The following is a 143319-nucleotide window of genomic DNA, read 5'->3' on the forward strand; positions in this document are numbered from 1 at the left end:
AATAAGTTATTTACGCAGTACTGACATGAATCTACATTATACATTTTGAGTGTATTCAAATATTTCGTATTTTGCCATAAGGTCTTTTTAATTTTGTTATTCATTTTTAATTATGTCCTTTTTAATGAATGTCCCTCTTTTATTTTTCGTGATTTTATCTTTTATGGCAAAATTGCCTTTTTATGTGGCCAAAATGCTTGCAGCAAAGATGTTTACAGCAAAAATATGGACACACACTCCTCCAAAGCACCCTTCCAGCCCCCAAGGGGATGGGGAAAGGAAAATAATATACAAAGCAATTGCAAGATGGGAGTGTGTGGAGGGGATCTTCCTGCTCTTTTTCTGTGTGACTGAGGCAACAAAGGTAGCGACGTGAACCTTTTGGTGATTGAGCTGAGAAATAAACAGGCTGAGGTGCAAGCGTGGGCTGGGGGTGTGTGTGTGTGGTGGGGTGGCAGTGGGTGGGAAACAGGGGAACCAGTGTCTGAGTGCCCTCTTGGCTCACCCACTTTGTTTTGGTAACTGAGGGGTTTTACATTGACTTTTATAGAACTGATAAGGTGTGTTAGAACAGCATGTTATTTTAGCCTTCCCTGGGCTCTTGCCTCCCCAGCTGTCAAGAAGGTTGATGTGTCCTGGCCTTGATAGCTGTACATTCCACAAGACAGTCTGCACAAGGTACCACATGTTCTCATAAAATAGCTCTTTTTATATCAGATTGTTGTGCATGTTAGAAGCTGTAACAATGACAGCACTCCGATTTCATTTGTTATATATTTCACCTAAAGTGAAAGGATATATGCCATCTAGTCCTGGATACCTAAATCCAGTTTTCCCCACATTTCTTCTGATCCCCAAGTTGAGTTAGTTGCCTTTGCCAGGTTTCCTTGGCAACCTGTGCTTCCCTCACAGGGCAGCTGTTTACTCCCCACAGACTAAACTCCCAGAGATGAAGACCATGCTGTGTTCCCAACAGTCACACAGGGCCCAATAGACAGGAGGCCTTGAATAATACTTGATGAATGATCTAATGCTAAATACCTTGGTGTTAATAAGTTCTGGGTCTCCAGGACTCTGGAATGACCCATGGACAGTTATGTGGCCCCTAAATCATAATTCTTAGTCTTGGATTCCTTCTGACCTGTTCTCCTTCCTGAAATGCTATCCCCCAGAGACTTGTGGCAGCCCTGTATCCCAGCTAACTGGGTAGGGCTCCTGAGCTGCTCCCACAGGCCCCCTTTCCTGGTCAGAGGCTTGGCCTCTTTCCCCTACTCTCAGTCTGGGGGTTCTGCCTGCATATAGGTTGACCACTCCTCATTTTCTCCCCCATATTGGGTCCAGTCTAGATTTCCCATCCGATACCCTGTCACAATCATTATATTTTCTGATGCCAATCATTTCTGGGATGAAGTGGGAATGAAAAGGAGGAAATAGGAGGGTCAGTCTTCTATTTCTAACATCAACGTCTTTTGAAGCATGAAGGTGAAGGATCTTGATCCTATGGCTCCCACTTCTGGATCAGCTGACACTACCATCCCCAAGTTTTGTCTGGCCTCATTTGCTTAGGAAATACTTTGGTTGGTTGTTCTGATTCCTGGAGAACTGTTCTTGTTTTTGACATTGATGTGAAGCTTCATCTTTAAGGAACAGGGACTGAATTGTCCTTCTTTTTTTTTTTTTTTAAGCAGCAGCATTAAGGTAGAGGTAGAAATGGTGATACCTTTCCCTTTTGGAGATTTGCCAGTTACATTTCAAATACGGAAAATGTTATAGATGCCTGGAATAAGATGCGTTAATTTTACATTGCTAATGCCCCAGGCACAGAACATGCCCTGTTGGGTCTGCAATTGACAAAGAATGGTAGGGCTTGAGAGCTCCCCTTAGTGACCCCCCAAGTCTATTCCAAACTAGGTTTCCTTTTATTAATTCTTCATGAGAGCCGTTGCTAAAAATTAAATTATATAAATTTACAATTAAATCATATTAAAAACAAAGACAACAAATATCCAAATATCATCACTTCCTAATTATTTTACTACATTTTACTGCCATATATGCTCTTGAGGTTATTTGTTTATTCTACATGTATTGTGGAAGTACTGGTGTGATATTGTGTGTCTCTACCTAACTCTGTGTTTAGTGACATCAATATCAGAACTTGAAATCTGCCGTGATGGAAGTATATACACCACAGATGCTGTCAACCACTACAAATCAGGGCTTTTTACATTTGATTGTTAAACATTTATTAGTATACCACTGTGTTTTATTGTCCCTTCTTTTAAAGCTCATGAAATGGAGGACTAGAGAAGTTAAGTGATTTGCCTAAGGCCACACAGCTAGGAAGTGGTAAAGCTGGGATTCAAGCCCAGGTTTTTGTTTGTTTGCTTGCTTTTTAAAAGAAAAATAGATTTCTAAAGCCCACATGTGTTCCATTCAGCTCCTCTCCCCTGAGGTAGGAATGTTCAAGCTGGGTAGGCCTCCCTAGGTTAACTTCTAATCTGGCTTCTAAAAGTCATGCAACTTTTTAATATTGGTATATCTGGGGCCATGTTGGGGCAGGTATCCTATACAGTATTATCATCTGCTCCCTTTGGTGGGGGGGTAGTGTCAATATTCTTTGGCCAATTATCTTGACTTACTTCCCATCCCTGTGGAACAATGACAAGAAACTTGAATTCCATTCCCAGCACTACTACTCAACCCTGTGGCCTGGAAAATCCATCTCTCCTCTCTTAAACCTCAGCAATCTAGTCTATAAAATATAGACAAACACAGTCCATTTGCAGGGTTGCTATAGGAATTAAATGACATCTCACTCTCAAAGCACCTAGTACAGTGTGCCTGGTGTATAGTAATATAACCCAACTGTTATTGATTTTATTGTGTGCATGCATGATATGAGGGTTTTATATATGTTTTCTCAATTACAACTACGGCCAAATAGAATTCTTTGATTTTCTCATCTGCTCTCTCTGGCTTCCACAGTTCAGTAGTCAAATGCATCACAATTTACCTAAAGATTTAGATTCCAAATCTAGGTATTTTCCTTCATTCCTGTATTTCCTACATTCTATTCATCTAATTCATCGGCAGGTTTTGCTGACTCTAAAAAGAAAACCTAAGTCACTCAGTTCTCTCAATTTCCACTACCGCTATCCTATTTTAAGCTATTACCATCCCTCAAATATCTTTATGAGAATGTAAGCTACATGTGAGCAAGCTCTTGTGTATTATTAATCATGGCTATATCCCCGGCACCCAGAACAGTGCCGGGCCCTTAGTAGTTTTCTGCTGTTGTGAATGAGTACATGTTGCAACAAAAGTTTTAAGTGGGTACTATTATTATTTCTGTATTATAGATAGGGTAACAGGCTTGCAGTGGTTAAATAACTTACTTAAGGTCACACAACAATGATCAAAACCAGGATTCAAATCCAGGGTCTAACTCTAGAGCTTGCTCCATTTTCCACCATGGTGCCCTACTGAACTACACTGGCTTATGCTGAAATCAATTATTATGGGTACTTTAGCTGATGTTAGGAGAAATTTTAGTTGAAATCCCCCAACCTGAAACCTTTTCCTGAGAATAAAGTTCTTGTGCCCCTTCACACAACCTCATAGGTGCAGCATGAATTACCTTCTCCCGTCTCACCTCCCTTCAGTGGACTCTTCTCCCAACATTTTAGCTACAACGAACTCTTTTTTTCTTCCCAGCAAATGCCCCTGCCTCTATCTGAAACATTTCTCTTCGCCCATCCCTTCTGGAAAACCATCCGTAATTTCTCAATTCTGAGGAATTATAACAAGCTGCACTTTATCCCAGCTGCCGTCACTCTACTAAAATTACTGGTTTACTTCTGTCTTTATCATTCACAGCTGTGTCCCCAGTACCTGGACTAGGTACTTGATAAACCTTTGTTGAATAAAGGTATGAAAGGGCAAGGATTATTTTATCAATTTACAGGTGGTAAGGTTGTGGCTCCTACAGATGAGGTCTTTTGCCCTGGGTTAATCATTAGGTTGTAGCAGTGAAACACTGGTTCCAAAAACACCCCCTCCAGATCACGCTCACGAACCTAGCTGCTCACTTCCGTCCTCTCCTACCTACTAGCTCCGCCTACTTGAGTCTGCGCCGTCTCCGAGACTAGTTTGACCCTCGGGCGGCCGCCGTAGCGCGTCGCCTCCGTTGCTGTGGGAAACGACCCGGGACCCGGGAGAGAGGAAAGACGTTTCCCGCCGGCGGGAGCTGCGGTTGTGGTGGCGGGGCTCATAGCTCCGCAGCACCATGGCGGACCAGCTTTATCTGGAAAATATAGACGAGTTCGTCACGGACCAGAACAAGATCGTGAGGATCTAGGACTGGGGAATGTGGGCCTGCGACTAGAGTCCTGGGCCCGGCGAGGGTGGCGGGGGCCTTGACCCCTCTGCGCTTGGCCTGTTGGGGACTGGCCGAGGGGAGACAAGTCCCCACGTCTCGTGCCCCAGGGCGAGCGAGGACTCGCGGGGGGGATTTCTTTGGCGCGCGCGCAAGTCCGCGTGCCTTGGGTGGGCGTGCTGGGCACTGGCAAGGAGCAGGGGTCAAGAAGGAGAGGCGTGGAGGGAAGGGTACTGGTAGATAAAAATTCTAAGGCGTTTCTACACCTATCTGATAAGGTGGTTGGAGTTTCAAGTCCCACGTTTTCTGTTGAGGAAATTGTACCTTAATTGGGTTAGGTGACCACTTGTTTAACCTTACAACAGTCGGTTTCCTCCTCTAGGAAGTTTGGTATTCATAGCCTTGACCTGCTTCCCAGGGTTGGAATGAAAGATCCAGTGAGACGATGAATGTGAATGGACTTTGCAAACCGTGATAACTGAGTGCCTACTGTGAGCTTGGGATATGCATTATTACCTTTAATGGTTACAGCGACCCACCCAGAGGGCCGTGGAAGTATCCCTAAAAAAGAAAGTTGAAGCAGAGGGGCCAAATAACTTACTTATTTTTGGTTAGTAAGGGATAGGCAGTTTTCCAACCTAGGTTAGTCTCTTTTGCTAATGCTTTGCCTCGCCTGTGTAAGTCTTAATTATTGGAAACTCAGCATTTAGAATTGGAAGACTTCAGGAGATGAGGAGCATACAAAGAAGTGACAAATGACAGGAGAGCCCAAGGAAGGATGGACGGAAGATCAAGGCTTGATGCCAGTGGATTCCAATCTAACTGCAGATACAGTGGTCATCCACTTCTTTCATTCCCTTGCCCCTGCACCACCTGTGCCTGTTAATGTTTGTATGGCTGCAACTTTTCTTAGAAGTTTATGAGTCATACACTTCAAAGTAATCTAGCTTTTGGATGAGTTTTAATAGTTACCAGTGGTGGCCACAAAAAAGGACACAATGTGAAAAGGGCACTAGTAAAACAAAGAATGTGAGGAAAAATGAGAGCTTTTTCTTTGTATAATCAGCCTTACTCTTTCGACTCTCCTGTTAATTAGCCTTTTTAGTATTTGTAAGATAAAGATCTCAGTCGTACCTGCCCAGATGGATGGTTCTTGGCAAAACTAGGGTGGCATCTACTGTAATTTATAAGGCATAATCATCTAAGAGTGGGAATCTTTAGGAGCCCTTAGGACTGACCTACACTCTGGAATCGTCTGATGTTAAAAAAACAATTCCTCTTCTTACAGGTGACATACAAATGGCTGAGCTATACACTAGGAGTTCATGTTAACCAGGCCAAACAGTAAGTCCAATTTACTACTAATTTTACTCACATTGGAGTTGCTTGTTTTGTTTGTTTTTTGTTTTGCTTTGTTTTAAGCTTTACAGATAGCCTGGAAGTTAGAGATTTTTTCTTCCCTTGGAAAATAGGAAAGAACACTATTTTTACTATGGTATACTAGATTTGTCTATTATTTAGGAGATAGGTGGACTTATATACAAATGTGTGGTGATACATTTACTGGATTTATTTGTAGCGTTGGCTTCTGGTTAACATCACTTTGTTATTTCAAATTTATTAAGTGGGCTAGCCAATTCTGTTTACATCTCAGGTTTTATATACCTGTTATCTTATATCTCTGTTACATTTTCATATGTGTTCCTTAGGCCCACATCTGGGTGTTACTGAAGTATCTTCATAATGAGGTCAGCAGGTGTTTGACACAAGCTGTGTGAGAGTATAAAACTGGGGAGAACTATTTAAGTGAAAATAAAAAGGGAGTGTTCAGGATGGCACAGAGCATTGCCCTTCTTGAACTTTGCTGTACAACCTTTGCTTGCTGAAACTTGTAGTGCAACTTGAGGCCAAAAGGGAAAAGGCAAGCTTTTGAATTAACTTCAGAATTTCTTAAAGATGTTGTCTCCGTCCCAAGGGGAGGAATTGGTGAACAGGCTGAGGGCACATATATTAAGTTAAATACCCATTTAGTTCACTTTATTCCTAAAAATGGTCTGATTTTTCCCCATTCTTTGAGTCATGGGAGTTTTCTTTGAGTCAGGGAATGTTCCATGTGTCTTAGAAAATTCCTGATTATCTAGAATCGGTTCATTTGGCTTTATGTGGACTGCTGTTTGACAGACCTAGAATCTGGTTTTGACTGTGATGTTCCTGCGTTCAAGACCTGAAACTCTTGGCCTAGGGATGAATTTGGACTGATTTTGACTATCTGAGATTTCTGTTGCTAATACCAGTGCTGACCCGAACCCAAGAGTTTCAGGTAACTTTCAGAATGGACCTATATAAGCCTAATTGTTATGGTTACAGATGTTTATGAAATAACTATTATTATATAAGCCTGTTGGGGCTTAAAGGTGCATATTGAGGGCTGGGGATGAAATAAAGTTGCCTGTAATTTTATTGTAGTTTACCTTGATTACCTGTAATTTTTATAGAATATAGATTCTGGTGGTTTGCTGGCAGTCTTTGGCATTCTTTGGCTTACAGCTGCATAACCCTAGTGTCTGGTTTCTTGTCACATGGCATTCTTCCTGTGTGCCATATCTTCACCTGGCTATCATAAGGATACCAGTCATATTGGCTTAGGAGCCCACCCTACTCCAGTATGACCTCATCTTAACTAATTACGTCTGCAAAGATCCTCTTTCCAAGGAAGGTCACACTCTGAGGCACTGGTGGTTAGGACTTCAACATACCTTTTTGTGGGGCGGAAGAGGGGGAGAACAGGGACACAATTCAACCCATAACATACTTAAATAGTATATTTTATTTATCATCATCTATTGATGGACCTTTGGGTTGTTTCCACATTTTGGGTATTACGAATAATGCTACTATGAACATTTGTATACAAGTTCTTATGTGGACATATGTATTCAGTTCTCGGATATATACCTATTTCTGGGTCATATATAACATTTTGAGGAACTGCCAAGCTGTTTTTTAAAGTGGCTGCACTAATTTAAAATCCCACCCGTAAGGTATGGGGGTTCCAATTTCTCCACATTCTTGCCAGCTCTTTATCATCTGCCTTTATTTTAGCCATCTCCTAGTGGGTATGAAGTGATATTATGGTTTTGATTTGATTTGCATTTCCATAATGACCAATGATGTTGATCATCTTTTCATGTGCTTATTAGCTGTTTGTTTATCTATACCTGTTCAGATCCTTTGTCTATTTTTTCACTGGGTTGTCTTCTTATTGTTAAGTTGTAAAGACTATGGATACAAGACCCTGATCAAATACGTATGTGCTGCCGAAGTGAGCATGTGATCAGATATATGATTTGCAAGAATTTTATCCTATTCTGTGGGTTGTCTTTGCACTTTCTTGATGGTACTTTTTGAAGCACCAAAGTTTTTATTGTTGATGAAGCCCAATTTATTTCCTTTATCTTTTTTAAGTAAGCTCTATGCCCAATGTGGGGCTTGAGCTCACAACCCCAAGGTCAAGAATCACATGCTCTACCTATTGAGCCAGCCAGGCGCCCCTGTTTCTTTTATCTTTTGTTGCTTGTGCTTTGTATATATTATCTAAGAAGGCTTTGCTCAACCTAAGGTCATGAACATTTACTTCTATGTTTTATTCTAAGAGTTTTGTAGTTTTAGCTCTTACAACAGTAATTATCACTATATTCAAGGTTTCTACTTGGTATCATGTGCTTGTTAACATCTTAAAAATACTTCAGACCTCACAAGAATACACTGTAGTTTTCAAATTAGGTGTTGGCTGAAGCCAACTTTATTTTATTTTTATTTTTCATTTTTTTAGGGAGGGATGGGTAGAGGGGCAAAGGAAGAGGGGGAGAGAGTATCTCAAGCAGGCTCCACGCCTAGTGCAGAGCCCAGCGCGGGGCTCAATCCCACACCCCTGAGATCATGACCTGAGACGAAATCAAGAGCTGGACACTTAACTGAGCCACCTGGCTGCCCCAACTCAAGCTAATTTTAAATTAAGCCCTAAAATATGTAAAGAGGCACTATTTCTTCCAGGAATCATTTTGTATATGGTGTAAGGAAAGGTCCAGTTTCATTTCTTTGCATGTGGATATCCAGTTGATCCAGAATTTTATAATTATTACCATCTGACATTTTCTAGGGCTGCCCGCCTTCACTAGAATATAAACTCCATGAAGATGGGTTACACGCTTATCACGTTGATCACTTTTCCAATTACTATTGCTATGAAACAAATTATCCCAAAATTTAGCAGCTTGAAACAACCATTTTATTATGTTCATAGATTCTTTTGGTTTGGAATTTGGGCGGGGCACAGTGAAAATGGTTTATCTCTGCTCCATAATGTCTGGTGCTTCAGCTGGGAAGCCTCAATGGCAGGGACCTAATCATCTGTGGGCATCTTTTTTTTTTTTAGTTGATATAGAGGGAGAGAGCAAGCACAAGCAGGGGGAGCGGCAGGCAGGGGAGAAGCAGGCTTCCCAATGAACAAGGGGCCCAAGGTGGGGCTCTATCCCAGGACCCTGGGATCATGACCTGAGCCAAGGCAGCCGCTTAACCGACTGAGCCAGCCAGGCGCCCCTGTGGGCATCTTTATACAAATATCTGGCAGTTGATGCTGGCCATCTGCTGGGACTTCAGCTGGGGCTGTAGATCAGACATTGCGTATGTCTTTCTATATGGCCTGGGCTTTGTCAGGACATGGTGTCTCCAGGTGGTTGGACTTCTTACACAGCAGCTCTGGACTCCAAAAGCTAGTGTTCCAGAGCAAGGCAGAAGCTGATTGCCTTTTCCAACTAGTGTCAGAAGTCAAGCAGTGTCATGTCTGCTTCATTCTTTTGGTTAAAATGAATCACTAGCTCTCCCACGTTCAAGGGGCGGGGGATGGACTCCACCTCCCTATGGGAGAATGTAGAAGAGCATGTGGGATGGGAGATGTTGTCGTAGCCATCTTTGGAAAATACAGTATGCCACAATCATTGTATCTTCAGTGCCTGGCTCATAATAGGCGCCAATAAATATTTGTTGAGTGAGTACTAAACACTATGGTAGATATTTTCACAAATACTTATCTCCCATAATCTTTTAACAGTCCAATATGATGGGTGTTACCAACTTCTTTTAACAGTTGAGAAAATTGAGACTTAAGTGTCCTGTCATCTTTTTAAAATTTTATCTATAGTGAAAGCATTTTAAGTATCATTGGTGGCACTGAGGGCAGTGACTGGGCATGGTTGTTATTGATTTGACTGGATTTGTTAAAGAAGTATTTTTTCATTTCTTATTTTTAGCATTATTTTAGACTGTGTCATAAAACAGTAAACCTGACAGACTAGATATTTCTCATCATTGATTTAAACAAGATAAATTCAGGTTGTAAAAATGCTGTGAAGGAATTAAAATAGGTTAGGGAAGACAGTATAGACTATACACTGTATTCATCCTAGGGAAAATTATGGGTGGAACTGATCAGGGAAAATTAACAAATTAAAATGAGAAATATAGTTAATCGTGTGTTGGAAGTGCCTCTTATAAGAAGTCATTTGTTGTCATTTGATATTTAAGAATATTTTGCATATTTTGTCAGTAAAGATAAAATGGTGTAATTCAATTAGATAAACATATTTTAGAGACTCAAAAGATATACAGAAATTATTATTATTATTATTTTTTAAAGATTTTATTTTTAAGTAATCTCTACACCCAGCATGGGGCTCAAACTTACAACCCCGAGATCAACCATTGCATGCTCTACTGACTGAGCCAGCCAAGCACCCCAGGAAATTATTTTTTAAAAAGTTTGTGCAGTTTTGACCTTGTTAATATAAAAGAGAACTTGGGTTGATTTGGGGAGACAAGTGCATAGAGGACAATGGCTGTGATGATAGAGATAAGACTACAAGTTGTAGACAAAAGAGAATGCATTTAGCCAGCAAGCTTGAGAGCATCTTGGTCATGGCCCCTGCCTATCATTTCTTCTCCTAACATGATCCTAACTACCATAGATAAGCTAAAATGTTCATGGATCTGCATTACCTCATCTTTCCTAGCATAATTGCTACATGGAAGGAAACACTAAAGAGGACAAGATAGAAGAATCAATAAGAATACTGAATAGGGCACATTTTTGTCCTCAAGGAGCTAGCTTATAGTCCAATGGGGAGGCAGATATATAACTAAGTAGTTAGAATACAATGTGATAAGGGCTATAACAGGTATGGTATAGTTTTGGTTAGAACTTAGAAGGCAGGGGTGCCCTGCTAGCCTGGTGGTGTTGGGGAAGGCTTCACACATGAGCTGTTGTCTTGAGGAGGAGTTAGGTAGATGAGGTCTGAGAAGAGCATTCTAGGCAGAAGAAAGGGCATACAAAGGAGCAAGGGGAAATGTAGAATGTTTCCTAAGACTGAAAATGGTGTGAATGTGGGAGAATGGTGAGAGCTAATAGGGGCCAGAACAAGAAGAGTTGTACATGTCATTGCTAGGGTGTTGGAGTCAATCCTTAGGAGATAGGGAAAGACTGAAAACTTTGGAACAAGGATATTCAGAGAATAATTCCAACTACCTTTCAACATCACTTACCAATAGGCATCTCAGACTTAACATGCCTCAAAACCTAACTCCTAATTTCTCCTCAAGCACCTGCTTTTCTCCATCTCAGTGAATGACAACTTCATTCTTTGAGTTGCTTAGTCCAATCGTCCTTGACTCCTCTTTCTCTCGTACCTCAAAATCAGTCCACCAGCAAATTCTGTTGTTTCTCCCTTTGAAATATACCCAGAATTCATCCACTAATTGCTACCTCTGTTGTTAACATCCTTGTCTGAGCTACCATCATCTCTAGCCCAGATTACTGCAGTAGGCTCCTAACTAGTCTCCCTCTTTCCTCTCATGCCCCTCAACAGTATATTCTCCACACTGCAGTAGGAATCCTTCTAAAAGGTGAGATCATCTTATTTCTGTTCTAAACCTTCTGATGACTTCCTTGTTTGAAGTCCATAGAGACTTCCTTGCTTGAAGCCATAAAGACCTGCATATCTGGCACTTGGCTCTCTCTCCCCTACCACTCTTCTTCCTCTGCACTTGTCTCTTTTCTGTTCCTTGGACCTTGCTTATTTACATTTTTGCCTCAGAACCTTTACATTCCTGTCCTCTCTGCCTGGAACATTCTTCCCCAGGATATCCGCATTGGTGGCTCCCTCACTTCCTACAGGGCTCTGCTCATGAAGCCTTCCCTAATCACCTTATATAAAATAGCAAAACTTGGGCGCCTGAGTGGCTCAGTCGGTTGAGCGTCTGCCTTCGGCTCAGGTCATGATCCCAGGGTCCTGAGATCGAGTTCCGCAGCGGGCACCCTGCTCTGCAGGAAGCCTGCTTCTCCCTCTCCCACTCCCCCTGCTTGTGTTCCCTCTCTCACTGTGTCTCTCTCTGTCAAATAAATAAATAACATCTTTAAAAAAAAAAAATAGCAAAACTTCTCATGTACTTTCTATTCTCCTTACCTTTTTTTCTTTCCATAGATTTACTACTGTCTGACATATATATACTCATTTGTTTCTTTATTGTTTGTTTCTCTTTTCTATAATGGTAGGAATTTTGACTCCTTTGTTTACTGCTCTATCCTCAAGACATAAAACATAAAGTAAAATTTTGTTGACCAAATGACTTGATTTACATTTTTAAAACTTCATGGTGGTGGCCTTGTGGATAATGAATGGGAAAGGGGCGGGGCAGAAGTGACACTTGAAATTGAAACAGTCCAGTTAAGAGATTTGGGGCATGGAGTCAAGAATTACTTGGGAGGAAGAAGTAATGAGATTTGCCAACTCACTGGATAGGGAGAAATGAAGGATAATGACTCCCAGATTTCATGTGCGTGTGGTTTGAGCCAATGATGTTGTTGACAGGAATAAATGAAACCATGGGGATGAATGAAACCAAAAGGAGAATAGGTAGTAAGGTGACCAACCATCCTGGTATGCCTAGGACTGTTGGGTTTTTTTGTTTGTTTTTTAAAGATTTTATTTATTTATCTGAGAGAGAGAGAACACGAGAGGAGAGAGGTTCAGAGGAAGAAGCAGACTCCCCCCTGAGCGGGGAGCCTGATGCGGGACTCGATCCTGGGACTCCAGGATCATGACCTGAGCCGAAGGCAGTCGCTTAACCAACTGAGCCACCCAGGTGCCCCAGGACTGTTGGTTTTAGCACTAAAAGTCCACGTCTCAGGAAACCCCCCAGATCCAGGCACACCTAGATGACTGGTCACTCTATAAATTTAAAAAGATAGCTGACAACAGAACTCCAGCAGTATGGAAAAGGAGGAGGTAGTCAAGTCTGTGCAGGAAATGGGGCAGAGGCAGTTGGAGACTGCCCCAGTCTCCCCAGGAGACTCAGTGGGGCATGGGATCATGGAAGCTAAGAGAGCAGATACCTCAAGAAGAGTGGTTAACAGTGTAGGTTGAGTTTCCCTTGGAAGTTTTGAGTTTTTAGCTATCCTTGGCAGAAGTATAACATGTCAGAGACTCAGTAAATGTTTCTTGACATAAAAGACACAGATGAAGCATCTCTTTTGTTATTTTTGTTAAACTATTTCCTTAAACTGTAGGTTGTTACAGGAAGCCAACTTCTGATGCTTGCTGGAACATAAGGGTAAAAATGAATGTAGGGATGTTACTAAAAGCAACATTATTTCTACATTGAGTGGCAATTTCAGGTTAACGAATATTCCGAATACTGGGCAATGTGAGTAAGTTGTTACATTCTGCAGTTCTGAAACAGCACTGAGTCTGAGTGAACACAAAATTGGAGTTTCAGAACTAAACACTTAATAATCATCTACATAGTGGTTCTTAATGTTTTAGAGTAATCCCTCTGAGAATCTGTTGAAAACCCTGAACTGTCTCCCCGCAAAAAACACATGTGCATTTTGCTTGCATTTTGGGGAGTGGAGGATTATAAATGGCCATATGAATCCCAGGTTAAGAGAATCACTGATCCAATACAGCCTCCTGGTTTTATACCTCAGGATTAAGAGGCCTAGAAAACGTAATTAACTTATCCAGGATCACATAGTGACTGAACTTTTTCTTGACTCGTTGTATCCATTGTATGTTATTGCCACTGTTTTAAAGCAGGTTCAGTCCCTCTTGGCTTATTATTAGATTTATTTCAGTTTGGTCACTGTGCCAACTCAGTACAAGTTGACCCCAACCTGTATGTCCTGTCTAAAGTCTGTCTTTTTTTTAACTTTCTGCCCATGGGAGCAAAATATCCCGTAAAAAAAACTGATAGACTGTCAGATTTAATATATCTAACTTTTAAGTCATGAATTAAGAGTTGATGAGGTAAAAACTCTTACAAATAATGACTTGTACCTTTTGTTTGGAACAGGATGCTGTACGATTATGTTGAAAGAAAGCGAAAGGAGAATTCGGGAGCCCAACTGCATGTCACCTATTTAGTGTCTGGCAGTCTCATTCAGAATGGACATTCCGTAAGTTGTCAGAATCTTATAATGAGTTGAAATATGTTTGAGCTATAAACCGTGTTATATAACATAACATGGGAAAAAAACAGGATTCAGTATTATGGAAGTTTTAAAAGACAATTCAAGATGATGTTTATTTTGGATTTTTAGACTAAACCTAAAACTCTGCGAAGTTTGGGTAATATCTTAGCTGTGATGCAGAGACAATATCATGATTATGCAGTTTTCTTAGGCAATAAGACATTAGGAGACTGCTCTGTTAGTCCTCTTTCTTCCTCTTGAAAGTATATTGAGAACAGTGATGGTTAATTTCCAGACTGTTCAGATGTCAAACCACAAACTCAGGTGTTCAGGAAGTCCAATTTTATTTATTTTTTAACTGAGCTTGATTTCAGTTTGAGCTTTCATTTTGGTAGGCTTATGTCTGAGTGGCTGAAGGATGAGGATGTTGACAGGGGGCTGAGTTAATGCAGTGCATAGGCAGAGGCCAGGAACATCCTTATTCTCATGTATCTTTTTATAGCCCCATCTGGTCTCTGGTCATCCGTCAACACAGGTCACTGCTGTGTTTTCATCATCCTGACCACGAAGCTTTCTCAGGCCTCCTGACTTTCTCTTAGCTACTTTCATGTCCCTCTTAGGGGCTCCGGGATCAATTACTTCCATGCCTGGATGGGCACCAGAGTCTCTGCTGAGATAACTCATTCCTTTCCCTGTGCCGGACTGATCCTTGGGAACTTTGATAATTTCTCCTCTCTGGCTTCCTCCCAAAAGTAAGGCACACCTCTTCTGTTCTCACTTCCCCAAACCTCTACGCTGAAGGCTCTTTTGCTCCCACCACCACCACAATCAGGCCCATAGAACTTAGCCCAAGGATTAGCTTTCCTTCTCAGTTATTCACTAATACATGTTTTTCTCTTTCCCTTTGACTTTCCCTTAGAGTCCTAAATTCAGAAAAGTCTAATTTATCAAAATACTGATTGGATTTGTCTTGTAGCAAGAGTCCCAAGCATGTGAGATTTTAAATTGGAATGGCAATTTAGTAATCTACAAGGAGAAACAACTGCTATGGGGATCAGATCCTTATATTGTATGACCAGCATTTTCTTTCCTTATTGGTAAGCTGTTTGGCAAGCCAGATGATAATCAAGGTATTTGCAAGTGTAGACAGAATCAGATGTCATTATATATCAGAAACACAAAATTAAGCAGACCCAATTCATTTGCTCTCAGAAATAAACCTGCCACTAGAATCCTTTCCCCATTCATGGCTCTGGAATGGATACTGCCCAAGTTTGCATCTGAACGTCTTCTTTCCTTTTGTTTCCAGGATTAACTAACCCCCTCTGTCTCTTTCTTTAATTAGTCAATGCCTCCAATCCAGTCATGTCCATTCTTTTTTTTTATGTTATGTTAATCACCATACATTACATCATTAGTTTTTGATGTAGTGTTCCATGATTCATTGTTTACATATAACACCTAGTGCTCCATGCAGAACGTGCCCTCTTTAATACCCATCACCAGGCTAACCTATCCTCCCACCCCCCTCCCCTCTAGAACTCTTAGTAGTTTGTTTTTCAGAGTCCATTGTCTCTCATGGTTCATCTCCCCCTCCCAATTTCCCCCCCTTCATTCTTCCCCTCCTGCTATCTTCTTCTTTTTCTTTTTTTTCTTAACATATATTGCATTATTTGTTTCAGAGGTACAGATCTGTGATTCAACAGTCTTGCACAATTCACAGCACTCACCATAGCACATACCCTCCCCAATGTCTATCACTCAGCCACCCCATCCCTCCCACCCCCGACCACTCTAGCAACCCTCAGTTTGTTTCCTGAGATTAAGAATTCCTCTTATCAGTGAGATCATATGATACATGCCTTTCTCTGATTGACTTATTTCGCTTAGCCTAATACCCTCTAATTCCATCCACGTCATTGCAAATGGCAAGATTTTGGGTTTTTTGATGGCTGCATAATATTCCATTGTATATATATACCACATCTTCTTTATCCATGTCCATCTATCGATGGACATCTTGGCTCTTTCCATAGTTTGGCTGTTGTGGACATTGCTGCTATAAACATTGGGGTGCACATACCCCTTCGGATCCCTACATTTGTATCTTTGTGGTAAATACCCAGTAGTGCAATTGCTGGATCGTATGGTAGCTCTATTTTCAACTTTTTGAAGAACCTCCATACTGTTTTCCAGAGTGGCTGCACTAGCTTGCATTCTCACCAACAGTATAGGAGGGTTCCCCTTTCTCTGCATCCCCACCAACATCTGTCATTTCCTGACTTGTTAATTTTAGCCATTCCAGTCATGTCCGTTCTTTATCTGGGAATCATTGTATTCCTTTAAAGCAGTGGTTTTCTTTTTTGATCACTGATTCCTTTGAGAATCTGAAAAAAAATATGTATGTTGACATATTCATAAAATTTTGAGTGTTCACAGATCTTCTGGAACAGCATCCAAGGTTAAGAATTTATGTTTTAAGGTAGAATTGTAGATTTTTATTCTAACCCACAGGACAAAAGTTCTTAATTTCAAATCTTCAGGTGGTCTTCAGGGTTCAAGGAGCTTGGGGATGAATCCCTGAAAGTGCATTTAAATTGTGTTCCTCAATGTATTTTTTTGAAACCAATCTTTCAAAATGATGTGTAACTCATAATCAGTTAAAGAACTTCTATGCTGTGGCTTGCTTAAAGAAGGCATTCTATTTCTCAATTTAAGTGGGCATTTAAATCCTGCCTTTTTAAGCAGCAGAATGGTTTTTCAAATGAAATCTTAAAATCCTAATATATAAAATATATTAAGAGTAGAGTTGCTGTGGTTGAAGTGGTTGTGAGACTTTTGGAGCTTTGTACTCACCCTCCAAACAGCCTTGCAGGGCAGCTTTGCGGAACCCTGTGGAATTACAGATCAAGTGTGGTTGCTTACCTATGCTTTCTTCCTTAAAGAAAGCCCTCCTAAGGAAAGTCAGATGATTAAGCATAATGTCAGATTTTATTCTTGTTCCTTCTAATTTCTTTTTAAAGTTTTAAGTGTTTTTATTTATTTATTTTTTAAGATTTTTATTTATTTGACAGGAGGAGAGAGGGAGAGAGAGAGAGAGAGCATGAGCAGGCAGAGTGGCAGGCAGAAGCAGACTCCGCTGAGCAGGGAGCCCGACGGTGGGGCTTGATCCCAGGACCCTGAGATCATGACCCGAGCCAAAGGCAGACGCTTAACTGACTGAGCCACCCAGGCACCCCAAGTTTTAAGTGTTTTTAGAAAGAAAAAGGACACTGGCTTTGATGGATTTTTAAAAATATAAATATTTTTCCAGTCGTTATTGTACAAAATGTTAAAAACAAAAAACAAAAACCTCCTTCTAATCTCAACCCAGAGAATCTTCCAGAGAATTATTTGAAAATTTCAAGGGAATGTTTTGTTAATTCTCTTTTTGTGGTTTTGAAGGTTGACAACCTAATCCATGCTTAATGAAGTTCCCCATTAGTTGTTCATCTAATGATCTTAGCCGAGATTGATTTTATTGCTGCCTAGATTATTAATTCACTAGGAGTTACAAAATGGTAATGTTCTGTCATTTTTTCTGAATTGACTGGAATTTTTCTATAAAGAACAACTTTCTCTCATTAAATAGCCATATTTTCATTTTTTTTCTTTAACTGCTGTAAAGCTCAGAGGGCTTACCCCAACCAGGCTCTGAGTTTGTGGATGCTGAACTTACTCCTGTGTCCATCTTAAAAGGAACCCACTGAATCAGTGCTCTACCCTGGTCTATGTTGTTCAGCATCAGCAAGTTGGCATTTCGACTGTGTCATTTTTATGCATTTTCAGTATCCCCTGAGGCAACATTTAGCCACACTGAGCTGTCTGGGCGGTCCTGATTTTCTGAAGTTACCAGTTTTTGTTTTTAGGGCCTTCCTTAGAAAGTTGCGTAAGTTTGAGTGGTTAATTTCTACTGCTCCTTTTCTCATTAACTCTGTAATTTTTATTGTATGGTTTTACAGAATATGACATTTTTTTGGAATGACTTTTGTTTTTTTTTAAAGAGAAAATGCATTATGAAACCATACTAATATTCCCAGTTTAAATTTACAGCTATGCTTTTTTTTTTTAATATTTTATTTATTTGACAGAGAGAAACACAGCGAGAGAGGGAACACAAGCAGGGGGAGTGGGAGAGGGAGAACAGGCTTCCCGTGGAGCAGGGAGCCTTATGTGGGGCTTGATCGCAGGACCCTGGGATCATGACCTGAGCCAAAGGCAGCCACTTAATGACTGAACCACCCAGGCGCCGCTGCCTTTTTTTTTTTTTTTTTAACTTGCTTGATTTTATACTGCTTTTTCTCTTATGTTGTAAATTTTGGTAGTTCCTAACATTATTCATAAATATGTATTTGCTTTAGCCAGACATACCAGATTTAGAAAAGCAGAACTACTATTTTTACTAATAATATGTTTACTGGAAACATTAAGATTTCTTTGCAGTTCCTTTTGTCTGTAGGATATATCTTACTAGGGATGCACAATCAGCCTGTGTTTTAGTTACTTGCAATAACTCCTCTCTGTGGTTAAGCCACCAGCTCAGTATGTAGTTAAATTCAAATCTTTTCCTACTTTCAATTTTTAGGTTCCCCACTTTCCCTTACAGGGTAGCTACTTTAATAGATTCTGCTTCTCCTTCCATTTTTGTTGTATACATTTTTCATATATTCAAATATATATTCATATTACCCCTTTTCTTAGATAAAAGTTTTCATACTATATACCCTATTTTACACTTTGTTCTTTTACTTAACTGTAGATCCTGAACATCACTCCATAGCAGTTACAGGAAATATTCCTCATTCCTTATTACAGCCACCTGATCCTACATTGATCTACTTTAGCTTTTTCAGCAGTCCCTTTTTGATAGTTTTTTGAGTCATTTACAGTATTTGGCCATTACAGATAGTGTTATAGTAAATATGTGTTTTGTATATTTTTGCCACTTTTAGAGTTACATTTCCGAGGATTCCTAAGATGTGTATGTACTGCATTGGGTAATTGCCAAATCTCTCTCCATTTTTTATTCCCACCAGTAATGTGTGAGAGTCCCCTTCTCTACACAATGCATGTTGTCATCTGTTTCAGGGTCAGTTGCATTTCTTTTTCTGTGCGCTGTCCATACCTTTTGCCTATTTTTCTAAAGGAGTGTCTTTCTCTATTTTAGAAGCTATATATTAACTCTTGGTGATATGAATTGCAGGTATTTTTTCCATTTTATCATTTGTCTTTGTACTTTGTGCTTTAAGTTTATTTTTGTCATTCAAAAGTTGTATATTTGCTAGTTTTTGTGTATTATTTAAATTAATTCTTACTGTTTATAGTTAGGAAACTTTCCTTATTCTCAGATTATATCAGTTTACATTTATCCATTTATAGAAGAATTCACCCATATTTTCTTATGATATATATATGGTTTCATTCTTTATATTTAAATCTTTGCTTGATTTAGAGTGTATTCCAAATCTGTGAGAGACAGATCCAGTTTTTATTTGGTTCCATATGATTATACATTAATTCTTATTATATCACTTACTAAGAAGTTCTCTTTTACTCACACTATTTGAGATGCTGTGTTTGCTTTTTGTGTTTGTTTTCACAGTTCTAAAATTTAGTTTTATTCTAATACATTAATACTAATGTATGCCAGATAACCTAGTGATAATAAGTTTAGTAGTTCACAACATTTTTAGAAAGCATGTAATAAACATTTATAGAAAATTTTGTAAAGAATGAAATGTTTACTATAATCCTTCTTAAAAGCCTTGGTTCATTTTGAAAGACCAACATCGAATTTTTAAAAATCAAAAGAAAGGAAAATAAGTCCTTCCCGCCCCCCCCCCCAAATACATAAGAACTACTCTCTGGCATTCATATTTTAAGTGCCCAGAATAAAATGGGCTAAATTTTCAAAGGCAGTTAATAACAGCGTGTACAAGGACTTGTTTCATTTGATTTAGCACCAAGTAAAGTAAGAGTAAATATGCCACGGAAGAGTCGTGTTTCTCCTCCAGCTCTCATATTGCCCCATTCTTCCTACCAGGCCACAGGACGTCAGCAGGCATCTTTGTTGCCCCACTAAGGAATCAAAGCATTTTCATTTTAATATGGCTATTCAGATTATACTCGCTGGTAAAGGTTTTTCCTGCCAGATAACAGTGGATGTAACTATGACAGTGAACACAAGCAGGTGTTAACTTCTTTGATTAGGAATAAAGAACTCATTCAGCAAACTCAGTTATTTCTTGGTCTTTTTTAACCTGTCATGTAAATCCTTTTAATTATTTTTTAGCTAATTATAATTGTTATATATATCAAGGGAATTTTCCCCAAGCATACCTGATCTGTTTCTATTTCCTGATGATAAAGTATGCTTGCTTTGCTAGTGTCATGGGCTTTCTTTTATTCTTTTTTTTTGTACTTTAATTTGTTACTCATCAAGGCAGATCTTACATTTTGATTAAAAAGCAAAACTAACAAGTAGATCCTAAAGCACACATTTCTAAACTGAATAACATCTGAAAACATAAGACTTTAATTACATTTTCTGCTGAAAATTCGACTCGGGTATTTTTGCAAGAACTTACGTCAATTTCTAACATAAGTCATGTCCCTCAGAGCATGTGTATTCTCAAAAGAAAAATCTTTTTTTCCTTTTTTTCTTTTTTTTCCTAAAAAATAAATTTTCCTATGTGCTAATTAATACATTTTTATAACAAATTGAAAATTCTGAGTAAACAGGTAAGTTTAACAAAATAAATTCAGCATATATGGCTAATTTATAAATGTCTTAGTGTAGGGGCGCTGGATGGCTCAGTCAGTTAGGTGTCTGACTCTCAATTTCAGTTCAGGTTGTGATCTCATGGTTTGTGAGGTTGAGCCCTGATTTGGGCTCTGTGCTCAGCAGGGAGTCTGCTTGGGGACTTTCTTCCCTGCCCCGCCCCTCTGCTCGCTCACTTGCTCACTTGAGCTGTCTCTCAAAAAAAAAAAGAAAAGAAAGAAAAAAATAAGTGTCTTAGGTAAAGGCAGCAGTGAATTTGCATCCTGCAACTAATCTCTAAATCCAGTTGGTTTTTTTCCTGGAATTTTATAGACCTAGTGTCTCACAGAGCCATATACCACAGTGCTAAAGATGTCTTTTTTGGTGTCAGTCTATGCAAAAAGCCTCTGATGAGATACTTTCCCCAAATGACATGGAGTTTTTTTGTTTCTTTTCCAGAAAATAAGGAAAATGTATCAACCACTTACTCTTCTGAACAAATGTTAGGTCACTACCAATTTTAATTATTAAATATTATAAAATATTTTTTTTGAAGTTTAGACATTTCTGATGTTTTTCAGTTACACCCCCATAGAAGATAACTGAATAAAACACACTAGATGATTTCAAAAGATGAATCTTCGTATCTGACTCATTTGGCACATCCTTAATTTCCAGATAGAATCAGTAGAAATGAAACTAATATAATTTTCAAAGAATTCATAGATGCCAGTCTTAGGACCAGGAGCTTCTAAATGCATGGATGAGGAGCTTCTGTTCATTTTACTAGGTAAATGCAGTTTTCCTCGTGAAGTAACCGATATTTTCTGGTTTATTTGTTGAATTTTTGTTTGTAGGAAGGCATACACATAGGGCCAGATCTTGTCGGTTTCTATTCTGGAGAATGTTTCTTTTTGTCTGGTAGGTAATATTCCAGGACCAGCTCTGTTTGGGCTTTGTAAGCCTTCAATCGCTTGAGAACCATCTCTCATCTGTTACTCTCACACTGGATGAGAGCCTTTCCAGTCAGGTCACCAAGGCCCGTAGTTTTGGGAGAGTCGAATTTGATGTTGTAGACTTGGTGCTGAGGTGGATGAATTTTTAGCAAGTGGATGTTGCTTCATGACCTTGAAGGGCATGTTCAGATTAAGCACTCTATCTGATAAACTGTCCAGGGCTTCTGCCTGTGAAAGTGCCTTGGAAACCTACGCAATAGCCAGCTATATTGGGTGAGATTTTTCAGCTCATGAAGGGCCAAGCAGAGTCATGACATTGTCCGAAATGAGCTTCCCTTGTTCAGTGAAAGTCTTGGCTAACACGTCAACTTCTGTGCCCCAAGCCTATTTCAGACTGGGTCCCTGCTGGAGAGGTGCTTCAGCTCGAAGTATTGGTGATGTGCTATGACACACCTTGCCTGAGCTCAGTGCCACCATGATCACTGCGTTCAGTGGGCCTGGGCCCCACAGATAGTGGGGCTTTGGCCTTGCTGCACACTCACCCCCTTCTGTGGGCTGACAGCACTGTGAGCTGGGGGCTGCCTTTTGTTTGGTTTTTAATTGTATTGATATGTATATTCTATCGCTTTTCTTACGCAGATGGAGAAATTTTAAAGTAAACAAGTTAAAAATAAGTCTGACTTTATTAAACTGTACACAGATTTTTTTTTAAGATTTTATTTATTTGTTAGAGAGCGCATGTGCACGCGCGCACACACACACATGCATGAGTGAGGGAGGAGTAGAAGGAGAGGGAGAAGCAGACTCCCCGCTGAGCAGGGAGCCCAACATGGGGCTCGATCCTGGGACTTCGGGATCATGAACTGAGCTGAAGGCAGACGCTTAACCGATTGAGCCACCCAGGAGCCCCTGTGCACAGATTTTTAAAAATACATATTTATTTATTTATTTGTTTGTTTGTTTGTTTTGGGGGGAGGGCAGAAGGGGAGGGAGAGGGACAAGCAGATTCTAATGCATGCCCCGCTGGATCCCACAACCCTGAGATCATGACCTGAGCTGAAACCAAGAGTCAGATGCTGAACTGACTGAGCCACCCAGGTGCCCCTGTACACAGAATTTTTAGGGGTACCCGAATGTTCCTAATTTCACATCCAAGTGTAATTGAATTACCAGCAAATAAACTTTAAAATTGCAAGTTGTATTACTGCTTTAAACACTAATGAAGTGTTATTTCCTTACAGTGCCACAAGGTTGCAGTAGTGAGAGAAGATAAATTGGAAGGTAAGTGTTTTAGCAATTTAGCAAGATTTTCCTCTTACGGCATCAATGTAGGTACCGTAAAAAATCTGCCCCTAGCATCTGCATACAATATATTTAGCTATTTAACTGAAAAGCTGAATATTCCTTTTATTAGTAGTTTCTGAAACATGTTAAAATAGGATACCACCTCTGCCTAACTTACCATTTTTAAGACCAATAGCTGCTGACATTTACAAAGCACTTTTATTACAGGATTTCAAAACTCATGTCATTCATGCAAAAAACTATCATGAATACCATATGGAACAGCTCATGAACTGGAAAAAGACAGTAGTCTCTAAATACTGTGTTGTGTTCCCTAACGATTTTTTAGGAAGAAAATTAAAGAATGCTTTTCTAAAGTCAGAAAGACTTAATATAACTTCTAAAATAAATGGCAAGTACCTATGCCATTTAAAGGCTATTAATATTACGGTTTTATTATTTAAAAATCCAGTTCAAAGGAATTTTGTAACAGGGTCCACATGATCTGGACATATGTCTCAAGATGAAACCTGCACTGTTGTACTTTGTATACAAAGACTCCTGCCGTTGGCGTCGTTTTCTTACAAAATAACTCTGAGGTATTCAGGGTAGTGGAGATGTCCACTTTTGTCTTTCTGAATTCCCACAGTGGTGGCCAAAGTGAGATTTATTCATTCAGTAGATACATAATGAGTATTTACTCTGTCAAACTCTGTGTTAGGTGCTGGAGACTCAGTCACAGTCCCTTTCTTCGTGGAATCTAACATTTGTTCTTGTGATGTTCTTTTGTGGTTTTTTTCCTGCAGACTTAGCTGGCTAGTAGTATTTTTGTTATAGTTGCTTTCTCTGCACAAAAATTGAATTATATAATTGAGTCTTCTCAGATAGAAATTATTCTTTAATTATATACTAGAGTGTAAGATTCTTCCCTGATTGAAAAAAAATAAAGAATATCATAGTCATCATCAATCATTCATTAATGTTTACTGAAAGTCCACTGGATGAGTGATACCCTCACAGGTGTTGTACTTAGAACTGACTCACCACCACCTACCTTGTCATGATGTCCCAGTTATAGACAGAAGAGTTGATGTTATACTGTGTATGTGACTCTTTGGCCTTTTAGAGCTTTTGGACCACCACAGATTGCAGATGGTTTTAATGCAGAAGGGTTTCTTGTTAAAGTCCCCACATGCTATGAAGTTTGTGTATTAACAGACTGCTTTTCCTGTTGACTTGTAGCAGTGAAGTCCAAGCTAGCGGTGACTGCCAGCATCCATGTGTACAGCATCCAGAAAGCTATGCTAAAGGACAGTGGGCCTCTGTTCAATACGGACTATGACATCCTTAAAAGCAACTTGCAGAACTGCAGCAAGTGAGCTCCTTAATGTTCCTTGTGGGCTTCTTTACGAATTGATTTTGTAAGATGTTTACACAGTGGCTGCCTCTTAAGAGTGAATGCCAAGTCTAGTAAAACCCCATTTATCTTGCAGTAAGACACATGCCTGGTTTTATTAGTACATCATAAGGTGAAAAATAGCAGCCCATACTGAAAACCCCAGTGGACTCCCCATAAATCTATTCCTCATGTATTTATCCTGTCACTGCCACCGAAAGGTTTGTTGTGCCCCCTCATTACTCCCTTACCCCAGTCTCTGCTTGTCTAAATCCCACCCATTTTTCAAGAACCAGTTCAGATGTCCTTCAAAAACTATTTCTAATTTGTTATCCCTCTACCTTCCATCCAAAAACATTTGATCTTTCACAGCCAGGATCGGGTCTTGTTCATCTTTTGTATCCTTTGTATCATTTTCAGTGAGGTGATGGACTGTAATGCACAGACTTGTGTTGTGGCTTTGCTGCTTAATAGCCTGGTGGTTTTGGACAAATTACTTAAACTCTTTTGAGCTGTGGCTTTTTCATTTTTAAATTAGATATAATGCCTACTTTGTGGGGTTGTATTGAAGGTTCAGGTCAGTTCCCCAGACATATTAAGCACTTACTACTTTGACAGGTACTAAGTGAGGTAATTTGAATTCATTCTACAAAGATCTAATAAGTACCTGTGCCATGCCACACACTGTAGAGTGGATATGGCCCAGTACCTGCTTATAGAACTCATGGTCCTAAGGGAGGCAATTATAGTATAGTGTGACAGTGCTCTAGTAGGAGTAATGCTGTGGGAGGATGTTTGGGGGAGCATTCATCCCCCACTTTTGAGTGAGGAGGCAAAAGAGAGAAGGCTTCCTGGAGGCGTGGCAGCTAAGCTGAGGCCTGAAGGCCTGAGTAGAAGTAGCCAGTCAAAGGAGAAGTAGGAAAGTAAGGACAGAGCTGCGAGAAAACCTGGTGCTTGTGTGGGACCATAGTCATTTTCTGTGGCGGGAACTTAGAGTGAGAGGTAGGAAATAATGAGGTATAAGACGGAAGTAGGTGTCAGATTATATGCTTTGACCGCTAGGATAAGGAGTTTAGACTTTATTCTGAGGGTACTGGGGTGCCACTGAAGATTTTGAAGCAGATGAGTAAAATGATCAAAATTGCATTACAGAAAGATCACTTGGGGGTGCCTGGGTAGTTAAGCATCTGACTCTTGATTTTGGCTCAGGTCATGATCTCAGGGTCGTGGGATTGAACCTTGTGTTGGGCTCTGTGCTCAGCAGGGAGTCTGCTTGAGATTCTCTCTCCCTCTCCACCTCCCTGTGTTCATGTACGTGCTCTCTATTTTTGAATGAATGAATGAATGAATAAATCTTCAAAAAAAGATCACTTGGCTGCAATGGTGAACAAGATCAGGAGGGACTGAATAATTGGGAGACAAAGCCATCAGTGAGGAGAAATGTAGTGATTCGGGGTGGAGATGACAGTTACCTGAAGTGTAATAGTAGTGTTGGGGGTGAAGTCATATGAAGGTTAAAAGAGTCATGCTGTCAAAACCTGGATTTTGTAATGCTTGGGGACCAGATGTGTGTGTGTATGGGGTGGGGGTGTTCATAGTGTTAAGGATGGTGGTCATGTGTCTGGATGTGTGATGGTGTCATCACTAAGAAAGGGAATATGTGGGAAGGAGTAGGCTTGGGGAGAGAAGGGAAAACGATAAATTGGGTTTGGACATGTTGAGTTTGGGAAGCCTGTGGGGAGTCCAAGCGGAGATGTCCATGCAGTGGTATAGAGTCAGGGAGAGAAATCTGGCTTGAAGATAAAGATTTGTGAATCAGAGAAAATAGCTAATTAATTGAGCCACAGCAGTAGATACAGTCATGCAGAGAGAATGTATAGAATGAAAGAGGGCAGAAAGTCAAACTCTAGGCCACAATTACTAGCTATATACCTTGAGCAAATTATTTAACCTCTCTGTGCCTCAACTTCCTCCTCAGTAAAATGAAGCTAACAAAGGTACCAACCTCAAAGGGCTGTCAAGGAATAAATGAATGAACACTTAGAATGGGGGGCGCCTAGGTGGCTCAGTCGTTAAGCATCTGCCTTCGGCTCAGGTTATGGTCCCAGGGTCCTGGGATCGAGCCCTACGTCGGGCTCCCTGCTTGGTGGGAAGCCTGCTTCTCCCTCTCCCACTCCCCCTGCTTGTGTTCCCTCTCTCGCTGTCTCTGTCAAATAAATAAAATCTTAAAACAAAACAAAAAACACTTAGAACGGTGCTTGGCACATAGTAAGCACTATTTAGATGACGACCATTTTTCAAGGGATGGGCAAGAGAAGATGAGCCTAAACGGGAGCAACCAGAGATGAGAGGAAAATCACAAGAATATATGGGGTTCTAAGGAAAGAGTTTCAAGGAGGGACTGATTGACAATGTCATACCTTGCTGAGAAGCTAAGTAAAATAGGAACTGAAAAGTGTTCATTGGATTTAGTGTTAAGAGGGTTTTCAGTGGAGTGACTGGATTCTGGTCAACTGAGTAAATGGGAGCATGAGAAAGTGAGACAGCAAATATGAAAAACTCTTTCCAGGAAATTTGACTGTAAAATGGAGGAAAAAGAGAGGTAGCTAAAGAGGAATTGAGACTAAGGGAGGGTCTATCCATTTTTAAAGTTGAGAATGCCTTGAACTTGTACTGTTAGGAAAGAGCCATAAAAGAAGAAATGGTTGAAACTACTGGGGAAGATGGGATAACTGATAGAACCAGGTCCTTGAGATGAAATAGATATAGACTTTCCAAACATAGTTTCTAGAAGTTCCATGAGAATAGGAATTGTGTCTATTTTGTACCCAAAATGGTGCCTAGCAAATGGTAAGCATTCAATAAGTAATTACTGAGTGAATTAATGATAGGCAATAGTTCTTTTATTCTACAGCTCAAAACCTTAAGTATAATAGGCATACAAATATTTATTAAATAAATAAATATAATTACATAGCTAGAGTCATCATTTATAAGTGGTGTTTTTTAGGGAAGGATCATAAGAAAAGATGAATACCCTGATATGTTTATGTAAATTACATTATTAGATTCCAAAAATAACCTATATTTAAATGTACTTATGGCATGTGAAGCTCTAAATCTGTTGTATCTAATTAAGTAAGTAAACAGGAATAAAGGTGACTCAAAAGTTCAAAATGAAATTTGCTCAGGGACCACTAAAGTAAACATGGCAAGTAGAAATGTGGCAATAGGAAGCATTTTAATGAAACTTTACTTAAATATTTAAAGTATCGTGGGTAGAAATGTGAAGAATTTATCTCCAATAAAGAAGTTTGTATTTGGTCCTGAGAATTATGGGCCAGCTGAGATCTGACTCATTGTTTCATGTGTTTTAAGAAGTGCTATGACAGGAAGAAAATTGAAATTTTAGGACTGAGCAGATTCTTCTCTCTTCGGACATGTTCCCAGCCTAACTTGGTCTCTTCCTTATTGCCAATTTCTGGTCCTGACCCTAAGGTGTGGAATGTAGACCAAATGGAGAAAGAGTTTTCTCAGGGCCAACTTTAGATGTTGACAATGAGATAAAACATTGCTCTTTTCCTTGTACAGGGAAGCACTGCAAGGCTAGAGAGGAAGACTAGTGGGTGAAAGGAAATTATTTCTGTCTATTCTTAACTCTGATGCACAAAATATCTGTGTTAGTGTGGGGTTTTCTGAAGTGGACCGTAGTAAATCAGTAGAAGATTTTTGGAGCTATACACTCTAGGTTTGAGGCTGTTCAGTCTAAAGTTACTTCTGAAATTAAAGGATTTATCAGAGACTTTTTTCTTAGGCTAGTTATTCTAGCAGTTAATGTTGAAGTTGTGCCTGGTTGATCTCCTAGGTAATTACTATTACCACATCGTTTCTTTCTTAACCTCCATCTTCTCCTATCCCAAGAGAGGGAAACCAGAAGTCTTCACTTCCAGGGACTTCAGTTATCATTCTTTCACTAGTATTTCTGTGTGTCAGGTCTCGTACTGCATACCTAAAATACAAAAGATGAATAATGCCCTTCCCTACATCCAAGGAGCTTTCAGCAACCCCCAGTAAGCTAAAGACTGGGGGAAATCAAATGTTGTTCTTTGTAAGAAAAGTGAGGGAACTTTGCTTTAAGCACAGCTGTGATTTGTGTGAAAGAGGCACATCTACAATGATTATAGAAAAAGAGATGAATGTTCCCTTTAATATGCCATGCATACTGTGCCAAATTTCACTTGGTTTTGGGCATACTTGTCTGGTGCTGTTAGTTGGTATAATTAGAAATTATTAACAAATGACAGTGAAGGACCACCAGTCATATGAACCAATGGCTTTGTTCCTAGCTTCTTCCTTGTTTTAAAGCATGATCCACTCTGGCCAGGAGAGTTGCCAGAAAATTTGTTAATATTTAAAGCTCATAATTTTGGCTCAGTCAATATTTATTGCATATATAGTCCTATAAGTTGAAGGTCTTTAAAAACAAGAGATAATCATTTGACTTCCCAAGGATGGTGAGATTACTAATCTTTTGTTATTTTTTGGTGTTTTCTTTTTGTTTTGAATTAAGATGCTCTGTTCAAGAAAGTAAAGATATTTAATATGGTACGATGGAAGACATCGGATTCCAGTCCTGGTTCTATTACTAACTAGATATATAATCTAGGGCAAGTCCCTCAGTGTCTCTCCAATACTTGTTTTATATCTGAGAGTTTTGTACAAAATAATTTCTAAAATCCATTTTAGTTCTGAAATTTTCTAACTTAATAGTATTAGAGTTAGAAAGTATTGTGTGGAAGAAGCAAGACTTTGAAATTAATGTAACATTTGTGACCTCAGGTTTAGTGCCATACAGTGTGCAGCTGCGGTCCCCAGAGCTGCTGCTGAATCCTCGTCTTCTGAAAAGTTTGAGCAGTCAAATCTTCAAGTATCAAGTGAGACACCAGCCAATAATGAGTTGACAACCAATGGTCATAGTCTACCTACCTCCAAACAGATTTTCCAGCAGCCCAAAGGGATAATGGGAATGTTTGCCTCTAAAGCTGCTTCTAAAACCCAAGATGTCAACAAGGAAACCAAAACAGAGACTAAAGAGGTAACAAATGTAAGTCTTTAAAGATATGTCTTGATAGCTCAGAATGGGTAATGGAAAAGCATTAGAGTTCCAATGGTAGTAGATTAATCACATAATGTTCTGATGTATAAAAATATGTTCTAGTTTTTCTACTTTAGTCTGAATCCTTTAATTCTTGATATTTTCATCTGAAATAGTCCTTTTTCTTTTCATAATGCTTCTCATCAAGCCTTGGATTCTCCTGTAAAATGGCCCTGTACACATTGCAAGATTGTTATGCAAGCCAAATAATGCATATGAGACCATTTGAAAATTACAAAGTTCAAGGAATTGTATATTAACAGTACGTCATTTTGGGAACATCTTATATTCTGAGCTTTACCCTGTATGCCTTTCTTCTTAGTATATTTAACATTCTCGTTCTGTTTTATGAATTTTTGTCTTTTTCTTTAGCTGCTTCCCTTAGTTTTTTATTCACTCATCTGAAGCAACTTAAATGGTCTCATTAAAACACTATTTAAAAATACTCCAGAAAAGCATAATTATTATTATTGTTATTACCTTCATTGTGATTTTACAACTTCCACTTTGGGAAAGGAAAGGGGAGTGGAAGGAAAACACTAACATTTATGGAACTACTGTGTGCCATACTTTGATCTTTGCTCAAATCCTCTGACAGTTCATTGAGGGAGAGATCTCTGTTTTGTATGTGTACTCAAAAACTGAGTGCTAGACTTGTTGAGTGATTTGCCTGGATATCAGATTGCTATTAAGTGGCGCAACCAGTGTTCAAATCCACTTCTGATTATTACAAATGTAACGTTTTGGAGGTTCTCCCTCCCTCTCAGTGTGTACCATACTGCCTCTGATCTGTTTTAATTCTATCAAACTAAGTAGTTTTTAATATACTCAAAAGTTTAGACACATTCATGGATAGTAAGTCTGTAAGAACAATGAGCAAGTAAGCTTTGGAGATAAACATCAGATACTCTGGTTTGGATTTGTTCTTACATCTAATGCCGACACATTTTCCATGATTTTTTTTTTTTTTAAAGATTTTATTTATTTGACAGAGAGAGACATAGCGAGAGAGGGAACACAAGCAGGGGGAGTGGGAGAGGGAGAAGCAGGCTTCCCGCAGAGCAGGGAGCCCGATGCGGGGCTCGATCCCAGGACCCTGGGACCATGACCTGAGCCGAAGGCAGACGCTTAACAACTGAGCCACCCAGGCGCCCCCATTTTCCATGATTATATAGAGATTGTGCCATCATGATGGTGTGCCCTGCTATTGAAGAGATTAAGACTGCTACTTGAAGAACAACCTTAGACACTAGAAAAAAATGATGTGTGTTTTCTGCTTTAGGTATCCACAGGCAACAAGGCACCAGGGAAAGGGAATGTGATGAGCAATTTTTTTGGAAAAGCTGCTATGAGTAAGCATGTTTTTACCTTCCTTTGATTAATACATGAATGTTAATATAATAACATATTTGAGGTGAAAGCCACCTTGTTCAGTTTTTATCCATCTGGTATATCATGCAGCCTTCCTGCATCCTAACATAAATTTGCAGTCTACTGACCAAATATTGAATGGAACCCCACTGGAACAGTGGATTTTATGGGTGAGCTGGGTTCAGTTTAGATCTCTTGTAGGGTGGTTTACTACTCCTGTTTTTACTTCCTGCCTTGGAAAGAGAATTTATTATTTGTTTCATAGGGCTCTTGAAAATGGGTGACAAAATAGAAGGGAGGCTGCTTGGTTATACAGTATGGTGTTGAGGTTAATATCCTAGGTGCTGGGCTCAGGTTCGCCTCGTATGACAATTATTAATTATTACCCCTGTCTCCCAGGGGGCTGCATAAACAAATCTTCGGCTTTCTGGAGTTATTTTTTATAGATTACTCATGATAATGAACTAGACCTCAGTATGAATTAGAAGGACCCGGGAGGTAGTGGCCACTTAAAAATAATACTTTTTGAGAAAGCAAAATCGCCTTTATTTAAAAATTTTATTTAAATGAGAATTCTTTCATATGGAAAGAACCAGTAGTCACATATTTTCACACTTCTCATACCAAGTACACATCCCCTGAGGGTATGTGGCATAATACCAGAAAGAATTCCGGAGCCACGGGATAATTATGGCACACTTTCTTGGAGCATCAGTTTTACAGAGATCTTGTGGGAAGGCGTTTTGTTACATGCCTATGCAAGCAAAATTAGTCCGAATTCTCTTTCCCATGATGGTCAAATTAGTGGTTGAAGGAGGCTTTGGAGTGATAGTGTTTATTTGCCAAAAAGCTATCACAAAAAGTTTTTGTGTTCTGAAAATAGATGGAAAATTTGATACTTTTCAGGTTATTGAGAAGCACATTGTGTTGTTGCAGGCGGAGTGCACAAGGACGGCTCCCAACTTCTGTGAAAATAGACGGTGGCTAATGTCACTGGCCTGCATGGCTGGTACTGGGCCACAGAACCGAATCAGATTGTGTGGTTTCTTGGTGACTTTTAGGTCCACATTTTTATTTGTTTTGTTTTATTTGTTGTTTTTTGGTGCATTTGTAACCAGTGAATTTAAACATTTTTATTATTTCTAAAATATATAAGCCATGACTATTTGCTAGTCATAAAAAAAAAATCAAGCTATACAGAAGTATACACTTGTTTATTTAGGAAATATTTATTGAGCAACTACTGTGTACTTGGAACTATTATGCATGGTGATACAAAGGAGAAAATGTAGGCAAGTGAGGTCTCTGCCCTCATGGTCCTTATATACTACTAGGAGAGACAGACAAATAAAGAATAAAATAATTAATGATTATAATTGCTAGGCAGACAGTAACAGTAATAGAGAGAGTGGAGAACTGGATAAAATAAAAGAATTAAATATTTACCTAATAAAAAGAATGGCTTCTAGAGTTGATTTATTTAACAGATGTTTTTTCAGGGATGAATGTTTAGAATAAAATGATGAATATTTTTATTGTATTTGACACATGACAAGATCATTGCAATGAAAATGAGAGTTGGAGGAAAGAGTTGTGGGGACTTGAAGCATTTAAAACTTAATGCTGGACAATAGCAAGTGTAACAGTTACCCTTATACATTGCTGTGAGGAATATAAAATGATGTGCTTATTCTAAAAACAGCATGGCAGTATTTCAAAAAGTTAAATAATTATCCAACACTTCCACTCCTACATATCTACTCAAGTGAATTAGAACTGTATGTCTACACAAAAACTTGTACACAAATGTTCGTAGCATTATTCATAATAGCTAAAAAGTGGAAACAACCCAAAGGTCCATCATCTGATGAATGGATAAACAAAATGTGATATAACCACACAATGGAATATTACTGTTATTTTAAAAAATATTTATTAGAGAGGAGAGAGAGAACACGAGTAGGGGAGGGGCAGAGGGAGAGGGAGAAGCAGACTCCCTGCCGAGTGGGGAGCCCGATGTGGGGTTTGATCTCAGGAGCCGAAGTCAGATGCTCAACTGAGTGAGCCACCCAGGCCTCCCACAATAGAATATTATTGAACCATAAAAAAGGCATGAACCTATACTATAACATGGATGAGCCTTCAAACATGTGAAATGAAAGAAGCTAGACAGGAAAGGCCACATATTGTGTAATTCTGTTTATACAAGATGTCCAGAATAGGCAAATCTATCAAGACAGAATGTAGAATATTAGTAGATTAGTGTCATGGGCTGGGTTGGGATTGGGGAGTGACTGCTAATGGGTAAAGGGTTCCTTTTTGGGGTGATGAAAATGTTCTGAAATTGGATAGTGGTGATGTTTGCACAGTTTTTAAAAACCACTGAATTTTACACTTTAAAATGGTGACTTTTCTGGTATGTACATTATCTCATTAACAAGAACCTTAATGCTTTATATGTGAAAAAAATTACAGCATTGGTGACAAAATTAAGAAGTCATCTGTATCCTGTAAAGGTGTTTTGTATTTTCTTGAGTATAAAAAGGAGATGCTTTTAATTAGTCAAATGATACAAATGACTTGATTATTCAGATAAAAAGGAAAAAATAGTGATTAAATTTTCCTTAACAGTAGTCTGAAAATGTTGCAGTGAACTGCCTTTTTACCAGCTAATTGGTCACTTGTAGCTGCATATGTGAATGAGTTAGGAATTCCTCAAATACTGTGAAACCAAGACAGTAAAAACTCTGGATGCTGAAATCTGTTTGGTCACTGGTATTTTAATTAAGATCAGTTTCCTGAAATTGGTAGACTTGATGCAATAGCGTCTCTTTCCTTACCCCAACGGGGAGGTAGGAAATAGTTAATGTTTTTTTTGTAATTTTAAAACAGTTGCTGTCAATATGATATAAATTCTGTAACAGAATGCAAAATTTGCATAAACTTTAAGGATATATATGCAACTTCAGAGAACTCGCTTTTTGAGGGTCAGTTACTGACTCTGGACCCCCTGGAGATGCATGTTTACTCTCCGATTGGTGGAAAAGTTTGAGAAGTACTGATACTTGAAGACAGCAGTTTTGAAAAGGCAGGAGAGAATGCTGCAATTCTCTAGTGAATTCCACCATTCAGAATTCTCAGCGAAGTCTTCAAAAAATAAAGTATAAACAGATTGCGTGTTATATTTTTATCCGTCATCTGTTCTTTCACATAATATACTTTATTTGTAAATTATTAAACTAAGCTGTGTGTAATGGCCAAGGCTAAGATATCAATTGTTTTTTTGTACACTGTAGCTGGCTTAAGCTATTTTACAGCATATAACCAGAGCTACTTATTGAAGAGCCTCAGGCTGTTTACAGCTTTCTGAGAGTATTTTGTGACTTCTCTTGAAAAAACTGTCACTAAATATAGCAGGAAGGCTATTCTTCTATAATTTCTCAGATGGCTAGGCCCATCTTGCTTGCATTTCTTAGTCCTCTGCGCAGCATAGTAGTTGTTTTTGTGTTTTTCAGCTTGGTGTAGGGAAAGAGGTAAGAATTTTGAGGAGTTAAACTGACTTAGGTTCAAATCCTGACTCTTAACCTTTTCTATCAGTCTTACCTTGGGGTAAGTTACCTTGTGTATAACCTCACACACTAATCCCTTTTAATCCTTAAAATAGTCTCATAAATATTACTTTAGTTTTTACAGAGAAGACTGACTTTTAGGTAGCTTACCCAGAGTAAAACAGTATGACTCAAACTTTTCTGATTCCAAACTAGTCTTTTAATTATATCATTAAGATAAGTAGTGAGATGATAAGAGTATTCAGGTTTAAGAATATAGAATGTAATAGAAAGTAAGATCTTGGTACAAATTTCTGTTGTCACTATTTGTAAGCTGTGTACTCTTGGGAAACATCTTTTATCCCCCAGACTCTTAATTTTCTCATCTAACAAATGAGAAAGATGTTAGCTCATAAAGTTGTATTTGCTTTTTATAAGTCCTGCTTTTACTATTATTTGGCCTGGGGGCTGTGATATAATGAGGGATTAGCAAGAGGCAGAAATGAAAACAGAGCTAGAGTGGTAGTTGGAAAGGAGACATGTTCTCTGACTAGACCCTGAGTTCTGTTAGGACAGGGACTGTTTTTTATCCCTTTAGCCCCTGCTCCTAACAAATTACTTGGCACTTAGTAGACTGTCAGAGGAATGATAGATTAATATTGCATGATGAAGTTATATATCATCTGCTATACTGTTTTTGTAGATAAACTTAAAGTCAATTTGGATTCAGAACAAGCAGTGAAAGAAGAAAAAATAGTGGAGCAACCTCCAGTGTCTGTCACTGAACCAAACCTGGCAGCCCCTACAGGCCTGAAGAAATCCAGCAAAAAAGCAGAGCCTGTTAAGATGCAGCAGAAGGAAAAAAAAAGGTAGGAAAATTTTGTTGCCTGTGGGGGAGGAGTGTCTCTGCTGGGGATGAGAAGGTCTGTTTGGGCTTATTGACAGTAGGCAGTTTTCAGTTGAGTACTAAATCCTACTTAATGCCTTAGGGATACAGCTGTATAACCAAAATGGAGAAAGAAGCTCAGTAGCTTATCTAGTGAAACTGAACTGTGGAATCAACCAGTTTAGATGATTTAGAGCCCAAAGCCAGTTTTTTGGGCCCCATCTATCTAAATTGATTGTCTTTTTTTCTTTACTTCATTTTAAATTTGTGGGCATGGCATAAGTATGCCTGATTGTGTCTGTGTGTCTGTTTTTCATTTCAGATTGCCAAGCGAGGGGTTACTATTTCCAGTCAAATTTAAGAGAAAAAGTTCTTTGTTTTCTTTTTATATCAATGAGTTTATTTTTCAAGTGGTAAAATGTAATTAGAAAAGAAAATAAAAAGCACACAAGCTGTTAAAAATGGATCCAGGAATTTGAGACACTACCTCATAGTTGGTAGGAATTAGTCTGTTGAAAGAAATTCTAAAGACACTGTCAGCACTGATAGGCCCAGAAATACCTAACTTCTGTAGCAAGGCTGGGGCTACTGTAGTAGAAAACATCAACAAAATGCTGAAGTTTCAGAGGGTCAAGGCTCTGTCCAGTGGGCCTTATCCCCAAGAATATGTGATATGGGTAGATTAAAATGTCCCCTAGCCCATGGGTAAGATACTCATTGTTGATGGTTATAGCCAGGAATGCATTCAGTATTTCATTACCAAGTATGATGTTAACTGTATGTTTTTAGTAGATGATCTTTACTAGATAGAGGCAATCTTTTTCTATTCCTAGTTTACAGAGGTTTTCTATGAATGGGTGCTGAATTTTGACGGATGCTTTTTCTGATTTATTGAGATGCTCATTTGGTGTCTCTGTTAATGTGGTGAATTTACCTTGGTTGGTTTTTAAATGTTAAACCAACCTTGCATTCTTGAGATAAACTTCACTTTGGTCGTAAGACATTATCCTTTTTATAAATTGTTGGATTCTATTTGCTAATATTTTAAGGATTTTTTTGCTGCTGCATCTGTCAGGTCTGTAGATCAGTTATTTTCTTTTCTGTTAATGTCTTTATCAGATTTCAGTATCAAAGTTACACTAACTTCATAAAATTAGTCGGGAGTAGTTTCCTTCTCTGTGATCTGAGTTTATGTAATATACGTATTATTTTTTTTCCCTAAAGATTTGATAAAACACCAGTGAATCCAAACCCAGAGTTTTCTTTGTGGGAAGGTTTATTTTATTAATTTGGTTTCTTTAAATAGAGCTATTTAAATTTTCTTGTTCTTGTTGGGTCAGTTTTGTTCTTTTTTAAATATATATATATATATATTTTTTTTTTTTTTTTTTTTTTTTTAAGATTTTACTCATTTGACAGAGGGGGGTGCAGGCAGAGGCAGAGGGAGAAGCAGACTCCCTGCTGAGGACCCTGGGATCATGACCCGAGCCGAAGGCACTTAACTGACTGAGCTACCCAGGCGCCCCAGTTTTGGTTATATTTTTAAAGGAATTTATTTCATCTAAGTTGTTGAGTTTATTGGCATAAAGTTACTAATATAGTCTTATTCTTTGAGTATCTATAGAATCTGTACTTATCACTACAGATTCCTTCATTCTTTCATTGCTAATATTGGTAATATGTAGTTTTGTCTTTTTTTAAATCAGGCTTATAAAAAGGTTTATTAAGGGCGCCTGGGTGGCTCAGTTGGTTAAGCGACTGCCTTCGGCTCAGGTCATGATCCTGGAGTCCCGGGATCGAGTCCCGCATCGGGCTCCCTGCTCGGCAGGGAGTCTGCTTCTCCCTCTGACCCTCCTCCCTCTCGTGCTCTGTCTCTCATTCTCTCTGTCTCAAATAAATAAATAAAATCTTTAAAAAAAAAAAAAAAAGGTTTATTAATTTTGTTAATCTTTTGCCCCAAAATAACAGCTTTCAGCTTTGTTAATTTTTTTCTATTTTATTTCATTGATTTCTGCTCTTTATTATTTTTTTCCTACTCATTTGAGGTTTGTTTTTTCTAGCTTGAGGTAGAAAAATAAGTTGATATTTAAAGTTACATAAGAAATAAGTTACTTGAAGATAAAAACTATATCTCATACATATTTGAATAGGGTGGTAGAGTATCCAGAGGAGCTAACTAATGACAAGATGAAGTCTAGGTTTTTTATTATGTCATTAGAATCACGTTAAGGTCTTAGGTCTATGCCTTTGCCCATATTTTCTCTTTAAAATATTTGTTTTTTTCTCTTTAATATCTTTGTCTCCTCTTTTTATCTGATAAACTTCCATTTAGCTTTCAGTTTTCAAGTAAGAGTCTTGTCCCATAACATTTTATTTGTCCAGTAATATCTATCACATTGTCTTATATTTGGTGGTGTTTATATCTATTTATTTCTCCTGCCAGAGCTTCTTGAGAACAGTGTTCTTCATCTTTCATCCTCCGTGTTTAGCCAAGAGCCTCTACTTAGTAGCTGCTTATTTTATGCTTGTTGAATGGTTGAAAGGCCAATAGGAGAAGTAAGAAGGAATTTGTAGGAATTTGTAATGATTCTTGATGAGCTGGTAAGTAGCTTCCAATGATCAATATAAAGAGCTAGAAAAATGTTTAATTCTGGTCAACCCATTCAGTGACTTAGTTGTGGTCAGTTAGCAGAGTGTCCTTAAAAAGAATCCTTATTGGTCTACTTTGACTCTTCTGTCCTCTGGAATTAAGACCATGGGTTATGAAGCAAGACTCATAGTAGCATGTAAATACTTATATTTTTATTTTGTGTAACATGCTTAAATTATTCCTGGATGCCAACAGGGGGAAGCGAGTGGAGTTATCTGATGATGAGACAAAAGAAACTGAAAATATGAAGAAAAAGAGGAGACGAATCAAACTTCCTGAGTCTGATAGCAGTGAAGATGAAGGTGGGCATTGCTATTAATTTTTGGCTAGTGGGATTGTCTCAGTGAGCCTGCTATAATAAAAATATCATACACTGGGTGGCTTAAAAAGACAGATTTGTTCCTCACAGTTCTGAAGACTGAGAAGTCCAAAATCAAGGCACTGCCTGATGTGTAGTTCCTGGTGGGAGCTCTCTTCCTAGTTTGTAGGATACCTTCTTGCCGTATCCTCATGTGGTAGAGAGAGAAATCGTCTCTCTTGTGTCTCTGATGAGGGCAGTAATCTCATTCCATTAATTACCTCCCAGAGGCCTCACCTCCAGATACCATCACATTAGGGATTAGAGCTCCAGCATATGAATTTTGGGGGAACACAAACATTTTAGTCAGTAGCATGGGTCAATTCTTATTATACTTAAGGAGTTAAAAAGTAATTTATTATAGGTTACAATGACAGTAGCAATCCTAGTGTTGAGAGGCATAGAGCACCATTAAAGTCTACTTTAGTCTTTTGACCAGAATCATCATTTTCTGGTAATGTGCCAAAATAACGAACATGTAAGAGAATAAGGATTATTATTGGGCACCTGGGTGGCTCAGTTGGTTGGGCGACTGCCTTCGGCTCGGGTCATGATCCTGGAGTCCCGGGATCGAGTCCCGCTTTGGGCTCCCTGCTCAACGGGGAGTCTGCTTCTCCCTCTGACCCTCCCCCCTCTTGAGCTCTCTCTCTCAAATAAATAAATAAATAAATCTTTTTTAAAAAAAGGATTATTATTATATATATTATCAAAGAGCTTTTCTTTTTAAAAAATGAAGTGGAGATCTTCCTTTGGCTACCTTCATGTGAATCTTTTAAATTTTTTTTTTTTTTTTAAGATTTATTTATTCATTTGAGAGAGCGAGAATGAGAGAGAGTACATGAGAGGGGGGAGGGTCAGAGGGAGAAGCAGGCTCCTCGCTGATCAGGGAGCCCGATGCGGGACTCGATCCTGGGACTCCAGAATCATGACCTGAGCCGAAGGCAGTTGCTTAACCAACTGAGCCACCCAGGCGCCCACCTTCATGTGAATCTTTTAAAACGGGTAATATTGTAGACATGAAGGGTGTTGGTGGTATGGTGGTGTTCCACACTACATAAGTAAAACTGTGCTAAGATTAAGACTCTATAGTATCATTGTTGAAAGGGAATGATGCCATGGACCCTTTCAGTATTAGGCTGTGGGCACTGTTGTAAGATAAACAGAATAAGGGCAAGATTCTTACCTGGAAAATTAATGTGCCTTTTCAAATAATATCAAGTATCCTAAGAGCCAAGATCTCTTCCCAAAGAGTGTAAATGTGTAAATGAAGGTGTCTAGAAAGAGGAGGCTGTTAAAGAGAAAGATGCCTTTGTTGAACTCATATGCCAGATGAATTCTACCCTGCTTTGAGAACAGTGGTGAAAAGCTTGAGTTTCTGTAATCAGTTCTCCATGAATTTTTGCCATACTGGGTATAAAACATTTTGAGGGGTTAGGGAGATCTAGTCCAAAGGAATTCAGCATCAGGTGAAGGTACAAAGACAAACTGATGCTAAAAGAGATTAAAGAAGAATAAAGAAAAAGTAATCTATTCTGCTGACAAAATAAACTTGCTGGACTCTCCTCTTAACAGAAACTGCTGTAAGAACAACTGAAAATGGCAACAGAGGTTCCCCCAAAGCAACTCAGCAACTGTACATGTACAAATGAGTGAAAAAGCTAATTATATAAACAGATGATCGTAATGTAAAAGAAATGAACCAGACCCAAGAAATTGTACAAGGAGATTAAATCTATGATAGAGGGTACATCTTTGACTCTTCCATGGATTTAGATCCTAACAGCCATGCTTACATGTTGGAGTTTATGGCCTCTGATATCCCATGAGAGGTATAGTGCCCACCAGAGCTAGGGTTTTTTAATGACTCTGTAATGGGTAGGGATAGGGCATTGTGAGCATCCCAGAGGGGCAGTTGCTGTATACTCATTCCATGTCATTTATCAAAATGCTTTGACCAAGACTACTGAAAGGAGGATACCCAAGCATGTAGATGAAACAAGAACCATCAAGGATCACTCTGACCAGTTAAGAATTGAGGAGAAATAGAGGGAATTCCGTGCAGATACACGGGAAAATAATTAGGAAGTAACAGGAATATGTGCTAATTGGATTAATCTTCCGTATTTCCAACCTGGAAAAGGACTTGGGGAAGATTCTGGAAGAGTCTTTCAACCCATCAGCCTAATGTACTTTAAAAAGATAAACTAGATACTCTAGTGAAGGAGTCCACTCTAAGTCAAGGAATTACTGTGGTTGATTGAGCACTCATTACATACTTCTGAAATATTCTCTGTAGTTCTGATCCTTAGCCCACAAAAATAATACCTGTGGGTGATTAGAAATATGAGTGGGGTTATTTGGAAAGAAGTGAGAAGAGATGTGATAGAGGTGGACAATCTATAATAATAGATAATATAGATGAGAGGCTGTCAGATTTTTTATCTAGTAAAAATAATTTTTAGCATCTGACTAAATTTATAAACCTTTGCCATTTTATTCCTAAATTTTTTGTCTCAAAGCCAATGAGCTTTAATTTAAACCTTCACACTGTCTCTAACCTATTACCATTTTGTTACCAATATATGTTATTCAATATGCTGCCTTCAGCTGGAAATTAGCAGATGAGCAACAGGAGTGGAGGAAATGGCAGGGACTTTGGAGTCAAACAGACCTGAATTTAAATCTTACCTCTTCCACTTACTGTATGATTTTAGGCAGATTATTTACCTTCTCCATTTCTTTATTTCTCCATTTCTAAATTGGGGAGGTTGTCACACACTGTGTAGGTTTTTTATGAACATCAAATATATCAGCAGTGCCGGGACAGTGCTTAACATAGCAGGTTTTCTTACTATTCACCCCACTTTTTTTATGGAGGTGTTCAGTAAGTGTTTAACAGTAGTAAGTCTCTTCTTAGAAGTTCTGTTCAACTTCGTATGTTTAACTCTCTACTTAAGGGACTTTTCCTTTTTTTCTCTTCTTGGCAGAGGCATGAGCACGTTAAGCAGTTCTACGTACTCTGTAAAGCAAGAAAAGGCCAGACCCAGAAAGAAATCACATTAAGAGTAATGTCTACATTACTAGGAAAAAATAGTTTTAACTGATATGTTTAAGTTTTTGCCAACATTTTCAGTTTTTGCCAGTTGCTTATGGAGAATGTTAAGCAAATGACCCTCCTCTTTTTAAAAGGTTCAGATAGGTAGTTTAAAAAATTTCCTAGGAAGCTATGAATGATTTCTAGGATTTCTAATTACCTGTCTCTGCCATAGAACTCTGATTAAACAGTGGTTACATCACTGGATCCTTAAAATTAGTTTTACCACAGTTCTTTTTTTTTTTTTAAAGATTTTATTTATTTGACAGAGAGAGACACAGGAAGAGAGAACACAAGCAGGGGGAATGGGAAAGGGAGAAGCAGGCTCCCCGCCGAGCAGGGAGCCCGACGCGGGGCTCGATCCGAGGATGCTGGGATCATGACCTGAGCCGAAGGCAGATGCTTAACAACTGAGCCACCCAGGCGCCCCTTTACCACAGTTCTTATTCTGCACCAACAAAGGTTGTTTTCCTGGGATAAGTGTTACCTTTCACTATTTGAGTACCTTTTATCTGAAGAGCTGCAAATTCATTGCAAATATATTTAAACTACACCAATGTATGAAACATTCCTTATGCTTATGTCACTAAAAATACATCAAGGGAGAATGCTTGCCTTGATGGTAAAGACTAAAGTAGGCAGACATGGATTCTAGCATATGAATGTGGGCAAATTTTTTTTAAAACAAATAATAGGAATAGGGATTTTGTGGGATTATTATGTGAATGAATTATTATTGTTTGTAAAGCCCAGAAAATTCTAGTTGTTTTCCCTATCTTTCCTTTCTTAAAATATTTTACATAAAAACATTTTTTTAAACAAAGTGATACACAATTTGAAAAATCAGATAAAATAGAAGTTTTGTAATAGATAGTAACCTCTCCTATCTGACTCATCTAATTGACTGATGCTTCTCTTGTCAACTTTCTCCCATCTGCCTTCCATCTTTTGGGGATTTGTTGAAAATTCTTACTCATTCCAAGTTCTTGGCTCCCTCTTCTTTTCTCTTCCCTGGTATGGTGGGGATGGGGGTGAAGGGGCAGGTTTACAGCATTTCATTCCTTTGTCATCATTGTAATGATTCTCTTTGGGTGGATGTGGAAGGGAGAGGGAGGTATATGCTGACTTTTCCTTGACCTAGAAGCCCCTCATCCCAAATGTAGTTCAGAAAATGATTGTTTTCCTTTATTTAAAAATATTGTTATTTGTTGGGCGCCTGGGTGGCTCAGATAGTTAAGCGTCTGCCTTCCGCTTAGGTCATGGTCCCAGGGTTCTGGGATTGAGCCCCACATCAGGCTCCCTGCTCAGCATCCCTCTGCCTCTCCCCCTGCTCATGCTCTCTCTCTCACTCTCTGTATCTCTGTGTCTCGTATGAATAAATAAAATCTTAAAAAATATATATATATATATTGTTATTTGTGTTCAGTGCCAGGGATATTGTGATGTTTCTGCCTCTCTGGAGGTTAGAGTCGGGGGGAATCTAGATAAACAATTCCATACAGTTCAGTGAGAGGGGTCTTAGAGGGTGCCACTAGGATTTTCATGGTTACCGAAGTGGAAATAGAATTAAAACTCCTAAATTTATTACTGTGAGTACTCAAAATTCCTTTTCTTTGGCTTTCTCACTATGTAAACTTTCCTCCTGCCCGTGAAAAACATGTGTACAGCTTTCTTAATTGCTATACCTTCAGAAAAATGGGAGCTTGGTTCTGTGGTTTGACTTCTTTGCTTACTTGAGCTCCTGTCATGTTCTAGCCTCCCAGAGCTGTGTTACTAGCTGGACCACTTTCCTCATATGTTTCTGACTCTTGTTTCCCAGAGCTTATAAAGTTTTGGGGCCCATTTCATACTGAACTGTATAATTTATTGTTTCGTTCTGGCTTTTGTTTTGCTTCACCTCTTTAGGTCATTTGGCCTTGAACCCTCCACTGTCATAATTTTTAACACTGACCTAATCAGTTGGGAGAATTTCAGATCCAAGACTTGTGCTAAAAATCTGAATACAGCCAGGAGGTTCAGGGAGCAGGTGAGGCTAAGCAGCTACCCAGTCTTTTTACCAGCAATTTCTTTGTGATGATTAAGCAATAGGTCAGCTGAGGATTTTCACTTCCTCTCTCATGAGCCTTATACAAACCACTATCTCTGGAACTGTTCAGGAATGATGGGATACCTCTGGTGATGCTCTCTTCTCGGGTGATACCACTTCCAGAGCAATATTGCCTTCCCAAAAGTGTTCTTTCCTGCTAATCTCACTGTAGCAAAGCAAACTTCATCAATGGGCAATCACTAGAAATAGCTGCCCTATACAATATTGAGCAAGTCTTAGTTGTTAGAGCTATAATTGTGACTGTTTCAGGGTAGTTTTTCCTTCAATGTTTGTGCTCTTAAGGTCAGCTGGAAAATTTCAGTCTAACAAACATCTGTAGGTGATTGCAAATAATCCTTACGTCACAGTCACAAAGACTCTGGGATGGAACATTTGATATAATCTGAGAATTATATCCACTTAATCTTAAAATGTCTGCCCTGAATGGTGAGGCAACACAGGATAGTTGGAATAGTAAGGCTGTGGCATCAGACTGACTGGGGTTGAAAACTTCCTGTTTCAGTTGTAAGCTCTGACCTTGGCAAGTTCATTAACCTCTTTGAGTCTCTTTTTTACTCAATTGTAATGTGTGAATAATATTTGTTTCTTAGGGTTGTTGTGAGGATAAATGAAACAATTGTAAGTGGAATACATGACACATGGTGGATGATCAGTGGATATTTATAAAACAACTTTATGGGCGCCTGGGTGGCTCAGTCGTTAAGCGTCTGCCTTCGGCTCAGGTCATGACCCCAGGGTACTGGGATCGAGCCCCGCATCGGGCTCCCTGCTCCGCGGGAAGCCTGCTTCTCCCTTTCCCACTCCCCCTGCTTATGTTCCCTCTCTCTCTCTGTCAAAAAATAAATAAAATCTTTAGGAAAAATAAAAAAAATAAAATAAAACAACTTCATATCCTGACTCTCCTGTAAAATAAAAAGTTTAGTTAAGATGATCTCTAAGGTTGAGGTGCTTGGGTGGCTAAGGCGTTAATCGTCTGCCTTCAGCTCGGGTCATGATCCCAGGGTGCTGGGATCGAGCCCCACATCGGGCCCACTGATCAGTGGGAAGCCTGCTTCCCCCTCTCTCACTCCCCCTGCTTGTGTTCCCTCTCTCGCTGTGTCTCTCTCAAATAAATCTTTTTTAAAAAATTTATATATCTTAAAAAAAAATGATCTCTAAGGTATATTCCAGCTTTAATAATTCTTAATTCTCTGGTTTTCTTTGTATAAAATTAAAATGTGTATTTTTTTTTTTTTTAAAGATTTAGCTACCTGTGGAGACAGAGAGTGAGCAGGGGAAGGGGCAGAGGGAGAGAATCTTCAAACAGACTCCCCTTGAGCACAGAGCCCAGCATGGGGCTCAATCCCATGACCCATGAGATCATGACCTGAGCCAAGAGTTGGATGCTCAACCAACTGAGCCATCCAGGCGCCCCAAGAAAATGTATATTTTAAAGATATGTAACTGCAGAGCCCTTGGTTGTCATGAATTACTGCTTGCAAATGTCCTTTGTTGGACATGGAAGTTTAAAAAGCCATTGGAGGTGTTGTACCAGATAGGGCCACGGTTCTCTTATCTAAGCTTGTTTCATTATTTCAGTCATACCAGATTCTCCTGGGGATTATGAAGCTGAGTCACCATCCCCACCTCCTCCTCCTTCTCCACCTCCGGAACCACTGCCGAATAATGAACCGGAGCCTCCTTCTGTCAAGGTAAACCTTTACTGGGATGGTTGCCTTTCCATCTGTCCTTTATCTCCCAAGAACCTGAAACTCCTGTGCTGAATCGGTTGCTGCTGTACAGTTCACCGATACCAGTAGATGGCTCTTGTCTCATTTTGCTCTCCTGTAGGTACTACAGACTGGGCATTGCCTCTTACCTGAAGCGAGGGTTCAGCTATAGGGGCAGAGTCTTAGGAAGGTTGCAGGGGTGAGGCCTGGGAGCGGTTTTGTTTGCATGACCTCCAGCATCAGGGCTGCTGTGCTACCCAGCTCCTGTTGGAATTGTACAAAATAAGGTGTTGCCTGCATCAGAGCAAAGGGTGGGGAAAATAGAACAAACAATTATGCACATTTGTTACTCTTCAGAAACTCTTCTGGAAGGGCAAGGTGAGAAAAGCTGGCAACAGATGGGGAAATAATAGTTTTGAATGGTCTTCATCTGCACCTTGTCTACATATATTAGTGTAGATAAAGAAGAGTTGAGGAGAAGGGTGCTAACAAGTTTTTTTTTCCCTTTATGACTTTAGTTTTCTTAAGTCATTGTATTAAACTGTAATTTAAATTTTTGCACTAATTTCTTCGTTAGCTGAGGAGAAAATGGATGAAAGGCCAGTGGAGATAAAAGGACGTTGGTATTAGTAATAGTGTGTGATACTAAATTATATGGGGCAATGTTGCAGTGTCAAGTCTAAAAAAAAACAAGTATCAGGGCACCTGGATGGCTCAGTTGGTTGAGCGTCTGTCTTCGGCTCAGGTCATGATCCCAGGGTCCTGGGATCAAGCCCTGTGTTGGGCTCCCTGCTCAGCAGGGAGTCTGTTTCTCCCTCTCCTTCTGCCCCTCCCTCCCTCCCTCTTATGCTCTCTCAAATAAATAAAACCTTTAAAAAAATAAAATAGCAAGTGTCTACAGCAAGTGGGGATGCCATGGAAACTTCTGATCTGGTTTAGGGGCATTCCCTTTGTGCTCCCATAATGTCTGCCACAGCCCCTCCATTAAAGGCCTAACTACAGTGGATTGCAGGGGTCTGTCTCCCCGACTAAGGTCCTTGTCCTATTGGTCTTTTTAACCATGGTGCCTGTGCTACTCAGCAAAAGTTTGTTGACTGAATGAACACAGTACTTTGCTGAATGTGCTACTTTTTATCTCCTAAATAGCTTGCATATACAAGAACGTAACTTGTCTGTGTGGTAGGACTGGTCCCTAAAAGGAAATGGGTAGAGTTCCTCATTCCACTTTTTATCATCATGGAATATTGGAAGGTGATTGTTGTAGATTAAAAAGCTTTTGTTATTTTTCTCTGTACATACATTGGTCAACCGAATGTTGTAACCTCTGATCTTCCTGTGATCTTTTAGAGCTCAAGTGGAGAAAAAAGAAAACGAAAGCGGGTGCTGAAATCGAAAACTTTTGTGGATGAGGAAGGCTGCATAGGTAAGACGAGTTTTTGGCTCCAAATCTAGAGAGATGATTACCATAGAGAGGCCATAATCTCTTACAGAGCAATGCTCCTTACCCTTGAGTGTGCACATGACACCCTGAAGTGAGGCCAGGCTGCTTGTCCGTGGCGCACACTCTGAGTAGCAGAGTGCAGAGAACACTACAACTAAAGTCAGAACGTGGGTGCTTGTTTGGGCCATGTGCTATAGAAATGCGCTTTGAGATCTTGGATGTCACATCACCTCTGGTGGGGAGTTTCTTGATCTATGGAATGGATGTAAAATACCCATTTTTGCCTATATGTGGAGTAGTTAAGATGCAGGTGAGGTAACATTTAAAAACACTTTCGGGGCACCTAGGTGGCTCAGTCGGTTGAGCGTCTGACTCTCGATTTTGGCTCTGGTCATGATCTCAGGGTCATAAGATCGAGCCCAGTGTCAGGTTCCCTGTTTAGTGGGGAGTTTGCTTGAGATTCTTTCCTTCTGCCCCTCCCCCTGCTTGTACTCTCTCACTCTCCATGTTTCTCTCTCTCAAATAAATAAATCTTTAAAAAAAAAAAAAAACACACTTTCAAGATGGAAACCATAATACCAACTTAAAATGTTGTTACAGACGTTGAGAAACTTTTATTTTTTTACAATGGTTGTTTTATACATTTGAATAGTGGAAAAGAAGCCCCCACAGATGATTAGACTCTGAAGAGAGTGTCAAGAATCTTCTTGGTATTTTGTCCCATTTGTTCTCCAGAGGGGTTTGACTCTTCCAAATCATTTCCTTTATGTTGCCTGTTTGTAAGTCATGTTAGGTAAAAGCATGTGCTTTCTATGGTGACCTAGAGGGGAATTAGAATTTAGGTTTTGAGTTATAGGTTGATTCTTCCCAGCCATTGTTTAAGCTTGCCCTTCCCTTCCGCAGTTAACCCACACTTCTGTGGGATTTTCGCACTTACAGCCCGATAGGATGCTCCAGTCCTGATACTGTCCTTTTGTGTTTAGAAAGAGTTGTGGGCTTCGGTTTGTAAACCCCTTGTTAGTTGGATAGCCCATAATTGTAGTTTCTCCCTTCCTGCGGCACTTGCTCTCCTAAAGAAGTATTTTTTCTTTCTTGATTTTCCTTTTCTGGTTCAAACTTTCGTCTTAAAAAAATTGATCAACTCTGAAGAATCCACTTTTCCTAGGATATGTGGTTGTTCGAGCTGGTGTGAACTCCATCTCATTGTTCCCCACCTCCCAGTCCTCTGAAAACACCTGTGCCATTTTAATTATAGCATATGATTGGGGAATAAAATTCCTTACATGTGGAAATTTGTCTTTTCAGTGCCAAAATTTTTTGTGAGCTTATGAATTCCAGACTTTGAGTAGGGTTGGTTTTTTATTTTTTGTTTTGTTTGCTTTCAGTCTTTTAATAGTGTATTTTTTAAGCCTTTTGGTTTGACTGTTGATGATATATATATTTACTATTGAAGTTCTTTTTTTTTTTTCTTTTAAATTTAAGAGACAAAAGCATCACTGCCAGTTTTTTCCTCCTTCTACCCCAAAAGAAAAATGTCAGCTATATCATTGTGAGCATTCACTGGGAGTTTGTGGCTAATAACCTATTGCTTTGTTCAAAACACAGCACTCAAGTTTGGGCCAGGTATGGGATGTGGGTTTTTTGCACTCCAGTCTCCAGATAGGACTATTAAGAGCCTTGGATGCAACAATGAAAACTGTGCTCTCATAGCATCTTTTTTTTTTTTTTTTTTTAAGGTTTTTAGTCCAAGCTCAACCTAATGAATCTTGGCTCCTGTTACCAACAAAGTAGTTGTGCTTTCCTCTCTCTGTTCAGACTATTCCAAGTGTACCAGCACAGGGGGCTTACCCTGTCCTCTGCTGGATCCGAGTTGGTATGGGGTTTTTAAAAACTGGTCTTTCCCTTTCTGTGAGTTTGCTGCGGGGACTGGGGAGTTGAGCCCCTGAGATAAGTTTGGGGTAGACTTCTAGACAAGGTGGATTTCTAAGAGCAAAACGTTGTTTGAGTAGAGAATAATTCTGTGTTACCCATGTAAACTGGGTTCTTTTTATGGCAGGTCAGAACAGTTGCAGGTTACTCAGTTAAAATAAAAATTCTGTATCTTTTAAGTTGAAATCTCCTTTGTCCTGTAGTTTGAAGTAGTACAGCTTTGAATACAGAAATCCTTCTTTTAGCTCTCGAGGTATTTACCAAATGTGCTGCTTAAGAAATTTTGTTGGTGTTGCCCTGACTGGTTTTTAACTCCCCCAAGCAATGCATTGCGCAGAATTGGCAATGAGACAACCAGTGGTTTCAGTAATAAGTAATGAAATAATGAGCTAATTGATGTTGGAGTTCAATATTAAAGACCTGCTGTCATTTGAATACAAAATACACCTTATGTATGAAGGAGCAAGTCTTATACCACCAACTAGTAGTAAGTTGTTTCTTTTTTATATCTGCATGTGACTCTTCAGACTTTCCTAATTTGAGATTTTGAGTAAATAGCAGCTCATAAGCTTGTTCCAATAATCCAGTTACATAATGCTTTTCAATTTGCCTATGAGATGGTGGTGGTATTCAGGGATCATAATTGCTGAACTAATAGGTATGCCATGGGAATTCCCTAAGTATCTTAGAGCAACATTTCTCAAACTTGGCTGAGTATATGCATTACTTGAGGATCTTGCTGAAGATCAGTAGGCCCTCGGGCAGGACCTGAAATTCTGCATTTCTAGTAAACTCATGGGAGATTCTAACGTCACTGGTCTGTGGAAGACAGTTGAGTAATAAGGCCTTTGAGAACACTTTATATATATATTTAAAGCTTATCAGTGTTTTTAGCCTGTAAGTTGACAGGAATCAGCAAAGTGAATTCTAGGCTCGTGAAAGTAATGACAAATCCTAGGAACTCTTAAGGAGGGAACCATTAATTATGCAACCTTAATGGGATTAGATATGGAGAAGGGATGCTCCACTGGCAATAGCCAGTTGACCTCCAAGATGGCTTTCCCATTGTGAGGGGGGGAAATAGCATGGAAGGTTACTTGCCTAAGATTACTAGGTGCATCCGTACCTTCCATGGTACCTTACCTTCCGTACCTTACTCCATTTTACAGGGGAGGAAAGAACAGTGATTGTCAAAGTGTGGTCCCCAGATCAGCAGACCAGCATTCCCTGGGAACATGTTAGAAAAGCAAATTCTCAGGTCTATCCCCGACCTACTGAATCTGAAACTCTGGAAATAGAACCCAGCAATCTGTTTTAACAAGCCCTGCAGGTGATTCTGATGCACATCAAAAGTTTGAGAAGTGTAAGTGGCAGAATAGATGTTAGAATGCAGATATGTTGATTCCAAAGCCACTGCCTCTAGAACAGTTTGACTAATATATTTTATTAGAAAGAACAATCAGTAGTTAAGTGCTTAAAACTGTTATTGTTCTTTAATGGGAAAAATACCTTTCACTTCAATCGCTTGAGCATTTATTATGCATATTAGGTTACTGTGTTCAGTGAAGAGGAGATGTTTTCCTTTACTGTTTCTCTTCATCCTCCTGCTGCAACCAGGAGGGCTGAGAAAGAATTTAGATGTTAATACAGCTGCTGCAGCTCTCTCAAGTCACAGGAAGGTGGCATTATACTGTTTCTCGTGTTTGGTTTGTGCACTGCAGTCATACTGAAGAGACCCTCATCAGTTCTGTGACATCATTGTCCGAAGTTAGTGCCTGTGCCCTTTTCAGCATCTTTGTACTAACTGCTCACTTTTCAAAGTTTCCGTTGGGAAGGGATCAGTGGATATTATTGGTATAAGAAAAGGCAAATTATGCCTTTGGCTGATAGGGAGTTCAGAGAATTGGTAACTTTGTTTCTCATTTTACCACTGTCCTTACTTAAAACTATCAAGGTTGTCATATGATTGAATTCGCTTGAGGCAGTTATCTTCATGATGTAGACCACTACTAAGTCTTGGGTCATTCAGAACTAAGAACTGAACAATTGAGTAATCTACAATTCTTTGTACTTAGGATGTGCAGAGTGGATGATATCAGGATAGAGCTAGCCAAGGGGGTCTGTAACTGTGAGCCTAGTTGGACAGGATGGGGACTGGCAAATAGAGAAGAAGTTAGGGCCAGGGAAACCAACAATGGAAATAGGTAGGCACTGTTGGTCAGGGAAATGAAACTGAAGAAGTTAGTCAAAGCATGGAGGTAGAAGTAGGTGTTTGAGATATAGACAGTTCCAGTGCAGAGTTTGAGAAGTTAGCTAGCATAGACCAGGACCCAAATGCAGAATTTGGGCAATCAAAGGATAAGGGCCCATTGAAAGGCATGGGACATAGCATGAGACAGTAAAGTCAAATGTTGTTTCTGAACCCCAACTAGAGATTGTGTGAGCTCAGGATACATACTTCCTACCTGTGGCCAGATGTGATCTCCCAATGGGAGAAAGCTTCAGGACTAGGTGAGCACACCTGCCTTTATCAGAGGATCTAAGGGAATCAGAGTGAACAAGACATATCCTTCTCTTAATGGTAGTATTCTAAATGACTCGACCCATTCCTATCCCATTTTTTCCTTATTCTGCCAGTGACTGAAAAAGTCTACGAGAGTGAATCCTGCACAGATAGTGAAGAGGAGCTTAAGATGAAGACCTCCTCTGTACACAGACCCTCTACTATGACTGTGAAAAAAGAACCCAAAGAAGAACGAAAGGGCCCAAAGAAAGGGACTGCTGCTCTGGGCAAAGCCAACAGACAAGTGTCCATTACTGGCTTCTTCCAGAGGAAGTGAACTGCCGACTCTGTTAAGTCAGAGACATGGAGTGGTCCAAGGAGAAGACCAAGACAGACAGACTCTCGCTTACTGTGTAAGTTCATCTTGTGCCTCACCTTGCCTCTATCAAAAGACTTCTTCCATCCTGTGAGGTTTATACTGTTTCTGGTTTTTAACCAAAGGGAAAGCACCTGGAAGCAAGAGGCAAAAGAATATTTAAGAAGCCGTTGTGTTCTAAGGACATTTTTTTAAGCACAATCTTTGACCTGTTCTGGAGAAGAATTCACTCCAAAAATAAATTGGAACAGGTTTCAGAATTATCACTGAAGCCATTTAGTTGCTAATTCATTGGGCCCTACCCACCCTGTGCCCTGAGCACTTACGGCTCTGGAAGTATTCTTCCTTGTTCCTTTGCATTCTCTGGACTTGTGTGGGTCTTCATTTATCCCTGATTTTTACTGGACATGTTTACCACTCCCCCTATAATCCCTTCCCCACTACCATATTTCTGTATGAAGCCATTTTCTGTAAGTCTTTTAAATCTTGGTTGGACTAAAGGCTGAAACAAAAATCTCCCTGTAATCCTCTAATCCTCTCTTCCTCCGTTATAAAGTACACTGACTCCTGGCTACAGACCAGCACATTGCTTGTGTTCTCCCCCCTTTCACAAAAGCTCTCTGGACCTTCATTTGCAATTAGTAGGTAGGGAAAAGCTTCAGGCAGAGCACAAATAGAAATGTAATGGTACATTCAACTCCATCAGAAATTACTTAGTGTCAGCTTTGATGACAGTAGAGGCCTTGCCATGTTGCTGACAAAGGGCATGCTTTACACTGCTCTTTGTGATTTTTGTGTCCTCCCCTCTCCCACTCTCAATACCTAGAGAGTGAAACCCAGGCAATGAAATGGAGGCTAAAAAGAGAAATCCCTTTCCACATGCAGAGTACAATAGTTAAGAAAAATTTCTCCTTCTCGAGGAACCTGAATGTTCAGAAACGGCGATTTTCCAGGAATGTAATGAGGCAGATAAAGCACACAGTTTTATACAGAGGTTGTTCATTTGTATTTTTAACCCTCCCATTTGCCTAAAAATACGGGCTGCCACAAGAAAAGATGGAGAGACAGAGTTGTTAATAGGACTAAACAGCAAATAAAACATTTTCGTTTGTTACTTATGGAAAATCATCTATTCCAGTGATAACTTTTAAGCAGTTTTCATTATGGCTGGATAGTGAGCTCAGTGGATTGAGGGGGTGTGGTGGTGAATCCTGCACAGTGAGTTCCGGGCGAAGGAACGCAGGCTCGGCTGCTGGAGTTACTCACGACTGACAGACGAGGGCTGTTTAACTTAGCCTGCGTATGTCATGATGCAGTCAGCCGTCCACTGTTTAAGGTTAGGATTGCGACTGACCTTGGATTCACGTGAATGTCTTCAGCAGTCGTCACCCAGGGCTCTCTGGCCAGGCACTGTGTGGACTTGATTGAGACCAGAAGTTTGGGAGATGAGTCCTGGCATTATGTCTAGGACTTGAGAAGGCAGAAGCTTTGTGTAGCAAGCTGAGTAAAGGTTGACATATTCCACAGCCCTTTCTTTTTTAAAATGTAAAAGGATGGAAAGCCTTGACTTATCTTTACAAAAAAGCCTCTGGAGAGTGATCTTTTTTAAATGGTTATTTTTGTCATTGCCTCTAGTCCTTTTTCTAAATAAGAATGGAAAATTAAAGAAAAAGCATCAGTCTAGTCTTTTTTTTTTTTTAATTATGCTGGCAGCTCTAGTAAAACTGAATTTTGAATTGGAAAATGCCTGGTGGTGGTCGGAGTTCCACCTTTGAAAGGAAGATGCAAATCCTGTGATCACTCTACCCAGTTGGCTGCCTAAACTCTGAGCTGCCTACCAGGCTTAGGAAGGAGTAGAGTGGTGGCCTTTTTTTTCTTCTTATACAAAACCCTACCATGTTCTCCACAGGAGTTAAATAAATTTGAGAAGTCGTGTTAAAAGAGTGCTTCAAATGGAATGTCTGCTGAGGCTCTTACTTGACAGGATGGCAGGAGTGTGTGCAGTTATCTCAACTCTGAACGGGAACAAGGCTGGTTTTCAGTTTATATTGTTAAAACTGCACACCCGTAGTCTGAGATGAACAAGTTATTTGCTGCCTTCATCATTTTTCAACCCCACGGGAAATCTTAGTTTCAGCCAACATCAATTTTTAGTTCGTTTAGGAGAAAATGTAGTCCTGATCTTGCACATTGTATTAGTTTGGCTTCATCACTTGCTAGCCATGTGACCTTGGGCACATTTCTAAGCCTTGGGTTCTTTGTCAAAATACAGCTAAAACGAGGTACGATGGATTGTCAAGACTGAAGAAATGTGTATATATGTAGCATAAATTTGGTATACAAGTAGTAGCACGTAGATGCTCTATAATTGGTGGCTTCCTTCCTGATGTGAGAAATGACGCAGTCAGCTGCCAGCTTTCCGAAATGTTATCAAGGATATGAGCCAGATGTTAGACTCTTTCAAAGTCATCATTCTGGCTATAAATGTGATCAAACGGAGATGATAATTGTCCAATTTTATGAAACATTTTAGAGAATAGATACTTTTCTTTTGAAAGAAAGTGAGATTCCTTGGCTGTATTTACTATTCATGAAAACGTGTTTGTGTATCTACTATGTGTCAGGCCTCTGACCTGGGCACAAGAGGCTATATATAGTAGAGTTCTATGCTTGTCTACAGGATCTAGTGGAAGAGACAAGCCAGAAAAATGAAATTATAACGTCCTGTGGTGAATGCAGTGACAAATAAGCACAGGGTTCTCTGAGAGCTCAGGAGGCTGGACTTTTCTTTCTGGAAGAGAGAAAGCTAAGCAAATATTTGAAGGATGAGTAGGATTTTACCAAGCAAAGAGGAATGGAGAAGATTTTCTAGGCAGAGGAGCATGGCTTTGGGGGAAATGGCTGGTAGACTTTGGGAGTAGGGAGGAAATGTATTGAGAAATGAAGCTGGGGTCCTGCTAAGGAGTTTGGATTTTATTTGAAGACTGTGAGGGCCAATTGAAGAATTTTAAGAAGAGGAATAACATTAGAAGTTGACTGTCATTTAAGAAGACAGCTGGTGTTTTCTTTGATTTTTGTATGCCATGTAGAGAGTCTACCCACGCACGCACATTGTATCTTGGTTCTAGTACTACTAAAATTAAAGTTTTAATGGGATTAAAGAAAAATGTCAGTGTTTAAACGAGGCTGCTTAATTCTGGCAGCCAGTGTAGACATTTGCAGTATTTCCCTTGTCTTCCCCCATCAATACAGATTTCTCTAGAAGTCATTTCAGTTTTTTAAAACTGATTTCAAAAACTGGGTCATTCTCTGACACTCTCAAGGATGTGTGCTTCTCCTCAGCTCCCTGAAAAGAACTGAAGAGGGGAGGGGGGGACGAGTGGAACAGTTCTATTTCTTTTCTATCTTTGTTTCTCTAAGAAGACATTAGTTATTTTATAGGAGAGAGCTGAAGAGAAGGGCCATATAAGGAAACTAAATAGTTTCTCCAGGACAAGAGTAGAATGAGTGCATAATAACATATTTGCCAGAAACGTACTCTGTGTCAAGACTCGTTTTGGTAAACTTGTCTCCTTTCATTGGTTCCGGGATCTCAGTGTGCTGTAATGCAGCTTTTTACCACCATGAAACATTCTGGGGCTGCCTCGTTTTGTTGTGAGAAGGCAGTATTGCTTTCTGAGTTATTGCCCTGGCGGCTCTGTAAATTAGCCCATGCTGTCACCATGCCCTCTCTGAAGGGCACATTGTACCCAAATGACTGCATTTAGGATTGACTCTTGCCACTCCCTGCTGCATGACACTTCTCACCACTTGTATCTGTGTCCAGTTTTTTTGTGTGTGTTCTTAAGTGTGGGCCACCCACAGACTGCCACCCAGGCTCTTTAGCCAGAGAAACTTGGTAAGGCTTCAGATCCAAACCCACCTTAATTCTAGAATTGCCCTTTCATTTCAAACTCTAAATATTGTCTGGCTCCCCCAACACCATTCCCTCTCTTTTTCTCATTTGCTCTTGCCAGACTCCTTGTTTCTTGAGGCTTCACTTTGGCTTATCCCCGCCCGCCCTTTTTTTTTTAAAATACTCAAAAGTTCCTCATAGCTAGTCCTTCTTTGACTTCTTTGTTTTGGTCTTTCAGGCTTTCTTCAGGTTCTTTCACATCTTTTACTGGACTGCTCTTGAAGAATGGAAAAACCGTGTTGTTTAATAGCTGCTTTGGATCATTCAAATCCAAAGTGTCAAGCAGTTGTTGAATGCTAGTTATGTTTATTCCTGGATAAGATACTTTAGAGATTGCAAGAGCTCAGAGGTTACCATTTTGGAATGGCAGGACATGCACACTAAATAGCATTAGGTAGCAGTGGAGATGATGCTTAGAGGAGTGGTGACAAGGGACTTAATAATTCAGAAAAGAACCAGGATAATCATATTGGGCAACAGTTCATAGTCCTTTGTAAGAACAACAGAGGATTTAACTCAGGACACAGGCTAAGGAAGGTTCACCATTTTAGTGGATTTTATTTAGCTGTTTGAATGTCACTCATCATTTACACAGTCATGGTATAAGTAATCCATAATTAAATGAACCTTTAATGGAGTTATTTCTGTCCTATCTTAAGAATGAGAATTTTTTTAAAGATTTTATTCATTTATTTGACAGAGCGAGAGAGAGAAGGAGCAGGGGTAGGGGGAGAGGGAGAGGGAGAAGCAGACTGCCCGCCGAGCAGGGAGCCCAACATGGGGCTCAATCCTGGGACTTAACAGACTGAACCACCCAGGTGCCCCAAGAATGAGAATATTGACAAGAAAGAAGCAGGTACCAAGGATTATTCCCAAAGGCAGTTTATGGGCTATATATTGGATTAGCATTAATTCAACTCAGTTTTGTGCATGCTCAGTTTTGGCATACTGGGGAAGCAGGGTGCTTTGATGGAAACCGCACAGATTGGGAGGCAGAGGGCTCTGGATTCAAACTCTTAAGGCACTGACTTTAGGTAAGGTACTCATCCTCCAAGAACTTGTTTCCTCATCTTTATTTATTTTTTAAAATATTTTTTTTACTTAATTATTTAGAGTGAGCACGTGCGTGGGGGCAGGGGTGGGGGCAGCGGGAGAGGGAGAGAATCTCAAGCAGACTTCACACTGAGTGTGGGGCCCAATGAGGGGCTCGATCTCATGACCCTGAGATCATGACCTGAGCTGAAATCAAGAGTTGGACGCTCAACTGACTGAGCCACCAGGTGCTCCTACTCTTCTTTACAATGAGCTACCACCTACCTTAAAGGGTTTTAAGGCCTTAATGAAATACTCCATAGGTAGCTCCTAGTATTTGGACATATATTAAACTCACACAAAACAGAATAACACACTTTTGAGCACCTACTATGTGTCAGACACTGTTCAGGTATGTTAAGTGTTAACTCTTAATGCTCATAGCAACCCTGTGAAATAGGTACTTTTATTCCAGTTTTACACATGAGGAAACTGAGGCAGAAAAGTTAAGTAACTTGTTCAAAGTCACAGAGTTAGCAGGTGACACAGAGCCAAGATATAAATCTTTTTTTTTAATAGTTTTTTTTTTTTTAAAGATTTTATTTATTTGAGAGAGAGAATGAGATAGAGAGAGCATGAGGCGGGGAGAGTCAGAGGGAGAAGCAGACTCCCTGCTGAGCAGCGAGCCCGATGTGGGACTCGATCCCGGGACTCCAGGATCATGACCTGAGCCGAAGGCAGTCGCTTAAGCAGCTGAGCCACCCAGGCGCCCCCAAGATATAAATCTTGACAATTTGGCTTCAGTGCCTGCAGTCTTAACCAATATGCTATCTTGCTCTTGGTTCTGTATTAGTTCACACTTTGATACTGCCCAGTGATGATTGATGTTCGTTTTTATAAGTGAAAGTACAACTAGTTGTTCAGTTTCCAGATTGTGAGATGTGAAGGCGATCTTAATGTTTATCTAACTCCACCACTTATCTGCTGCTTTAGTCCTCTCTACAGTATTGCTGCCAAGTGGTCTTGAATCTATAAACAAAGATTCCATTATGCTCAGTATACCGTGCTTAGTTACTAAATTACCAAGTTAGATAAGTAGACTAATAAATGTTAAGAAGAGTTTAAAGAGAGGCTAGAATAAAATAAAGTTTTCTGATTAATTTAAGATCACCAGGAAACTCTTCTAAATAGAGCATAGTTCTCTAAGCAATGCATTTGGTTGGTTTTGGTTTAAATTAAGAACACTGTTTTTCTTTGAAAAAAGATTGTCCAATTCGTGGCCTTGCCTTTGACTTAACCTTGTAAGAAAATCAAGAAGAAATTTGGCATTTTTTATCCTATTTAAGCAGGCTCACAGGTAGAGAAGTAGCCCCTGAACATTTGTTGCTTACTGATTGTACTGGGGTAGGACAAGGCAGTGTTTTCCATTTTGAATATCAAAACCAGGTTTGGGGCACCTGGCTGGCTCCGTTGGAAGAGCATGGGACTCTTGATCTCGGAGTTGTGAGTTCAAGCCCCACATTGGGTGTAGAGATTACTTAAATAAATACAACTTAAAAAAAAACAAAAACAGGTTTTTCTAAAAGATGTGTGAAGAATATATAAACAGCATAATCATGGTATTATGTTTTATTCTATCCTGGAGTGGGATGTACAGGAAGCAGAACCATTTTCCTGCAAACCATAAAGCCTGATAGGAGTGTTTTTCCATTATATCTCTTAGTTATATTCTACCTATATATGAGTGCTTTATCTTATTTCATCCTTGTGATAAGCTGCAAAGTTTTTCTCTTCCCCATTTTGCAGAAAACAAGCCTAGTTTGCTCAGTTAGTATGCCCAACATCTCTCAGTAAGGTAGTGAACCGGGGCTAGAACCTAAGTCTTCAGACTTCACATCGTGTGACTTCCACCTCTAGTAAGAAGAATGTATTGGTCCATTCATAAGTGTGCTTTGAAAATGCTTCCTGATGTGCCCAACAGCCAGGATGGCTGCTGTGGAAGACAGAAGAGAAGCACATGACACGTTCTCTGCCTTCCTGGGACAGACCGTCATTGGAAAGGCAAACGTGCATGTTTGTGCATTTCACAGACTTTTGTTAAAAGTTTACTACGTGCCCAGCACTGTTGTGCTAGATGCTGGGGATACAAAGATGAATTTTTTGCCCTTGAGGAATTTACTATCTAGTGGAGGAGAGATGTAGACAAGTAATTATAATGTGCTATAATACTAATATAATACTTAAGAGTGCTTACCAAAGGCCAAATTCGTGCAAGATATCTAAATCCACTTTCTCTAATCCTCACAACACTTTCATTTACAAACGAAGTTAGGGAGTCTCCGAGAGTTACATGATTTGCCCAATAAGTGGCAAAGGTGAGATGTATCTTTTTTCTTTTTTAAAGATTTTATGTGTTCATTTAGAGAGAGTATGCACATGAGCCTGGGAAGGGACAGAGGGAGAGAGAATCTCCAGCAGACTGAGCTGAGTGCGGGGCCCAGTGTGGGGCTTGATCCCACAGCCCTGAGATCATGACCTGAGATGAAATCAAGTCAGACGCTTAACCAACTGAGCTACCCAGATGCCCCTCTTTTTTCTTCTTTTAAAGATTTTATTTTTAAGTAATCTGTACACCCAACATGGGTACAACCCTCAAATCAAGACTCAAACGCTTCCCCAACTGAACCAGCCAGGTGCCCCGATATGTGTCTTTAATAATAAATTTATAATGAAAAATTGGAGGAACTGAAATGCTTGAACGATTATGATTAGCAAACCTGTATAGGAAGCTGACTCCCTGTCAGATAGGTGTGGGAGTGAACAAAAGAAGTAAAATGAATTGCACCTTTAAAATTATTGATCCCAGAATGGGATGATCTTGCCAGTGGTTCAAGTCACTGACTCTTGGCTATGATGCCCTGCTTCTATCTTTACATAAGGAAAACCACGCCCGTGGACTCTACGTTAGGCTAGAGACTGAGGCTTGTTCTCTGGTTGCCCTGGAGAGCCAGATTTGAATGCTAGGCTTTCTGACTTGCAGCCTGTATTCTTTCTACTGTACCATGTCCTTCCTCCTCTATGTAAAGAGGGTATGTGCCCACAACTTGGTGTGGGCCCCAGGGTGGGCTGTCTGTGATTGCCTTAGGGATTAAGGACTCAGAGGACAAAGTGCTTAAACTGAGGTTTTTGAGAATAGGAGTTTGCCAGATGGGAAAGTGAAGGGCATCCCAGGCAGAAGGAACCGGACATGTGGCATAAGAGGCCCACAGGCATGAGAGAAAGCATGGAGTGTTTAGAGATTATAAGTGGTTTGAGGAGAGGTGGTATAGTGGGCTGTGAGGTCAAATACGTGAGCAGAGGCCAGATCCCAGAGGTCTTTGCTAAATAGTTTAAGGTCACTCTAATAGGAAGCCACTGAGGAATTTTAACTTGTCTGAATTGTACACCTTTTGTAGCCTAAAGAGGGAATTACCAGTATGAAGGAGGTCGTAAGTCAGAGCCAAGTTGCACGTGCATCTTGAAATAAAGCAAGCAGGAGAAAATATTATGTAGTTGGATTTAGTTCAGTTTTAGGCAAATGACTTCTTGATTTCCTTGGAAACTCCGGACAGGAGAGAATTGGGAGTAACTTCAAATTTGGAGTGATTAGCCTTTTGCTAGGTCATCTGATGCTTGGAAACCCTCTGGCTCTTGCCTGAGCCATTGTCCTAGTTAAACCATGGAGATGGGATTGGTTCCACAGTTCCACTAAGGATACATGTAGGCCATTCTCTGACGCACAAACACAAACTCTGGTTTAGACCTGGAACTTACTGCATCTCCCTGGAATTCTTTGGGCCAAAATGACCCATAGTCCCAGAATGGTCAACTAAATTCATCCCAAGTCATATTTATTATAAATTTATTCTATGCCAAGTGCTTCCAGATACTTTTTGTTATTTAATGCTAATAATTTTGTGAGGTGTAGCTGTCAGCCTAATTTTGTGAATTAGGAAATTGAGTAGCAGAGAGGCCGCCCAGCTAGTGCATGGTAGAGCTGGGATTTGAGGGTCAGACTGAGTGGCCTATCACTGTCCATTCTTGACCTGAGTTCTTTTCCAGCGGTGTGGAGCACAGTAAGCAGTGTTGCGTATCACACTAGGGTGTGTATCAGTCACTCACTGAACGGCCATTATACTTGGGATTGGTCAGTGATATGCTTTTATTTCTAGCAGTAAGTTTTTTGCTGCAAACCCCAAAGCTCACCCCTAAAGTGAGGGAACAGCTATCTTGAATGAAGTTACATGAAGACTGTTGTTATTATAATCTCTAATCCTCACAACAAGCTACATGAAGCCCCCTTACCCTCATTTAGAATTGTGCATAGCTCACAGTATGAGTTATATGGCTTCCCAGCTTATAGAAGCAGCGGAGTAGCTAGGGACAGTTGCTTTTTGCTATTGGGCAAGTGGTCGTCACTTGCTGGTTTTGTAGAAAGTACTTGGACTTTAAAGTTGGACCAACTAGGGGCTCCTGGGTGGCTCAGTCTGTTAAGCGTCCAACTCTTGATCTCAGCTCAGGTCTTGATCTTAGGGTTGTGAGTTCAAGCCCCTCGTTGGGCTTCATGCTGGGCCTGGAGCATACATACATACATAAAAATAAAGTTGAACAGACTGGAGCTCAGTGCCTATTGACTACCTGTGTGACATCTACAAAGTCACTTAACTTCTCGGAGCCTCACTTTGCTCATCTGAAAGATGAGGGTATTAGCTACCTTAAGATTGTTGTGAGGATTAGAGATTATAATAAAGTGCCCAGTTTATAGTGGTTGGTCAGGAAGTAAATGATAATGATTATTTTTTTCAAAGCAGTGCTTTGGGCTTTAACCTATGTGAGAAAAATGAGTTGTCATCATTTATTTTCAACAATCATTTATTAGAGTGTCCACTTTGTTATAGTCAACACATTTGAACTATCAAAACTAATTTATGACAAAGCAATGGGGAGGTGCTAATGGACCCAATGTTTTGGTGGGCTTCCTCGTGATTCTGCTCACCTGTCCAAGCTCCCCTTTGATCTCCCAGCACCCCTACCTTTCAGGTGGGCTGCCGTGTGCCTCCTGGACTCTTCATTTCAACCACATTTCTACTTGAGACAGTTTAGAGGAAAGCCAGTGGTCTGAGCGTGCATTCTGTTTCCCCAAGTACAGACATCAGGGGGCACCTTTATAAATGAAAAAATAAACAGATCTCCAGCAGGGATGAGGCCTCCTCCTGCCTCCCCCAATGATGTATGGGGTGCTCAGGCAATAGTCACGCCTGTAGTTTGAGCCCATCTGTTTTCTCTGTTCACCTCCTGAGTACTGTCCCCTTGTGGTTTGCATCATTCCCAGAGACCAGCCAACTCCAGCCCTCCTCAAGCCACTTGGTCAATAGCTGTCTTATTTAAACACTCTCCCTCTCTTTGGGTGCCAGATGTGAAGTTTCAAGGCAGTAGAGGCCAGGCTGGCTAACGCTGTGACACCTGCTTTAGCAGGCAAGCCAGTCAGCTGCTGCTTCTGATGATGTTGGCCCTTTTTCATGGACAGCATGAGGGTTTCATCCCACCAAGCACACACACAGGCAGCTGAGGGAGCCTCATAAATTATGGTTTTGTTTGTTTACTCAGGGCAAGCAGCATGGTGTAGTGGAAAGAGCCCTGCACTTTGAAGCTAAAAACATGGGTTTGGGTCTTCATTGGTTATGTGATTTTGTCTTCAGAGCACCTCTTTCTTTGTAGATTTATAATGTCTGAGATAGTGATAAGTGCTATTTGTTTATCTGCTTATTGGCCATTTCCTCTATCACGATGCAAATTTCAGGAAGTCAGGGGCTGTCTTGGCTATCATTCTAACTCCAGCACCTAGGACAGTGCCTAGAACACAGTAGGTTCCTAGAAAATATTTATTGAGGGGCGCCAGGGTGGCGCAGTTGGTTGAGTGTTCAACTCTAGGTTTTGGCTCAGGTCGTGATCTTGGGTCGTGGGATCAAGCCCTGCTCTGGCTCCATGCTCAGCAGGGGGTCAGCTTGAGGTTTTTTTTTTCCTCTCTCTCTCCCTCTGCCCTCCCTCCATGCGCTCGCTCACTCGCTCGCTGTCTCCCAAATAAATAAGTAAATCTTAAATATATTTATTGGGATGCCTGGGTGGCTCAGTTGGTTAAACGTCTGCCTTCAGCTCAGGTCATGATCCCAGTGTCCTGGGATTGAGCCCCATGTCTGTCTCCCTGCTAAGCAGGGAGTCTGTTTCTCCCTCTCCCTCTGCCTGCTGCTCCCCATGCTTGTGCTCTCTCTCTCTCTCTGTCTCTATGACAAATAAATAAATAAAATATTTTAAAAAGAAAAAAGAAAATGCCATTTGTGTTCTGAAACAGAGATTTAAGAAAACATTTATTGAATGAATGGGTGAACTCTAAAACTACCTTGTTTACTTACTGGCCATGTGATCCTGGAAAAGTCATTTATCTTCTCTGGGCCTTAGTTTTGTCAGCTGTAAAATGAAGGCATTAGATCTCTATTTCTAGCGCTCTAAGATAATAAGGATTCATTCATTTAACAAATTACTTCGGGTGTCTGTGCTGGGCACTCTGCCAAGCCCTGAAAATATAAGTCATGAACAAGTCAGAAACAGAACCTGCCCTCATGGAGTTTTGAAAGGGAGAGGCAACCAAATAAATAATGGGGTAAACATGTATTTAAGGACCACTGTGATAAGCCTTACAAAGGATCTGCAGAGGGCACTGCGAGAGGATATAATAAATAGAACCTACCCATGCTGGGGGTAGTCTGGGAAGATGGCCTGATGAAGGTGACATTTAAGCTCAGATTCTACAGATCAATAGGAGTTGGCCAGGGGAAAGGAGTACAGGATTTTAGGCAGAGGGAAGGGCTTATGTGAAGGCCCTGGGGAGAAGTGTGGCTGGAACAGTGACCAACAGGGAGGTTGTGCCCAAGATGAGCCTAGAGAGGTAGGCTGGGCCAGACTATTGGGAACTTTGTGGCTGTGGGAAGGATTTTGTCATTCTAAAGGCAAAGGGAAGCCAATAAAGACAATTCCTATTATTATGGAGAGCTCACTAGTTCAGACAAAAGGGAAAGTTGGATCCCCTCCTTACATGCCTGTCCCGTGCAGATAGGGCAGATATTACTCCATTTTGTAGATGAAGAAAGAGAGGTTAGGTGATCTTGCAAGTCAGAGGTGGAGCTTAACCTTTGAAATTTTGTCCACTTCTCTCAATACTCTACCACATTTATAGAATTGAGAGCTTTTTTTCCCCTCTCAAATCCTCCAAATGGCTAAATTTTAGACCTAAATATCTTGTAATAACAACTCTCATCTGAAAATTGACTGCCTCATAAGCAACTTTTATGCAAGTCTGATAGAGACAAATTTCTCCTGAGCAGTTTCTCCTGCTTGCATTTTGGGTAACTACAACCAAATCTTTGATGCATTTTTAATTGTCCTTAGGAAGGATTCCTAGGAATAGGATTACTGTGTCAAAGGATATGAATTCTTAAGGAACCCTTGGCACATACTGCCTAATTGCCCTCCCAAGGTTGTACTAATTTTGATGCTCATCATCAGTACATGAGAATGACTTTCTCACTGCTTCAAGCCAATCTGATTTCTTCAGCAAAGCTACATAAAGCTGAGTTTCCAGTTGGAGACAGGAAATACAACTAGGCTTTCACAATATTAATTGGGGAAAAAGGTGAAGCTATAGAGATAGTACCCAAGGGAAGCAGGAAACTCCCAGAGGCCTAGGAGGAAGCCAGGAAGTACCTCCTGTGGAGTCTGGCCATTTACTGACAGGAGGCACTCTTGCGTGTGCAGTTGCTGGAAGTTCAGAACTTGGTGTGGTTTCTGGCGACATAAGTAGGGTCTCTAAAGCTGAAAGAACTCTTAAAAGCACCTAGAAAGAAGAAACTCTTTTCCAGCAGAAGCTGAGTTGGTGGGCAGAGCAACGGTGAGTTATAAGAATCAAGAGAGTATCAGCATGGGCTTTGTTAGCTCAGCAAGTGGGGATGCAGACCTAAGAGTCAGAGATCTTGGTGGTTGTTACCTACCCTTGGGCTGGTGTGATGGGCCTGTATCTTTATCTCCCTACAGTGCCTTGCACAGAGTAGGTGCTCTGAGAATGTTTCAGAGCCAAGCTGAGTTAACAGTAATTTGCTGTTCATTCAAATATCTAATGTGCCAGGCAATGGAAATGAAGATTAGGATAACATGGTTCATGTCCCCACAGAATTTCCAATCTGGTGATGGTTAACTACAAGTTATAAGCAATTACAGAATACTAAGAGAAGGGGTAGGAGAGGAGAAGTACAGGGTACCATGAAAGTATATAGCAGTGGACCCCCATCTCTAGCCTTGGTGGATGTAGTAAGGATACAGGGTAAATTCAATGAGGACAGGGCTATATATACCTTATTCATTGCTGTATCCCAGTACCTGCTATATGATGGGTCCCCCGTAAACATTTGATGAATGAATCAACAAAGGAATGAATGAATAAAGTGGTGTCTAAATTGGTAAGCCAAGTGGAGGATGGGAATAATACTTCATACAGAGATAAAGGCAGTATAAAGGCCTGGATAGATTAAGAAAGTGTTGTGGCTGAAGCAAAGTCAAGGGAGCACAGAGTATCAAGATTCAAGGCTGAAGAGGTCAAAGGAAGTCAGGCCAAGGAGGGTCTTCTAAGGCCTATTAGGGAATTTGGATTTTTTTGTAAGAGAAATAAGAAACCAAGGAAAGTTATTAGGCAAGGAAGTGATATAGTCAGATGATAGAGCTACATGTCAGCTGTATGCTAGAGACTTTACATATAATATCTCTTATTTTCAGGACAACCCTGCAAGGTATATATTATCCCCTATTCTATAGATGAGATTATGTGGCCTCCCTAAAGTCAAATAACACATCTGGGATTGAAATCAAGGCCTGTCTGACTCCAAAGCCTGTGACTTCTTTCCACTAGATCCCACTGCCTCCCTACTGCTTGGTGCTCTCACTTTCATTTCTTGTGACAATGCCTTCACCTGGTCCTTGGCTCCAAGAACACCATCTTTAGCCAGGCATGTCAGTAGCTGGTTAGGACAATCCAAAGCCTACAGACTATGCCACTGCTGCTGAATTTTTTGCTGTGTGTAATGGTGAGACCTTGTGGCTTCAGGTATGATTCTTCACCTGTCTGTGTTGCTTCCCTGCTAGCCTTTTCAATCATCTCTGCCCAGTACAGATTTTAACACATTACACCATAACCACAGTAATACACAGCAGTCATTTGTGGAGCTTCTGTGAAAGTGCAGACACTATCAGGAATTCACGTATATTATTTCTTTTCACCTTAATAACAATATTTTGAAGTAGCTATTATTAGCCTGATTTTGACGTGAAGAAATTGAGGCTAAGAGAGGTTAAGTGACTTGCCCAAGATCACACAGTTAAAAAATGGTAGAGGGTCATCCAGATACTAAATTCGCTCTTCTCCCACAAACAACTGTAAAATTGGATGCAACATATGAAATAATTGTTTTCAGATGTTGGACAACAGACAGAGTAGGAATATGATCCCCAATAGAAATAAAACAAATGTGATGTGCCTCATTATCACCCAGTTTGGAGGCATTTTCTAGATCCTGATGCAGGGATTTGCTAGGATGAGGAAACAAATCAGAGTTCAGGATTACTGAGGCAGCTGATATTTGCAGGGCAGGGTTTCAGAGAGAATGAAGCTGGTATAGAAAAGGAGCTCCAGAAATATGCATAGGTATCCCCTACACATGGATAGGTAGATAATCCATAAGGCCAAGCAGAGAACAACTACTGAGCTAAACAACTACCACTGTATGTGGAAAACTGAGATATGTTTGAGTTATAACTAGCCAGAATGTGGGTATCTCATTGAGTACTCCAAGCATCCAGTAGAGCTCTCAGAAATTCCAAGCCTTAAGGGTAGGGCTAATCTAGCCCTAGAGTAAAGGCTGCTCTAGGTGTACCCTAACAAGCTTTAAAACTGGTCTCAAAAGGATCAGGTTCGGGGCGCCTGGGTGGCTCAGTCGTTAAGCGCCTGCCTTCGGCTCAGGTCATGATCTCAGGGTCCTGGGATCGAGCCCCGCATCGGGCTCCCTGCTCCGCGGGAAGCCTGCTTCTCCCTCTCCCACTCCCCCTACTTGTGTTCCCTCTCTCGCTGTCTCTCTCTCTGTCAAATAAATAAAATCTAAAAAAAAAAAAAAAAAAAAAAAAGATCAGGTTCATCCACAACTAAATTATCTGCCTGCCAGAGCAAAACGCAACACCCCATTAAGGAAGACAACAAAATCCACACCCAACAGTGTAGCATCCATAGTGTCCAGCACAAAATAAAATATTAATAGACGTACAAAGAAGCAGAAAAATGTGACTCATAATCAGAAAAATAATGTAGTAGAAACAGATCCATACGTGACGTTAATATTTGGAATTAACAGACAATGAGCTTAAATTAATTATAAACATGTTCAAGTCTTTAAAGAAAAGTATAAACATAATGAGGAAAAATAAGGAATCTCAACAGGGAACCAAAAATTATCAAAAAAGAATCAAATAGAAATTATAGAATTGAAAAATATAATAATTTTTGAAAAATTCACTGCTTGGGGCACCTGGGTGGCTCAGTCAGTTAAGCCTCTGACTCTCGATCTCAGCTCAGGTCATGATCTCGGAGTCCTGGGATGGAGCCCCGAGCTGGGCTCCCCACTCAGGGAATCTGCTTGTCTCCCTCTCCCTCTGCCCATCCCCACACTCGCTCGCTCTCTCTAAAATCTTTTTTTTTTAATTCACTGCTTGATCTGCAATCACAATTACAATCCCAGCAAGTTATTTTGTGAACATGGACAAACCAATTCTAAATTCTGAAGTCTGTATGGAGAGTTAGAAGATCTCCAGAATAGCTGACACAATATTGAAGGAGAACAAAGTTCAGAGTCACTACCTGACTTGAAGACTTACTATAAAGCTATAGTAATCAAGACAGTGTGATGTTGGTGAAAGAATAGACAGATCAATGGAACAGCATAGAGAGCCTCAAAGTAGACCCATATAAATATAGTCAGTTGATCATTGACAGAGGAACACATGCAATACAATGGAGCAGAAATAGTCTTTTCAATAAATGGTGATGGAACAACTGGACATTCACATGGGAGAAAATCTAGACACAGACCTTCTACCCTTCACAAAAAATTAACTCAAGATAGATCATAGACCTAAATATGAAACACAAAACTATAAAACTCCTAGAAGATAACATAGGAGAAAACCTAGATGACCTTGGGTATGGTAATTACTTTTTAACATCAAAACATCAAAAACAATCAATGAAAGAAAGAATTGGTAAGATAGACTTCATTAAGATTGAAAGCTTTTGCTCTGTGAAAGATACTTAGGAGAATGAGAAAAGTCACAGACTCAGAGAAAATATTTGCAACAGATAAATCTGATATAAGACTATTATTCAAAATATATGAAGAACTCTTAAAACTCACCAAGGAAACAACCAAATTTTTAAAAATGGGAAAAATACTTAAACAGACATCTCACCAAAGAAGATAATACACATGACAAATAAACATTTGAAAAGATGTTCTACATCATTTGTCATTAGGGAATTATAGATTAAAATAACAGTGAGATACCACTATACACATATTAGAAAGGCCAAAATCCAAAACACTGACAACACCAAATGCTGGCAAGGATGTGGAGCATTAGGAACTTTCGTTCATTGCTGGTGGGAATGCACAATGGTACAGTCACTTTGGAAAATAAGCAGTTTCTTACAAAACTAAACAGTCTTACCATATGATCCAGCAATTGCGTTTTTTTTTTTAAGATTTTATTTATTTGACAGAGAGATAGAAGCACAAGTAGGCAGAGAGGCAGGCAGAGGGAGAGAGAGAAGCAGACTCTCCGCTGAGCAGGGAGCCCAACGTGGGACTCAATCCCAGGACCCTGGGATCATGACCTCAGCCTAAGGCAGACGCGCAACTGACTGAGCCACTCAGGTGCCTGCAGTTGCGCTCTTTGATATTTACCCAAATGAGGTGAAAACTTATGTTCACACAAAAATCTTATGTCTACACAAAAACCTGTTCCTGGATGTTTAGGGCAGCTTTATTCACACATTAAATTAAAAACTAGCAGAACTTAAAAAAGAAGTAGAAAGATCCACAATTTAGATGGACATAGAATGATGGAGGCAGGATTTCTGGAATGACAGAGTAAGGAGCTCAAAAAATCCTCTTTAAAAAATACCAAAAATCAAAAACCCAAAACATTAAAACTGTACAAAATTGTCAAAAACAAAAGTGACCAAAGGCTCACAACAAATTGAGAAACATTTATTCATGAAAAACTGCTGAACCTTTGGTAAGAACAGTGGCAGTCTCTGACGTCTTAGCCTGTGGCTGCTCCTAACCCTTTTCCCCCACACTACCACCCTAGCTCAGCTGCCACAGTAATTGTTCTACATAGAGAGGCAAGTCATGGAAAACTACATCTTTGCTTTGGGAAGGTGCTCACTTGATTTGAAAAACCCCATGCCCAGGGGCATTGAAAGAAACAGTAGCAATCTCAGTGACAAAACAAAACAAAAAACAAGGACGGCCAACAACTCAGCTAGCTTGAGGTTCTTGAGGTTGAGGTCCTGGTTGGGGCAAGCAAGAGGACAGAAATTTTGTAGGGTTATACAAGGAATGATACAGTCATAGTGGGTCTTGGTAAGTTCCCACATATTTCTGACAAAGCACATACATGAGCAGGAGAGCAGAGTGCTCTGGCTAGCCACATATGCCTGGTAGAACTTGAGGCCACGCAGACAGGTGGAGGAATGCAATAGTGCCCAACAGAAAGGAAAAGCTGTCGCAGACTTGAAAACTGCCTGAATTTTGAATGTACTCTCTAACACACACATTAGATTTATCACAGAGCCATTGAAGAAGGTGTTAAGTCTTATGGGCTCAATGTATTTGAGCACATCCTCTGACCAATCATTGGCTGACTACTTAGCAATGCAGATACAGAGGCAAGGAAGCAAGATGTAAACATAAAGACAGGAATTAAAGAAAAAAAAAAATAAACAAGAAGGACCAGTGACTGCACATTACAGGTTCCACAGATCTAGTCCAGGCAAGTTACTAAGCAACCAACAGCCTGTAGGGAGAAAATATCCGACTTCAGAATTGCTAGAACATATCTAACAAAACCAAAAAATGAGATATGCAAAGAAATGGGAAACTATGACCCATATTTGGGGAAAAAAGCATTCAAAACAATAATATACAAGACTTAAAAGACCTTAACCAATTTGACTTGATTGACGTTTGCAAAACAGGACACTCAATAACTGCAGAACGTTTGTGCTTTTTAAGTACGCATGGAAGATAACCATTTGTATTTTTATAAAATTTAATACCTATTCTTAAGTTTCTTTATTTAAGTAATCTTATACCCAATGTGGGGCTCAAACTCACAGGCCCAAGATCAAGGGCTGAGTCACCAGGCACCCCTTAACACCTATTCTTGATAAAAAGAAAAAAAAAAAAAACTTTCCCAAAACGAGAAATAGAACAAAACATCTTCAGTCTGTAAAGCTGGATCTATAAAAATTCTATGGCTAAATGATACTTTATAGTGAAATACTGAACACTCCCACTAAATTTAGGAGTAAGGCAATGATATCTGCTATCATCAATTCACTCAATGTTATATTCTTGGAGGTTCTAGCCAATGTAATAAGATAAGTAACTAAAAGACATTCAAATAAAAAAATAAGTAAATTTTTATTTTCAAAGAGCATGGTCAAATAAATAGAAAAATTTAAGAAATCTACTCCAAAAAAAACACCTGACTTGAGGCAATATATGAATTTAGTAAAGTGACAGAATATCAGGTCAGCATATAAGGATCAATTGTATTTACATATACTAGCAATAAACAATTGGAAAATTTTTAAAAATTAATACTATCTATAATAACATTGAAAACAGGGCGCCTGGGTAGCTCATTCGTTAAGCATCTGCCTTCAGCTCAGGTCGTGGTCCCAGGGTCCTGGGATCGAGTCCCACATCGGGCTCCCTGCTCATGGGAGGCCTGCTTCTCCCTCTCCCACTCCCCCTGCTTGTGTTCCCTCTCTTGCTGTCTCTCTCTGTCAAATAAATAAAATCTTTTAAAAAAATAGCATTGAAAACATAAAGATAACAGACTATGTGCAGGACCTCTACACTAAAAACTACAAAATACTGAAGAGAGAAATTAAAGAAACTCAAAATTAATGGAAAAATATACCATGCTCATGGGTTGGGAGAACACAGTATTGTTAACTTGTCAGTTTTCCTCAAATTGATCAATAGATTCAAAGCAATACCAAGTTTCTAGTCATACTTTTTTTTTTAGAAACTGACAAGTTGGTTCTAAAATTTATATGGAAATATAAAAGATCTAGAATAGTCCCGCATCGGGCTCCCTGCTCGGCAGGGAGTCTGCTTCTCCCTCTGACCCTCCTCCCTCTCATGCTGTCTCTCATTCTCTGTCTCTCAAATAAATAAATAAAATCTTTAAAAAAAAAAAAAGATCTAGAATAAGCAGTCTTGAAATAAAACAGAGGTGAAGAATTTACATTACCTGATTTCTAGGCTTACAAAAATGCTACAGTAATTAAGACATTGTGGTACTGGCACAAGATAGGAAAGATAAGTCAATGGGACAGAATGGTAAGTCTAGAAATAGTGTTTAACTGATTTTATCCAAAAAGCAAAAACAATTTAATGTGGAAAGAAAAGTGTGTTCAACACACAGTGCTAAAAAGAATTGGCTATGAAAAATTTTTTCTGGAAGATTATGTTCATGATCTTTGGATAGGCAAAGATTTCTTAGAACCCAGAAGGCAATAATCATAAAAGAAAAATCAATAAAACGGAATTCACCAAAACTTAAAGTTTAAAGCTTCTGCGTCTCAGAAGACACCATTAAGAAAATGAGTAGGAAAGTAAATATTCTTTATCTATGTCTGTATGTTTGGCAAAGGACTTCTATCTAGAATATGTACATAACACCTACAGCTCAGTAGTAAGAAGACCCAATTAAAATGCAATTTAAAAAAATGGGCAAAAGATATGAACATATGTTAAAATCATTATTCATCAGCAAAATGTAAATTAAAATATTGAGATGTCACAACATGCCCACTAGAATGGCTAAAATCAAAAAGACTGGTCACATCTTATGTGGTAAGGATAGTGGAGTAAGCAAAATACATTGCTGGTGGGAGTGTAAAGTGTAGTGATGCAACCACTTTGAAAATTATTCTGGAATTTTCTCATGAAGTTAACATGCATCTAACAAATGACCCAGCAATTCCACTTGTAAATATTTACCCAAGAAAATGAAAACACATATCCATAGAAAGATTTATACACTAATGTCCATGGCAGCTTTATTTCAAAACTGGAAACAACCCAGATATCAAGAGGTAATGGATAAACAAATTGATATCCATATAATAGAATACAATTCAGCAATAAAAAGGAATGAACTCTACCAAACATTTAAGGAAGATTTAATACTAATTCTTCACAAACTCTTTCAAAAATTAGGAGAAAACACTTCTCAACTCATTCTGTGAGGTCATTGTTACTCTGACACTAGAAACCAGACAGACATCACAAGAAAACTACAAATATCTCTCATGAATACAGATGCAAAATTCCTCAACAAAATACTACCAAACTGAATCCAGCAACATATAAAAAGGATTATTCACTCTGACCAAGTGAGAATGTAAGATTCGTTTAACATCTGAAAATCAGTTAATGTAACATACCTTATCGATAAGAGACATAAACCACATGATCATCTCACAGAGTCAGAAAAAGCATTTGACAAAGTCCAACACTGTTTCTTGATTTAAAAAACTAAAAAAAAGAATAGAAGGGAACTTCCTCAACTTGATAAAAGGTATCTATGAAAACCCACAGCTAACATCACACTTAATGGTGAAAGACTGAAAGCTTTTCCTATACAAGGATGTCTTACTCTCACCACTTCTGCTTAACATTGTGCTGGAAGTTCTAGCTAAGGCAATTAGGCAAGAAAAAGCAATAAAAGAGACGCAAGGAAAGGAAGAAGTAAAATAAGCTTTATATTCATGTAACATGATCTCCTATATAGAAAATCCTAAGGAATCCACTAAAAAACCTAATAAATAATAATAATAAATAATAATAAAATAGACCTAATAAACAAGTTTAGCAAGATTTCAGGATAAAGATCGATATACAAAAACCAATTCTATTCCACAGATTGGCAATGAACAATCTAAAAAGGAAATTAGGGGTGCCTGGGTGGCTCAGTTGGTTAAGTGTCTGCCTTCAGATCAGGTCATAATCCCAGGGTTCTGGGATCAAGCCCTACATTGGGCTCCCGGCTCAGCAGGGAATCTGCTTCTCCCTCTGCCCCTCCACCACGCTTATGCTCTTGCTCTCTCTCTCTCAAATAAATAAAATCTTTAAAAAAAAAAAGAAATTAGAAAATTTCATTTGGAATAGTATCACAAAGAACAGGAATAAATTTAACAAAAGACACGCAAAACTTATATTCTGAAACCCACAAGATATTGTTGAAAGAAAGAAGACCTAAATAAATAGATGTTCCATGTTCATGAATCAAAAAACTTAATATTGTTAAGATGGCAATACTCCCTACATTGATCTACAGATGTAATGCAATCTCTATCAAAATCCAAGCTGGCGGGGCGCCTGGGTGGCTCAGTCAGTCAAGCATCTGCCTTCAGCTCAGGTCATGATCCCGGGGTGCTGGGATTGAGCCCCATGTTGGGCTCCCTGCTTGGTGGGGAGTCTGCTTCTCCCTCTCCTTCTGCTGCTCCCCCTGCTTGTGTGCTCTCTTTAAAAAAAAAGTCTTTAAAAAAATTTATTAAAAAAAAAAAATCCAAGCTGGCTTTTTTTTTTTTTTTTTTTTAACTACAAAGAGGGGCACCTGAGTGACTCAGTTGGTTGAGTGTCCAGCTCTTGATTTCAGCTCAGGTCATGATCTCAGGGTTGTGGGATCCAGCCCCGTGTCGAGCTCCATGCTCACCAAGGAGTCTGCTTGAGATTCTTTCTCTCCCTCTCCCTCTGCCCCTCCCCCACCCCCACGTGCATGTGTTGTCTCTCTCTCTCTCAAATAAATCTTTTAAAAAAACTTACTACAAAGATAGAGTAATCAGGACAGTCTGATACTGGCATAAGGACAGACATATAGCTCAGTGGAACAGAATTGATAGTCCAGAACTAAACCCTTATATTTATGGTCAATTGATGTTTGCAAGGGTGCCAAGACAATTCATGGGAAAAGAATAATCTTTTCCACAAATGGTGTTGGAACAGCTAGATATCCACATGCAAAGGAATGAAGGTAGGCCTCTTTCTTACATTGCACATAAAAATTAACTCAACAGGGGCTAGAGGTAGGGGGAAAGGGGAATTCTTTAGTGAGTATAGAGTTTCAGTTTCACAAGATGAAAAGTTCTGGAGATTGGTTGCACAACATGAATGTACTTAACACTACTGAACGGTACACTTCAAAATGGTAGGATGGTACATTTTATGTTACAGATATTTTACCACAATCAAAAAAAATTTTTTTAATAAAAATGTTTAACTCAAAATGGACCATAGACCTATATGTAATAACTAAAGCTATAAAACTCTTTAAAAGAAGACAGGGGTAAATCTTTGTGATCATGGATTAGACCAGGCCTTCTTAAACACCAAAAGCATAAGTGACAAAAGGAAAGGTAGGTAAATTGGACTTTAAAGGACACCCTCAGGAAATGAAAAGACCTCCTACCAAATGGGAGAAAATATTTGCAAATCGTTTATGTGATTGATAAGGGAATCGTATCTAGACAACATAAAGAACTTTTACAACTCAACAGTAAAAAGACAATAATCCAACTGAAAAACAGGCGGAGGATCGGAACAGACATTTCTCCAGAGAAAATGTACAAATGTCCAAAAAAACATATGAAAAAATATTCAGCATCATTAGTCATTAGAGAAATTCAAATGAAAATTACAATGAGAAACCACTTTATGCCCACTGGAATGGCTATAATAAAAAAGATCGGCAATACCATGTGTCAGTGAGGACATGGATAAATTGGAACCCTCATACCTTGCTGGTGGGAATGTAAAACGGCGCAACCATTTTGGAAGCCTGTTTGGCAGTTTACAGTTACCATATGATCCAGAAATTCTACTCCTAGGTATATACCCCAAGGAAATAAAGCATACATCCACATAAAAACGTGTACACAAATTTTAATAGCAGCATTATTCATAACAGCCAAAAAGTAGAAACAACTCAAGTATCCGTCAACTGATGAACAGTTAAATAAAAGTGGTATATCTCTACAATGGAATATTATTCAGCAATAAAAAGGACAAAGTATTGATATATGCTACGACATGGATGAACCCAATAAACATTATACTAAGGGATAGAAGCCAGACACACAAGACTAAATATAATGTAACAACGAGATGCAGAATAGACTATAAAGTTTAGCATATATTAGTACTTCCTGGATGCATGAACGAATTAATAATTAAGTAAAATACCCATGCCAATTGGATTTAGAAGGTGAAAGAGACATGAAACTACGGTAAAGCTGAGTTTTCTAAGCTGGGTGAGTGAGGGGCAGGTGGGAACATTAGAGAGACCGGGAGAGGCAGGGTAGGATCTGAAACTCAGGTCTCAGAGGAGAGCACAGATGTGAGAGTCCTTGACTTGGAGGTGACAGGTTGGGGGAGGTGAGTAATGGTTAATTTCACAAGGGAAGAAGTTCAGAAATAAGAGCAGGGTGGGGACAGCTAAGCCCTTTGCCCTTGTTTCTGGAAGAGGGTGTCTGAGACCCTGGGCATTCAAGTGGCATGAGGGGTATGTGGTGCTGGGGAAAGAATCAAAGACTTGAGTCAGAGGACCCAGGTTCTTTGCTTTAGCTCCATCTTGCTGTGTGACCTCGGGCAGCTGATCTTCCTGTCTGAGGCTCTTTCTTCACCTGTAATCAGGGATAATAATCCCAGCCCTCTTTCCCAAAACTGTTGCATGGGCCAAAAGGGAGAATGCATAAGAAAGTGCTTTGTAAACCGTAAAAGACTCATCAAATATAACGGGTTATTATTATTGCAGTGGGAGATGCAGAAGGCCAATAAAATGGATTTGGTTGCAGTAAGTACAGGGGTTACTTTCTGTTTCTTAAAAAAAGAAAAACCAGCAGCAGCAAGTACTGCCAGGTGCACAACGTAGTTTTTCCAACTTTGAGAAGCAAATAACAGAGAGGGGCCAACTGGCTCATCCCAGGAGGCCTGTCTTCACCAATTGAATCAGAAATCACGGCTCAGGGAATAGTGGCAGGCAAGGGCCCAGGACAGCAGGCCCTGTCCTGGGGGCGGTACCCAGGGGGTGTGGGGCCAACAAAGGTTGTCCACATGGCCCGAGACCTGGTCCCTGGGCCCCAGCAGCTTGGAGCTTCCTTCAGTCCCCGCCCAACCAGATGTACTCCTTAGTGTCCCAGGTGGCCCATGAAGGGTGCTGCCAGCCCCCAGGCCACATTCAGAAGCATCACCTCAGGGTTAGGCAGAGAAGTGACCATGGCTTCACCACAAAATAGGCCAGGCTGAGTTTCTATGGCTCCCCAGGTGGCCAGCCTCATTAGAGCTCAGGGCCGCACTGGGCCTGCCAGAACTGCGGGCCAAATCCAGCGCAGGAGGCGTGGAGAGGCTGCTTCCAGTTCTTTTCAGGCCCAGAGACACGTTCCCCCAATGCCTGGCTAGAGGTGAGCCCCCGAGGTTTGTGTGCCAGCCTAGAGACAGTCCTCTCAAATAGTACCTTTAAGGCAGCCACGCTTTTCTCAGATTTTCTTGGCCAAGGTTAGAGAAGACATTAATGACCATCTAGTCCAGCCTGCCTGCCCCCGTTTTCAGTTGAAGAACCTGAGGCCCAGAGAGGCAGGAACTTGCTGAAAGGTCAGATCAGGGGAGCATCTCTGAGGCCGAACAACAGTGCTGAGAACAGAAATCGAGTCTCTGGCCTCTCAGCTGTCTTCCTCCCCACCTCCTCTCCTTCTTTTCCCATTACTCGTATTTTCCAGTCTCTTCTCCTTGGGACCACTGCCCTCTCACCTCTCTGAACTTCCTGGCCAGCCCTGCCGGCCTGAGTTCTCCACCTGAGGCTAAGATTCTGCTTCCCCGCCTCTGCTCTGCACTGGCCAGCTCGAAGAGCTCACCGGCTGCTCAGAGATGCTCCCTGGGCAGTGGAGCTGGGGCATGAGGGCCGGGGGAGGAGGCAAGGTAAGGTCAGGAGCTGCAAAAGCAGGTCCAGTTCAGCTACTAATGGTTATGTGCGGGCACTGAGACCCTGTTTTGGAGCTTCTCGTATCCCTCCTTTGGCTACCTTTGTTCTTCCCCTCAGCAAACACTCTTCAGTCCCTGAAACCTCGCTGAGGACTTGAACTCAGGGCCTTGCTTGTGCAAGGCATCAGGACACAGATACTACTTACCAACTCGGCCCTGCACTCAGGTACTCCCAGTCTGGTGGAGGTTGCACCAGAATGGGCATTTGCCCCCAGGGTGATCAGCATAGGATATGAGGGCAGCACGGAGGACTCTAGAAGCCCAGGAGATGCCCCCTCTACCCCAAGCCTGGGCAGTCAGAGAAGGCCTCGAGCTCCAGTGCAGCTCAAGGAGACATTTCCTAGGCAAGAAGGTGGGGAAAGGCATTCCGGGAAGCCCACACTAAGATGGGAGGATAAGCGGCATGACAGGATCAGGGAATGGTGCTGGATTTCATGTGGCTTAAAACCCAGGCTGGGCAGGGGTGAGTGTGGGTGAGGCTGGGGGTTGGCAGGGGCCATATGTGAAGGGTGCTGAAGGCAGGTCCAATGTGTATTTTCCAACACCACCAAGCCATTAAGTCAGTTCTGATGCTGCCTACCTGGAGATAGTATCAGATGCCATGGGTTAGGGGGCCGTCCTACAAGCCGGCCCCCACCTGTGCTTCTGACCAATTGGTTATAAATTGGAGGTTCCCACAACCTCTTCCTCGGGTTCAATTATTTGGTAGAGCAGCTCACAGAACTCAGAGGAGCATTTACTTCTGTTTACCAGTTTAGTATAAAGGATAGTATAAAGAATATAGACGAATAGCTGGATAAAGAGGTACAAAAGGCAGTATCAGGTCCATCCTTCCCTTTCCCTAAGTCCTGGAGAGGCGCTGGGGCAGACCCAGCGAGCCCACATTCTTTGTGGAGTGCGGGGCCTGGTATTTCTTTTCCTTACTGAACCTTAGCATGTCATCCTTGGGCAGGGGCCATGCTAATCTCTGTATTGTTCCAACCTTAGTATATGTGCTGCCGAAGCGATCACTCCTGACTGAACCTTAGGCTTCCCCTTCAGCAACAGGGAAGATGAAACCCAATCATCTCTCAGGGGCTTTCACCCCTAGATGAATCAGGATCAACTATGGAACTTTGTATATGACGAACCTGTGGGCCCCTTCCCAAGCTTATTAAATCATCCTTTCATTCCACAAATATTTTTGCGTATATGCCACGCGCTGGACACAGTTCTAGGCAGTCGGCATACAGCAAGGGGCAAAGCCTCTGGCCCGCCTTCATGGCGTTTACACTCAGAGTCTCGGGAGACGGGCCCAGACATCTGTATTTAGAAAAGCTCCACTAGCAATTCCAAAGCCCAGTGTTATGGGCTGAATTGTGTCCCCCTCAAAATTCGTATGTTGAAGTCCTACCCCTCAGTACCTCAGAATGTGATTGTATTTGGAGATAGGGTCTTTAAAGAGGTAATTGAGTTCAATGAAATCACAGGGTAGGCCTAATCCAATATGACTGGTGGTCTTCTATGAGGAGATTAGGACACAGACAGAGAGAGGAGAGACTGTGAGAAGCCACAGCGAGAAGGTGGCCACGTACATACAAACCAAAGAGATGCCTCAAAAGAAACCAACCCAGCCAACACTTTGATCTTGGACTTCTAGCCCCCAGAATTGTGAGAAAAGACATTTCTGTTGTTTGAGCTATTCAGTCTGCCGGACTTAGTAACAGTAGCCCTAGCAAATTCAGATACTCCGCCTTGGCCAGAAGCTACTGCTTAAAGAACTGGACAAGGATGCGGAATGCAAATGAGAAGCACATCCGGGTAGTGTGAGCTAGGTAACCCAAAGCTTAGAGACATCTCCATAGGTTTGGCCCTGATGGAAGCCAGTTAGCTCCCTGTGTTTCACAAAGGCATGGCTCTGCTGGAAATGTGGATGCTACTGAGCAGCCTCCTGCTGGAGCCCTGCCCCAAACCCCAACAGGCCTGGGATAGGCTCCAACTCATCCACAAAGAGCCACATCCACAAGGAGGCTCCAGTGGGGACAGGCCTTGGGAAGAGCACCAAGGACCCATCCTGCCCAGAGAGACCCAGCGTGGACAAGGATCTGGCCTGAGGTCACACAGCATGATGGAGATAATCCAAGAGTCTCACCCCCCGCTGGTTCCCGCTGCTTTCTCCTTCAGCCCCGGCACCTCGCCCAAGCCTGCTGCCACCCGCTCTGCTTTCCCACCCTTCCTCCCCACCTCTTTGCCTCTGACTAAGGCCCAGAGCATGATTTCAGAATGATGAAACCCAGCTCCTGAGGTCACGCCGGCCTCTTTCAGTGGCTGTAATTTTGCACGGCCCCGTCCCCCACCCCACGCCCGAGTAGGCTGGGGCAGCTCCCAGGCCTTTGGCACATGTCTGGGGGGAATGTGAGGATGAGACAACCAGAAGAGATCACTCAAGCCAGGTCAAGAGGAATTGTTTGTTACAGATCGTCTCCTGACCCAGCACCAGTCTGGAAGACACACAGACTGATAATGCAACCTTGTGCTCACGTCACGCCTTCACCCGTCGTCATTCCACTTAATCCTCCCTCATAGCATCCCATTTACACTCAGGCTTTCCAAGTCAACACCACCAAGCTGCTCGTACCTCTGTCCCCCGTGCCGTGCTGACTCACATCTCTGGGGGCTTGCTTCTCTGCTGTTTTCTCTGTCCAGATTGTTCTTTCTTCCTTTTTCCCTGTCCTTGTCTGCTTTGCCTGGTTTCTCCTCCTCGTCCTTTAAGACCCAGCTCTGGCATCACCTTTTCTAGGAAGCCTGCCCTGACCGTCCTCCCACCCCCACTCCCAGCAGGTGGGCCTATATATTTCTCAGTGTGCACTCATAATAATCTCTCTTCATCACATTGTTCACAATGTTCACCACATTGCATTTTGATTACCTGCTTACACGTCTGTCTCTTTACCCATCTCAAGAGCAGGGATGGGGTTTGGACTAGGTCTAGTTCATCTTTGTGCTGTAGCCTACAGCATAGAGCTGAGCATAGAATAAGTCACTGAATGTGGGACAACCTCCCCCCCACACCAAGACAGATGAGGCAGGGATTGTGATCCCCCACTTTACAGAGAAAACCGAGGCCCAAGAGGAGTTACCTGACCTGTTCAAGGGCCCAGGGTGAGTTAATATCAGAGCAGGGACTAGAATCCAGCTCTCCTGGTGCTTAGATTACTTCTCTTATGCTCCAAGGACAGCATTCACGGAATAGCCAGCCAAAGGGACCCACTGAACCACACTAGGTGTATTACAGCTATAACAAATCACCACAAACTTAGTGGCTGAGAACACCACATTTATTGTCTCACAGTTCTGGATGTCAGAAGTTCAAAATGGGTCTCACTGGGCTAAAATCAAGGCATCAGCAGGTCTGTATCCCTTTCTGGAGGCTCTAGAGGAAAATCCATTTTCTTACCTTTTCTAGCATCTCGAGGCTGCCCGCATTCCTTGGATCCATCTTCAACGCTAGCAATGACTGGTCAAGCCTTTCTTACATTCTGTCACTCTGGCACTCCCTCTTTTCTTTCCCTCTTTAATTTATTAGGATCCTTGAGATTACATTGGGCTCACCCAGATCATCCAGATGACCCATCTCAAGGTCAGTTGATCTACAACCTTAATTCCTTTTGCCCTGTGATCTAACATATCCTCAGGTTCCCAGGGATTTGGAAGTGGCCATCTTTGGGAGGGGGAGCATTATTTTGCCTACCATACTGGTGGGCAAGGAGATAGTGGATCTGTTAAGGGTGGAATGACCGGACTTCCCAGTGTGCCAGGGATTGTTCTGCCTTAAAGCTGTCATCCTGAAATGATTATTGATATTGCCCTTTTCTCTCTCAAAAACATCCTAGTTTATATGGTAACCCTAGGCATAGACTATTGGAACAGGAAGTCTAAGCCTACCATTTTGCAGATGAGGAAACTAAGGCATCCAGAAAGGGAAGAACTTGCCCATTGTCACATAGCTACTGACAGAGCTGAAACTAGGATCCAGATTTTTTGCCAGGAGGAAAAGGCCAGCTTGGTGCCCCCTTGAAACTGAAATATTTCTTTCATCAAGTCAAGAAGGCTTCCTAGAGGAAGCGGTAGGCAGTCATCAATGATGATGAAAATGAATTTATTGAATACTTCCTATGCTCCAGGCACTGTTAATTAATGCTGAATGCTTTATATGTATTATCTCACTGGGTCCTCACAAAAATCTTGGGTCATTTTACAAATAGGGAAACTAAGATTTAGAGTGGTCAAGTGCCCACACCAGTAAAGTCTCAAACCCTTTTCTTATTATAAACCTAATAATCTTTCCTCTCTACCTAGAGCGTTACTGGGCTCCAGGAACTAAGAGGGCTGGAAGCCGAGCCTTGGAGAGGCATGGACTGAAGGGTGGGGAGGGAGAATGTGGAGGGGTGCTGCTGGCTTACTGAGCCTGTGAACTGATGAGGGAAAGGGTTTGAGGTTGAGGTGGCTCAGACAGTTGTGTTTAATTTGCACTGAAGACAAAAACTATGGTCCTAGCAGGAAGAGTTTATTTTAAAGGGTTTAGTTATTTTTTCCATATCTGCTCCATGTAGAACATTTGGAAAATACCAGAAGTGAAAAGAAGATAGTAACAATTGCGATAATCCCATTCTCCCACAGAACCACTGTTGAGACCTCGGCAAGTTCCCCTACGGGGATTTTTTCTTAATAAAACATGTCAACGTAGGAAACAGTATAGGAATAATGTCAACACCTGTGTACCTGCTCTCCCGCTTAAGAACATGTGGTTCCATATAAAATTGGTGTCTGGTGTAACTTCTCCCCATTGTGTTCCCTCCCTCCCTGACAAGAGGTCCTTCCAGGCTTTCCTCTATGCATATCGCTTTTACTTGGTCGATGTCAGTGTGATTTTACAGTTTTGTACCGGAAGAGTTCAGGAGAGACATCAGGAGGTCCCTAACGCTCCCACACTTGGGGGCTCCCCCATTTTTTCTGATGAACAATAGCAAGCCCTGGCTCCACCTGCACTCCACCCTTGGTGCCTCCTGTCCCGGCGTGCAGCTGGGGACCTGATGCGGCCCCTGCCCCACCTCCTAACCCACCTGTCTGACCAGCGTGTTCTCCATCCTCCCGCTCTGCCGCCACCTCTCCCTTTTCTCCCGCTCAGCCTTCTCCCGTCAGTCTCTTCCCTTGCCATCCCCATCCCCTCGGCCCCGGCATCGGCATCGCGGCCCTGGCCTTCCCTCCTCTCCATGGTGCTCAGCCAGTCCCAGCAGCCGCCCCGGCAGAAAGAGCAGCGGGTGCCCGAGGTCCTGCTGCCCAAGGGCTGTGAGGCCTGCCCCCCAGCCACCCCCGTCCAAGCCTGGGATTCCTCTGCGGCCGCTAACTCCTTCCTTGTCAGGACCGGAAGCGGAAGCGCGCTGAGAGACTCCCCCCCCCACCCCCACCCCCACTTCGCAGCTGGGGAGAGGCTGGGAGAAGAGACCCAGTCTGCCTGGCATCACGAGGCAGAGTGGAACCAGAACCCAGGGGTCCCGCCCCTCATTCCGCTGCTCTTGAGACCCTTCCCACGGGCGTAGCACCCACTAGGCTGGACCCCTCCCTGCTTCCAGAGAACTGGTGTGTTGTGTGGGTGACGGGGGTGTCTGTCGGTCAGGGCCACTGTCCTGTCCGGAGCGAGGGAGCACCCGTGGCAGGAGCACGAGCAGGGTGGGTGACGGCCCGGCAGCTGCCATTCGGGAGGGGCAGAGCGTGGGAACTGGCGAGGCCTGCGGAGCCCACTCCTTCTCGGGAGGGGTGGGGCGGGGCGGGGCTCCGAGGGACTGCGCTTTGCCCAGGGTAACATGCACAGTCTGTGGCTCTCGGTCAACCGACTGCACCGAGTGTCTGTCTGCCCAAGCGGCAGGCAGAAGGGCAGAAAGAAACCCGCGGGGCCTGAGGAGATGCCGGCCTCTCTTCCTGTGTCCGAGTGTCCCACCTTTCTTGTTTTCGGAGACCCCTTGCTCCCTTCCCTCCCCTCCTAACTCTCCTCGGCCTCCATTCCCCCCCATCCTTTATGTGCTAGAGTTCCTTGGAAAGAGGAGGGCTCCAGGTGGTGATGGGTATGAACAGGTGTTTCGGGAAGGAGCAGGCCTGCGTGGGGACAGTGGGGCGGGTGACCCTTCTTGTTGATGGTTTTGAGGTCATCCTGCTAAAAGTTTTAAATGCCAGAGGGAAAACTTGATCTTTACCCAAAAGGCTGCTGTTGGATGTACAGAGTCAGGGGACAAGATCGAGGCCTGGCTCCATCATTTACTAGTTGTGTGATCTTGGGCAAGTCACTAAACTTCTCTAAGCCTCCATATCCTCATCTGTAAAATTGGATGGCGATAACATTTCATGTGCAGATTAAATAAGACAGTGCAGGGCAAGGACCCAGCACAGCGTTCGGCACACACATTTAACCACGGTAAATGGCAGCTGTGTGACTCCTGCAGACATCCTGGGCTCACCCGGGGCCCCTGTTGCTAAGACCCAATCTCTTAGACCCGGGGCTTGACCCCATGGAGGGTCAAAGGTGAGGGGGATTCGTTCTCTGTACCCTGTCAAACATAGAGCACCCAGTCTTTCTGAGGAGCCAGCTGTATACACACCCAGGAGCTGCAGTTCTCACTAGCGAGGGGTCACATGTGCCGGGGTAGGGATGGGTATACTGGGAGGGAGCACCAGGAGATGTGGGGTTGACATGCAGTTCTGGCCAGACCACTGTTTTTCAGTAAAAGCTCAAAGTTCTGCTGTGGCTCCCAGTACCCAGCACCGGGCCAGGCCAGAGCAGGCTTCATGGGGTCACGATGGGCAACACCTCCCACTGCACGCAGACCCCTCTAAAACAGCATCCACAGGCAGCCAGGGAAACTGCAAGGACCACGGTGTGGATACTTCACTTCCATTAATGATATGGTATTGGACCAGCCTCCCCAGCAGCCGCCCTGAATCTCAGGTTCCCCTTTTGTGGATGGTGGTTAATATCACCCACCTGACCGGGTGATCTGTTCAATGAGACATCATGTACAGAGCACACTGCTCAATGCGGGCAGAGGGTGCTCCCCAAAATGGTGGTGATTAGGGTTTGTGTGAACTTCACCTTCCAGAAAGACTGTGAGCCCTCAGAGGGCTATGCGGGGTGTTTTTTGTTTGCTTGTTTGTTTGTTTTTGCCTCTCAAGACCCAAATTGTGCCAGGCTCCGAACTGGGGCTTTATCTGTATCCATTGACCAAATGACTGGATCATCTGCTAACCTGAGTGAGGGAAGAAGGCGAGGATTTGCCATTTGGTGTTTTCATGTGGGTGAGGTCATAAATGATGAATCACGTGTAATTGGATGCTGAGTCTCGGTGTGGTTTCCAATTTGTGATCTCATTTTATTCACACAACCCCTGCCCCCTGCCAACTTCGTGTCTTGTGGGAGGATTTGGAGAAACTGGAATTGGTCTCCCCAATTTCCAGATGGGAAAATTGAGTTTGGGAGAGGCCAAGTGAGTTATCTGGGTCACCTGGCAATTGATGGCATGGTTGGGGCTTCGCCCTTCCAGCCTAAGGGTTTTTGCAGGAGTCCAGCGGTAAGTCTGGGCTGCTCGGGTTGCAAGGAATAGAGACCCATTGAGGTACTGTGGCGAGATGGGGGATGGCAAGAGGACTTCTCAGGCGACACAGCCTTTTTGATATCAGGGTCTAACCTGCAGTTCTGCTGGCCTGGCAGCCCCAGCTCCCAACTTAGGCCCTCCTGGTCCCATGACTCAGCCTCCCAACTCGTCTGTACTCTTTTCTGCCCACCCTCTAGGCCTCCCATGTAAGCCCCCTAAGAAACAGAATGTATTACCGAGATAAGCATTTTGGTTGCAAGGACCACAGGCTCTCTCAGGCCATTTTAGGATTCCTTCTCTGGGGGTGTGGGGGTGGGTCAGCGGTGGGAGGGGGGGAACTACATGGCCTGGAACTGGGGAGGGCTCAGACACCAACGCAGCTCCAACACTCCATCCTCCTCCACTCTCATCCACCCATTGCCATGGCAGGTCCCAGGCCAGACCCCTGGAGGGAGCATTCAGACAGACTGAGCTATTCACCACCGGTGAGCTGATCACCTCACTAGACAGACTCTTCCCAGAGACCACCTTGGGGCTCCAGGGAAGCTGTGAGCTGGTGCTCTCCCTACCTCTCATCTCATCGGTGGCCTCCCCAGTGCAAACACTTGCCCACATTGCTTCTTTGAAAGGGGGTGGGGGTAGCATAGTTGTTTCACCACAAGAAAATGTTGGGCAGGGAAGGCAGGGCTGCGAATATCCTTAGTGCCTTCAGATTGGATTTGCCTCTACTTACCCTGGAGTCCCCCTTGGGGGCAGTATACCTGAGCCAGGCCACCTCTTAGAGCACTTAGTTTCCCTTAGATCTATTCTAGAGATGGGCGCCTTTACCTCAAGTGTGGCTAGGGTGGAAGGGGCATTTAATTCAAAGCTGGCAATTTATGGGTCCAAAGCGGCCGTTCTCATCAGAAGGCACTGTGTGGGTAGCAGGCTGGCTGAGGCAGGAGATGCCTCTCTATTCCAGATGGATCTCAGAGTCTGCGGGCAGAGTAGAACAGCCAGTTTATTCCCTGGGCCCACGGTCAGAGCCCTGTCAGCCCACAAGGTGTGTGATAAATGGGGACTCAAGGCAAGCATTGCATCATGGAAAGTTCTGGGCAGCAAGTGGAAAGATGTAGATGTGATGAGGCACCCCCGTGGGTATGGGGGAAATGGCTGGAGTGAACGTGCGGGCCCCAGATAAACTCACCTGGAATGAGCCCATCACAGAGTAGAATTCACTGTGTCATCAAAAGAGGAAGAAATGGTAGCCAGGTCCATGCCCCGGGTGAGCGTGGGGATCTAGAGGCTACAGGGGGGCAATGCCCAGGGGCTGTTGTGAGGGACCCAGCACAGCCAGGACTCCTTGGAAGGAGGTGACCCCTCCCTGCTATGAACCCTGAATGGGGCCTGTGTGAAGGCCAGGAAAATTACAGCTCTTGCTTTACTTTCCCATTGCAGGAGTGAGCATCCATATGCGGTTGGATGGGTCCATGGGGAGGGCTAGGGAGATCAGGGTAGAAGCTACCCAGTAGGGAGCAGCCAGGCTTCCCACACCTCTGTGAGGGCCAGGATCTACCTATGTCATGTGTCCAGGGGATGCCACTGGATCCAATCAAAAGCAAAACATGACAGGGTGATCTGGTGTTTCTGGTCATGGGCCTCCCAGTGCCCTCTTAGCTCTCATCCGTGGGGGTGTTCAGAACAGGAGGCTTCCAGGAGTGAGCAACTGGCCTCCTTCAAGTTATCCCCACTGATTTAGAAGGAACCCACGGCCTCCTGAGGCAACATAGGGAAGCTCCAGTCTCAACTCTACTGGGTGACCTCAGGCAAGTTATTAACTGCCTGAGCCTCAGTTTGCTCAGCTACAACCTGGAGAACACAATATGTTTTCTGTTTTGTGAGTTTACATGAAAGCATCTTAAATGCAGACTTCTGTTCATACCTGAACGGTTCTTGCCATTAGACTGGAATAGAATTTACTAGAAATCAGGGCCTACCTGTCCAGTTTACCATTGTGTACCCAGTGTCGGGCACACAATAGGTTGCTCAGTAAATCTTTTCTAAATATGTCAACAATGGAAAAGGGGCATTTTGAGACTCATTATTGATGACAGTCATTCCATCAGCCAGCAAAGAGGCAGGCCTCTGAAAAGGGCATCAGGTCAGTAGACCCGAGTTTTAGCCCAGTCTTGCCACTGACTTGCTGAGGAATCCGGGGCAAGTCACATCACCAGGCCGAGCCTCAGCCTCTTCATTTGTTTGATGAAAGGGTTGGACAAGAGGAGTTCTCAGGTAGCTTCTTGGTGCTCTGGTCCTGAGGATTTGCTGGGGGTGACCATGTGCTCACGCCATCTGGGTTCATGGTGACCATGGGACCACTCTCCTGGCCCTGCCCTTCTCCCTTGTGTTTTCTTTCTTCTTGGTATTTTTTACTCTGATTCGTCTATCTTCACTTGCAGGAGTTGAAATGCTGCTTTGGCCTTCTGTACATACGTACCCTACCACCCACCTCCCCAATTGGGGGATCTCCCTATGGGCAGCACTGTCTCCCCCGCCCCTCTTATAGGCAAGACTGTCTTCTCCCTCTGCCTGCCCATCCCCACCCCCTTCAGAATGGGACAGGCCTCATCTCACTGGGTCTCTCTCCCCAGGATTGGACCCAGAGCCGTGACCGCCCTCACGACGGGTGGGGGAGGGCAGAGTGACATGCTTGCTGACACACTGAGGCGGTGTTCCGAGGGGAGCGGGCCAGCAGCCGCAAAGGTGCAGCTGGTGCCAGGTGGGCCTTGCCAGCCGGAGCTATTTTTAGAAGCCATGTTTGCAAATTTTGTGTTAATAGTGTCTCTGTCCAAGCCCTGGCTCCCAGGACTTAGAGAGGGAGAGAGTCTTAGAGAAACCCTCCCTCCTTGTTCACCTCCCCCTCGTTCGTGCTCTCCTCCCCACAGGTGGCTGGGATTAGCGGGGGACAGCCATCTGTGGGCAGACCCACGCACATGGTGGGTAGGGAAGGGGTAGGGGTGGAGGAAGGTGCAGAGGCTTAGAGCTCAGGTTGCTAGAGTCCAGTCTCAGAGGGGCGGCAGGACCCCCAGCTGCAGGTCACCTCTGTCAGTGTCCATGTCATTGGATGGGCACTGTCAGTTGCCCGGTCTGTCACCACCTTAAGCAGTGAACTTGAGCCCCCACCAGGGTATCTCTCTGGCGACACCCACCCTCACCCCAAGTTCCCCTGACAGGACTTAACTGAGCCTGTTCTGACCTAGGCTGAGCTCTGATCCCAGTGCATCTTCCTGGCCCAGTCCATCAAGGGAGGCAACTGACTGGCAGGTGGCAGAGAGGTAAGCAAGGCCCATATAGCCCCACCCTTGAGGGGTGATCTGATCTGACCGGGATGGCACGGACATTGAGCACATTATTACCACTGTGATGGGTATTCCAAAGGACAAATAGTGGGCGCTGAGAAAGTAGAACTTGCTCTGCGCTGACAACTAAAGTGTGAGCAGCAATTAGGTAAAAAGTGAGATCCATATGGCTGGAGCAGATTCTTAACACGGGAGGCTGGAATGTACAGGCCCAGAGCCGGAGCCCAAGGTTCAGTGATTCTGTGACCATGGATGCAGGGGATCCCTCCAACCACAGGGGCTTCCAAGGAGGAGGCTCCCATCTTTTCCTGGTCCCCACCCATCCACATAGACCTCCACCCCGCCCCACCCCCAATGCCCAAGACAGCCCAGGATGGAAGGTGCATCCTCTGGAGGGCAGTGCCACTGTGCATAGCCAGGGATCCTAAAGATCAGGGCTGGAAGGGGGGCGCCTGGGTGGCTCAGTTGGTTGAGCGACTGCCTTCGGCTCAGGTCACGATCCTGGAGTCCCGGGATCGAGTCCCGCATCGGGCTCCCTGCTCAGCGGGGAGTCTGCTTCTCCCTCTGACCCTCCTCCCTCTCGTGCTCTCTTTCATTCTCTCTCTCTCAAATAAATAAATAAAATCTTAAAAAAAAAAAAAAAAGATCAGAGCTGGAAGGGACCTCAGAGAGCCACCACTGGTTGTGTTAGGACGCTGCTTGAATACCCCCGTGCTGGGGAGCTCATTCTCATGGACACCTTGATAAGGGAGTTAGCAAGCTCTGACTAGGAAAATTCCTCCAGCTGAGACCTATGAGTTCCCAGCTGGCCCTAGCCTTGCTCTCCTGGAAGACAGCCTCCTATAACTCCTGGAATCACAGGCTTGGAACATTTGGCTTTCACATTTAGAGCTTTGTGACCTTGGGCAAGGCGCTCAATCTCTCCAGGCTTCATCTGCAAAATGGGGATATTAATGAAGTCGGGAGGACTAAATAAAACGAAGTCGGGTGGGGAAAGCCTCAGCCGAGGGGGGGGGCTTGGAACACAGTAAGCGCTCAATAAACATTAAGTCTCCGGAATGCTACTAGGTTACCATCATGACCACGTGATCCACGGGGAAACTGAGGCCTGGCGCGGGAAGGGGCCGGTGGGCAGGGGTAGCCCCCCCCGGGGGGGGGCGAGGGCAGCCGAGCGGGGAGCAGCGCGCAGCCGGGCCGAGCGGGGGCGGACGGCCGTGGCCTTAGGGGCCCTCTCCCGGCTCCGGCCCCCCTCGCCGCCCGGGCACCGCTCGGCCGCCGCGCTTTACGAGCAAAAACAAACACGTCCCACAAGCGGCCCCTGTGCGGCGCGGCCCCGCGCCCGCCAGCGCCGCCGCCGCCTGGTCAAAGCCGGCTTTGTGCCCGCCCCGCCGCCCCCGCGGCCCAGGCGATTTTAATTAGTGTCTGGGTCTGCGCCGGGAGATGGAAATCAAAGCCCCCGTTCTTCCAGCGCCCCAGCCCCGACCCCCGCCCCCTGCCTGCGGATCCCCAGGCTCCGCGTACCCCTGCTGGCAGCCTCGAGAAGTGGAGCCCTCCCGGAGCCGCCACCTCGAGTTCGAATCGCGCCCTTTACAGCGCATGTTATCGGCGCCCCGAGCCTCAGTTTCCCCGTAACAATAGCACTCGGCCCCGGCAGCCGGCCCCTAAAATGTTGTTGGGAGGGTTGCTCAGGTCTAACTCGGCCGAGCAGCCACCAGAGGCATGGGGAGGGGGGAGAAGGCTTGAGGGAGGAGGCTGCGTCGTGTATCGTGCTCCAAGTCCGAATTTTTGACCCTTAGGCTCTTCAGGGCTTCTTAAAGGGGTAGTCCGGACGGACCTTGCCTGGGGTGCTTCTTGAAAATGCCAAAACCTGGCCCCACTCCGCACCTGATGAATCAGAACCTTTGGGCTTGGAGCCTCAAAATCCACATTTTGAACAATCTCTATGTTGATTCTGGTGCATGAATGTGGGATTTGCAAAGGGTGAAGGAGCCATATTCTGTAAGAAAAATGCAATCCTTCCCATCTCCCCAGCACCACGACTGAAGTGGGACATAAGGAAAGGGAAAGTACTACTAGTCAGTGCAAGGTCATGGTGAAGAGTACAGGCTCTGAACTGGAGTATATAGGTTTGGAATCACATTCTACCTCACTCATTGGCAGTATGACTCTGGGTAGGATTACTAAACTCTTTGCCTCAGTTTCCCTAACTCTACCATTTGGATGGTAATAATAGTGTGGCAGACAGTCCTAGGGTCCCCGTGATGTTCACACCTTGTATAATCCCTCTCGGAGTGTGGGTGGAACCTGTGATTTGCTTCTGGCCAGTGGAATATGGCAAAGGTGAGGGGATTTTGCAGAATTAAGGTCCCAAATCAGTTGATTTTGAGTCACTCAAAAGGGAGATGATGTTGGGCGGGCCTGATTTAAACAGGTAAAAGCCCTTAAAAGAGGAATTGGACCCTCCCTGGAGTCAGAGACTCTGTTCCTAACTTTGAAGAAGGAAGCTTCTGTTGTAAGACCAGCTGGTGGTCTCTAGGAACTGAGAGTGGCCCCTGGCCTGGCAGCCAGCAAGAAAACAGGGACTTTAGTCCTGTAACCACAAGGAGATGAATTTTGCCAATAACCTGAGGAAGCTTGGAAGTGGGTCTTTACCCCAGTTGAGTCTCAGATGGACTGTTGAGACCCTAGCAGAGAACCAGCTAAGCTGTGCCCGGACTTCCGACCTATATAAACTGTGAGATAATAAATGTGCTTTAAGCGGCTATATTTGTGGTAGTTTGTTACTCAGCATAGAAAACAAATACAGATAGTATCCACCTTATAGGGTTCTGGTAAAGATTAAATGAGGTCACTGAGGCAAAGCTAACGGCTTGGTACTTGCTCATAGGAGAGACTCAGTAGTCATTAGCTGCCATTGTTATTATATTTACAATACAGTACTTGACAAAAATAAATTTTAATCAGCTTATTAATGTGTTTATAAAAACCATAGGATTTGCAAGCCAGAAAACTACTACATTTGAGCAAACTTGCTAGGAGACCTTCCCCTTGCTGGGTTACGTCTGTTAGGATGCTCTAGGCTGTAAGTACCGAAAACCTGACTAATAGTGGCTGTCTTGGGTTGGGATTCTTAGAAGCAGAACTTAAGGCAAGGAATCCTGTGAAAATAATGTATTAGGAAGTGTTTCCAAGACAAACCACTAGTAGGGAAGTAGAGAAGTGGGACTGGAGGGGGAATGTGATATCAAGCCAAGTCCCACAACCTTGGCTCCATCTTGCCGAGGAGCTCTGGGGACAATGCAGATCACTCCTCAGAGCTGGCCAGATCAGTGAGTACAAGGCAGCTGGAGGACTGACACCTCCATACCCAACTGTCATTGGTTAAGGGCCTCCTTTCGGGTAGGGCAGGGGTGTAAATTCCCAGGCTCTTCTGGCTTTCCATGCTCATAGTCAGAGTGGGCTCCAGCAGCCTGAAGGCCATCCTCTGACAAGGCGAAGCAGGTGCTGCATGTTGGGAGGGAAAGCACAGTGGGAGCCGGTGTGTATGAAAATGTTAAAGGGATGAGAGGGTCATTGGCAGCGCTGCCACGGTGGCATAAACTATAAGGACATCTGTTGTTTGCTTAACAAGAAACGTAGGTGGTCCCCAGATTGGCTCAGTGTGAGTCATTGATGTCATGGAGGACTCAGCTCCTTACAGCCTTCCTCAGCACTGCTGGCTTTCATATCCTCAGCCTCATGGTCACAAGATGGCTGCTGCAGCCCCATATCTCATGTGCTTAGCTGATAGCATCTGAAGTAGGAAGCAAAAGAGGGCGAGCTTAAAGGCTTTCTCCTCATGTGACTTTCTCCTTTGAGGAGGAAAATCCTCTCCTTTGATACCTCATCAGAATTGGATCATGTACCCGGCCCTAGATCAGTCAGTCACCGGCAGAGGAGAGTTGAGTTGCTAAGGCTGTCTTAGCTCTATCAGGGGTTCACTCCGGCTGCTGAGCCCCCATCCAGATGGGGTTCTGTGAGTAAGGAGGAGGTAGGGGAATGACGGCTGGGAGGGCACCCAAGAGTGTCTGCCACAAGTCATCAGTTTTCCTCATTTGCAAAAGGGGGATATTGGTACCTGCCTCTGAGATTTGTGGTGAGGATGAAGTGAGCTCATTTTAATTGCTGTGTTCATCCACACTGTTTTTTCTCTGTTGCACTGAGCTCGCTGAAGGCAGGGGCCATGTCCGGCTCACTCTTGCTTCTGTTGATTCAACCCTCTAAAATAGTAACCCTATCTGTTTCTCTCCCTGTGTTGCCACACCCTAGTCCAGACTGCCACCACCTCTCTCACTGGTAGCTGGGACAGCTTACTCATGGACCGCTCAGCTTCCATTCTTGGCTCCCTCTAGGTCTTTCTCCCACAGAAGCCTGATGGATCTTTGTAAAACACAAATCCGATTGAGTTATATCTGTATGAAAATCCTTCCAGGCTCAAGAAAAATGGCGGGGTGCAGGCCGGTAGTGATATTCAGTGTAAATACTGGCTTGGAGTAGGCCCTGGGCAATCAGAATAGGCACCAACATTGACAGCCATGTCGGCACATCCGCCCTGAGCATCAGCCCTGTTTTAAGGGCCCCTAGGAGAGCTGGCCTCTGCCTACCTCTCTTGGCTTCTCTCTAGAGACTGTCTTTCCCACCCCCCACTCCCTGCCTGCACTGGGCCAACACAACTCTCCTGCCGGCCTGATTTGCTTGCCCTTCTCCAAATGTACCACTTGTCTCCAGGCTCCTGGACATGCTGTTTCCCAGGACTGGAACATGATTTCTCCACGTCTCCTGGCTTCTTCTTTAAAGCCTCCATTTGGGGCCCCCTCTTCCAGGTCACTTTCTCTGGCACTCCTCTCCCCCGTCATGGTCTCTCACGGCCCCTGTGCTTTCTTCTGGCAGAGCACTTGTCGCTCAGTCATCATTGTGGATGTCCCTTTCTCCCTCACCAGACGGGGATCTTTCTGAGGGCCCAGTGGGACACACAGGACAGCTGCATCCCCCGTGCTGGTAGTAGTAAGTGGTGATGGTAGTGATGGTGGAGGGCAGGACAACTCTCAGACCCAGGCCCCACTCTGACCTTCTTTCAGCTGCAACCCGACCCATAGTACAAGGAGTCCACGGGTTCAAGAGGATGTGTGCCCCCACCCTCCTTCCCCACACTCTGCGAACCCAGGATCCTGGAATTCTCTGCCTCAATAGCCCAAGTCTGTGTCCAGGACCATGTAGTCCTCTTCCCCAGGTCTGTCCTTTAAGCCAGAAAGGATAGTTTGCCCAGGGAGTGGGGAGGTGGGAGGTGGGTTTGGATGCAGCTTGGACATTGTTTCAGCTACTATCACTAGGTAACAAATTACCGCCAAACTGAGCAGCTTACGACAGCTATTTTTTTAATGCTCATGAATTCTGTGCGTCAGGAACTTGGGCAGGGCACAATGGGAATGGTCTTTCTCTTTTCCACCATGTCTGGGCCTCCACTGGGAAGACTCAGTGACTGGGGCTGGAATCATTGGGAGGAGTGATCAGACGGATGCTGCTGGTAGCTGGCTGGGAGCTCAGCTGGGGCTGTCCCCTGGGGTATCTCTGTGTGGCCTCTCTAGGTGCTTGGGCTTCCTTACAGCATGGCGACCTCAGAGTTACTTAGCCTTCTTACATACTGGTTCCAGATGCCAAGGGCAAGTATCTCATTAAACAGGGGGGAGCGGCAGGCAGAGAGAGAAGCAGGCTCCCTGCTGAGCAAGGAGCCCAATGTGGGGCTTGATCCCTAGACCCTGGGATCATGACCTGAGCCAAAGGCAGATGCTTAACCAACTGAGCCACCCAGGCGTCGCCATTCTGGACGTGTTCTAAAACCACCAAAGACATGCAAACTGGGGTGTCTACTTATGTGTGTATGAGGCCTTTCACACTCTAGGACAGAGCTGAAATGAGAAGAGAGGTGGATTGAGAGCAGGAAGTCAGGCGCCAGAGGTTAGTTCTCTGTGTGTTTCCATGTTCTGGCAAAGAAGTCAGAAAATTTTAAGTTTGAACTTAGCCTTCTAAGTCATTAAGAAGGTATATTTCCAAGGTAGGAAGATAGAACATATTTATTTAATAGTTTGTTAGTTTGATTTAAAACTTAAATATTTAGGATATGATGTGCAGTCTCCATTTGTTTTCCACCCAGGGCCCTGCAATATGAGGGGTGGTCCCGGTAGTGGAGAATGGTAGTGGTAATGGTGGGGAGAGGAGTAGCAGTGATCATTCAAGGCTCAGTAACCACTTACTGAACATCTACTCTGTGTCGGCAGTCAACCATGTCTCACACTGTTGTCTTCACCATCAATGTTCCTCCTTCCCTCATGTCCTTCTTCAACAAGCATGCATTGAATGCCTCCTGTGGATGAGGGGCTGAGAATGCAAAGATGACCGCTATATGGTCTCTGGCCCAAGAAGCTTACCGACCAGTGGGAGAAAGGCTCAGGAACGGATCATTGCGATCCAAAAGCATGTGTTTGGTTACAGAAGATCATATAATGCTGGGGCAGGAGGGAGGCCCTGGGAGGGCTTTTTCTGAGGAGGACTTGGAGCATAAGCTGGAGTACTACAGGAAGAGACCAGGGAAAGACATTCCAGAAAGAGGGAACAGCATCTTTAAGGTGTGGAGGAGAGGACACTGGTTTCAGGAGTGGTCTAGAGTTGTAGTGATTGTAGCTAGGAATGGGGATCCCTTTACTGACCATTTGTGTACTGCCCACCTCCTTATTTGAGGAAACTGCTCCTCCCACTCCAATCATGATTCTAATACCTCATCCCTGATCACCTAAGATGGATTATGTATCCAAGAGAGACCAACCAGATTCATTCCCCAGAATCTTTCTATGGGCATTGGAAGGGCAGCTCCTTTTTCCCCTGTCTGATTGAGAGCTGTTAGGAGCCCGAGCAGTTGAGAACTGAAAGAGTTGGTTGGGAAGAACAGACTGGCGTGCAGGGCACAACAGAGAATGTCCTGATGGGGTCAGAGCCTGTGGTCCAGGTCTTCCTGGAGCTCAGGTCCATCCCAGCTTGGTCAGGTAGAGCAGCAAACTGGATCCCAGAGTGCTGCTGGGAGAGATGATGGGGAGTTGGGGCCAAAGAGGCAGCAGATCCTGAGGGGCCAGGAAGGAAGGCATCGAAGAAGGGCCTTAATGAGGGGAAACAGGGTAAGATTTGCATTTCTGGAAGATCACTCTGGGACGGCAGGCAAGACTCGCTGGGAAGGGAATGGCAGGGGGCAGGGGTGGCAGCAGAGGAGCTGGTGAAAAGGCTGGTCTCACCTCCAGCCCCGACATCAGAGGGCAAGAGAGGGTGTGGACATGGAAGTCAGACCCTGCGGGCTCTGTAAGGGCCAACTCTAGGCCACATTGGACCTTGGGCAAATCTTGTGGCTCTGTTTTGTGTCAGAGGTAAAAAGGTAGGACTGGGGAGAGACATCAGATGTACTATGGTCATTCAAGCAGCCTTGAGCTGGGGCAGAGATCCAGGTCCTAATTCCCACTCTAGAAGGTCTGAGATAGCTCCCTGTCCACAGAAACGCATGCCACCCCACCCCCTTCCAACATCAGTCAGCTTCCTGCAGCACCTCCCGTTCCTCTTCCATGAACTGGCCTTGCAGCAGGGGAAGGCAGGCAGGCTGTCTTCCAGGGACCAGGGTGCGGGGAAGGGGGGTGGCTGGGCCTGCCCTGCAGAGAGATGCCATTGTGCCTGGTGGGGCCCCAGGCCTTCCCTTACCCCCAGAACAGCCCCAAACCACAGGCCACGTCCTGTTTCTCAGAAATACTGAATTTCCCAGAGCCCAGGGTTCGTGGAGGGACAGGGGGAGGTGGCTTCAGAGCTACTGGGGGAGGAAGAAGCCTCCCCAGGAAACCTGGAGGGCAGGCTTGGCGTCATAATAGGAAGATCGGGTTTGGGTGCCAGGAAGCTACATGGGAAGGTGGAGGCCCTGAGCCTAGGTTGGTTGCACCTGCCCCACCGCAGGACCTGGCCCCTTCAGTGTTCTAGGACCCATCGGGGTATAGAATCGCAGACCTTAGCTAGAATCTAACCCCTCCAATTACCAGTGTGTGATCTTGATTAGGTCACTTCCTCTCCCCGTGCCTCAGTTTCCTCATTTCTTAATGTGGTTGCCAATCCCCACCTCACACCTCACATGTTATCCTAGGGATCAGATACGTGCCTTGTTAACTAATGGCCAGCCTGTGGGAGGGGATGCCCTGTTTCTTCCAGAGCCCAGCCTGTGCCTCCTGGTCACCAAGTAGGACTCCCTGCTGGAGTCTCGGGGAGCCCTGGGAGTGGAAGAGCTGGGCCGCCCTGGGAGACCACCCCCTCCTTCTCCCTCATCACACTCATGGGGAGACCAGCAGGGTGGCTGAAGAAGAATGGATTTTAACTTGTCCTTAAACTTCCCCTCTTCCATCCTCACTCCTCTTCTTCTACTTTCCCTGTCCTGTGAGGTCTCCTCATCACCAAGACTTGCTTACATCTCTCCCGTCTGAAAAACCCTCTTCTTCCATGCATGTCCACCGCCAGCCACTGCCTGCCTCTCCCCTCTCCTTTACCACCAAAGTTCTTCAAAGACTTGTCTGTTTCCTCACCTCCCTGACACCGCCTCAGCCTCCCAAAACCTCTTCCCGCCTCCTCATTCTCCTGACAGTGACCTTTGCTGCAGGCACCAGAAGCCTCCTGGTCCCTGGGGAGGATCCTTCCCAGGCCCTGTGTTACTGGACTCTCAGCCACCACACCCTCCTGGCTTCTCTCTTGCCTCCGCGGGGATTCCTTTGCTGAGGCTCTGGGGTTCACTCTACAGACTCTTCCAGGCCAGTGCCACCCAACTCCTGGCTTCAGTTACCACCTGTAGGCCAACAGCCCCCCCCAGACTCCCCTGTCTCTGGCCCGACCTTCTCCCCAGACCCATAATGTACCCCAAGAGCCAGGGGTATCTCCTGAGACTCAACGTGTGCTCAGTTGAAACTTCTGGGTTCTTTCCGCAGTCAGCACATGAGACACCACGCACTACCCTCCTCGCTTTCTCTCAGCCCTGTGTCCAGTCCGTCGTCGGTGCTGCCTTCCCTTCTGGGCCCATCGCCTCTCCCCTGCCCCGGCCATTGTCACACGCCGCCATGCCGTTCTTCACCCAGCAGGCAGAGCCGGCTTGCTAACCCGCAGATCTGACCAAAGCACTGAAACCCTTCCAGGGCTCCCGGCTGCCCTCAGGATGAGGCCAGAGCTTCTCAGCTGGACGTTCAGCCTCACCTCCCTTCGCTCTTTGCCTCAAATTATACTGTCCAGCAACAGTGAGCCGTGTGTGACTCCCCCTAGAACATGCTCTTTTCTATCTCCCATGTACCATCTCTTCTTGTGGCATCTCCGACCCCCTTCCCCCCGTCCCTCCGCCTTTTCCTCTAATCCTCCTCGTCCTTCAGAGCCAGCTAAAGTGTCCTCCGTCTGGGCAGGCCTGTGCTCCCCACGGCCCTGCTGTCGCAGGGGAGGAGGGGGAGATTCCAGCCATGTTCCTCAAACCCCAGCCTCTCAAACCAGGCCCCTGGGAGCTGGCGGAGGGAGTTAGTGGCATTCGTCCCTGCCCAGGGAGGGCAGCACTGATAGGCAGCTTCGCAGACTTCCCAGACGTCAGACACCCGGGTACAGAGACCGAGGCTCAGGGGACAATAGTCAGAGCCCTCTAAGTGGCTGCAGGTGGCAGAACTCCAGCCCTTAGGCCATCTTACACCGCCCCTCCACAGCTTCCAGTCCAGCTTGGGGGTGGAGGGCAGTGCTGTGCTGGAGGGGAAGCACGGGTCTGGGAGGCGACGGGCCTGAGTTCTAGTCCTGGCCTCCCTCGCTGTCACTGTGAGGCTTTGGGGAAGACATTGGCCCATCCTGATCCTCTGTTTCCTCTTCTCTAAAAGCGGGGTAATTCCTACGCTGTTCATCTTAAGTGGAATCGCGAGCATTTAAAACATCTTTGAAATTGCAAGTAATCGTACGTGTAGGCAGGAGAAATTCTTGATGTTGTCTTGAATTATAACTGTTAGGCTCTCTTCCCAGACTGTGGTGCTTATACCGTCCGTGACGCAGACGGGGGGAGGAGTGCGAGCCTGGAGCAGGAGACCGGGCACTGGCTCGGCCTTTGCTACTGCCCTGCCCCGAGGCTCCGTGAAAATGACCGCTCCTCCTGAAATTCAGTTTCCTCATCGCGGAGCGTGGCTGACAACTCTAAGGATCCCTGGAAGATTCGCTGGGGAAAGTACCTCGAGGCTCCCTTTCCCCTCCACTGGCTAACTGGAGTCAGTCCCTTTCCTAGGCTCAGGGCCAGTGAGCTCCAGAAAGGGGGGCGCCCATAACAGCAGGAGGAACCATAGCTGGGGGCCAGGGACGGAGGCAGTGCAGAGCCGGGAGAGGCCCCGGAGGCAGACAAGGCCTGGGCAGAGAGGCTGGGGGGACAATTTGCCCTGAGGACAGGGGCCAGCTTCTACCCCTGCCGCATCTGTCTCTAACCCCGTAAAATGGACATAACCAGGCCTGCCTTGCAGTCCCTGTGGGAACACACGCAGACTGGACATGAACTCAGCAGGCAGGGTTGAGGGGTAATGCAACTTATCATTTATTAATATATAACAACAAAAACAATAAAGCTCGTATCTGCAACTGTTTAGGTCTTTGTTATAAGGTCTTGGTTGCTTTGTCTGGACTGGCTGTGACCTTCAGCTCTGGGGTCTGGGCTAGGAAAACGTTCCAGTGACCTGGATAGAGGAAAGCAGAAGAGGGGTGTGGGGGTGGGGGTCGGCTGTGGGGTGTGCATGTGTGCATGCATGTGCCCAAGAGAAGCAGAGTGACTGGGGTGGGAAAAACTTAGGACAAGAAGGGTGGTGAGAGCCTGGGTTTGGAGTCCACAGGAGGAAGGAGATGGGTATTTCCATCACAAAACCCTATCCTGATCAGTTCTTGGCCTGTGACCCCCACCTTCAACCAACCAGCATTTGAAGGTGTCACCTCTTGGTGACACGCCCATCTGTGACTTCCTCTCCCCCTCCCACCCCCCTACCCCAAGCCCCACCTGGGTCCATCTTCCTCAGTATAGTGTAGGGAAAATCAAGGGGCATCAGAAGGAAAGTGCTTAGGAAGTTTTCAGTAGGAAATATTCCCATAGAGAGGGGGTAGGCAATGTCAGGGTTTGGGGGCTCAGGCTTCCCTCCTCCACAGCCCTCTCTCCTCCACTCCCAGGACCAAATCCAGATGGTTCTGCTTCACCTTCCCGCTCCCAGGCGCCCTGAGTTGAGAAATCTCTGGTCCCGACGCCCACTGGATTCCTGTGCCGGGAACTGCCCGTCTGTGGCTGACAACCACCCCGCCTCCCTCCCAGCACCAGCGGCCGGGAGCTCCCCAAGAGGCCCCTGGCCTCTGGCCCGGCTCTCTTCCCAGGCCCCCCTGCTCGGCCTAACATCCCACCTTCATGGGTGCCGGTGAGGAGCCGGAAGTTCTGTGCCTCTTTCTGGAAGTCTTGCTTCCTGACTTTCTTGCTCTGAATCAAGTGGAAGATTCCTGAGGGCAGAGGCAAGGGCATGAGCAGGAAAAGGTGGGGCCATGCAGTCAGTGGAACTGGGTAACTTAGACACAGCCCGGACCCAGTCACCCCTCCCCTCCCCTGTTCCGACCAGACACCAAACCCTGTGGACTAGATTTCCTCAGTATTTTGAGCCTACCCTCCCATCTCCACAGCCAATCTCCCCATTCAGGCCCCATCACATCTTGCCTGGGTCACTACACTAGACTTCTGACCCCTCATACTCCCCCTGCAATCTGTGATCCTAACTGCAGTCATTCGAAACCATACCTCAGCTGTCCTTCCCTTTCCCTGACCTCTCATCACCTCTCTGCTGACCCTCCAGCTGTCACCCTCAGCATCCTGCTCTCACACTACTCACCTGTCCACAGTGTGGGGTCGGGGGGAGGGGGGAAGCCCATATGGACTGGTCATGCTTTTTTCTGGGCATAGGACGTGTGATAAAAATCAATAGGTGTGCTTATCGGACTCCCAAGAACATCAAGTGTCAGAGTGGTAGGCCCCTTTTCAGTGCGAGGCTCTGTTCACCCAGCCCCTGGGCGGCCTTCCTGTGCTCCAGCCCTAACCGACTACTTTAAAGTCCCCCGAGGGGCCCAAGCCTTTACATAGGGCACCCCTCTGCTGCAACTCCTTCTCCTACTGACTTCTGTTTCTCCTGTTGCCTCCAGAGACTCCTACTCATCCTCCAGGCTTTGGCTGGGAAGTCTTCCTTGATCTCCCCTCCTTGGGGCACCCAGAAGCTCTTAGCTGCTGTTGATGATTATACCTATTTCCATTGTGCTATCATTGTGTCTGTTCTTGCCTCCCCTGGTTACTTCTGCAGGGCTTTTCCTCTCTGGTTCCCCTGCGCCTGGCCCACATTAGTCATTTAGGATAAGTGAACGAATGAACAAACGAGTGAATGATCCCTCGATGAATGGATGGGTAAGGAAACATATGTGTACCCAATCTAGCCCGGGCCCTAAAGGGAATGAGGCATTAGCTGGATCTCCTGATGTTTGCGTCCCATGGGGAGCTGGCCCCGGGTACCACACAAGGCACTGAAACCCCGAGCACACGGGCTGTGAAGTTGCACCAGCTGTGACCGCCCGGGTCTGTAGCCAGAAAGAACAGGTGTGACAGCAAGGCCTCTGCCACCCAGCACAGCTCCCAAGAAGACGAAGAATTGGCCTTGCTTATGGAAATCTGAGTAGGAGGCCACTGAGGAGAACGGTCAGCACTAAGATCCAGGAGGCTGGGAATGTCCAGCATCGTTCTCAGGACCCCCAGTCCAGATGCCAAGGACCAGGATATGGGAGAGACTCGCTCCAAAGGCCCAGGCTACATCACAAGCCTGAGATGGCGCTAAGTCCTTCTGCCCAGGCCTGCCACCACACACACCCCAGAACACAAATGGAGAGGAGGTGACAGGGACGAGGGAGGGTCTTCACACTGTAGCCTGTAAAGCATGATCCTAAGAACTGAGCTCTTGGACCTGGAATCAAGAGCCAGCCTGAGGAGCATGGCCATGCCTTTGGAGGGTGTGCCAGGTCTGAGGGCAGCTGGGCTCTGTGAACCCCCAGGGCAGAGACAGTACCAGCAGGTGAGGCTCAGCTCAATGCGAAAACAAACCCTTTCTAGGTGGAGCCATCCACACTGGAGGTGGGGTGGGGGCATGCGGAGTCAGGGGCTGGAGACCATCCAGGAGACCATCCGGGAGGCCGTAAGGGGTTTCCTTCCTAGACAGGGGCTGGAATCAGGACCCCTGAGGTCCCTTCCACTCTGAAACTCCAGAATCGAAAAGGATCTTAACAGTAAGTCAGCTTCTGGGGCCCGAGTCCGGGTGTCGGTGTCTCCAGGCCAGTTCTCCCCTTCCTCTCCCTGCCCCCGAGGCCCGCTGATTCCGCTCCTCTGGGTGAAGAAAGAGGGTTTCCCACTGACAGTCCGAGCTCGGGAGTGTTTGCTTTGACCCCCACGGTGTGGGGCAGGGAGGCACTTAGGCAGCCCAGCGGGGCAGGAGATGGGGAGGGGGTTTTTGCCAGTGACAGGAAGGTAGGGCCTGGCACCGTGAAGTTGAGGAGTGCCCACCACCTGCTCCTTTTCTGCTGGGCCTGGTGGTATTGAGATTGGCCTTGAGCTACAGCGCTCCAGTCTGCGCCATCCTGGGCACACCTTGGCCTTGCTCAGGCACCTCTCTGAAAGCATTAGGTCGCCTCCGTGGAAGCAGCTCTGGGGAGACTCAGACCTGGGTTTGAATCTTTGCTTGAGTGCTTGAACTGTGTGACTTTGAGCAAGTCGTTTTACCCCTCAGACTCAGTTTTATCTGCAAGATGGTCATGAATGCATATCCCTCAGGTTTCTTCTACGGATGAAATGAAACACTTTAGCAGGGGCTACTACACACCAGTCCCGGGGCGGAGCACAGGGCATGGAAGCAGAGGCTCCGGGGCCGGTCTGAGGCTGTCGCTGCCACCCTTCCTTGCCTGCAAAGCGCTCCTCTTGCCTTCCTAACGCCTGTCCAGCTGCAGGCCCCTCCTCCACGAAGCCTTCCAGCCTGACCAGCTCAGCTCCCCGGGAACTCCTACTGCATCCAAGTCACTAAGTCCTGGGCTCCCACGGACAGAGACTGGGACCTATTACTCTCTGTGGTCCCAGTACCTGGTGAGGTTGGTGGGGGGTCTGGAGGAAACCAGCACCTGTCCAGGCACAAAACAATGATGAGGGCTGCTGAATCTAACTCCTCGGCTGTGGCAGAGCCCCCGCCCAGTCGCTGCTTGCACATCCCTGTGAACTGAGCTTGCTCCCTGCTTCTTTGACAGAAAGGGTCTAGGTATGAGAAAGTGCTTTCTCTCGTTGGTGGAAGCATGCTTCTCTGTAATTCTAACTGAGGAGGTGGGATGAAGATACTAACGTTAGCACCTACTGTAGGTCAGGGCTGTACCCATGTTATTTCATTTAATCCTCCCCAAACCCTCCTTCCCAATTAACAGAAGACAAAATTGAGGCCCAGAGAGGTCAAGTGATTGCCCAAGGCCACACAGCTAAGAAAGAGCAGAGCCGGGATTCAAACTCAGGTCTGTCTGATTCTCAAAGCCCCTGCTTGTCGTTTTGACCCTTGTAGTCACTCAGAACACAACCGCTCCCCCTGCCTGGGGCAGTCCTTCAGAGCCAGGAAGCCAATGGTCCTGTCCCCCTGAGTCTTCTCTTCTCCAGGCTGAACGGCTCCGCTTTCTTCGTCCATTCCTCCTAGGACAGGAGGCAGAGTAGAGCAGGGAAAGAGCCGCATCTGACGTCACAAGACATGGGCTCTAGCTCCCGTCCTCCACTTACTGGCTGTGTGGCCTTGGGCCAGGTACTTCACCTCTCTGAGCCTCAGTTTCCTCATCTGTAAAATGGGGATAATAATACCTAACTCTCAGGATCGTTGAGAATCAAATGAGATAATGAGTGTGAAGCACTTTGTAAACTCTAAAGTGCTCCACACGCTGGTTATCATTATCATGACCATCCCCTCTTCCACCCCTGCCCACTCCAGCCAGACCCATCGGGAGAGAACAGTGACCTCACAGCTAATTCACACTTAAAGGGTTTAGTTTGTTTTACTCTACCCCGGGGATCTATGTTAGGCAAGAAGAGCCAAAAAGCCCAACTCTCAGCAATTCCCTTCTCAATGACAACTCCTCTTGACCTTCAGCTGGTGATCTGAGCATCCTGTTGCATCTGGTGAGTTTCGCACAGAATGAGAACTATGTTCTGACGTCCACTTATTGGAGGGATAGAATCCACCACACAGAAAAGGCTGAATGAGACTAGTCTCCAGGCCCTCCTGCTTTGAGGATGCCGTGAAGGCCCTTCTGCCTGAGAAGCTCTCCCCTCATAGCGTGCTGACGTTCTACCAGTAGACATGCCTTTTGCCTCAAAATGCCTTTTGCTTCAAAATACGCTTTTGCATAGGCATTACCCTTCCTGGCTCCTCGCAAGTGCAACAACCCCTTCCTCCCAGAAGAGGGAGCACTTCGAGGCCCTGGCATCACCCCATGGATGAGCTTATCGGAACTGTCAGAGAATCACAGACCGAATTTCTGTCTCCCTCTATCTTGGAATTGGAGACTTAAATCTAGAAGGGTAGCCAGAGGCAGGTCTTCCTGGGCTAGAGGCCTTTGATCCACAAAATGCCCCTAAGGCCCCTGGTGAGGGGGACAGGCCAGAGGTAAGCCCGGCTGGGAGTAGGCCAATGCTCACCTTTTACCAGCTTCCAGAGGTAGACCTCCACCTGCTCAGAGGCCTCATGCTCCAGGGCAAAGCGATGTAGGTTGTCTGGGCTTGGAGCTACTGACGTGTGGACGAAGACCCGGCCTGGCACCTTCGGACACCTGGTGGCCCTGATGTCACTGGGGCCAGGGTCTGCCTTGTCCTCTGGGGAAGACAAGGAGCTCGTGAACACTCTGACCCCCACCCCCACCCCTGCCTGGTAGGCCCAGGGAGCCAGGCCGCTAGTCTGACTTCCCCCTCAGGTCTTTAAGGTCCTTGGGAAAGTTCTGGTGCCCTGGTATCAGAGAGAGGGGCCGCCTCTCCCATTCACCTCCCATTGATCAGCATATCAGAAAACTTCTCATCCTTTTGCACCCCACTCCTCTTCCACCTCCTCCAGGCAGCCCACTTGGAACAGCGTAGCTTACCCTGCTTCTTCCCACTCACAGCCTTTAAAACCCTTCTTGCTTATGCCTCCCACTCGTGCCCTTGGTCTCACTACCTTGCATTGCCTTGTAATTGTCTCCCTCGGGTATGTTTTTCTCTTACAAGCGACCTACGGGTGAAGGACAGGCTGTCTTTTGAGTCATCCACACCACCAAGCACAGGCTCTCATGAACATACACAGAATGAAAGTTGTGGGAGGAGTGAGGTGATCATGGCAACAATGAAGATCATGGTCGTTGATGGTGGGAGAGGTGGTGGAGGGGATGATGATCCCACTGTAGTAGTGCGCTGGGTTTTGTGTGGGGGGGGATGATGGTGATAGTGGTGATGGGTTTTGGTCCCAAATTGGATCCAGTCCTAAAGCCTCAACATGCTGGAATTCCAAGGACATTCTCCAGAATTTTCCACGTACCAACATTCCCTATTTTTCAGGGACTGAAGGACTAAGTCCCTACACATACACACTTCCTTCGAAACTCTTACTAGTTATGAAGCCCTTTGAGATGTCCCGCTAAGAGTTGTAAGGCTACAGTCTCAGTATTTTTAAGGGAAAATGGACGGAGGTCTGTGTTTGTGAAGGAGCCTCGTAGTGAGCTACAGCCAGGCTCCAGAGACTTCAAGGTGAACCCCTACCGCTCATGTGTTTCCGGTACCACCCCGTCATGCTCCCTCTCTGACCCTTTCCCAGTAGCATATTACTCCGACCCTATCCCTTATGTTTGGATTTTGATTTACAATTTATGAAACATTTTCCCTCAACTCTGTCTGAGGCTCGAGAAAGGAAAATCACTTGTCTAAGCTCATGAGAGTAAGTTAGGAAGTCAGTTGGTAAGCGAGCTAAAGTGGATGCACCCTTCCTGACGTTAAAGCCTGGGGTAGGTGGAGACTTAGGATGATTGCAGCCGCTCTGTCATTTCATTTGTAAGCTATCTGAGAGGTGAGGAGTACATGAACTATGTGAAATCACAGTAACATACCTGGCACTAGAAGGTTCTCGGTGCATGTTTCCTTCCCCTTTTTTCTTCCTTATTCCTCTCCCTTTGGTTTTGCCGACCCGGCTGGCTAATCAGCCGGCGCCTTCTACCCCACCTGCTCAGCCTTGAGGGAAGGGGCCTGCTCCTCACGACAGCTCCTGCTGCCAACCACAGGCTGTTCTTCCCATGAGATACTCTGATGTTTGCTTCTGCACGCTCACTAATCCTAGGCTCACACAACAGTGCTGGAAGAACTCAGCTGGCTAGTCTGGAAGCCTGCGTTCTTTTTTTTTTTTTTTTTTTTTTAAATTTAAAGATTTTATTTATTTATTTATGAGAGAGAGAGGCAGAGGGAGAAGCAGGCTCCCAAGGAGCAGAGAGCCCGATGTGGGACTCGATCCAGGGACTCCAGGATCATGACCTGAGCCGAAGGCAGACGCTTAACCATCTGAGCCACCCAGGCGCCCTGGAAGCCTGCGTTCTAATTCCGGTTCCCCCGCCACTTTGCTGTGGGACTTAGGAAAATCCCTTCCCTTTTCCCACAGGTACGTGAGGGTTGAAGGACGACAGCAGTGGTCAAGAGCACTGTCTGTGGAGCAAGACAGTCCGGGGCTCAGACTCCAGCTGCCATTCGAGCTGTGTGACCTTGGACAAGGTACTTATCTTCTCTTGGTCTGTGAAATGGAGAAAAATAGTCCTGCCCTGTCTGTGTGTTGTGAGGAGTCCGTGAATTCATGCATGCAAAATACCTACGTGGCACATGGTAAGTGCTCAATAAATATTGGCTCTTCCCCCCTCCCCAAAGTCCTAATATCCCACGATCTTATGATTTCATAGAATCCGGAACATTATTTGATTGATTCTGTGTATATGTGCGAGAGTCTCTGAATCGACCCACTAGAGCCTTAGATGTTCTCTAAGGCAAATATTTTGTGAGCCGGGCATTTTCCACTCCAGTGCATCTAAAACTCCTGCAGCCTGTGGCTCTGAGTCCATGCCCCATCCGTGTCGGAGATGTTCCAAGTACCTGTGCCCTGGGGAGAGGGACCCTGGGCCCACTGTGGCCAGTGCCCTCCCAGCCCCCAGCATCCTCTTCGTACCTGGGCAGATCTTGCAGCACTTCCCGGCCACTTTCTCAGGGCGATGGCAGGGGTACTCAGTGGGGCAGGTCACCCGCTGGCAGTCCTGGCGGCCGTCCTGACAGGTGCACAAGATGCAGGGCAGGGGTCCAAAGGAGCGGAAAGCTGGGTGCCACACCTCCCCATGGGAGTACGTCTTCCCACTGTGCACGCAGGCTGGGCCAAGGAGGGCGGGAAGGGAGGAGGGTCAGTGCTGCAGACCTGGGCCAGAGTCCAGGAATGGGTGGGGGCGGGAACTCGGGGAGGCCCTGCTCCAGCGGTCTGGCCCAGCCACATGGCCTGCAAAGTGGAGGCCGGGTATAAAACTGGTCCCCTGTCCCTGACTTCTCCCGTTTCAGCACTCAGGGCTGACCCGTGCCCAATACGTTCTTGCTGAAGATAGAGAATCCTCCCCCTGCCCTTCACAGGCACCTCTGGCAGGGGGAGCACTGAGACCCAGTTCATACCTCTGGCGGTGTGAGCTCGGGCAGGTCCCTTCCCCTTTCTTAGCCTCAGTGTCCCATCTGTCCCAAAGGGGCCGCAGCAGGTACCTCCCCAGCTGTGCCTGCCACACCAGTGGGAGTCCTGCACGGAGCCTGCTTTCCTCCCCTTCCCCTGCTCCTTCCCTGCTGCATCCTGACCACCTGCCCGAAGCCTCCTCTGCTCCCTCCTTGCTTTGTCCACAACTTTCTCTCACCCTTCCTTCTATCGTAGTATTTATTTACATGTCTGGAGCCCCTAGAGGACAGGGACCATTTTTCATCTTTCTGTTCTGTGCCCCTTGATTCCCAGCAAAGACATGGCAGAGGCTCAGACAATATTGTCATGTTGCCCCATGGTCTTGGTTCTAGGGCTGGTTCTGTCTCACTCGGTACTCTGAACTTCGGTGCCCTTTCAGGACGCCTTCAGTTTTGATGCTTTATGAATCTACAAGCTCCTGGGCAAGTTGAGGTCAGGGCACTGAGTGGGGGGTGCAGAGATGGGAGGCGGGGGCAGTCGGGGGCCCCCTTTTCCCACCTCAGGTATCAGAGGGGTTTCCCATCCCCACCTTTCTTATGTTTCTCCTTCAGGACAATCTTGACTGTCGTGCTGCCTGGCCCCTTCGGTCGGAAGTGGCGAGGGATGAAGCCCAGAGGAGAGCTGAGGCCAGTGGGGGCTGGGGTGCCCAGGCCTCTCTTTCTCCCACTGTCCCCTGAACACGGGTCCTGGGAACGTCTCTGCAAATGGCAGGAAGGGTGGGGATCACTGATGGGCCAGTGCCAGCAGGGGAGCGCAAGACAGGGGCTGCAGTGAGGCCTGCAGCTAGACGCCACCAGGACTTCCCAGTAAAGAGAGGCACATGTCAGGGATGGAAAGATCTGGATGCGGCCTAAGACGTTCTCAGACAATGGATCTTTGAAAACTCTCAGAACGGTGGTTTGGAAATCCTGCCTCCACCAAGCCCTTCTCAGGCCCGTCAGAGTGAACAAAGGTACTGAGGTCTTGATCTGGGAGACACAGCGATCAGGGACCTAGGAAACTTCCTATTTAAGAAATGGAAGGTGAGGCTGTGGTGAGGATGAGAGTCAGGAGATTTAGGTGATGGGAGAAGAGGATGGGCCTCTGAAGGTCTCACCAGGCCCCAGAATCTTCACAGGGCGGAAGACTAAGAGCAGGCCCCATCTGGACACCCTGGGTCTCCAGAGCCCCCTTTCTTGAGCCCCTGGAATCCAAGATCCTGAGACCCTGCCCCTCTAGACCAGGCCTTGGGCAGACTGGCAGTGATAGAAAAGGGTCTATGGTGAGGGTGGTATAATGGGGCAGGGGCATCATAGCTTATAGTTAGAGGACCAGGCAGCTCCAGGCCATGGCAGAGGAACAAGTGGGCTTATTACCCCCCTCGCTGATACCGAGTCACTCATATTCCTTCTCCTACAGCCCCTTCCTGCTCAGATAGTGTCTGAGTCAGAGACTGGCCAGACTGACCCCACAAGAGCACCCAGGAAACTATCTCAGGCCCCACAAGAGGCCCAGGTACATAGGAGGCTCCCAGGAAATGCCTGTCGAGTGGAATAGTGGCAAGATGGAATCGAGGAGCCCAGCCCTTTAATGGGACTTGCTCACGTCATCCAGTAAGTAGCTGCTCAGGGCCTGGAACTGAGCCTGGGTGAGCTTCGCTTAGCACACTGCCTCCTAGGGAGAGGATGGAATGGCAGAGGAAAAGGGGGAGCTTGCTAGTTCAGACCCCTGGGGAGTCCCTGAGCATGGGAGGCCAGCCAGCCTCCAGTCCCCCGGGGCCCAGGTGACCCAGGCTGAAAGAGGAGGTGGAGTTGTTCCCATTGTAGACATAGCACAGAGTGGGGATGGGGACTTGAGTCAGTGTGTAAGCCCATCCTCCTACCTCTTTCCTCTCTGACCAGAGAAAGCTGGGCAGTTTAGCTCATCCTAAGTCCAGACTAAGATGGAGAGGGGCCAAGACAGAGGGGAGGACAGAGAGGTAGCCCCCAAACAAAGAACCAGTACCTCAGGGGCTGGGTGGGGACGGCTGGGCCAAGACAGAGGCCATTCCCTCGGAGGGGAATGTGCTGCCCAGAGGCAGCCTGAACTAAGGACAGACACAGGCTTTGGAGAGAACAGCGTGACAGTGTTTCTCAGGAGGGAAATGGGGAAGTTCGGGGCCTGCTCTTGTATGGCTTGGTACTTTTTCCCAGACCCCTGTGGACCCAGCAGCCATGAGGCTAGGGAAAGAAAGGGGCTGGAACAGGGTGGAGCTCGTGTTGCCAACCTAGGGGACAAATGAGAAGTGAGGACAGTAACTGGTACTGACTGCCCCAGAGTCCGGGGCTCGAGGCCGGGGCTACCAGCTGCCCTCACCACCTCTCCGCACCCTGTCAGTAAAGCTGTGCACTCACCAGCCCAGGCTGTGACTGCGTGGTGTCCTCTTCGGCTGATCTCTCACTTGACCCATCTGGAAACCCAAAGGGAAGTTGGGTCAGCCTCCATCTCCTCTGCCTTGCTGACTGGAGCCCTGCAGGCCTTCAGCCTCCCAGGCCTAGTGCCACTTCTGCAGTCCCTGCACACCAGCAGGGCCCTCTGCCCCAGTGGCGCCTTATTCCCACTTCCCATTACAACCTGTCCTTACCCTTGGGTTGACAAATTCCCTACAACTGGGTTGCTGCCTCAGTTTCCCCACACTGACCTCATGGTCACCGTTAGGACTGAACTTCTTGGCTGGGCTGGAGCATCTTATTCAGTGCCCATCATGGATGCCCAAAGGCCCAGCATCCCATCCCTGCCGCCTTGCTTAGTTGCAGCCCCTGGGGAGCCACCCTGTCCAGCCACACTTGAGGTCACCAGGCCTTGGTCTATACTATCCACTCAGGCACCTCGGTCCTTCCAGTTGGAGGACCCTAGGACTCTGTCTTCCACCCCATGGGGTGCCAGCACACAAGGCCCTGAGGGGGATTCTCTCTCTTCAGCCCTCACCTCACATACAGCCTGGCTCCCTCCGAGCATTCCTGGTTCAAAGACCAAGGACGCTGGGATCAGACAGTCCGAGGCCAGCCTCTCAGTGCACACAAAACACAGCTGAGGCCCAAAGAGGGGAAGGAATCTGCAGGAATTAGCTGGACGAACCAAGACTAAACTGGAGTCACCTGGCCCCCGGTCCAGTGCCCTTCCACAATGCCAACGTCTAGAGAAGCATTCTACTATGAAGCACTCCCTTCCCCAGTCCTGCCTCCTCCAGGAAGCTTTCCTGAACTACCCCAACCCACAGGGTACAGTCTGACCATCTGTGCACTTGATTCTGCTCAAGCCATTTGCCCTTCACTGGCTGAGGTTCCCCCACCTCTAATAGTCCCTGGCTAGGTCCCTGGGGTGGGGTGAGTGGGCACTGCCAGATCTAGGGACAGACTCACCTTTGCAGGCCTGGCAGCAGGATGCAGGCAGTGGGAGAGGTGTGGGGCAGCCTGGTTCTGGGCAGGTCATGAGACCACAGTAGATCTGGCCTTCCTGACAGAGCAAACGGGAGATGAGCTCCGATGAGGAGCAGCCTTGGGGTTAGGAGAGCCCCCTGCCCTGGGGGCAAATGGCCTTGAGGTGGGAGAAGAAGGGAGCAGCAGAGCATCCTGGGCAAGGCCCAGCCAGCTCAGAGGAGGCGTCCCCTGTACCCTTCCCACTCCCTCCCCAGGCCCTGAGGTAACATTCATCCTTGAGCTTCTAAAGCGTTTTCAGACCCTGTCTCTCCCTAGGCTCTCACAGCAAACCGGTGACGTGGGGTTCTTCCATCCTACAGATGAGGAGGACCTGAAGGGGGCCTGAACTGCCCGAAATCAGAAACGCAGCCCAGCAGAGTGGACTAGAGCCCAGCCTGCAGGCTTTTCCTGCTGAAGAACGCCCTCCTCCCCTGGCCTGGGACAGGGGGCCCAGAGAGAGGACGGGGATCAATGGGACACATGTTGGGTTCATCGTGCTCTTACTGAAAACCCTAGGTCCCCAGTTTCAGGACCAGCCTGGAGAGGCAACACTGCAGAGGGAAGGGCCTTCTGGGAATCAGAAGCCAGATGACCTCTGGTGAGTCACTTCTCTTCTCTGCGCCTCACTTTCCTCCTCTGTGAAATGGGAGCACTCCCATCTGGGTTGTGAAGAGCAGATGAGGGAGTGGTTGGAAAAACCCTTTTTAAACTGGAAGGCACGATGTACCTGGCAGACAGTGGTATCACCTCGAGTCCTTTCCCTCTGCCTTTTCCCATGAGCCTCAGAAGTGGGCCAGGAGTCATGCCAGTCCCATTTAAACAAGGAGGAGGAGAAAGAAGGGGAGACCCGGGATCCAAGGAGACAGGACAAGGAATCACAAGAATGTTCTCACCACCCTACCGCCACGCCAGCACTTCTGTCTCGTCCCACAGACTCCTCCTCATCCGGGCCCTTGTCCCTTTACAGGAAGTAGTGCAATACAGGGAAGAAGGAAACACGAATTTTGGAGTCATGTGGTCCTGCCTCTGAATTCTGGCTTGGCCATTTAACTAGCTGTGTGACCTTAGGCAAGTTGCTTAACTGATCTGAGCCTCAGTTTCCTCATCTGAAAAATAAGAACAGTGATTTCCTGCTCTTAGGGCCTTTGGAGTGCTGTATATAAATACAAGGCACCTCTGTGAACAGGCAGGTACAATATGATTAGACTGCCGGAAGAGGCTCAAGCTCTGTAAAAAATAATTGCTATGTTGATTTCTAAGTGGTCACTCTTTATTATTTGTAAATTATTCGCTCTGCAGCACAGATACTTGAAGATTCAGAATCTCAGACGGATAGGATCCTCTCGCTGAAAAGATGGGGACGCAGGCCCCAGAGAAGTGACTTGATCAAGGTCACACAGGGAAGCATGGCTCAAACATGGGTGTCTGGCATCTAATCTAGGCCTCTTACCCTGATGTCACTGCTAACTCAGATTAGCACAGAGGAACGGAGGCCCGGAGAAGTTTGATGAGCAGGTGGTGTGGAGATCAGGAGAGCAGGAGTTTCTCCTGCCAATGCACAGATGAGCTAAGCCCCAGGGTAAGAATGCCAGGCTGAAAGCCACCTGTCAGCCTAAAGCAGGGCCACACTGGAGCCCACCGAGGAGGAGAGTGAAGACTTTCTAGATCAGGCCCTGCTTGGCTTCAGTCTCTGTCCCCTGGTAACACTGCAGGGTCAATTCTGCCTGTGCCTAGGTCCAACTCTGACCACAGCAGGAGGAGTTTAAGCGACTTCAGATTAAATCCATTTGCAACGAGCCGTCTGACCCTGTCTCTGAACCCCAGGACTGATCATTCACTCATTCTCTTATTCATTCAGCAATCATTATAGACATCTGTGTGCCAGGCCCTGGGCCAGTAGCAGCAAAAGATACAAAAATGAATTGGGCATGTTCCCTCCGTTTGAGGAGTGCAGAGTCTACTGGAGAACCCAGAAATGGGCAAATGTGAGTACACGAGGTAAGTATGTTGTAACAGGCAGCTCAGGGGGATGAGGAAGGCCAGAGACGGGCAGGACATTCCAAACCCCACGTGTTCCCTTCCCCCGGAGCCCATTCACTCTCACTTTGCTTTGACCAGGAGGAACACTGTCCCCCCAGACCACACCGCTGTGCTTTGCTGGCCTGGGCTAAAGGGAGGGGGAAGGTCTTACGGTACAGCTGCAGAGGACACACTGGTTGGGCAGGCGGGACGGGAGCAGCTCGTGGGCACTGAAGATCTCTCCGTGTTGGTACGTGGTCCCATTGTGCTGGCAGTACTTTGCGGGGGCCCGGAGCCCAGAGGGGGTGTGAGGTTCTGCGGCGGGGGGGGGGGGGGGGGGCAAGAGGAAGAAGAAAATGAAGTTTCACATTGCTCCAAAAGTTTGTCAAAATTCACTGGGCCACTTTCCTGAAGATTCTGCATCTTATCCTGTCTAGGCATTTAAACCAAGTTCTGGCCTCAGCCTTCCCAGCCAGTCTCCGTATAAGCTAATCGAGAGGTCTCGCTGATACCTACATCTGACCATGTCACTCCCTCTCATGGGTCCCCATCATGGCCTTTCAGCCCCTCAGTGTCTGAGCTGGCCCTCACAAGAGCAAGAAGGCAAGGCCAGAAGCCTCAGCTCCACTGAGCCCCATTTGGTGGGGACCTGCGTTAGTTCATTCCCCATTCAGTGAGCATATCCATGAATCCCCTCTAGTGCCAGGCCTGTTCTAGGTGGTGGGGAGACAGCAGTGAACAAAACAAGGTCCCACGCAGAGTTAGATCCTAGTGATGTCAGCTGGAATGATCTAGACTGTCCCTGTGCTTGGTGTAAGCTCCATCATTCACTGGCCACCGCAGCCCTACTCCTCAGCACCTGCCAATTAGCCAGTCCTCATCCTGCCAGGTAGTGGGGTATAAGTCTCCAGTCCTGAGAGAACCCACTCGTTCTCTCAAGACACCTTTACTAAGCACCTTCTCTGTAGCAGGCGACAAGCTAGGCATTGGGAAGGGAATGCCCAGTAAGACCCAGCCCCTCCCACCAAGAAACTCACAATGTAATTGGGTAGAAGGATTCTCTACAAGCAGTGACACTGGTATGGTAAGGCTAGGGCGGATGGGGGCACAGATAAGGAGCCCTTAACTCAGCCGGGGGTGGGAGCTGGGGGTTGTGCAGGGAAGGCTTCCCGAAGGAGCTGATGGCTGAGCTGAGTCCTGAAGAACCGTTGAGCCAGGAGCGCAAAGGGGCAGGGCAGGGGCAGGGAGAAGGAGAGAGGAACATGTAAAGAGGAAGGGGCCAAGGCACAAAGCAAGGGGAGGTAAGGCCTCCTGGAGTGAGCCTCTGCCAAGGAGGAGACATGATGCCCCCCTCACCGGGCAGGATGAAGCTCAGAGCCTCTGCTCCCCAAGGGGACCCAGAGCCAAGAATATCTATGACCCAGGTCAGAGCCATGGTGAGATCCCTGCTGGGGTCCCCCATGGAAAATGAGCCCCTTTACACACATACTCCACACACAGGTCCCCAGTTCACCAGGAGAGCCCTGGTTGCAGAGCCTGGAGACCACACTGTGGAGCCCCGTTCTATCACCTTCCCGATGCTTCTAAGCATTGGTTCTCCTCTCAACATCTCCTCGCCTCTTGGGTTGGTCTCCCCACTGGCTGCCCCTCGGCCATTTGGTTACATATACACTTGGTTATGCCAATGCCTTCTCAGACCGCCTCTCCTCTCCTCTCCTCTCTTTTACCTTTACTTCCTAGAATCCCAGTCTCAGAGGCCCTTAGAATCTTAAAATCATAGAATCATAGGCATTTAGCGTCAAGACACAGAGAATGCCTGAACCTCAGCACCACCAGGAATCTCCGAGTCCACATGCTTCAACTCCTTTGGTCATTTCCCAGCCCCAGGGCGGTGGTCCTGGCCTCTCCCTACAAGGCCTCCCAGCCCCTGCTCACTCATCCAGTGACACACGGCATGTCCACTCCCTCTAGCTCTGGCCAGCCAGAGAGGGATTGGGGCCCAAGTGTGCCATCCACGGGTCAACCACACCCCTGTTTCCTTCAGCCACTTTCCACATTTTCTCCCTCCTCCTGCCAAGTCCAGCTACTTCGGAATGAGACATTTGCTGCTACCCCAGCCCTCCTGGGGATCCACGATGTTTCTTCCCCGGAGTACCTTTGCCGCCTCCAAACCTCTGACGGCTAGAGTCTGCCCCCTCTCATTCCAGGGGCCCCCCTCAGCCAGAAGCCCACACTGGGATGGGGATGAGGGTCAGTGGGCAAGGGAGAGGAAGGAGGCTACTTACCCACACACCGGGGACAGCACTGCTGTGGCTCTGTCACAGGCTGGGGACAGTGGACAGGAGGGCAGTGGAGGCGGTAACAACTCACATGGGCACTCTGCAGGGGACACGGGGCGGGGGGGTCCTGATTCCAAAGAACCATTGCCTCCTACCTGAACCCGTCCTCTCCCCAAACCCCCTCCAGGCTGTGGGACACTACACTCGTTTTATGCCTGTGGCGGGAGAAAAGCAATCAACTCACTTTGCCCAGTCCCTCCCCTTCCCCTGCTCGCACACCCCAGCACAGAGGAGGGTGCAGTGTGCATGGGTTTGCACAGACCTGTGTCCCCTTCCTGGTGTTTGAGAAATACGAGTAAAAGGCTGGAGTTATTCTGATGTTGATCTTCACTGTTGTTGTTTTAACTTGGGGAGTTCCTTCTTTTCCCTCTGGGCCCAAGCTTCACGGTTAAGAGGGGGCAAGTGACAGGGATGGGGACACGACTAGAAACTTGATGTGGAGAAGGCTCAGGGCTTCATGATCCGCTCCCTGAATCTCTGGGAGGTTTGGGTAACGTCACGTGAAGCTTTGGAGCTAGCACCAGCAAAGGAGGGGCCCAGAGTCCTTAGGCTTTTCCATGTACAGCAAATGGAAGAGAATGGGGCAGAGAAACAGAGAGAGAGAGAGAAGGGGATGAGCAGACACAGAGGAGCTGAAGAGAGAGAGGCCACCGCCCCTTGGTCTGTCGGCCCGACCTAGGCATCCCACACCTTACTCTCCCTCCGTGTTGTAATGAACCATTTACATCGGTCTTGTCTTTTCAGCCATGGATTCCCAAGAACAAGGGCCAGGCCTGGTCTGTTCATCTCTGAATCATCAGCTCAGGGCCCTGCTCCAACAGGTGCCCTCCAACAGTGCCTGTTCCGGTCTGGATGAAGGAGGGAGTGAATGAATGAGAGCCAGGAGAGGAGTGCTAGAGGGCCTCTTGGTTAGATGAATGGAGCCAGCTTTGTCCACCTGGGAAGTTGGCAGGTTTGCTTCCAGCCCCCCTGCCCACTGAGTTTCCCCACAGCACCTCTTGCCCCACGGAAAACCCTGGACCAGCCCCCAGCCCCTCTGGGGTCACTGCTCCACAAGATGGCCAGCTCACAAGGACTCAACAACACTAAGGGGCATCCCAGAGTCCACAGAACTAGGCCTTCTAGAGGCCTGGCGCTCCTGGGTACTTAGAATGTCTAGAGGGTGAACTGAGCCCCTCAGATGAGTAACTAGGGTGGAGTTCAAGGAACTGTGTGACCTGAAGAGTTAGGATCTCTTTCTTGATTCTGGCCCTGGAGGAGCCAAGGGATGGAGACGATCAGCAACCTATAGCCAGAAATAAGGTGGAGACAGGCAAAGGGTTGGATGGGCAGGTGACCAGGCCTTGCAGCCAGGGAAGTCATAACTACCATGTGCTGAGTGGCTACTAGGTAGGGGCTTTATCTTATATATAAATATATGACGTCCCTTCATCTTCTCAGCAATCCTCAGGGTAGGTACAGCTATCCACACTTCCACAATGCGGAAAGAGCCTCTGTCCTAGAAGTTGAGTTGCCTAAGATCACACAACTGATGAGCACTGTCTCCTGGATCTGGGTACTTTCCCTGATGCTGAGCCACCTCTGGTGGCTGGGGTGGGGACTCCTTCATTCATTCAGTATCTCTTGCGTGACTGCTGGGTGCCAGGCCCTCTTCTAAGCTCTAGGGACATAGCAGTGAGACCAACACGGTTTCTGCCCTCACAGAACGTGCATCCTAGGAGCAGGAGACAGACGATAAACAATAAACAAGTAGGAACAAGATCATTTCAAATGTTAAATTTATGATAATAATAAAGCAGGGTGATGTGATTGAGTTAACAAAGACTATTTTAATAACAGCTGTCAAAGAAACCTCATAAGGGGTCACAAGTATGTGATGAACTGCAAGTAGGAGGGACCATCTGTGAGAAGATCTCGTGGGGGAAAACATCCAGATGGAGGAACAACCAGGTAGGACTGAGGCTGAAGTGTTGGTGCAGGTAGGAGACGAGGTCTGAGAAAAAGGCAGAAGGTAGCTCCTGCAGAGCCCAACGCAGGAAATTTGAATTTTACTTTAGGTGCAACGAAAAACTATTAGAAGGTTTTAAGAGTAGAATAACGCCATCAGTTTTATGTGCAGAAAAGATCATTCTAGCTGCTGTGTGGAAGATGGACTTAGAGAGGGAACAGGGAGACCCGTTGGGAGGCTGATGTAGCAGCCCAGGGAGAGATGAAGGTGGCTTTCATTAGGGGAGCGGTGATGGTGGAGAGAAGTGGAGGGATTCCGGGTATGTTTTGGAGATACCCGCACAGTCGCTTGGGTTGGGGAAATGCTGCATGTGTGAACTCTGGGGAGGGAGAAATGAATTAACTCCAGTGGATCACAAAACTGGGACTTTGTCAGCTGGACCACATGATATGTCTGGAATTTTCTGTTATGGTTTTCTTTCTGCTGTCTGGCTATATTTCATAAAGTTCTTTTTGTAAAGGCTGACTGGCCTCATATGTGCTAAGGAGAACCAAGGGGAGGCGGTTGTGGGGGGCTGTGTCCACGCTGGAACCAGTGTTCTGCCTCGGGCCAACATGGGAGAAGGAGTGGGGAATCAGAGGGAAACTTCCCAGGAGGAATGAGACTCCAGTGATCAGAGTCAAGAGGGGGACTGGTCACCCACCCCCCACTTCCCAGTGTCTTTCAGAAGCTCTTCTCTGCTCCCACTTTGAGTATTGTCTTAACGAGGGAGACTCTTACAGGCCCCCCGCATTCCTCTCTTGGCTTTGTGCAGGGAAAGACAGGCACCAAGGGGCTGGTTCCGGGTAGGTACCCTGTCTCCGCTCCCCTCCCCTCCACCCCACCCCAGCACCAGCACCCAGACAGAAAGAGCCAAGGATCTCACACCAACCAGGCTGGGCCCCAGGCAGCTGAAGTAGAGCTAAGGGTGTTGCAAGCCTCCCAAATCACTCCCCCTCCATCCTCACCCCTCCACCCTCATACCTGGCCTGAGAATTCTGGACCACATGGGGGTCTTATTTATTCCACCTAGTTGGTAGTACAAGGCTCTGTGGAGGGTGCTGGGGTGGGATTGGGGGAGACAGAGGTGAACAAGAAGATCTGGTCTGGGGTGCCTGGGTGGCTCAGTCAGTTAAGCGTCTGCCTTTGGCTCTGGTCATGATCCCAGGGTCCTGGGATCAAGCCCCACATTGGGCTCCTGGCTCAGCAGGGAGCCTGCTTCTCCCCCTCCCACTCCCCCTGCTTGTGTTCCCTCTCTCGCTGTCTCTCTCTCTCTGTTGAAAAATAGGTGAAATCTTTAAAAAAAAAGATTTTATTTATTTATTTGACAGAGATAGAGACAATGAGAGAGGGAACACAAGCAGGGGGAGTGGGAGAGGGAGAAGCAGGCTTCCCGCCGAGCAGGGAGCCCGATGTGGGACTCGATCCCAGTATCCTGGGATCATGACCTGAGCCAAAGGCAGACGCTTAACGACTGAGCCACCCAGGCGCCCAAATAAATAAAATCTTTAAAAAAAAAGAAGAAGAAGATCTGGTCTCTGCCCCTCTGGTAGGTCAGCCTCTGGCAGGACACCAAACTGGGCCTGAGTGAGCGCCCAGGAAGATCTGCTCTCAGGGGCTCCATCTAGGAGGGGCAGTAATGGACAGGCACAGAAAAGTATCATCCTTGGCCAACAGTGATCAGGAGGAAGGGACAGAGAAACTTATGTGGCATCCCAGAAGAAGACACCCTTGCAGGTGAGGCATCAAATAAGGCTGTTGGGGGTAAGGGGTTGCATTCGGGTGAAGCCTTAAAGAACCAATATTTGAGCCAGTGGCGTTGGGAGAACATATCCTAAGGCCGGGCGGCAAGAGAGGTGGCTGGAGGAAAGGGCCCAAGGAGAGGAAGGAACGGGAGGTCAGGACAGAGAGGCTCTTGTCCTGGGACATAGGCGAGGCCAGCAGCAGCAAAGGTGGAAGGAAGGCCGGCTGAAAGATGGAGGGCCCAGCTCCCCAGCCCGGTCCAGCCACTGCCCCGCGGTGTGTCTTATCTCTGGCAAGTGCACAGGGGCCCCCGCGCATTGAGTACTCACTGGTGAAGAGGCACGGCCCCACCCTCCCTCTGGGGTGCCCCACCTGTCACAGGTGGCCAAGGGGCCAGAGGAACTTACTTCTGAGCAGGTACAGCGCAGGCAGTACATCAGGCCCTGTGGTTCCAGGTAGGGATGCCAGCTTTCACCGGGCGCATATCTCTTCCCATGGAAAAGGCAGAACAGGTCTGGACCTGGCAGACCAACCAGCGCTTTGTCAGTCCCGGGAGGCTCCAGCCCAAAGATCCTGCTTCGTGCCTCCTTCTCTCTGGCTCTAGGAAGGATGTCATCTGGACCAGATAGGCGAAAGAGAACCCACCAGATGTGCTCTCCCAGGCAGGGGCCCGGAATATCTGAGTCCGTCAGCTTGACTACACACTTGCTGTGTGACGGGGGGCATGTCACTGCCCCTTTCTGAACCTTAACACTTCCCTCATAGGACAGTTAGGAAGATCAAACAGTGAAAGTGCTCACAGATTTAAATTGTGGTATAAATGTTATTAGATGAACAATCTGAGGCCCCGGAGGATAAATTACACCTTTAGGTCACATAGGAAGTCCGTCACCCAGCAGGGATGGTAGCCCACGTCTCCTGACTCTCAGTTCAGTGCTCCTTCTACCCTCATAATCACACCGGCTTCCTCTCTTTTGGTCCCATGTTGCTTATTTATTTCCTACATCTCTGCAAACACACACACACACACACACATCCTTCCCACTGCTAACCCTCTCTCTCTCTCTCCACACACACACACACACACATGCACACGCACGCATGCACACACGCACACCTTCTCTCTGGGTCCTGTGACCCACCTTTTCAATAAAGCCACTCAGAGCTCCTCCCCTGCTTTTCACAGCCTACTATCTCAGGGAGCTGTGATGGAAGGGTTTAAATGGGGAAAACAAGGGCTGCCTAGGGAAAGGTTCTTAGAAAGCTGACTTTTAAATATCCTTAATATAGTCAATGCTACTTCTATGACTGCACGTCAATTGGCTATTTTTGTGACCTGCGTTTCAGTTGTCAATATGCAAGGGAATGCTTTAAGAATGAGGGAAGTTTGTTTCATTAGGTTAGATACCTCTCCTGCAAGCCTGCTTTCCTGAAACCACCTCTCTCTCCCTTCTCACACCCCATCAGCCGCCCAGCCTGCCCTCCCCCTCCCCTCTTACTGGACCACCACCTAGCCCTGGCTCAGGGCTCCGGGTCGGGCTTCCAGCCCCGCGCCCCATCCTCCCGCCTCTGGCCCTATCCCTGCCACCCTTGCTCCTCACAGGTAGTGGGTGATTTTTACAAGCCAGAAGGGATGCTGTCATTCTTACAGGAAAACTCTACATTACCTAAAGAATAAGCTGAGCTCTTCTAGGGTGGAAATGAGGTGCCCAGCACAAGCTACGTGTCCACAAAGGTTTATGGAATTAAATGAGATTGAGCTATGGAAAAAAGGAGCCAACATTTACTATCTTCTCTTTACATAAATTACTTAATTACCCCATCGACATTATTGTTTTGAGCATTAAATTGGATAATGCTTGTCAAATGCTTACTTACTTAGCCCAGTTCCTGACACTTGTTGAATGCTATTATTATGATAATTGTGGTAACAATGACCCTGCAAGATGGGTCATCTTGAATAGGTGATCCAGTCCCTCTAAGCTGGGTTATTGGGATCGTTACCATCATTAAGAGAAAAGGAGATGGAAAAACCGAGGATCCAGCACCTGAGTGACTTGCCTAGGCCATCCACCTGGCGATTGGAACCCAGGACTCCACTCCCGGGCATAGCTCCTTGCAGTTCACCTCCCTTCTCCATGGCTTTGTGCCCGATCCCAGGGCCTAGGGGCTCCACTCTCTGCCTCAGCGGCCACCATACCCTATTCCCTATTTTTTTTCCTCGTCCCCTAGACCTCTAGAATCTAGAGGTCGCCTTTCACACTTCCTCCTGCCTGCTTTCTAGGTCTTTCTCTTTGACATTTGAACTCATAGAATCGCAGAGAACTGAAAGCCACACACTAGCAGGACAGCAGGGCAGGAATTCCCTCTCAGTGTTGGGGGTGGGCTGGGGTACCGTCTGACACACGCCTCCAAAGGAGAGGAGCTCAGGGCCAGTCCTCACCTTTAGAAAGTTTCCCCTGTAAGAAGCTGAAACTGGCCTGCCCCTGGCTCTTTGCACTGCTCCTGCTCAGCCTCTCGGGCCTCCCAGAACAAAGACTTGAGGCCGCAGTCATGATGCCTCCAGAGTCTGTGCTTCCTGGGGACCCTAGAAGCACACGGCTGAGCTCCCTCCCCGCCCCCTCCCCAGCTCCCCAAAGTAGAGGGGGGGGGATCGGACAGCAGATCCCTTTCCCAGCAAGGCCCCCCGGCTGGCCCGTATCAAATGAGCTGTGTTTATCTCTCGGCCTCTGCTGGCTGAGAGGGCGGGACACAGCCCCAGCTGGGGTGCTTGTCAGAGCCAGCCCAACTCTCCAAGGACTGAATAATGTCTTTCTTCCTCAGTCCCCTCCCCCCACCAGGGAAGGATCGATTGCGACACTACCGGGCGGCCTTAGGTCTCTGCCTTGTTGCTGAAGAAACCCTCTCCCACCTTCCTTGGGGCGGCCCCGCAGCCTGGCTCCCGTGCCAGTTGGCACCCCTCCCCCTCACTGCCTGCTCAGAGCATGGAGACAGAGAAAATGTCTCAGCCCATGCCCAGGCCGCCCCACCAACAGACCTGGCAGCCGCTGAGAACATGGGGGGGCCTGGCAGGCTGGTCCCGCGACCCCAGGAGGCCTCCTGCGACCACAACCCCAGCCTACCACGCCCTCCAAGGTGAGAGGCACAAGGAAGGGTGGCATTGCCTGGGGCTCCCCCTTACACCAGGGAAGTGAGGGTCCAAGGCCATGCCAACGCCAGGCAGAGGGAGGAAGGGCCAGGCCGCAGCCGCCTCCATCCCTGCAGTCCTGGCATCAGCCTCTATCCTTGCTAATGGCTGGTGGAAGGAGCTGTAGCTCCTTATGCCACGAATTCACTCTGTGACAATGAGGAAGACTCTTCCTTCTCTGAGCCTCAGTTTCTCCTCTGCAAAATAAGGGCAAAGGTGAACTTTGATCTCCAAAGGTTTCTGCACAGATAGTGCTTATGAATCCATGATTTCACAATTCTAAGACTCCAAGACTCTAAGTCTCTAAGATTCAAGATTTGAGAATTCTGTGCTTCCAAGAGCCTACATTTCATGAGAACATGAAAGCTTCTAGAACTGTACAATTTTGTGGCTCTAAGATCTGATCATTTCAAGCCTCCATGATTTAGGATGTATTGATGGTCTCATACACCCAGGTTCTCAGGGGCTCCGACGTGGGCTAGGATAAGGTTCAGGGAGCCAGTGAGGCTGATCCTGGGTGGCACGAAGAAGGAGGCAAAGTCTGTCTCTCACATCCCCTCCTTTCCCATCTATTCCTTTTGGTCTTCTGTGGCCTTCCCATACCTGTCCTAACCTTGGTCCTGCCCTGTTTCCCTCTCCACCCACCACCATGCATCATCCCATCCTCCCTCTGCCCAACTCAGGGAGGCACTGGGCCTTCTCTCAGGGATCTTTAGGAGTTAAAGGCCCCTAGCAGTGATATTTAATCCAGGAAAAAGACAGTAGTGGAGGAAGTTTTCATTTGAAAAGGATAATTGGCCCTCTTCCAGGCTTGAGATAGAGAAAAATTAAAGTTGGACAGGTCTCATACCCCTCAAAACCCCTCACTCCGTGGTGGTGTGTACATAGTCCAAAGACCCTGGCTTTGGAATCAGATAGGTGGGGGCTCAAATTGGATTTGGCTTTTTTGCGGGGGGAGGGGCAGAGGGAGAGGGAGACAGAGCTCCCTGCCCGGTGGGGAGCCCAACAAGGGGCTCTGTCTCACAGCCCTGAGATCACAACCTGGAGATCATGACCCGAGTCGAAATCAAGAGTAAGACACTTAACCAACTGACCACCCAGGTGCCCCGGATTTGGCTTTTATCGGCAGCCTGAGTTTAGACAAGTTACTTAATCACTCTAGGCCTCAGTTTCCATAGCTGTTAAATGGGATTAGTAATAATCTCTACCTCTCAGGGTTATTGTAGAATTAAATCAGATAATATATGTAATATGCCCAGTGCCTGGCACATATTAGATGCTCAATTAAATAGTTGGCTATAAAACAAAAAGCAGATCTGGGTGCTGACCCCAAACTTCCCTAACAGTCTGTTTCTCATGGTGTTCCTTTTACTCCCATAATTCTATGCACAGCCCCCAGGCACCCATTAGGGCATGAACTTCATGGTACCTGCCACTGAGGTCAAACCTCCCTCATTTACAAACTTACCAACCCTGTTTCCTGTGGCTCCCCACACTCTCCTAGCCACACTCACAAGCCAGACTCCCCAACACCCTCTCTGCTTATACAGACCTCAAGGCTGGGATACAGAGATCAAACTGGTCAGGATGGGCGAGAGGATGGAGATCAGGCCAGAGAGCGAGGAAGAGGCTCATGAGGGGCCTTGAGAGCCCAGAGGGCAAAAGAAAGCCATGGAAAAGTTTTAAACCTTTAAACTGGGGCATGCCTGTGGTCAGGTTTGCATTTTACCACCATCACTGATCGGAGGGGTTGGAGGGCAAAACTGGAGGCAGAGAGGCCAGGGGAGGCTGTTGTATTGGCTGGTTTTGAGAGCTTGCCAGCCCGGACCAAGATAGAAGCAGTGCCCATGGGCTCAAGTGCAGATTTGGGGAATACTTGGGAAATACGGTGGGTGGGCTGTGGGCTGTAGGGCAGGCTGGATATGGGTGGGGAGGGAAAAGAAGCAGTCCAGGATGGGATTGCGGCTTTAGGCCTAAACCACAGGTGGACATGGGGCACCTGACCCGCCAAGCAGGGACTGTTATTATCATTACTTATGATTTCTTAGTATCATTAGGAATAGCGATATTACTTCCTGCTGTTCACTCAGCTATTGAGCTTTCGTGTATCGGGTCTTACGCACATTGGTGGGCCTGGGCTGTCACTAAGCAAGACACAGTCCCCATCTTCGAGGAGCTCCCAGCCTAATGCAGAAGATGGATAGATAAAATACAGCTGACCTTGAACAACATCGGTCTGAACGGTGCAGGTCCACTTATTGTGGATTTTTTACAGTACAGTCCTCTATGTGTATTTTCTCTTCCTTATGATTTTCTTAACGTTTTCTTTTCTCTTGCTTCCTTGATTGCAAGATTATACTGTATAATACATATAACATACAAGAGATGGATTCATCGGCTGTGTATGTTACCAGTAAGGCTTCAAGTCAACAGTGGGCTATCCGTTAAGTTTTTGGGGGAGTCAAAAGTTCAATGCAGATTTTTGACTGTGCGGGGGTTGGTGCCCCTAACCTTAAGGGTCAGCTGTGCATACAGTGTGACAAGTTTTATGGTAGTGGAAGCACAGAAGCTTTAGGGAAGGCTTCCCCGAGAAGATGCAGGACCTGGCCGTTGAAGGAGTTAACAAGGTGCAGACAGAGGGGAAGGGCCTGTCAGGCAGCCAGCGGGAGCTACCCGCAAAGGCACAGGGGTGGCGGTGACCGTGGTTCACGCGAGGCCACTCACTGCAGGTGGCTGGCACGGGCTGGGGGCTAGCTCCCCTGCTTGCCTGAAGCGTCCACTTGGATAGGCCGCAGCCCAAGCGCTTCCCTAGCTTGATACTGACTGAAAGTGACTGGACTTAGTTGATCTAATTTGAACTGAGGGCACGTCACCCCAGCCTGTCGTGAGCCGGCTCTTGCCTGCTTTTCCAGCCGTACTCGCAGCGGTGGCCCTGTGTGCAGCCTCCCCTCCTCTTGCCGAATCTCTCTCTTCCACCACCCCACCGGGCTCTTTCACACTTGCGCGCCTTCCTGTGCTGTTTCCTCCACTTGGAATGTAGTTCTCCGTCTCGTGTTTGGCCGCTCAGCCTGGTTCTTCAAAAGCTTGTCCAGAGGCCACTCTTTCCGTGAAGCCGCCCCACCCTCCCAGGCCAGCGGCCAGTCCTTCCTCGGCGCTCCCGCAGAACTGGGTTCAGCCCTCTCCGACAACTCTCGTCACTGGATTAGAAGTACTGATTAAGTGCATTCTTCTTCCTTACTAAACTGTGAGCTTCTTGAGAGCAGAGACCATATTTCATTAATCTGTGTATCTCCGAGTGCTCTGCCCGGATCCTACACAGAGTTGGGCGCTGGATTAATGAATGCACCATGAAAGAACGGAGTCAATGGAGAGGGGAGGTTCTGGAAGAGGAGGTGATTGATGGTCCTTAATCTTGGAAACCTCTTTCACAAAAAGAATACTTCATCATGTGATAAGGTAGCCAAATCCCTCTTAGCACTTTGACCTTGCCACCTACCAGGAATTAACCTTTGACCTCCCCTTTCCAGCTCTCACCATCTGCCAACTGAACTCCCAAACCACACACCACCATGTACAAAAAGGTCAGGGGCCTGGGCAGGTAAGAGGATGAACAATTCCATGATCTTCACATGTAGGTAAGAATTTCTAATCTGCCCCATCCAAGACCATCCCACAGTCTGCCTTGAAACTCTCATGCTATGATAAAGGCCTCCTAGGGGATAGTTAGGAGTGGGTAATATGATTGGGAATTCTTCCAACAGGAAGCAGAAAAGACAACCAGAAAGAAGCTTCTGGGCTGCAGGGGAAGCTGGAGGGGACCAGAGGGTGTGGGGTGTGAGGAGAGAGGGCCGGGACTGTGGCTAGCCTGTCCCCAGCCTGCAAGGACCTGAGCGAGCCAGCTGTGCGGGAATGTGAGAACGTTCCCATCTTTTCCCTGGCGCCCACACAGCCATACTTTATTTATTTATGGTTCCCGCTCACAAAAACAAACCTGCTTCCCTCCCAGACATAAGCTCTGCTCTGGGCGCTGGCACCCAATGGGGGAGGGAATCAGAAGTGAAAACCTCAGGTCCTCAGGGGCGAAGCTGGGTGACCTAGGGAAAAGGCCCTCACTTCTCTGAACCTGACTCTTCTTCTCTGGCACATGACAGATGTTCAGGGGCACAGAAGGACCTCAAAGGAGGGCACTGTCAAACCAGGAAGGGCAGCTCTGTTACCGGCAAGCGTCAGGGGGGCAGAGATGAGACTATTTACATTCTCTTCTGCCTTGGACACATACACTTAGATTCACGGTATCTTAGAAAGTTAGGGCCTGAGAGATGACATCCAATCCCTTATTTTACAGATGTGGAAACTGAGTCCTAGAAGAGGGATCAGGACTCGCCTAAGATCATTGATATATGCCAGCACAAACTCCAGTGGCAGTCTTCGGATCTGGGGGGCTGCTTATAGGCTCATCCCTCCCCTAAGGGGCAGGGCCAGAAGAAGAGGCTTTAAAGTGCAAACAGAAGGATCCAGGTGAGCCATAAGGAAGAATCGGGCTATAAGAACGGGTATCAGAAGAAGACTGGGACGGACGGCCTTCTCTGGTACGAGATACAATCCTGTCCAGGGGCTTGCCTGAAATGATCTCCGCGCTGCACCTCCCAGGGGCACCGCACTCACACCAGTCCTTCTCTTTCGGAGTCCAAGGGACCCAGGATCCCTCCCCCAGAGACCGGCGCCATGGCTAGTGGCTGGGGGAACTTGAGAGGCCAGTCCTGGAACAGGTGCAACAGCTGGAACCCTGTGCAGCTGTCGCGGGGCTCCGCCTGCTGGCGAGTGAGTGAGACAGAGACCTCTACTGGTGGGAGGGAGGAGGCGCAGAACTGCCTAACCCACCCAGGGAGGGGCCTGCCTGGAGCCAGATGTCAAGCCTTCGCTCGGGTGCCCCCTTCCCCCATGTACATCTGGACGGGTAGATGGGATGCAGCTAAGCTGAACAGCAGGGCAGGGTCCCTACTGGTGGGTCTCCCTCCACACCCACTGTTCTAGGCCTTCTAGGTACGCTCTCCTGGTGTCTGAGGGCAGGACGACCAGGCTGTAGATCTAAACTCCCCCAACTTCCTTTTTCCAAAGTCCAGAGCAGACTCAGAATCAAGCGTCTCTGGATCTTAGAGTCTTAGAATCACAGGATGTTAAAGCCAGAATGGTCCTCAATGGTGACCTGTTTGGGTCAACCATCTCTCTTTATAGCTGGGAAAACTGAGGGGCAGAGAAGGGCAACTTGTCTGGTGTCACGGCTGGAATTAGCAGAGCCAGGCTGAAGTCAGAACCTTCTGACTCCAATTTGTCCTCCGAGCCACGTCATCCGACGGGAGCTCCCTTTCTGCCCCCTCTCTACTTCTGCAGTCTGGGATCCTGTCACCTGGGGACAGAAGCTCCAATTCCTACCATACGCATTACCTTTGGAGTGAGGATAGAGAGATTGATCTTTTTACTTGATAACTGTCTCCTGAAAGCAGGATTGGACAGCGGGAGGGAAGAGAAAGCAGAAGCATGCCAGATACCTTAAGGGGAGGTGGGGGTGGGGGTAGCAATTAGTAAGGGAAGAGCACAATAGAGAGGCACTGACCTAGGGGCAGAGCACTGGAGAGGGAGTCAAGACATTACACAGGTTCTCATTCCACAGAGGGATGGGTGCCCAAACTGACTAACATCATGCATGTCTGTGGTTCCACCTGGCCAGAGTTGAGACTCCGTCCAGGTTGAACTCAATCTGTGGCTGGAAGCAGAGCCAAGGACAGAATAACCTTTGTTTGAATAGTCTTGCACTGTGAGGAGCAAACTGCCATGCGTGCTCACAGGCCTTTGGCATTCTGCAGGGCTGAGCCACCTCAGGAGTCTGACATGACGCAGACCTGAGAATTCCCATCTGTTGGCATCACTTCTGAAAGCGCCTGAGGCCTGTCGTGCATAAAACATCTCCTGGTGAATCTTACTTGAACTAAGACAAAGACCTTCCTAAGAGACCCCAAATAGGACCCTGGCAAATGCCTATAGATAGGATTGTTCCTAGATTCATAGATAGTCAGCACTAGACAAAGTGAAGCTCAGAGAAGGGAAGTGATTTGTCCCAATGCACATAATCAATAAGTGACACATCTATGTATTCTTTTCTTTAATAAATCTGCGGTGTGAACTTGGGCAAGTCTCTCCCACTTCCTGGGCTTCAGTTTAACTATAAGGATAGGAAAATTGCAGGTGGAAGCAGATGATTTTCAAAGGCTCTTTCAGCTCTGACATCCCAGAATCTGAACACACCCCTCTGAATGCCAGTCCACCTCACCTTAATTCAAGTCTGCTCTGAGTAGTTTTCTTGCATGTGTGGAGCTAAGCTCCAGGCTGTAGGGGAGATAGAATTCTGGCAGGACCCAGTGAGAGGTAGGGGCCTGAAGGCCAGTAGAGGCACAGAGGAAGGAGATGGAAGGGGCGTGGGTGGCCAAGGAAAGTTTGCTGGAAGAAGTGTGACCCAGCAAGGTGATGAAGGGCTGGCAAGATACGGGAGGTTGACAGGAGGGGTGTGGGTAGGACATCAGCAATCCTGCACAATGATCTGATTCTGGTACATCTGTCAGAGATGTATCCAGGGCAGTGATGCTTGGAGAAAAGCCTTGGGGGCTAAGAATGCTATGCCAAGAGGAAGGGAGGCAGGCATGGAGAGCATTCTGTGGTAAGTCCCTTTTAAGAAACAACAGGTAAGTGTTAGGAGGAAACCTCCGGGGCCCAAGGAAGGGGAGGAGACTTTTACTGAGTACTAGGCATTGTGCTGGCTAATTTAACACGGTCACCTCCTTGAATCCTCCCAAGAACCCTTTGGGTTCCAGGTGCGTCTGTGTCTCAGATCAAGAAATTGAGGCTCGGAGAAGTTGTGACGTATGATAAGTCACACAGCTGCTGAGGGCCAGAGGCAGGACTTGAACCCAACGCTGAGGTCTTTCCATTACCTATTACTAAGGACTTCTGTGAGTCTCATGCTGCCGGCAGCCCAGAGACGACCAGACATGCAGCCTGCCCTCACAAGCAGAGACAAGAATGAAACAGAATCCAGCCCCACCAGCTCCAGAAAGTCACGTGCAAAAGAAAGGCAGCAAAAGAAAGGGGGAGCTGAGCTGTGGAGAGGACAGAGCGCTAGGCTGGGACTTGGGAAACTGGGGTCTTCATCCCAGTCCCTGTGCTGTGTAACGTGGAGCAGACCCCTGCTCCTCCTTGTCCTCGGGTCCTTTATCAGGTATTTTAAGGTTTGAACTAAGCTCCTTCCTTCTCATTAAGTGAATCTTTGGTTCTGTTTTCCATCCTCACAGCATTCCAAGAGATTGGGGATGGGGAGGGGGTCCACCAGCCTCTTGCAGGGGTAGGGGGAGACCGAGGTTCAGAGAGATTATATAAACTGTTTGAGGTTACACTGCGTCTAAGTGGAGAAGCATGAATTGGGAGACTGATATTTTTACTGACGCCACCATGTACCAGCTAGTTGCTGGTGCTAGTTGCTTGACATATTTTCTCCAATTTAATTCTCACAACAGCCCTGGGATTTTGACTCCCATTTTATAGATTAGGGAACTGAGGCTGAGAGCGGTGCCCTCACTTGCTGGTATTCAAAAGATCTGGGATAGTGAAGACTGGTCCGTCTCCCTGTGACCTTGCTGCCTCCCAGAGTCTTACAACTCCAAATCAGGGTTCCTTCAGATACCGTGGGGCAGGGGGGAAAAGCATAGGATGTGGAATTGGAGAGCTCGGGCTTTGGATGGCTTACTGGCTCTGTAAACTTAATCAAGTTTCTTCTGTCAACCTGTTTTCTCATCTGTAAAATGCAAATGACAATACCCACCTCATGGGAGTGTTGTGAGGATCACAAGGGGTAACAGAATGAGGTTTGTCTAGTTAGCTCTTCTGTCTTTCCATGGGCTCCCTTTGAATGCAGTGGTCTACATCTTCATCACTTTCATCACACCCTTGCAGCCAGACATGCCCGGCTCTCTCCTGAGAACGTTAAGCACCACCAGCAGCCAACACACACGCACAGTGTCCTGCCCTCTCTCCCACCGCCCTCAGTCCCCCGCATCCTCAGGTCCGTGGCAGCAGCCCCCTTGGCTCTGAGTTTTGCCAAGTTTCCCCAAGCTTCCCCGCAGTATCCCACACTCATCAGCCCATACCGGTCCACAGAGAAGTCTCCACTCTCCCTACACAGGTGCTGCCCGATGGCTGTCAGAACAGTTTGAGGTCCCGAGTCCTGGCACTTGCCCCCGCCCCCCGCCACCCCGCACATCCCAGGGGCTCGAATCCCTCCTCTGCCTACCCAGCCCCACCAGCACCCCTACTTACGGGCTCGAGCGTGGGAGTCCAAGGGGAACCAGAGCAGCGCGAGTCCCAGCAAGGAGGCGAGGACCCTTACCTCGGGAAACATCCTTCCTTCTCCCAGGGCCAGGCCGCCGGGCGCTGAGCCGGGAGGGGCGTCGGGAGAAAGTGAGATGAGGACACTGAGGCACAGGGGCACAAAGCAACCCGCAGACCCAGGGAGGGCTGCCTCTACAGTGGAGAGTCAGAGAAGAGTGGAGTAGGTGGTGAGGACAGAAAGGGAGGTCCAAGGTGGGAATAAGCGGAAGGTGGAAAGAGAACAAGGGAAAAGGAGAGAGAGAGATGGAGAGATGGAAGAAGGTGCGGCAGGAAGGGAAAGCAGTAAAAGCAAAGCAGAAGGTGAGAGGGAGGGGAGGAGGAGAAAGACGGGGAGGACAGGGGTCTGCAGAGCGCGCAGCGTTGGCCGAGGCGCGCGGGACCAGCGGGCTGTTCCGGGCGCGCGGGCTAGAAGCGGCCGGCGCCCCCTGCTCGGTGGGCTCGGGGTAGGGCTGCGGGGTCCTGGGCCGCGGCGGAGCGGCGGTACCCGCGGCGGCGGCGCGGCGGCCGCGGGGGCTGGCTGAGCGCGGGCCGGCTGTGCACGCCAAGGGCGCCAGGCGCCGCGCTCGGGAGCATTTGTACTTTGCCGCGGGAAGCAGGCAGCCCGGGCCTGGCGCTGGCCTAGCGCTGGCGCCTCCTCTGGGCCACCGCGGGCTCGGTGGATTGGCCACCCGAGAAACAGGCCCACTTTCCCCCTCCTCTCTCGTGCGGGTCTCCGGGACGCACGCTCCAGGCGCGGCGCCGAGAGGAGGCGAGAGGGCTGGGGAGGGGGAAGGGGCCGCCCGGACCACGGGCTTTAACCCCTGACTCTCGGCGGCGCCCAGAGCGCAGGAGGACGCAACCCAGTTAGGCTTCAGGTGGGACTTTCGGGTGGGGAAGGATGAGATGTCGGGGTGGGAGAGGGAAACCGCAAGGCGCTTAGGGCGGTGCGTGCACATCACTCTGGATGCAATCAGGACACTTGCCATTCTTAATTCCGTTTGTGGTCTTGGACACGCCTCCTCAAAATCTAAAAATGGGGATCCTAATACGTTCCACATTTTTTCCGAAGATGAAATGGGATAACGAACGTCAAAGTACTCACATCTCAAAAAGAAGGGGTCATAATTCCAGGCAGCTGGAATGACCTTCCCCTTCCTACCCACACGCTCCGTGCCTAGGTTGAAATCCAGTCCAGCGGGATTCTTGGCCCTTCATCTGGAAGTCTTCCTCTGCTTTTCCCCCTCCCACTCCTGAAGCACGAGGTGATCTCTCCTTGGTCTCTGCAAGTAAGGCCTGCACCTCCCTGAGAGTGATGGCCAAGTTCAGTCCTCTTCAGTGAGAGCTGGTTGTCAAAGTCGCAACTTTCCCACCAGAAGGTGAGCTCCCTGTGGGTACAGCCCCGAAAGCCATGGTTAGTGCCCCATACCTTGTGTTGAATGAGTGCATGAATTAGTAGGACCCCTGAGCTTTCTGGACAAGAAACACCCAGGCTCTGAAATCAAAAGGGCAGGGTCCTTCTCCATGGCTCTCTCCCTAACTTGCTGGGCCATTTTGGTCAAGTTTATCCATCTGGCCTTGGACCTCAACTTCCTCCTGCCCAGCTTCTCTTGCAGAACTCCTGGGAAGTCCAGTGAAAAGACTGAGAAGGGTAAGAGGTAAGATGGGATACTGAGCTACATGCCACTCTGGTAGAGAACCATTTCCAGCTTCTCACACTTCTGGCTGGCCTACTGTAAAGATATCTTCTTACAATAAAGCTGGGCTCCCCATTGCCATGTGCTGCCAGGCTATCCCCTCCAGAACAGAGAGCACTGGGAAGAACCAGTGATCCCCAGAGATGGAGCTTCCCCAGAGCTCTCAGAATCACGGACAAGCATAATCTACCCCAAGGTGCCCTTCAGACTTAATATCTCCCACTCCAATCTGGCCAGTCTCTTTCTCTTCCTTGAGTATACTGGATTTTAACAGATAGTGAGAGCTTTGTATGTCATCATGCTTCCCTTTTTGCCTTGCTTTCAGGGAGCTCAGAATTAAATGTAGTGCTTAATTGCAGAAATAATCTCATCCCAAGGATCTAGGACAGAGATATTTTCTTTTTCCATCTTTGTTTAAAGTCTGCTGTACACATATATTCATGTCTCAGATGGATGAGGTGAATGAAGATTGGCCTGTCCTATATCCTGCCCGTTCTACTTCAGGAAAGGTCTGACCATGAAACCCAAACACACCTCTGTCCTCCTCTCCATCCTCACTGCTCCCAGAGTTGGCACCATTGTCATCCCTTACCTGGACTTTGCCAGCAGCTTCTCAGCAAGGCTTCTACCCCTAATCTGGGCCCCTCCAACGTGTTTTCCTCACATGTGCCCTAAGAATTCTGCTTGTTGTTTCTACTGACAAATCTGATCACATCACTTTTTCCTTAAAATCCATTATTGGAGGGGTGCCTGGGTGGCTCAGTCAGTTAGGCAATTGACTCTTAGTTTCGGCTCAGGTCATGATCCCAGGGTCTTGAGATTGAGCCCCATGTCAGGCTTCCTGCTCAGTGGGGAGTCTGCTTCTCTCCTTCTCCCTCTGCCCCCGCCCCTACTCGCGCTCTTGTGTGCAAGCACGTACTCTATCTCTCTCTCAAATAAATAAATCTTTAAAAAAAAAATCCATTATTGGAAGTAAATAAATAAATAAATACATAAATAACATTAAATGCAATGTGGTATCCTGGACCGGATTCTGGGACAGTAAAAGGACATTAGTGGAAAAACTGGTGAACCAAGTCTATACTTTAGTTTATAGTTATGTACCAATCTTGGTTTCTTCATCTGGACAGAGGTTCCTTGGCTACGTAAGATGTTAGCATTGGGGAAAGCAGGGTGGAGGATATATGTTTCTTAGATAAGAACTCTATACTCTCTTTCTTACTTTTCTATCAATCTAAAAGCTTTCCAAAATGGAAAAAAAAAAAATCTTTCCAAAATGAAAAGTTTATTAAATAAATAACAGGACAAAAATGATAGGCTTCCTATCATTTACAGAATAAAATCCAAAATTGGTAGCATTGGATTCAAGACTATGCACATTTTGACTCCTACCTACCAATACCATCTACCCTACACTCCACCACTCACTTCCCGAAACCGTCTGTGCATTTTCACACCTTCATATGTTTGTATGTGTTTTCCTTCTGCCTGCACTATCTTCTTCCTCCTCTAGCTAGTGAATTCCTTTTAACTTTTCAAAAGTCAGCGCTGAGTGACTTCCTCTCTGAGGCCTTCCCAGAGTCCCCCCCAGTCAAAGCAATTTTTTTGTCTTTGTGTTTCCTAGAGCACTTTGTATTATAGCTACTGGAGCATAAATATGTATTTGCATTTTGGAGTAAATATTTCTTTGCGTTTCTACTCAGTACTGTGGGAAGCAGGGTCCTTTTACCATTTATATCTGTACTTCCAGCACTTAGCAAGGCCCTGACACACAAAGAAATAATTGCTTCATGAATGAGTGGAGACCTGTGATTTAAAAAGATATTACTCTTCCATGGGGGAGCCTTCAGCATGCCTATTGCCATTGGTTTTAGTCAGTGACTGACATAAGAAACAAGCCGTTGAGGGAAATCTCTGTGTCTTCTGTAGAATTGTGTTGAAGATGGTTGTGCATTAAGATGGTTGTCCTTTAAGAAAGGAGACTTGATAGATTCTTCCAAAATCTAATCAGAAAAAAAAAAAAAAGGTATCTACCCATAGCAATTTGTTGTACCAAGTTTGGTACCTGTTTCTTCCCTCTTAGGGAACTTGCTTGTTGCCTTCCAAGGCAGCCAGCCCATTGCATTATTGGACAGCTCTGTTAGAAAGTTCTTTAACTGATATCTGATTCTCTGTGACTCCCCACATCGCTCCTAGCTCTCCCCCGCAGGGCTATGCAGAACAAGCCAACTCTTTTTGTCTCTTGAGAGCTCTGCAGAGATTTGAGACTGAGAACCCCTCTTCCATACTCGTATCCTTACCGGTTCCAGCCCCTGGAACTTCACACCACATTAAACTTTCTCTTTCTTCAAATGTGCTGAGCTCTTTGGCCAGCACCCCACCCCATGTTCCGCAGTGCTGTGCTTTACTAATGCCCTCCCTCTACCCACTCTTCTCTGGCAGCCTTATTTTCCCCAGGATCAAAATCGTTACCTCCTTCATGTCCAACCCTGTGCCAGGCACTGTGCTAGGTGCTAGGGACACAGTGGAGAACAAGACAGATGCTGGTGCTTGCGGGCCAAGTTCTCACTGAAGTCTCTTCCGTGGTGTCTGAGTTAGCCCTCTCCTCCATGCTTCTGTATCTCCATTAGAGCATTTACAACTTACCATATTGTGTCGTCAATGGCTTCAGGTCACGTCCTCTAAAGTGAGTTCCTCGAGAACACAGACTACTGTCTTCCCTAGCCTTCACACAGCTTTGCACATAGTAGCTACTAAATAAAGGTTTGTTGAAGAACATCCTTCTTCCTTCAAATAGTCCTCTTGTGACATGTTATTTGTGGGCTAAGGCCTCCTCCTGGGCCATCGGCTGCTTGATTATGTAAAATTAGCATCGTGATAAGGATTAGAGAGATTAGCTTCAAGGAAAGACGCTAATTCTGTAAGTAAGATTCTAAAAGCAGATTCATCTAAGAGTGAATGTAAGACTACATAATAGAGACTCTACATCAGTGGTGTGCTCATAAATGTGTAATAACCAGCTTTCCAGGGGAAAAAAGCCCTGGTTTAGAGCAGTTGCCAATTTCCATGGTGTAGATACTCCCATCTTGGCCCATTTCAAGCTATTGATGTGACATCACTGAATGTGGAGTTGACGATAGGGACCATTATGTAGTATTTTCATTACCAGGTCCAATAGATGTAAATAATTTCAAGAATATTGATAGTAAAATGTAGTCATATAGTTAGGAGTTGAAGAGTTCGAATGTTTTGAATATAGTTTATATGTGAGTTTATTTAATTTAATGTTCAGAATGATCATGTTTAACAACCAGCTTGCAAAATTCCTGAAAATTTAACACTCAGCTCCCCTGAGCCCTTAGAGCTAGCTGGAAGACATTGCCTTTACTTGATGATGCCCTGAAAGGTGTGAACAGATTGAGTCTTTGAAGCCGGGTCCAGTTTAGGTACATTGGGAGGAAAGTCTTGTTTAAAGGAACTGTCAAAGTTAATTTACTTGCAAATTGAACAATCCCCGCTCCACTCCCACTCTTCAGCAAGGTTGGAATTACTTATCCATATAACAAATATTTACTTAAGACTTGTTATTACTTTAGGACACATTCCTTTGGATCTCCAGATATTGTGCATATAGTTGGCCTAAATAAATGTTTGTAGAATGAATGTGAGGCTCACCTATATTTATTTGTAGGGGCTTTTAATGTGGCTTTGTGAACATTTCGAAGTCTTTTTTTCGACCTCAGTGGGCCCTCTCTTCCCAGAACCTCCTGCAAACAGAGATTCTGATGGCAAGAGGCATTGGGAAAGCAGGATGGGGGGAAGACATAGCCCTTCATTTCACAGGGCCCTCATGAGGGAAACTGAGTGCGGACAAGTGTCTTTGGAAGCCACGGAGGGGGTACATCCTTCGTCCAGATCCTAAGCTCTGCTGCCAACCGGAAGTATCCTCTCTGGTAATGTGCCATCAGTAACCAAGCACAAAGGAGAATGGGACTTATGCTCCTGCCTCCTCCATGCTCAGGGGGACATTTGCAAAGCAGTCTGTCCTCAGAGACTTCTCTCCCTGGGTCTGTGATGATGTAACTAGAGTGCCAGAGAACGGCGCCATCTAATTTGGCTCCCGTAGCCAGCAGGTGGCAGGCCTTGTGTCCGCCCAAAGATGGGAATGAGGAACCACCAGTTATCTCTGTTTTTTCCCCAGCAATATACAGTTTTCTTTAATTAGTTTTTCAGAGTTCTCTTTTAAACATGTAAATCAAGTAATGTCATTTCCTTGCTTAAGACCTCCCCCTTGCTTTTAGATTAAAACCCAAACGCTTCACATTTTGTAAATCCTGCCATGAGCTGGCCTCTGCCTACCCTCTGACCTCAGGCCATTGCCCCCGTGCATCCTATGCTCTAGCACACTGGCCTTCTTCTGCTTCCTGGGATGCACCAGGCTGCCTAGACCCCTGAAGGGTCTTTCCCCTTGAAGTTTCTCCTGCTCAGAATACTCTTCCCTCAGCTTTTTCCCTGACTGACACTTCATTCAGCTCAAAAACCAGTGAGGTTTCCCCAGTCCAGCCTATCTACTGATGGCCCCTACCAGTCATTTTCTATTCTACTGCCTTGTTTTGTTTCCTTTGTGTCGTTTATCATTATCTGAAATGTATTTCTTCACTTGTGTGTCTGCCTCCTCCATGGGCTCATATGAAAGCTCTGTGATAGCCTGGACTTTAATTCCTGATCACTGTTATAATTCCTAGCTCCTCGGACAGTGCCCACACATAGTAGAGTCTTACTGCATTTTAAAAATATTTATTTATTTATTTATTTATTTATTTATTTATTTATTTATTTAAAGTAAGCTCTACACCCAATGTGGGGCTTGAACTCATGACCCCAAGATCGAGTCACATGCTCCACCCACCAAGCCAGCCAGGTGAGTTGCCCTGAATGTTTTTTTAAATAAATGAAAATAAATGGAGGATAGAATACTAACCTGGATTATCTGATTCATGTGAGGAGTGAACCCTAGATTTAAGACTCTGAGTCCTTGGAATTTAGCCACATAAGTATTTTTATCATCATTATTATTACCTCATTATCATCATACCACCACCATCATTATCAGCAACAGTGCTGCGTGGCATATGGGGTCCTGTTTATCGAATGAATGAATGAGTGAATGAATGAATGAATACATCAATGTTACAGCTAGCCTCAAACTACCTTTCTAGTTTTATTTCCTATTCCTCCTTCTTCTTCTAACTTCTTGCACGTATTCTGCTCCTGCTACTCAGAAACAATCATTTTTGCTTAGCACGCCATGTCTTCACATCTCTATGTGTTGGCTTATTCTGCTGTTCCTTCTATTTGGAACTTCCATTCCTTTTTTGATGAGTTCTTTTTCTTGCTTTAGGACCCAATTTTGCATCCCATCCAGATAGTCAGTCTCTCTTCTGTGCTTCCCTGTCGCTTTGCCTGCACCACTGTTAAAAACCTGTGTCCTGAATTATTGTTGTGTGTTGACATAGCTGCCTTCTCCCTTAGGTAGAGAGCTCCTTGAGGGCAGGGACAGTACATTTTCCTCTCTGTATTCTCAGGAATCATTGCTGGGCCTGTCACATAGGAGCTTCACAGTATTTGTTGAAACCCATCTGCGGGCGTAGGCTACCTGCAGAGCCATGTGCTAGGTGCTGGAGGAGGAGATGTACAAGGCTGGTCCAAAACACAGTCCCTGGCCCTGAGTGCTTACAATATAATTGGAGATACAAGTCCTTTTCATAGGAAAAAATATCATTAAAAACCAGTGTATCCTAGAATTAAGTATGAGACAGGAGAAAGCTTTGTGCGGTAGAACATGTATAGGACCGGACTTGGTTTCTGGTTCCTGTTTTACCATGAACTCACTATGTGGCCTTGACACATTATTTCTCTTCTTTAGACTTTGGTTTTCTTCTCTGTAAACGTATTTATTTGATCAGAAGGCTTGGATGATTTCTAAAGCCAGATTCCTGCTCTGACGTTCGGAGTTGGCTCCATGGAAACTAGGTGAAGAGATGTGGCCAGAGCTCAGTAGTCTCGGTTTGCCCCCTGGTGGTCTCTCTGCAACATCACAGTCGGGGAGACAGGGGTAGGCTTTTCCCAGGGATGGAGATGGCCGAGCTCAAGCCTTGTAAACAAAGAACTGTGGAACAATGATCATTCTAGAAGAGAACCAATCAGGTTTCTCACTGGTCACTGGTAGATGGGTATAGAATCCTCTCCTTCTTCAGAATAGAGGAACTTGGGAGATCATGCTCTCTGATCTCAGCCACCAGCTAAACCCACTTCATTTCTGTTTCTTTCCAAACCAGTCGGTCTTTGGGAGGCTGCTTTGTAGTCCCCCTGACTTTTTCTTCTGCTCCCATCACAGTGCTCTGTTCTGAGGCAAATTCTTCATTCTGGTCAGTATAACTATCCATCCATTTATTTATGACAAAATGGTTTTGTTTTGTTTTTTTCCTCCCTCTCACTCTTTTCCGGGAGTAGAGCCATAAGCCAAAGTGAAAGTAGTAGAAGGATTTCTTTGGTGAGATGGGGGGAAGAGATAGGCTGTGCTAGAATAAGACATGTGATTTACATTGTGAAAGGTGATCAACACTAGCCGAGAAAGAGCTGTCTTTTAGGTGTTTCACTCAAAGTGGGATTAGGGAGGGCCATTTGCCCCTTTATTTCCTTATTCTCTATATGTTGAACCTAAAGGACTTCTTAGAGCCACCTCTATTCCCTCAAAAAAAAAAACCCAAAAAACAAAAAACAAAAAAACCAGCAACTAAATCAAAGATGGAATTGGTTGCTTGGACTCTTGGGCCAGAGCCAAGAAGAAAAAGAATAGGGACTCTGAGGGTAGGGAAGAGAGGAATAAAAACCAAGAAGAGGGGAGGGAGGGGCAGAGAGAAACAAAGTGAGGACAGTTGCTAATCCCAGGTGGATTTATAGGTATCTAGACAGGAAATGTAAGGAAACTAAAGAATTATTTTTTTCCACAAATGTGCTTGTTTGCTAAACAGAATTTTTTCTTTTCTGACAATGCACTGTGCCTTGAACCTTGCTAAACATTAAAGGCATGACTAAGGGTATAACATTCATTCATCCCACATTATCTGGAACATTCCAAATACTGTACGTAAGGCCTGCCCTGCCAAACAGGTGCAGCATCCATACCTTGCCTGCCTTGTTCACGCTGAATTCTTAGCACCTATATTATCTTGCCATGTAGCAGGTGCTCAAAAGAGATTTGTTGAATAAATGAATGGTACCTGCCCTGTCCAATGATATCTCAACTCCACAGGGGTAGGAGGAAGGCTGCTTAGATTATTTTTTATTCCTCACTGATAATGATAGGATTGAGAGTTACCCTTTTTTTAAAAAAAATTTTTATTTATTTTTCAGAGAGAGAGAGAACACAGGTAGGGAGAGGGGCAGAGGGAGAGGGAGAAACAGACTCCCCACTCAGCAGGGAGCCTGACATGGGGCTCGATCCCCAGGACCCTGGAATCATTACCTGAGCTGAAGGCAGATGCTAAACTGACTGAGCCACCCAGGCATCCCGAGAGTTACTCTAATAAAATACAAATCCATAGTACTCCTTTGGTCCAAACGTTAAATCTTTCAATAGTCCCCCAATATCCTGAGTTTCTCTGTAAAATGGAGATAATACTATACACACCTCACAGGGTTACTTTAGGTCTAAATGAGATAGATATATCATAGCCTTGCATGTTCCTAGCATATGGTAGTTGCTCAATAAATTCTAGGTCCTTTTATTCTCTAATTTTCTAGCCTAATGTCCAATCCAGTGTTCTAGTCACATTGAATTCTTTATCAGTCCCACACAGGAATGCCAGGAAGGCCATGCTGTCTGTCTACCTGGTGAACTTCTCCTTGTCCTCCAGAACAGACCTCGAATGTACCTCTCTTCTGTGAAACCTGCATCCCACTCCGTCTTGCTTTCTGCTTCTGCATTACCCAGTATGTGTCTCAGTTACAGGGCACGCAATTCTGTTATAATTTTTTCTGTTATAATTATTTACTTATACTTTTGCTTCTCTGTTAGGCTGTGACCTCAGGAGTACAGGGACCAAGGCTTATTTGTATTTGTAGAGTGTTTACAAAAAGTCTGGAGGAGGCGGGAAAGATGACAGAAGAGAGCTTTACAAAAAAAGAACGGCTTCTTCCTCTGAAACAAAAGGAAGTAACAGAAGATGACTAACAGTAAGAATGTAGCAAGAATCTTTAAAGCGAAAGGGAGGATGCCAAATCTCAAGGGGAAATCTGGCTTGACGGGGGAAGAATACAGGAAGAAGATGTCACCCCAAGAGATGAGGAGGTTATGGGAGAGGTGGCATTGGTATGGTCTAATCCTTCTCCTTCCTAGATGTGTGAGCTCTCAGGATGGACTCAGCACCTGGGCTGGCAAGAAGGGGTTGTTGGGCCTGCAGGGAGAAACGGCCTGTCCCCACAGAATGAGGCTGAATGGACTTGCTTCACATCTGAGTCTTTCAGTCCAGCTGGAGGGAGCTGGAGCTGGTTGCTGGGGAAAGGAGAGGTTTGCAGTGATGTGTATGAGGAGTGCTGGAGGGCTAGGGTGGCATGGAACTGTTGACGCACTATGAGGAGGAGAGCAGGGAATTTGGGCAGCAATGCAATCCCCAGAAAATATGGTAGGAGTGGCAGAGCAAAAGCAGCTGGAGAGGAAGCGTTGGTCTGGAGGCTCTGCTATTTGTTCCAATTGGCATCTTTGATGACTGCATCGAAGGGAGTCTGTGAGTTCTCTTGCCTTGGTGTTCTCGTGGTCCAGGTCGGGGCTTAGAAACAAGAACACATGCAACTCTGGCTCATTCTACTCTAGGCGGTCAGACTAAGCTTCTTAGATCGTTTTCCTTGTCAACAATTTTCAGGTGACAAAAACAACAGGTGACTTCAAAAACAACAAACCAGTATCTCCGTCAGAGTACTGTGATGCAAACACCAGAAATTGTGAGAAGTTCAAGAAAAAAGAGAATTTATTGGAAGGATACAGAGTTGACAGGAAGGCTGGAGAGTTGGATATGGAAGATGGGTTGTAACCTAGGAAGGCCAGGCAGCAGGCACCACAACCAAGTTCGTGCCTCAGGAACAATCTGGAATGGCCACCATTACTATGGTAGGGACCCCCCTACTCCCAACCCCTATGAGAGACCCACTGTGGTTGGACACCTACTGTCTCTGTTGCTCTGAATAATTCTAAACTTGTCAGTAGGTCTCGTGTCATTCCCGGAAGATTCGAAGTTGAGAGAGGGTGGCCAGGTGGCCAAGCCTGGATCATATGCCGTGTTCTAGCCACTGATATTCTCCCTGCTTCAGCTTCCTTCATCTTAGCAGTACTGCAAATACTGCATAGAATGGGGCATTTCCTCCAAGTAAGAAGGACTTGAGGTGCTGATGGTGAACTAAAATAAAACAAAATGTCTACCATGCCCTCATCTTTCCTTTTCCTTTCCACTTATTCTGTTTTCATCACTTGTCAATTGTGATCATAATCTCAGGCTCGTAGACTTGACACATTAGAATCATCCTCATCGCCCTCATTTTCCCACACAGTGAATAACTCTCCAGATTTCTTAGGTTTGCCTTGCCTTCTGTCCCTGCTACTGTTTTAGTAAGATTACTCTGGCAACAGCCTAGAGGAAAGAAGAGACTGGGAGAAATTGGGAGTCAGACTTCTAGAATGGTAGAGCTAAAAGAGACCTTTCAATTGATCTATTGTAGTGGTCTTATCTGGGAATATTCATAAGAATTCCTATGGCACTGAGGAAATACACATGCTGGTATTCCATCTTCAGTTTTGGGGTTCAGTAGATCTGGGGTGGAACTTCATTGTTGTTGTTGTGTGTGTGTGTACATTTCTGTGTTGTGTGTCTGTGTGCACCCCGGGTTGAGAACTGAATTCCAATACCCTTATTTTAAAAATGAGGAGACTGAGGCCCACAGAGAAGTTACCTGTTTGAAATCACACGAGTTAATGAGAGGGGTAAAGGGGCCAGGACCAATCCCAGATTTCTTGGCTTTTGGTCTAGTACTATGCTATGTTTTCCCTCTGTAAAAGGAAATTTCCTGTCTTTATTTGTATCCAAGAAAGCATGTTGCATGTCTGTGGTTCAGCTCTTCCAACAGTAAATAGGCTTTCGATTAAGAGCCCCAAGCTGTCAAGAGTGAGCCCAGACCAAGGGCCCCATTCCTTTTTTTTTTTTTTTAACATTTATTTATTTGAAAAAGAGAGAGAGGGAGCGCGTGTGCGTGCACACGTGTGAGCTCACACACCCATGTTCCAGCAAACCAGGGGAGGGGCAGAGGGAGAGAGAGAGAATCTTGAAGCAGACTCCCCAGTGAGCACGGAGCCTGATGTAGGGCTTGATCCCAGGACCCTGAGATCATGACCCGAGCTGAAATTAAGAGTTGGCCGCTTAACCAGCTGAGGCACCCGGGCGTCCCCCAAGGGCCCCATTTCTAATTGTAGTTGGCTTGATCTCTGGATCACAGGCCTCCTTGTCAGAATCTGGGAAAAGCGTACTCAAGAATCTCAACTGGGGTGTGAAATGAGGAGGATCCATAGATAAAGGACAGTCCAGCTGAAGCCATACTTCTGTTTGCCAGGATTCTGACTGGGCCTCTGTGCACACAAGACCTTGTTTCAATTCCCCAAAGACTCTTCTTCAATTCTTGACTGTTCTTTAGCCGTCTGGATGTCATCTTGGGAATCGACTTTCTTTTTCCTGCTCTCTGACTTCTACCAATAACTCTGGCTTACCACCAGTTCCGACACTGTTTCCGGGCAGTCTCATGGAAACCCCGGGCCTCTGATGCCTTCCATTCCATTATGTTCCTTTTTTGATTTTGCTCTCCTTATAAAATGTATGCTTTCCTATAAGATTCCCAACAGGAAATGCCATTTACTTAATGTCCTCCTGTTCAGATCTGCCTTAGTGCAAAGAAAGCAAAGGGTGGGAGAATTGCTACAGTAGAACCATCTATCAGAGGGGAGTCATTTTTTTTTCTTCCATCCCCTCTGCATCCAGAAAGGGCCTGGCATCAAAGTCTGAGCACCTCCCTTGGTGATTAACCCCAGCAGGAATGACGAGGTCAGAGCTGTCCTTTGGAAAGCAGTTCTGAGAGCTGTAGAGGATGGATTAGAAGAAGAGAGGCTGTGGGCATGAAGACAACCTATAGCAGCTACTGCAATAATCCAGGTGAGAGATGATGAGACATGAATTGGGCAGTAGGAGGGGGATGAAGAGGAGAAGATAGGTGGGAAAATAGTCATTTTCGTGGAAGAACAAGAAACTGACAGATGTGGGAGGTGAGGGGAAAGTAAACAACACTAGGTTTAGAGCTTGAGGAACTCGGAGGATAGTACCTTTAATAGGATGAGGGAAATAAGAAATAAGCTGTTTTGGAAGTAGGGTGGAAGACAGTGACTTTAGTTTTGTACACATGAGGAATGCAGACATCCAAGATAATGTTTCCATCAAGCAGTTGAATATGCAAGGCTGGACTCAAGAGGTCTGGACTGCAGATATCAATTTGGGAGTTTCAGCTGGAAGAAACTGTGAGGTGAGGGTGAGGTGGCACCCAAAGAGAGAAGAGGACTGAGGCTTGAGCCTAGAGGAATACCTACACTTCAGCCCCAAACAAGGGGGAGGGCTCAAAAGAGTCTGAGAAATTGCTGAG

General features: G+C 45.5%; 3 protein-coding genes, 1 long non-coding RNA gene and 1 other non-coding gene across 9 annotated transcripts in view; 3 read left to right on the forward strand and 2 right to left on the reverse strand.

The window, feature by feature from the left end:
• The first annotated feature begins 4110 nt into the window (after positions 1-4110).
• Positions 4111-107471, forward strand: POLD3 (DNA polymerase delta 3, accessory subunit). 5 transcript variants are annotated; one of them, XR_004677451.1, is made up of 14 exons: positions 4111-4348; positions 5667-5722; positions 13784-13886; positions 22898-22937; positions 24183-24315; positions 29176-29440; positions 30774-30843; positions 35114-35279; positions 38142-38248; positions 45084-45196; positions 46562-46637; positions 51222-51500; positions 105674-105891; positions 107317-107471. XR_004677451.1 is itself a non-coding variant. In XM_034995017.1 (12 exons), exons 1-12 carry the CDS (start codon positions 4289-4291, stop codon positions 51422-51424), a joined length of 1392 nt encoding a protein of 463 aa, XP_034850908.1. In that variant the 5' UTR covers positions 4111-4288; the 3' UTR covers positions 51425-53034. The 5 variants fall into 5 exon arrangements, 2 of the variants coding, with proteins under 2 accessions (XP_034850908.1, XP_034850909.1); XR_004677450.1 differs by having other exon boundaries at positions 105674-105783; XR_004677452.1 differs by lacking the exons at positions 105674-105891; positions 107317-107471 and adding an exon at positions 87777-87807.
• On the reverse strand, positions 77822-77926 carry LOC118004356. The gene has a single exon (XR_004677549.1). It is a non-coding gene; the product is annotated as a U6 spliceosomal RNA (small nuclear RNA).
• Positions 98566-112644, reverse strand: CHRDL2 (chordin like 2). The gene is given in 10 exon segments (XM_034995022.1): positions 98566-98656; positions 99363-99455; positions 102787-102841; positions 103699-103872; positions 106229-106423; positions 107295-107463; positions 109138-109193; positions 110146-110239; positions 112394-112552; positions 112555-112644. Coding segments are annotated over 10 exon segments (1176 nt in total).
• Positions 107499-117621, forward strand: LOC118003914. Its single transcript, XR_004677453.1, has 5 exons — positions 107499-107717; positions 108164-108357; positions 110719-110800; positions 112061-112187; positions 115305-117621. It is a non-coding gene; the product is annotated as an uncharacterized LOC118003914 (long non-coding RNA).
• Positions 117622-143145: 25524 nt separating this feature from the next.
• RNF169 (ring finger protein 169) overlaps positions 143146-143319 on the forward strand; it is an 82862-nt gene continuing 82688 nt past the window's right edge. The window contains exon 1 of the mRNA XM_034995142.1: positions 143146-143319. This exon is cut by the window's right edge and continues 918 nt beyond it. The gene's annotated coding sequence lies outside the window, so the exon portion shown is untranslated.

This window comes from Mirounga leonina, unplaced genomic scaffold (assembly GCF_011800145.1).
Source record: "Mirounga leonina isolate KUSES-001 unplaced genomic scaffold, KU_Mleo_1.0 Mir_92, whole genome shotgun sequence".
NCBI lineage: Eukaryota > Metazoa > Chordata > Mammalia > Carnivora > Phocidae > Mirounga > Mirounga leonina.

Coding starts and splice junctions, on each gene's coding strand:
- POLD3 (XM_034995017.1), top strand. CDS start 4,289: ATGGCGGACCAGCTTTATCTGGAAAATATAGACGAGTTCGTCACGGAC. Junction 22,938..24,182: donor GAGAGAAGATAAATTGGAAG/GTAAGTGTTTTA, acceptor GTTGACTTGTAG/CAGTGAAGTCCAAGCTAGCG. Junction 30,844..35,113: donor TTTTGGAAAAGCTGCTATGA/GTAAGCATGTTT, acceptor CTGTTTTTGTAG/ATAAACTTAAAGTCAATTTG.